General features: G+C 44.1%; 4 protein-coding genes and 3 long non-coding RNA genes across 11 annotated transcripts in view; 2 read left to right on the forward strand and 5 right to left on the reverse strand.

Moving 5' to 3' along the window:
- Positions 1-16,106: 16,106 nt before the first annotated feature.
- Positions 16,107-36,606, reverse strand: LOC142604414 (uncharacterized). Its single transcript, XR_012838272.1, has 5 exons — positions 36,557-36,606; positions 34,564-34,603; positions 34,405-34,460; positions 16,267-16,306; positions 16,107-16,180 (listed from the first exon to the last, which is right to left on the reverse strand). It is a non-coding gene; the product is annotated as an uncharacterized LOC142604414 (long non-coding RNA).
- Positions 21,175-21,570, reverse strand: LOC142604380 (uncharacterized). The gene is made up of 3 exons (XR_012838236.1): positions 21,507-21,570; positions 21,378-21,422; positions 21,175-21,264 (listed from the first exon to the last, which is right to left on the reverse strand). It is a non-coding gene; the product is annotated as an uncharacterized LOC142604380 (long non-coding RNA).
- Positions 36,607-47,808: 11,202 nt separating the features above from the next.
- Positions 47,809-50,942, reverse strand: LOC142604338 (uncharacterized). The gene is made up of 3 exons (XR_012838211.1): positions 50,816-50,942; positions 49,119-49,274; positions 47,809-48,079 (listed from the first exon to the last, which is right to left on the reverse strand). It is a non-coding gene; the product is annotated as an uncharacterized LOC142604338 (long non-coding RNA).
- A 4,418-nt stretch (positions 50,943-55,360) lies between these two features.
- On the forward strand, positions 55,361-76,395 carry CSNK1D (casein kinase 1 delta). 4 transcript variants are annotated; one of them, XR_012838209.1, is made up of 11 exons: positions 55,361-55,500; positions 60,196-60,306; positions 62,698-62,846; positions 63,343-63,571; positions 63,939-64,109; positions 65,663-65,811; positions 66,403-66,574; positions 66,934-67,073; positions 72,248-72,314; positions 72,646-73,994; positions 74,143-76,395. XR_012838209.1 is itself a non-coding variant. In XM_075770290.1 (10 exons), exons 1-9 carry the CDS (start codon positions 55,425-55,427, stop codon positions 72,278-72,280), a joined length of 1,230 nt encoding a protein of 409 aa, XP_075626405.1. In that variant the 5' UTR covers positions 55,361-55,424; the 3' UTR covers positions 72,281-72,314; positions 74,143-76,395. The 4 variants fall into 4 exon arrangements, 2 of the variants coding, with proteins under 2 accessions (XP_075626405.1, XP_075626403.1); XM_075770290.1 differs by lacking the exon at positions 72,646-73,994; XM_075770288.1 differs by lacking the exons at positions 72,248-72,314; positions 72,646-73,994.
- Positions 76,396-83,230: 6,835 nt separating this feature from the next.
- SLC16A3 (solute carrier family 16 member 3) lies at positions 83,231-96,268 on the reverse strand. Of its 2 annotated transcripts, none has more exons than XM_075770287.1 (5): positions 96,095-96,268; positions 88,499-88,742; positions 87,847-87,990; positions 86,705-87,472; positions 83,231-85,362 (listed from the first exon to the last, which is right to left on the reverse strand). In XM_075770287.1, the coding sequence occupies exons 2-5, from the start codon at positions 88,719-88,721 to the stop codon at positions 85,076-85,078; spliced, it is 1,422 nt and encodes a 473-aa protein (XP_075626402.1). In that variant the 5' UTR covers positions 88,722-88,742; positions 96,095-96,268; the 3' UTR covers positions 83,231-85,075. The 2 variants fall into 2 exon arrangements, with proteins under 2 accessions (XP_075626402.1, XP_075626401.1); XM_075770286.1 differs by lacking the exon at positions 96,095-96,268 and adding an exon at positions 91,477-91,568.
- Positions 91,878-96,334, reverse strand: LOC142604454 (uncharacterized). Its single transcript, XM_075771088.1, has 3 exons — positions 96,095-96,334; positions 94,813-95,873; positions 91,878-94,718 (listed from the first exon to the last, which is right to left on the reverse strand). Exons 1-3 carry the CDS (start codon positions 96,332-96,334, stop codon positions 94,601-94,603), a joined length of 1,419 nt encoding a protein of 472 aa, XP_075627203.1. The 3' UTR covers positions 91,878-94,600.
- A 7,291-nt stretch (positions 96,335-103,625) lies between these two features.
- CCDC57 (coiled-coil domain containing 57) overlaps positions 103,626-143,221 on the forward strand; it is a 40,533-nt gene continuing 937 nt past the window's right edge. The window contains exons 1-14 of the mRNA XM_075770285.1: positions 103,626-103,788; positions 108,129-108,269; positions 110,559-110,667; positions 113,744-113,886; positions 115,286-115,486; positions 117,341-117,500; positions 118,329-118,463; positions 121,024-121,210; positions 124,589-124,689; positions 127,895-128,123; positions 128,779-128,915; positions 134,620-134,742; positions 135,108-135,330; positions 142,570-143,221. The exon at positions 142,570-143,221 is cut by the window's right edge and continues 937 nt beyond it. Coding sequence (XP_075626400.1) covers positions 108,175-108,269; positions 110,559-110,667; positions 113,744-113,886; positions 115,286-115,486; positions 117,341-117,500; positions 118,329-118,463; positions 121,024-121,210; positions 124,589-124,689; positions 127,895-128,123; positions 128,779-128,915; positions 134,620-134,742; positions 135,108-135,330; positions 142,570-142,793 — 2,067 coding nt within the window. The 5' untranslated portion in view covers positions 103,626-103,788; positions 108,129-108,174 and the 3' untranslated portion in view covers positions 142,794-143,221. The remainder of the gene's footprint in view (positions 103,789-108,128; positions 108,270-110,558; positions 110,668-113,743; positions 113,887-115,285; positions 115,487-117,340; positions 117,501-118,328; positions 118,464-121,023; positions 121,211-124,588; positions 124,690-127,894; positions 128,124-128,778; positions 128,916-134,619; positions 134,743-135,107; positions 135,331-142,569) is intronic.

Genomic DNA, 143,221 nt, shown 5'->3' on the forward strand with positions numbered 1-143,221 from the left:
CGCTGCAGCTCACCTCAAATCCTCATCCAATTCCAAAAACAGCCAGCATGGCACCTGAAAAACCAAAGAGAAACGCTTATCTGAGCGGCCATCATTTCCCGCTCTGGGACGGCGGCCCTGCCGACGACCGGCTCGCCTTCTCGGACCGCTTACCGGGATACGGCTTTGCCCCTCCGAGGCCGCTTACGGCACCTGAAAACCACCAAAGCGAAAGCCACGTGTCGCGGTGCTGCCCAAAACCGTGGCCTGTCCGCACCGATTCCCATCTTTCGTTCCTTTACCTCGGCCGTCCCCCCTCGCCGTCTCTAGCGCTTACAGGCTGTCGCGTCGAAGCTCGGGTCGCGAGTGACGCAAACTATCTCCTTACCTACAAAGCCCTTTAGGACATCACAGAGGCGGTCTGCCGATGGCAAAAGCGTGACGATCGTGACACGGCGTCTCAAAGATCCAAAACGGGCACCTTGCAACTACAGAAACCGGTGCTAAAAACACAATAGAAAAATACAAACAAGAAAACATAACTGCCGTGACCGATACTAGAGCAAGCCTCGCCACGTGCTTAAGGCAAAACTAGAAAGTAGAAAAAGCTTGCATGTCAGGACTGCAATAAGAAAAAGACCTCTGGCCGCAGGTTTTTTTGGGGTTTTGTTTTTGATTGGTTGTTTTTTAAATGAGCACGGGTAATACACATCCTCCTCTCCAAGAAATTCCAGCAAATACAGTCACTCGAGCCTGTGCTGCAGACAATCGCAGTTAGGGGCACAGAAAAGCAGAGAGTTCAGGAGGGTTTATTTTGATACACTCCTCAATCGACAAGATGAGACTCTTCTGACGGTCAGCCCCGCATATTCCGACGTGAAGGAACGGATGGTTTACGGCGCATCTCGGGACCGTCGTACCTCCTGTCAGCTGCAGAGAGACTAAAACAGAACAGACCTCATCGACACCCAAATCCAACCGCAAAGCTGACCTGAGAAGGGCTGATGAAGCCTCCTCCCTTTCCCAACCATCCTCCAGTCCCAAAACTTTAGAAACCCGTTTTTTTTCCTCCTGAAATCCCAGGGAAGGAACCCCACTCCTTCTAACAGCTCCGAGAGCTGCTCTTCTGAGCTGTTCCCTGCGTTCTGCAGGCAAGTCCTCTCTTCTGTTTTCCTGCAAAGTCTGGGCTATGCCACAGGACCACAAAGTAAGTACAGTCCCGATACTTATAATCTGTGAGAGGCCTGCCACAAGCTGTACAGGTTCTAGAAATGACGTGGTAGTCCATAGATGACTGGGAAATGCTGTCCTGCACCCTGAAATATGCCGTGCCTTATGTTCTTGCTGCTTTCCCGAGACATACTAGAACTCCATCAATAGATGCATACAAGATGTTCGCCCTAAAGTCTGCTAGATGACTTCGCTATCGGTCTTATTAAAAGAGATGACATTGTCAACTTACACGGTAAACAGCAAAGCTGATGAAAAAGCCAAGGTTCCACCTCCAATACAATCAGAAATTCCAGTAAAATACAATGAAGCAGGGGAAAAAAAAAAGTTACATAGCATTAAGTCTCAAATGCAAACCCCAAATGCTCAATACACAATTATTACCTTGGAAAAAATCCCCAAAGCTGCATACAGGTGTGTTATCTTCTCTATATCCCGCTGAACCTCAACTATTCCTGAAGCTCTTACCTCAGATACCGCCGCTTCCCTAAACAACAAAACAAACAGCTGAACCAACTCAAAAACTGCCATCGGCCAAAGGAATAGCAGACCACTGACACCAAAGAAGCCCAGGAGCTGAATGAGCTCCCTGGCACAGACCTGTGGCTCATATACCCCGGGCCCCGCCCACCACCCTTCCCACCATCCCCTGGGAAAGGGGAGGGGCCGACCACCAGAAGGCTTAAAGAGGGCCAGAGGAGGCGTCGTGGGTTTTCTGATCTGCCTCGAGTTTGTGCCGTGCAAAGCGCTGGAGAAAGCGATCCTTATTGGAAATGAGGATACCTTCTCTTTTATCCCAACTTCATCTTTTGCATCAGCAACGGGTAGGTAATTAAACTTAATTTTTCCGGGGCGTAGATAGAAAAAGATATGTGTCGTACCAAACTATACGGGAAAGCGGTTTGTTAAATGCAATAGCAATACTGAAAATTACGTGCTTTAGTTTCCCGTAAAAAACTCACGATGCTACGGGGTTACGCGTCGCCTCTAGCGAGGCGTCGCCTCTAGCGAGGTGACGCGTGCCATCTAACTTCTACTGAATCTACGTTGTGGATGAGGCCGAATGACAAAGCAGGAATAAATCCCGTAAGAATCCCTTCTTAAAAATATTTCCGGTTGCAAAGTAAATTATTTATTGTAAATCATTGATGACTTGAGTAACGTCGTCGGTCTCTCCGACTGACTCCCTTAACAGAATTAGATGTGTCCCAAAGGACACCAAAAAAATCATGGAAATACAAAAAACATATCAGAAGCTCTATGAAGCAGCCTAATGAACATATAAGTAGCTAGAACTAAAATAAATTGTAAGACGCATCAAATAACGCTATGAGAGCTGTGTCGATAGAAACGGACAAAGGCTGTCGCCTTCTCTGGAAAACTCGAGGGGCAATCTGAACCAAAAATAGACGTCTTTGGGGTACCGGGAGACAAGTAGAAACATACTATAAGACAGAAAACAAAAAGATTGCTCTGGAGCAAAAAGATGGCTTCGGAAAAGGTTCCGAAGGAACGAGAAGCATCGTCGCAGAGATTAGAGAGGTCCCGAAGGGGCTGGAAAGACTGAAGAAGTTTTGGGGCCGTGATGAGCTCAAAAAGGAATCGAATAAAGCACGGATGCCCTCGGGGGACGGAACGGGAACGCGCGGCACGGATGAGAGAACCGGGGTAACGGGTGCGGACTCGGGAAGGGCTCTGAGGGGAAAAGAGGGGGGCAAAGCACCCTCCCGAGCTAAAACGGGGCTCCGGGGTGTAGGGGATGTCTCGCGAGGGCTCGGCAAAGGGAGCGGAAGAGTCGCGAAGGAGCCCGAGAGATCAAAGAAGCCGCAGAGATAACGACGTGGAACTCCGAAGAGGATTTCGACAAAGCGCAGATGCCGTCGGGGGGCCACGAGCCGAACAGAGTACATCCTAAACTGCAAAGAGTAACGCGGGAGCGCTCTGAAGGGCACAAAAAAAACCCCAAAAGGCGGCTCGAGGGCACAAAAGGACGCGGGAGGGGATTTGAACAGGGTACGGATGTCACGAGGAAGACGCTGACCCATTGGAGGCAAGAGAGATGGAGGAGAGGACAAAAAGACCGCTCTAAGGAAAAGGGATGACCCGAGGACGCGTCCTGACAGACCGAGAGGGCTACGAATTACGTTCCAGAGGTAAGAGCGTGCTGAGGAGACCCTCTAAAGCCTCGGGATGAATGGAGAGGAGAAAAAAACAAAAGACACAAAGAAAACTTAAAAACCAACAGGGTACGTGACAAGGAAAAAAGTAGTAATAATAGGGGTAGACAGCTTGATAAAAGTTGATGTGGAAAGAAAATTTAAAAGGCAAAAGGGTACAAGGGAGAGGAGAAAAAGATTTAAAAATAGGGGGACAAAACTAGATAAAAGTAGGCGTGGAAAAAAAGTTGAAAAATGAAGGCATTAAAGGAGGAAAAATTAAAAAATAAGGACAAGAAGCTAAATAAATGGATACATATAAAGAAAATTGTAAAATTCAGGGAGTACCCGACAGACAAGAAAGCAATAAAAAATAGAGACAGGAACTAGCTAAAAGCAGAAGTAGAAAAAAGTCTTAAAAGCAACAAGATTGAGGAAATAAAGGAAAAGATTAAAAACCAGGAAGATGGTAAACTGGATAAAAAATAGCCAGAGAAAGAAAATTTAGAAGCGATGGGTTACAGGACAGACAGGAAACTATTAAAAAACAGGGAAAGACATATTGATAAGAGTAGACATGGAGCAAAAATTTTATGAGACGGGATGCAGGAAAGAGCCCGTGAGCCTCTGTGGGAAGGCGTGGGAGCACGTCCGAACCCGTGGGAGCCTGCGGGAGTACGTGGGAGCCCTTGTGCGCTTCTAGGAACCTCGCTGCTCCCGTGGGAACTTGTGAGAGCCCGTATGCACCCTCGAGAACCCGTGGGAGGCCACGTGCATCTGCGGAAACCCATTTAAGCCTGTGGGAGCCTGTGAAAGCCCGTATGCCCCTGTAGAGGCCTGTGGGAGCCTCTCTGCACCCTGGGGTGCCCGAGGGAGCCTGCGTGCACCCGTGGGAGCTTGCGAGAGCCCGTGGGATCACGCGTGAACCTGGGAGAGGCTGCGGCGGACTGTGAGAGCCTGTGGGAACCTGCGTAAGCCTGTGGGAACCTGCGTAAGCCTGTGGGAGCCCACGTACCCCTGTAGAGGCCCGTGGAAGTCTCTATGCACCCTTATGTGCCTAAGGGAGCCCGTGGGATCCTCTATCCACCCTTGGATGCCCGAGGGAGCCCGTATGCACCCGTAGCGTTGAGAAATTCTTTTACCGAGCGACGATTAGCTTTGAATTTAACAAGGCCTATGAGCAATTAATGTGTATGGAGAAGACATGCTAACCTTGAGAAGAGAACCATCCTGGTGGGATTGCCCAAACAGGGTCGAAAAGGAAGAACGGCTTGGCCGGACGACAGAGTTAGGAAACATTCAAGGAGAAGAAATTGTCCTCGAGACTCGTGACCATAAAAGGGAAAAAGAAGCGGGGGGCTAACCCCCCCCCCCAAACGACCGCCGACGGCCGCCCGAGACCCCCGCGCGTGCGTGGCGTAGTTTTGCGATGCCAGCGTCGTGTAAAGGCAGTAGCTAGACGGAGACTTCTTGGAAAATGTATGAATATTCACATCTTTAAGGTATATAAAGGATGAACTTTTGTTTTAAGGTAGGCACGATAGGCGGAGCTATCCCCCGTGCATCTGGCACCGTAATAGAGAATGCCTGCTCTTTAATACTACATTAGCGTTAAGGAGTTCTTTTCCGGTGTTTCGGTAACGGTTTCTGGTGACCCGGACGGATCCGCGGGATTGTAGGACCTCCGGCCGGCACCGAGGGATTCTCAGGGAGAACCTCCAATCCCCGGACCGAAGAGCTCCGAGCAAGAGCTTTACTGGGGAAGGTAAAGGCATACTTTTCTTTAAGGGACATTAAAGTAAGGGACGGTAAAGGTTGCCCGCCCGTAAGGCGTGGCGAAAGCCTCGCGAGGTTGGCCTATAAAGATGCCTAAGGGAAGGATTCGATCGTATCGGATGAAAGTCTGAAGGACGCCCGGGTTTGGAAGAGGTGGGTTAGAGTCCCGCTGGTATGAGGGGTTCGGGTCCCCGACTTCCCGTTATTTTGTGTTAAATCATTGCTTTTGTGCTTTCATCTTGTTATTTTGTGTTAAATTATTGCTTTAGTGTTGTTGCGTTACGTTTCGTACTATTTTATAACAGCTAATAAACCCTCGGAACGGGGGATTCTAAAAAAATCTCCTCTAGGATGTATATTGAAATATTGGAGAAAAGTGCGGGGAGATCCTCTCGCTCAGAGGCAGCCTGTGGAATATTGTAACAATTGTTGACCATTGTATGTGGGGTGGAGCGGGAATTCAAACAAATGTTGCTCAGCCTGTAGCATTGGAAAAAGGTGCTTGAAATGTGAAAGAGAGGAAGAGGATGATTTGGAGTTAATGGTTGCCCCTTGACGGATATAGGAGAGAGGAGAACCCTGTGGATGAGAAATGATGATGACAATAGCATAAGAGGAGGAAGAGGAAGCGGTCATTGACAGGACAGTGAAGTTAGAAGCGCAAGAGGAACGGGAGGCGGTAGTCGTGAACGAGGACGATTCGGTGGGGCGGAAGGGTTTAGCTCGATTGCCGGAAGAACGTGGGGGAGACGGGAAGAGACAAAGGGGGTTATTCGTGCTCCTCTCGGGCAAGGAGTCGGAAAGAACGGGCTAATAACAGTTAAAGTGCTGTTTTCAATAACAGAGCTAAGATCCTGGAAAGAAATGGCGGTTACTTACAGGGAAGACCCAGAAAGGGTGGCCAAGGTATTTGAAATCATAATTAGAACTCATGACCCTGATTGCAATGACGTGCAGGTTAGAACGGACACGTTGTTAGTTGAAACTGAGAAAAAGATGGTATTAAACACTGCCCGGAAACAGGTTAGAAGGGGCACGTGCTAACGGTGATTTGCAGGGAACGGTAGAATTTTCCTACCGTTGACCCAGGGTGGGATCCCAACCGGCTGGACCCGGGGGGGCTTTTAGCAAGGTATCAGAGATGGATACTATTTGGTGTAAGGTGTGATATGCCAAGAGCGATCGGCTGGTCCCAATTATATGAGGTTAAGCAACAGGCAAATGAATCCCCGTCCGCCTTCATGGAGCGGTTAAAAGTCACTGCCGGGAAATATACTAAGCTGAACCATGAAAAACCGGAAGAGGCTGTCCAACTGGCTTCTATCTTTATGGGACAATTGGCCCCAGATATAAAAAAAGAAACCTCAAAAATTAGAAGGGGCAGACTCCAGGGATTTGGGAAAGATGTTAGAGGTAGCGTAGATGGTTTTTAATGATAGGGAGAAAGAAAAGGAGACACGACAGGCTCAAAGGGAAAATCTAAGAGATGGGAGACTGATTAGCAGGGGCTCCTGGAGGAGCCTATAGAGGAGGGGAGGCACAAGAAGGGGTTACCGAGGAACGGTAAGAGGAGCGTCCGCTCGGTTGGGTCTGAATCGGCGTGCAATTTGCGGAGGGGAGGGACGCTGGAAAAGAGGATGCCCTCCGAGGGAGAGGTGGAGAGTCCGGACTGAGGCCAGAACAGGCTCAAATACCGCCAAGCTTCTTACCCTAGATAGAGATACTGATCGATGATGTGGACCGGGGGAAGTCTCAAAAGAAGCCCCAACGGAACCCTCGGTCACAATAACATTGGGGAATGAGGAAACAGATTTTCTGGTAGATACCGGAGCGGCCTACTCAGTAATTAATACTTATAAAGGAAAACTAAGCTAAGAGCATGTGGTCGTTGTTGGTGCTACAGGGAAAAAAAGAAAAGAGAACATTCCTTCAATCGCTAGATTTTATTACTGGGAAACAGCAAGTAACCCATCAGTTTTTATATATGCCACAGTGCCCCGTTCCCTTGCTGGGAAGAGAGCTCCTCACCAAAGTTGGAGCATAAATAACTTTGGACAGAAGAAGGATCTGTGTAAAGATACCTGAATCTAAAGCATCTTTAGATGCTCAAGTTTATACGTCACAGGATCCGGTTGAAACGGAAATCCCGCGGGAAATAGAGAATGCGGTAATCCCATTGGTACGGGCCAGTGGAATTGCGGGAAGGTTGTGAGCTGTGGAACCGGTAAAGATTCGGTTGAAGCCGGGAGCTAAACCGGTAAGGCAGAAACTATACCCTTTACGGTTAGAGGCTAGAGTAGGATTAGAGATGTTAATAAATAATTTTTTAACATTCGGGCTATTGGTTGAATGCCGGTCAGCGTTTAACGCTCCGATCCTGCCGGTAAAGAAACCTCATTCAAATGAGTACTGTCCGGTACGAGGCCTGAGAGCTGTCAATCAAATTGTAGACAATTAAAGAAACAGACACATGGTTTACAGTTCTGGACTTACAGGTTTACAGTTCTGGACTTAAAGGATGCTTTCTTTTGCATAGTCTTGGACAAGGGGAGTCGGGAACTGTTTGCCTTCGAATGGGAAAGCCGCACAACAGGGCAAAAAAAAAATCAATGGGCTCGGATGATTCTTCCCCAGGGGTTTAAAAACAGCCTGCTCTGTTTGGGAATCAATTAGCCAAAGAGTTGGGAGAATGGAAGCAACATAATGAAGACTACTTCGCTGCAATAGGTGGATGATGTGTGAATTGTGGCCAAGTCACCTGATAAGTATATAGAAATCGCTATAAGCCGTTTAAATTTCTTGGGATGAGCAGGGTATCGAGCATCTAAAAAGAAGGCTCAACTAGTAAAACAACAAGTATTATATTTAGGGTTTGCTATTTCCCAAGGTTTGCAGAGCCTGGGGACGGAGAGGAAAGAAGCTATACGTCAAATACTGGAACTGACTTTGAAAAGGGAACTGCGGGCTTTTTTGGGAATGGCGGGGTGGTGCGGGTTACAACCTCTTTACGAGGCATTGAAAGTATCGGGAGACAGCTTGGTCTGGACCCCGCGGTGTCGTCGAGCCTTTGAGTTGCTTAAAAGAACCTTAATGATGGCCCCGGCTCTAGGACTACCAAATCTGACTAAACCTTTTGAATTGTTTGTTTGTGAAAGGTTTCACCTGGCTCTGGGAGTCCTCGCCCAACATTAGGGATCCTGGAAGAGACCGGCAGGATACTTCTCGAAACAGCTGGACGACGTGAGTAAAGGCTGGTCATCCTGCCTCCGGGCCGTAGCGGCGACGATATCGCTGATTCGAGAGACCGGGAAGTTTGCTATGGGGCGACGGATGACCGCGTAGGTGCCCCGTACGGTGACGGCGGTACTGGAGCAAAAAGGAAATCGCTGGTTATTGCCGAGCAGAACGATGAAATATCGAGCCATCTTACTGGAGATGGAAGAGGTGAACTTAAAGGTAACATCTATGCTTAATCCTGTATTATTTCTATCCATCTCTTTGGAAAATAGCAGGCAAATAGAACGGGACTGTTTGCGAACAATCGAACGGGTCTACTCTAGCCGAGAGGACCTGAAGGATACTGCGCTTGAACGCCCTGATTGCAAACTATATACGGATGGAAGCAGCTACGTGGAAAACGGAAGACGGTTGGCAGGTTATGCGGTGGTTTTTCAGGAAAAGGCGATTAAAGCAAAGGCTCTTCTACCTAACACCTCAGCACAGAAGGTGGAATTAGTGGCACTTGAAAGGGCATTAATGCTCTCTCAAGGAAAGCGAGTAATTATTTGGATAGACTCCAAGTATGCCTTTGGAGTGGAGTATGCTCATGGAGCTATTTGGAAAGAGAGGTCTATTGTCAGTTCGAGGGTCCCCCATTACATATGGGGAAACTATTGTAAAGCTCTTAGAGAGCATCCGGTTACCGGCAGAGGTCGCAGTGACGCGCTGTAAGGCTTATGGCTGTAGAAATACCAAAATCAATGTGGGAAACAGGTTGGTGGATCGGGAAGCTAAGGAAGCAGCTAAGGGGGTGGGGGGGGCATCTTTTTGATTGTCCCTAACAAACACATTAACCTTCCCAAGCATAGGCTGTGATATCAGGCAAAATTTTAGATGGCCACCTATGGGAGTCATTAGAAAAGGGAACAGTCCAGGAGATGACTGGCAAATAGTTGGGTTTTTTTTTTCCCGAATTGCGCCGTCAAAATGGTTGCCGATATTTATTGGTGGTAGCGGATGCCTTTTCTGGATGGCCGCAGGCTTTTCCCTGTAGCACCGACAAGGCTAGAGAAGCGGTAAAGGTATTAATGAAAGAAATAATTCCCAGATTTGGAGTACCGATAGGAATGTCCTCTGATAGGGATCCCTGCTTTGTGGCTGAAATCCTTCAAAATTTGGCTCATATATCGGGAAACTGGGATTTAAAAGAATACGTGATGAAAATGGGAAAGATTGTTTCCTTGTTTCACAGATATGTGTAACACCTCTTACCTCACCTCTGGGTTTGGATACACAGGTTCATCCTTACCAGCCTTGGCATTGGGTCGATATCAAGGTCTGGAATGAGGAACCCCTTCACCGAAGATGGAAAGGACCTTATCAAGTGATATTAACTACTTTTACTGCTGTTAGTTGCAGGGAAGGAGTCCTCAATTGATTATACTCGAGTAAAACGAGCATCAGAGCCAAAAGAACCTCAATGGAAGGTCAGCTCGTCGGATAAAGAAGCTCTCCGAATAAGAAAATTCAAAAATCGAAATGAAAATTAGCTAGTAAGCTGTGCGTGTTTTGGTTGGAATAGCCACGATGTTACTAACTGTTCAGCTAACCAGGGGGACAAATCGCAACAACCTTTATGAGGAGATGGAAATACAATTGGCTAAAGAGTCTAATGTGGCAAATTGTTAGATATGCTTGCGGATAATGTTGGGAGGAAAAGAGTTCCCTTTTACATCTTATGAAATGGCCCAAAATGGAATGGTGAGTCTACAAAATTGCATGGCCCTAGATTATCTGTTTGCTAGTCAAGGAGAAATTTGTGCTCTTATAGGACAAGAATGTGGTATTGAGACCCAACAGAAAGGAATCAGTTTGATTGAGAGGCCAGTGGAAGAGTGGCAAAAGCAAAAGGAGCCTTCCCGCTCGTGGTGGAATGGGTTAACCTCACGGCTACCAAACCTAACCGGGCTGAAGGAATTATTTGTAGTAATCATAGCTGTAGTTGTGTATATTGTGTTGTATCATGATTCAATATTTACCCTTGATCACGTGGTGTTGTACCCAATTGTGTGTACCTGACAGTTGAAAAAGATAATATCAAAATTATGCCATCTAGGTGAAAGTCCCAAAGCAATCTTACTTTGGAAGTCTCAAAGGGGGGAAAAGACCAAGAAATTCTTTTACCGAGCAACGATCAGCTTTGAATTTAACAAGGCCTATGAGCGATTAACATGCGTGGAGAAGACATCCTAACCTTGACAAGAGAACCATCCTGGCAGGATTGCCCCAACTGGGTCTATAAGGAAGAACAGCTTGGCCTGACAACAGAGTTGGGAAACATCCAAGCAGAAGAAATTGTCTTTGAGACTCGTGACCATAAAAGGGAAAAAGGAGCAGGGGGCTAACCCCCCCAAAGGACTGCTGATGACCACCTGAGACGCCCGTGTGTGTGTAGTGCATTTTTGCAATGCCTGTGTTATGTAAATGTAGTAGATAGGTGGAGAGGTGGAGACTTCTCAGAAAAGATATGAATATGCACATCTTTAAGGTATATAAAGGCTGAACTTGTGTTTTAAGGTAGGCATGATAGGCGGAGCTATCCCCTGTGCATCCGGTGCTGTAATAAAGAATGCCTGCTCTTTAATACTACATCCCATACTGGGATCAGGCTGGGCATCATACTGGGAGTACTGGGACAGGGGGTGGGCAGTGTGGGGCCCTACTGGTGTGTTCAGTGGCTGGGACGTACCTATCATCCCCCCTCACCGGAAACACCAGCCTCAGCCGCTCTGTCAGCGCCTCCAGGAACTCTGGGTCTGACCCATGTCAAGGGCCTGACCCGCAAGTGCCCCCGCTGCCCCTATCTCCCAGTCACCCCACACCTACCACCCAAGTGCCCCATAACTGTCCCCCATTCCCCTACTGATCCATTTTCCCCATTGTGCCTGGTTTTGTCCTGTGTCCTTCCACATTTTTCCTCCAGTTTACCTAGGGGTTTTTTCCCCCTTTTCACAGACTCTGTATTTTACCATTTTGCCTTTCTTGCCCCAAACTGTGCCTTACCTTACCTAAAATCCTCATTTTTCTCTTCCACCCTCATTTTTTTCTCTTTTTTTCCCCTTTTTTCCCTGTTTCTGCCCACTCCCCTCTCTAACTGTTTCTGTTTTCTCCCTTTTTCTCCCCCTTTACACCCTGCTGCAGGATACAGTTGTTGAGGGGTAGGTCCAACAGCACCAGCCAGGCCCCACCAGAACACCATCCCACCGCATCATTCAGCCGCTGTGCCACATACATCTACTGTGCATTTCCCCTCCACAGTGACCACCGGTCACCACCAGAATGCATGACAGTGTGCTGCTGGCAACTGGTGGCATTTCCTCCTCTGCAGTGCTGGCTACCTGACCCCTACCCACCTGGGAGCAGGTGGCAGGTACTTCGATGCTCCTCTCCCACCAGGCTTCCCGGATGCACTGCAGCTCATGCACGTGGCTGACCGAGACACCAAACTCCTGGTGCTGTGTGTTGATGGTAGACCGTTGTTGGGGAATGCTGGGAGGGATCCTTCCTTGCTGCAGGGACCAGCTGTTCCTTGTCAGAGGCAGCTGCCTGTGACAGCCCCTTTGTTTCTCTCCTAGGTGAGCTCCTGAGGCTAGGCAAGCACAGGCAACCCCCTCCCCAGCTAGAGCCCTTAGCACAGCAGGGCCAGCCCCATCCTCAGTAGCTAAAGAAAGAGCTGTCCTGCCCCTTCCCCATCTGCAGCCAAGTCCTATCCTCATTGGACCCACCAGGGCTGCCCAGCCCCAGCACACAGCTGGAGCCCATGAAGGTCCTCTCCCATGAGAGCTGCACACTCAGACCATCCAGGAGGTGTGCTGCCCCTCTCATGTAGCTCCCTTTTATACTGAGCCTGACAGCTTATGATATGTAATACCCCTCTGGCTAGTTTGGGGTGCCTGTCCTGTCTGTGTCCCATCCCAGCTTCTGGTGAAGTTTAACTCTATCCCAGCCAAAACCAGATATTATCCTCACCCTTCACTCTATACCATCCACAGCCTGCCCTTATCTTATACTTCCAGTTATTTACCACCACTTTCCCCTCTCTTTTTCTTATATAAAATATAATATATAATAATATATATATTTATAATATATGTAAAAAATAGATACACAGACATCATTCCCTTAGGCTATGGGCCATCCCTCTAAAATGTACATTGAGTTCATTTAGTCCATGACTTCGGGCTCCATCTGCCATAACCGGCTCTCAGGGCAGGAGCTATGCTGTATACCGTTGGATTGTTGCAGCTGCTTCCAGAGTTCACGGCTGGTGTAGCTGGTGTGGTCCATGCTCATGGTCTGCGCCTTGAAAATGTTGATTTTGAGGAAGTTGCTGGGCACCAGTTGCTGAAGTCAGTTCTAGTTCCATCATCGCTGCGCTTTGTTCAGTTTCATCAAAGTTCATCCTTCGTTAATTTGGGTGATTGTTGTGGTAATACTATTGATAGAGCATATAGCAATTGTAGTAGTGATGACCTACAATAGCAGTTATTTAGCAATTCACATATTGCAGTCTAATTTATTGGCTGGTTTGGGTCACATCCCCTTGAGGTACACACTGGACTTCCCCATCCTTCTGCATCACCCACCGAGTGCACCCAGATCCCCGAGCAAAAGCACTCCCACATACGGGTTTGCTTTTGTCCAAAGCAGGGCTAATCCAGACTTGTCTTCCCAAACATACTCTTCACATGCACTATGGGGACTTTATCTCTTTCTACAGTATATGAAAGTTTTGATTGGGCAGGGCCAGCTCGATTGACAGATCCCCTGGCATTGACTAACAAGGTGGCCTTAGATAAATGTGTATCCTAATGTTTGAGGGTCCCACCAGCCATTGCTCTCAGAGTAGTCTTTAGCAGTCCATCATATCTTTGGATGTTCCTGGAGGCTGGTGCATGATAGGGGAAGTGACACACCCACTCAATGCCATGCTCTCATGATCATCTTGTGATCCAAAAGTGAGACCTTCAAGTTCTCTGTGATGGCAGTGGGCTGTGTGACCCAGGATTTCCCCTGAGCGGGGATATTTCGCAGGGGAGATTTCAAGAGGACTCAAAGATCATCCATCCGTGGTTTTGCAAGGCCTCAAAGGCCTGATTTTGCAGGGTTCACTGACCACCCATTGATGCATGCCAGCACATAGAAGTGAGTGTCTCATGAAACAGGAAGTTTTAATCATAGGTTAAGCTCCACATGTTATGTGCATGCACAGTTTGGTTAAGAACTATTTGCCTGTCTGCATGCGTGTAACAATCCAGGATTGTTTGTCAGCCCGTCTGCACATGTGATTAGATTTAACCCCCATCTGTGCACACAACCCTGCTGTAAGTTTCTGGTCACCCTTTCCCCTCTAGAATCTTTAACTAACTTGCTATTTTGATTGTAACAAATTCCATTGAAAAGCATAGTTAAACTGGCTGATGTTTAAGTGCTATTAATAATTATGTAAGCTAATATTGTTATCTATCTCAAAAATATTAGTAAGTCCTGATTGCTACTAAATTAAAGCCATGTAACAAAATCTATGTTTGTGACAGCATCTTGATTTTGAGCTGATGTGCCCCAATTTCTGGCTGGGGCACCCAGGAAAGGGGCACACAGGCACCTTTCCCTACTTTGTGCCCCATTTATCTGGCTGGGATACCACAAAAAGAGGTGCATGGGTACCTTTCATTGCTGTGCACCTCAGTTGCTGGGCAAGGCTCCCCTTTCAAGGACACGCAGATTCATATCCCTGCTTTGCACTCCAATTGTGATACTTAAGACACCAAGAAACTCAAAATTACTGTTACACTTGTGAAAAATTGTCAGGACTGTGCATCTTGTCCCTCCCACAGGTAAAAAAAACTCCAACAGCCAAACAATTATTAAACGAGTGTCCCAGGTTCAGCCAGGATACAGTTAATTTTCACCAGAAGCTGGGATGGGACACAGCCAGGACAGGTGACCCAAACCAGCCAAAGGGGGTATTTCATACCATGTGACATCACGCTCAGTATAAAAGGGGGGCTAGTTGGGGAGGGGCGGTGTGGCTCCCGGGCACATGGGTCAGGGACGGTGGGACGGTCCGGATTGCGGACAGATCTCAGCATGCTGTTTGAGTTGTACGGTTCTTGGGTGAGAAACTGCATTGTGTCACCAGGATTGTCTATTCTGTTTAAAACTGTTGTTATTTCCCTCTGCCTTTGCTGTCCCCGTAAACTGTCCTTATCTCAACCCATGAGGTTTTGCCTTTGTCTTGCCCATTCTCCTCCCCCTCCCACGGGTGGAGGTGGGGGGGAAGGAGGAGGAAGAGCAGGAGGGGAAGTGAGCAGCTGCATGGTGCTCGGCTGCTGGCTGGGGCTAAACCAAAACAAGAAGTCACCAGGATGCAGAGCAATAGCTGAACAATTCCAAAGATCCTTTGCATTTGGGAATAGCATCTACAGTCCAACTATACACTGCCATTAGAAGATAAAAAACCCCAAACCTTAAGCCCCACACAGACAGGCCTTTGGCACCTTTGAGAGTCAATCGGCTTTCACTACCCATGAACACCCCCTCCCACGCAGCTCCTGTAGTCATCTCCACAGAACGCTATGGAAGTGACACTCAGCCTGCTGACGGCTACTCGATGCTAGGTGACTACACAGCCTTTGCCCAAACAGTCTGGGCATATCAACGTACAAGCTATGCACTCTTACAACTATTCCACCTAACCCTGACTTGACACCCCTGGGCAGAGCAGTTCTACACCGAAATGCGCACACACCAGACCAACGCTATAAACAACATGACTCAAGGATGAGAGAAAACTCTCAGCAAGAAGGAGGACTCCTGGAGTAGAGATGCTGCCGAGCAAGACCTACAGGGCGCAATGCCCAGGCGAGGCAGCTCTATGGCAACCCAAGAATGGACTGTAATGGCCCATTATAAGAAGTTATGGTCAAAACCGAGATGGCAGATGTGTCAAGAAGCCGGTCTTCAAGACCTAAGAACATAAGAATGCAGGGAGGAAGCCCCAGTCCCTGAAAATGGATGGCTGAAAATGCATCGGAGCTCCTGCCACAGCCTGGGACTATGCTGCAAAAGGAGGACCCACCAAAAGCTTCTGAGAAACAAGATCAATCTATGCTGTAAAGCTTGCTATGCAATCAAAGAAGCACCCGATTGCCACTAGGCCAATGAGTAGAGGCATTCGAGACCCTAGCAATGGTGCCCAAGAAGCATGCTGTGCCCCTTGAGCTCAAAGAGGGCATTGAGACCTGAGGAAGGGCTAAGACACACAAGACAAGATATACAACAAACACACCACAGACACAGGCTGCATCTGCCCTGCCCGGCACAGTCTAGCATGGTGCTGACAAGTAACCCACTCCCTTTGCCCACCCAAAAGAGACTGCTCCCAGTCAGCCCTCTCCCCTATGCTAAACTAGAAAACCCCTGCCATGCAACTCCCAACCTCATTCCGTTCTCATCCCACTCCCTCCCCAGCCGCGGTCCCTCAACTTAGCTTTCAGAGGGCCAGGAATCTGGAACAACCTTCATCATAAGACATATACACCACACATCAGCTAACTGGCACGATCCTGCAGTCACCAGGTTCCTCTTCATCACCTACAGTTAAAAAACTAAACAGAACAAAACAGTCACATCAGTCACCATTGCACCAGTCAACACCAAGCTCTCCTACAACAACCCCCCTCCTCAGAAGCACCGTGGCTTTCCACTCACCGGCTCATTCCAGAGACATGCATTGTGGCTGTCATCGCTTGTGGCACCTAAGATGCCAAGAGACACAAAATTACTCCTACGTTTCTGAGAAGTCACCGCTCCCGTGATCACCATCGCTACTCTTCCAGCTCACCTCAAACGGGCACCCAGTTCCAAATGTGGCCACGCAGCACCTGCTAAACCAGAAGCAAACGCTTAAACTAGGTGCCATACAGTGCTCTGCTTTTAGACACTGACAACCGCTTCGCCTTCTCGGACTGCTCATCAGCATGCGGCTTCGCCCCTCCGAGGCTCCCAGCGACACCTGCCAAACACAAAGCAAAAAGCACATGCCGAGAGAGTGCTGTCATATAAAGGGTGTAAGTCTGACACGTGGCTGAGGGAGGCCCTCCCGTTGAGTCACGAGGTTCAGAGAAGGACTCCCTGGCTTTCTAAACTCCTTCTCAGAGAGGAGCCTAGGTGCAGCCAGGTCTAGTCTTAGTCCCAAACTTGGTCAACGGTTTATGTCTAGAGGATTATGTGTGTAGCCACTTGTCAGAGTCAACATTTGCCTGTCAGAGCCCCACTAAGGACTTTCACTGAAACAGTTTTGCAAAGTTGAAAAGAAAATAGGTAATATATTGAGGTGACAGATATAAAAAGTTCAGAACTGCCACTGATAAATGCACTTACTGCAACAATTTTGAGCTCAAGTTAATAGTTCAGTGCTGTTGTTAATGATAGTTTTTCCCCAGGGTAACATCTGACATAACTGGAGCACAAGTCTTACCAAAAAGGCATCCCTGCTTGGGGAGGAGAGAGAGAGAGAGATCCAGGCCCATCAACTTGTCCGGATAGTTGGAGTTCTCATCCTCAAAAAAGAGGATTCTAAATGCCAGATTTATACTTTTGGCAAGGCGGGACTAAGCCAGGTATTGTGTGCCGATTGGCCCTTAACAAAGCTTGTTGTGCAGTTGATCGGGGCTGGGGCAGGGGAAGTGGCAGAGAACAAAGGTGTTCAGTGTAGAGGAGCGGTGGTCTGTTTAATTTTAAGAAAGTAACATCGAGCTGTGAAGGCTCCCCGTCACCGCAGGCGTCACTTAGTTGATTGAGGAGCAGACCCATCAGGCACTGCATCTGTTAAGATGAACAGATTGCTCATCTCCTGCCCCTGTTCAGGTCCAGTGCTTATCAGTACAAGATGAGCAAGTTGCTCAATCCCTGCTCTTGCCCAAGCTGGACTCCCCCAGGGCCCCTTCTGCTGGCTCATAACGCCCCTGTATTTGGCACCAACAAGCCTGGACAAGTCCGGCATCCCACAAGTGCCCAAAACCACAGCCTGCCCACAGCGATTCCCTTCTTCCATTCCTTTACCTCCGCTGCTCATCCTTGCCACCTCTGCCATTTACACATTGCCAGGCTGATGCTTGCGCCCCAGCTGGAAAACACAAAAGGATACCTTTAACTGAGCCAGCAATGCGACACCTGAAAAGTAACTGCTACTTCAGCCCACTAGTCACTGCTCACCTGGCCTGAGTCAACTCCAGCACTGATGTGCTGCTTCGCTCATTGCTTCACACTTTCAGAATAAAGAAAGCCACATACACAAATCTGAATGTAGTCATATATAGCCACCAGCCACATCTTCCCTCCAACACCACCGGCCAACCCACATTCTTACGGCGCTCCGCTCGCCTCCTCTGCCGCTCTTTGGTGCGTATCTTGTCTGTCTACATCTGACCAAAAAAAAAAGAACCCCAAGTTACTAAACAAGTCACCTGGATGCTGAGTGATAGCTGAACAATTCCAGAGCTCTTATTCCCAGTTAGGAATACCATCCAGAGCCCAATTACAGACCGCCATCAAAAAACACCCCCAAAACCTTAAGCCCCACACAGACAGGCCTTTGACACCTGTGAGAGTCAATCTGCTTTCACCACCCCCAAACACCCCCTCCCAGGTGGCTCCCATCATTTCCACAGAACACTATGGAAATGACGCTCTATGCAGCCTGCCAAAGGCTTCTTGATCTGAGGTGACTACACAACCTTTGCCCAAGCGGTCTGGGCGTATCAACCTACTAGCCACACACTCTTATTGCTATTCCACCTAACCCTGACTCGACACCCCCAGGCAGAGGAGCTCCACGCCCAACACACACAGAGACCAACACTACACAGAACGCAAACAACGCGACTCGAAGATGAGAGAAAACTCTCAGCAAGAAGGACTCCCAGACCAGAGAGGCTGCTGAGCAAGACCACCTATAGGGTGCTATGCCCTGACAAGGACGTTCTATGGCAACCGCAGAAAAGAATGGACTGTGATGGCCCATTATAAGAAGTTACTGTCAAAACCGAGATGGCAGATGTGTGAAGAAGCCGATCCTCAAGACCTACGAATGTAAGGATGCAGGGAAGAAGCCCCAGTCCCTGAAAAGGGATGGCTGGAGAGCAGAGCCCGATGAAGCTGCAAAAAGGACCCACTGGAAACTTCAAGACACAAGACTGATCCGCTATGTGAGCTTGCTATGCAAGAAAAGCAGCACCTGATTGGGCCTATGCCCATGAGTACAGGCATTTGAGACTCTAGGGATGGCTCTCGAGAAGCATGCCGTGCCCCTTGAGCACAAAGAGGGCGTTGAGACCCCAGGAAGGGCTAAGACACACAAGACAAGACACACAACTCGGACACAGGCTGGAACTGCCCTGCCTGGCACAGTCTAGCATGGTGCTGATGAGTAACCTGCTCCCTTTGGCCGCCCAAGGCAGGGGGCTGCTCCCAGACAGCGGGCTGACTCCCAGACAGCCCTCTCCCCTATGCTACCCATAAAACCCCTCCCCTGCAACCCCTGAACTTGCCCCCTCCTCAGACCACTCCCTCCCTGGCCACAGCCCCTCAACTTAGCTTTCAGAGGGTCAGGGATCTAGAACCATCCAGAATAAACAATCTGTACATCACACATCAGCTAACTGGGATGTTCCTGCAGTCACCTGGTTCCTGTTTGTCATCTACAATAAAAAACTCAAAACAAACAGTGACATCAGTCACCATTGCACAAGTCAATGCTAAGCTCTCCTACAACACCCCCCCCCTCCTCAGAAGGACCGTGGCTTTCCACTCACCTGCTCAGTCCAGAGACACACTGCAGCTGTCATCACTTGTGGCACCTAAGATGCCAAGAGACACAAAATTACTCCTACGTTTGAGAGGTCACCGCTCCCATGATTGCCCTTGCTATTCTTCCAGCTCACCTCAAATGGGCACCCAGTTCCAAACGTGGCCACGCAGCACCTGCTAAACCAGAAGCAAACGCTTAAACTAGGTGCCATGTAGTGCTGTGCTTTTAGACACTGACAACCACCTCACCTTCTCGGACTGCTCATCGGCACGTGGCTTAGCTCCTCCAAGGCTCCCTGTGGCACCTGCCAAACACAAACAGAAGGCACATGCTGAGACAGTGCCCAAAACCTGTAGTCTGCCGACACCAACTCCTACCTCCCCCTCCTTTACCTCAGCCACCCGTCCTCGCCACCTCTGCTGTTTCCACATTGCCATGCTGACACCCCAGCTGGAAAACACAAAAGGATACCTTTAACTGAGCCAGCAATGCGACACCTGAAAAGTAACTGCTACTTCAGCCCACTAGTCACTGCTCACCTGGCCTGAGTCAACTCCAGCACTGATGTGCTGCTTCGCTCATTGCTTCACACTTTCAGAATAAAGCAAGCCACATACACAAGTCTGAATGTAGTCATATATAGCCACCAGCCACATCTTCCCTCCAACACCACCGGCCAACCCACATTCTTACGGCGCTCCGCTCGCCTCCTCTGCCGCTCTTTGGTGCGTATCTTGTCTGTCTACATCTGACCAAAAAAAAAAAAGAACCCCAAGTTACTAAACAAGTCACCTGGATGCTGAGTGATAGCTGAACAATTCCAGAGCTCTTATTCCCAGTTAGGAATACCATCCAGAGCCCAATTACAGACCGCCATCAAAAAACACCCCCAAAACCTTAAGCCCCACACAGACAGGCCTTTGACACCTGTGAGAGTCAATCTGCTTTCACCACCCCCAAACACCCCCTCCCAGGGCGGCTCCCGTAGTCATCTCCACAGAACACTATGGAAATGACGCTCCATGCGGCCTGCCAAAGGCTTCTTGATCTGAGGTGACTACACAACCTTTGCCCAAGCGGTCTGGGCGTATCAACCTACTAGCCACACACTCTTATTGCTATTCCACCTAACCCTGACTCGACACCCCCAGGCAGAGGAGCTCCACGCCCAACACACACACATAGACCAACACTACACAGAACGCAAACAACGCGACTCGAAGATGAGAGAAAACTCTCAGCAAGAAGGACTCCCAGACCAGAGAGGCTGCTGAGCAAGACCACCTATAGGGTGCTATGCCCTGACAAGGACGTTCTATGGCAACCGCAGAAAAGAATGGACTGTGATGGCCCATTATAAGAAGTTACTGTCAAAACCGAGATGGCAGATGTGTGAAGAAGCCGATCATCAAGACCTACGAATGTAAGGATGCAGGGAAGAAGCCCCAGTCCCTGAAAAGGGATGGCTGGAGAGCAGAGCCCAATGAGGCTGCAAAAAGGACCCACTGGAAACTTCGAGACACAAGACTGATCCGCTATGTGAGCTTGCTATGCAAGAAAAGCAGCACCTGATTGGGCCTATGCCCATGAGTACAGGCATTTGAGACTCTAGGGATGGCTCTCGAGAAGCATGCCGTGCCCCTTGAGCACAAAGAGGGCGTTGAGACCCCAGGAAGGGCTAAGACACACAAGACAAGACACACAACTCAGACACAGGCTGGAACTGCCCTGCCTGGCACAGTCTAGCATGGTGCTGATGAGTAACCTGCTCCCTTTGGCCGCCCAAGGCAGGGGGCTGCTCCCAGACAGCGGGCTGACTCCCAGACAGCCCTCTCCCCTATGCTACCCATAAAACCCCTCCCCTGCAACCCCCAAACTTGCCCCCTCCTCAGACCACTCCCTCCCTGGCCAGAGCCCCTCAACTTAGCTTTCAGAGGGTCGGGGATCTAGAACCATCCAGAATAAACAATCTGTACATCACACATCAGCTAACTGGGATGTTCCTGCAGTCACCTGGTTCCTCTTCATCACCTACAAGAAAAAACTCAAAACAAACAGTGACATCAGTCACCATTGCACCAGTCAATGCCAAGCTCTCCTACAACACCCCCCCCTCCTCAGAAGGACCATGGCTTTCCACTCACCTGCTCGGTCCAGAGACACACTGCAGCTGTCATCACTTGTGGCACCTAAGATGCCAAGAGACACAAAATTACTCCTACCTTTGAGAGGTCACCGCTCCCATGATTGCCCTTGCTATTCTTCCAGCTCACCTCAAATGGGCACCCAGTTCCAAACGTGGCCACGCAGCACCTGCTAAACCAGAAGCAAACGCTTAAACTAGGTGCCATGTAGTGCTGTGCTTTTAGACACTGACAACCACCACACCTTCTTGGACTGCTCATCGGCACGTGGCTTTGCTCCTCCAAGGCTCCCTGTGGCACCTGCCAAACACAAACAGAAGGCACATGCTGAGAAAGTGCGCAAAACCTGTAGTCTGCCGACACCAACTCCTACCTCCCCCTCCTTTACCTCAGCCACCCGTCCTCGCCACCTCTGCCGTTTCCACATTGCCATGCTGACACCCCAGCTGGAAAACACAAAAGGATACCTTTAACTGAGCCAGCAATGCGACACCTGAAAAGTAACTGCTACTTCAGCCCACTAGTCACTGCTCACCTGGCCTGAGTCAACTCCAGCACTGATGTGCTGCTTCGCTCAGTTGCTTCACACTTTCAGAATAAAGAAAGCCACATACACAAATCTGAATGTAGTCATATATAGCCACCAGCCACATCTTCCCTCCAACACCACCGGCCAACCCACATTCTTACGGCGCTCCGCTCGCCTCCTCTGCCGCTCTTTGGTGCGTATCTTGTCTGTCTACATCTGACCAAAAAAAAAAAAAAGAACCCCAAGTTACTAAACAAGTCACCTGGATGCTGAGTGATAGCTGAACAATTCCAGAGCTCTTATTCCCAGTTAGGAATACCATCCAGAGCCCAATTACAGACCGCCATCAAAAAACACCCCCAAAACCTTAAGCCCCACACAGACAGGCCTTTGACACCTGTGAGAGTCAATCTGCTTTCACCACCCCCAAACACCCCCTCCCAGGCGGCTCCCGTAGTCATCTCCACAGAACACTATGGAAATGACGCTCCATGCGGCCTGCCAAAGGCTTCTTGATCTGAGGTGACTACACAACCTTTGCCCAAGCGGTCTGGGCGTATCAACCTACTAGCCACACACTCTTATTGCTATTCCACCTAACCCTGACTCGACACCCCCAGGCAGAGGAGCTCCACGCCCAACACACACAGAGACCAACACTACACAGAACGCAAACAACGCGACTCGAAGATGAGAGAAAACTCTCAGCAAGAAGGACTCCCAGACCAGAGAGGCTGCTGAGCAAGACCACCTATAGGGTGCTATGGCCTGACAAGGACGTTCTATGGCAACCGCAGAAAAGAATGGACTGTGATGGCCCATTATAAGAAGTTACTGTCAAAACCGAGATGGCAGATGTGTGAAGAAGCCGATCCTCAAGACCTACGAATGTAAGGATGCAGGGAAGAAGCCCCAGTCCCTGAAAAGGGATGGCTGGAGAGCAGAGCCCGATGAAGCTGCAAAAAGGACCCACTGGAAACTTCAAGACACAAGACTGATCCGCTATGTGAGCTTGCTATGCAAGAAAAGCAGCACCTGATTGGGCCTATGCCCATGAGTACAGGCATTTGAGACTCTAGGGATGGCTCTCGAGAAGCATGCCGTGCCCCTTGAGCACAAAGAGGGTGTTGAGACCCAAGGAAGGGCTAAGACACACAAGACAAGACACACAACTCGGACACAGGCTGGAACTGCCCTGCCTGGCACAGTCTAGCATGGTGCTGATGAGTAACCCGCTCCCTTTGGCCGCCCAAGGCAGGGGGCTGCTCCCAGACAGCGGGCTGCTCCCAGACAGCCCTCTCCCCTATGCTACCCATAAAACCCCTCCCCTGCAACCCCCGAACTTGCCCCCTCCTCAGACCACTCCCTCCCTGGCCACAGCCCCTCAACTTAGCTTTCAGAGGGTCGGGGATCTAGAACCATCCAGAATAAACAATCTGTACATCACACATCGGCTAACTGGGATGTTCCTGCAGTCACCTGGTTCCTGTTTGTCATCTACAAGAAAAAAAACTCAAAACAAACAGTGACATCAGTCACCATTGCACCAGTCAATGCCAAGCTCTCCTGCAACACCCCCCCCCTCCTCAGAAGGACCATGGCTTTCCACTCACCTGCTCGTGCAGCTGTCATCACTTGTGGCACCTAAGATGCCAAGAGACACAAAATTACTCCTACCTTTGAGAGGTCACCGCTCCCATGATTGCCCTTGCTATTCTTCCAGCTCACCTCAAATGGGCACCCAGTTCCAAACGTGGCCACGCAGCACCTGCTAAACCAGAAGCAAACGCTTAAACTAGGTGCCATGTAGTGCTGTGCTTTTAGACACTGACAACCACCACACCTTCTTGGACTGCTCATCGGCACGTGGCTTTGCTCCTCCAAGGCTCCCTGTGGCACCTGCCAAACACAAACAGAAGGCACATGCTGAGAAAGTGCGCAAAACTGTAGTCTGCCGACACCAACTCCTACCTCCCCCTCCTTTACCTCAGCCACCCGTCCTCGCCACCTCTGCCGTTTCCACATTGCCATGCTGACACCCCAGCTGGAAAACACAAAAGGATACCTTTAACTGAGCCAGCAATGCGACACCTGAAAAGTAACTGCTACTTCAGCCCACTAGTCACTGCTCACCTGGCCTGAGTCAACTCCAGCACTGATGTGCTGCTTCGCTCATTGCTTCACACTTTCAGAATAAAGCAAGCCACATACACAAATCTGAATGTAGTCATATATAGCCACCAGCCACATCTTCCCTCCAACACCACCGGCCAACCCACATTCTTACGGCGCTCCGCTCGCCTCCTCTGCCGCTCTTTGGTGCGTATCTTGTCTGTCTACATCTGACCAAAAAAAAAAAAAAAGAACCCCAAGTTACTAAACAAGTCACCTGGATGCTGAGTGATAGCTGAGCAATTCCAGAGCTCTTATTCCCAGTTAGGAATACCATCCAGAGCCCAATTACAGACCGCCATCAAAAAACACCCCCAAAACCTTAAGCCCCACACAGACAGGCCTTTGACACCTGTGAGAGTCAATCTGCTTTCACCACCCCCAAACACCCCCTCCCAGGGCGGCTCCCGTAGTCATCTACCACAGAACACTATGGAAATGACGCTCCATGCGGCCTGCCAAAGGCTTCTTGATCTGAGGTGACTACACAACCTTTGCCCAAGCGGTCTGGGCGTATCAACCTACTAGCCACACACTCTTATTGCTATTCCACCTAACCCTGACTCGACACCCCCAGGCAGAGGAGCTCCACGCCCAACACACACAGAGACCAACACTACACAGAACGCAAACAACGCGACTCGAAGATGAGAGAAAAACTCTCAGCAAGAAGGACTCCCAGACCAGAGAGGCTGCTGAGCAAGACCACCTATAGGGTGCTATGGCCTGACAAGGACGTTCTATGGCAACCACAGAAAAGAATGGACTGTGATGGCCCATTATAAGAAGTTACTGTCAAAACCGAGATGGCAGATGTGCGAAGAAGCCGATCCTCAAGACCTACGAATGTAAGGATGCAGGGAAGAAGCCCCAGTCCCTGAAAAGGGATGGCTGGAGAGCAGAGCCCGATGAAGCTGCAAAAAGGACCCACTGGAAACTTCAAGACACAAGACTGATCCGCTATGTGAGCTTGCTATGCAAGAAAAGCAGCACCTGATTGGGCCTATGCCCATGAGTACAGGCATTTGAGACTCTAGGGATGGCTCTCGAGAAGCATGCCGTGCCCCTTGAGCACAAAGAGGGCGTTGAGACCCCAGGAAGGGCTAAGACACACAAGACAAGACACACAACTCAGACACAGGCTGGAACTGCCCTGCCTGGCACAGTCTAGCATGGTGCTGATGAGTAACCTGCTCCCTTTGGCCGCCCAAGGCAGGGGGCTGCTCCCAGACAGCGGGCTGACTCCCAGACAGCCCTCTCCCCTATGCTACCCATAAAACCCCTCCCCTGCAACCCCTGAACTTGCCCCCTCCTCAGACCACTCCCTCCCTGGCCACAGCCCCTCAACTTAGCTTTCAGAGGGTCAGGGATCTAGAACCATACAGAATAAACAATCTGTACATCACACATCGGCTAACTGGGATGTTCCTGCAGTCACCTGGTTCCTGTTTGTCATCTACAATAAAAAACTCAAAACAAACAGTGACATCAGTCACCACTGCACCAGTCAATGCCAAGCTCTCCTACAACACCCCCCCCTCCTCAGAAGGACCATGGCTTTCCACTCACCTGCTCAGGTCCAGAGACACACTGCAGCTGTCATCACTTGTGGCACCTAAGATGCCAAGAGACACAAAATTACTCCTACCTTTGAGAGGTCACCGCTCCCATGATTGCCCTTGCTATTCTTCCAGCTCACCTCAAATGGGCACCCAGTTCCAAACGTGGCCACGCAGCACCTGCTAAACCAGAAGCAAACGCTTAAACTAGGTGCCATGTAGTGCTGTGCTTTTAGACACTGACAACCACCACACCTTCTTGGACTGCTCATCGGCACGTGGCTTTGCTCCTCCAAGGCTCCCTGTGGCACCTGCCAAACACAAACAGAAGGCACATGCTGAGAAAGTGCGCAAAACTGTAGTCTGCCGACACCAACTCCTACCTCCCCCTCCTTTACCTCAGCCACCCGTCCTCGCCACCTCTGCCGTTTCCACATTGCCATGCTGACACCCCAGCTGGAAAACACAAAAGGATACCTTTAACTGAGCCAGCAATGCGACACCTGAAAAGTAACTGCTACTTCAGCCCACTAGTCACTGCTCACCTGGCCTGAGTCAACTCCAGCACTGATGTGCTGCTTCGCTCAGTTGCTTCACACTTTCAGAATAAAGCAAGCCACATACACAAATCTGAATGTAGTCATATATAGCCACCAGCCACATCTTCCCTCCAACACCACCGGCCAACCCACATTCTTACGGCGCTCCGCTCGCCTCCTCTGCCGCTCTTTGGTGCGTATCTTGTCTGTCTACATCTGACCAAAAAAAAAAAAAGAACCCCAAGTTACTAAACAAGTCACCTGGATGCTGAGTGATAGCTGAACAATTCCAGAGCTCTTATTCCCAGTTAGGAATACCATCCAGAGCCCAATTACAGACCGCCATCAAAAAACACCCCCAAAACCTTAAGCCCCACACAGACAGGCCTTTGACACCTGTGAGAGTCAATCTGCTTTCACCACCCCCAAACACCCCCTCCCAGGCGGCTCCCGTAGTCATCTCCACAGAACACTATGGAAATGACGCTCCATGCGGCCTGCCAAAGGCTTCTTGATCTGAGGTGACTACACAACCTTTGCCCAAGCGGTCTGGGCGTATCAACCTACTAGCCACACACTCTTATTGCTATTCCACCTAACCCTGACTCGACACCCCCAGGCAGAGGAGCTCCACGCCCAACACACACAGAGACCAACACTACACAGAACGCAAACAACGCGACTCGAAGATGAGAGAAAAAACTCTCAGCAAGAAGGACTCCCAGACCAGAGAGGCTGCTGAGCAAGACCACCTATAGGGTGCTATGGCCTGACAAGGACGTTCTATGGCAACCGCAGAAAAGAATGGACTGTGATGGCCCATTATAAGAAGTTACTGTCAAAACCGAGATGGCAGATGTGTGAAGAAGCCGATCCTCAAGACCTACGAATGTAAGGATGCAGGGAAGAAGCCCCAGTCCCTGAAAAGGGATGGCTGGAGAGCAGAGCCCGATGAAGCTGCAAAAAGGACCCACTGGAAACTTCAAGACACAAGACTGATCCGCTATGTGAGCTTGCTATGCAAGAAAAGCAGCACCTGATTGGGCCTATGCCCATGAGTACAGGCATTTGAGACTCTAGGGATGGCTCTCGAGAAGCATGCCGTGCCCCTTGAGCACAAAGAGGGCGTTGAGACCCAAGGAAGGGCTAAGACACACAAGACAAGACACACAACTCGGACACAGGCTGGAACTGCCCTGCCTGGCACAGTCTAGCATGGTGCTGATGAGTAACCTGCTCCCTTTGGCCGCCCAAGGCAGGGGGCTGCTCCCAGACAGCCCTCTCCCCTATGCTACCCATAAAACCCCTCCCCTGCAACCCCTGAACTTGCCCCCTCCTCAGACCACTCCCTCCCTGGCCACAGCCCCTCAACTTAGCTTTCAGAGGGTCAGGGATCTAGAACCATCCAGAATAAACAATCTGTACATCACACATCGGCTAACTGGGACGATCCTGCAGTCACCTGGTTCCTGTTTGTCATCTACAATAAAAAACTCAAAACAAACAGTGACATCAGTCACCACTGCACCAGTCAATGCCAAGCTCTCCTACAACACCCCCCCCTCCTCAGAAGGACCATGGCTTTCCACTCACCTGCTCGGTCCAGAGACACACTGCAGCTGTCATCACTTGTGGCACCTAAGATGCCAAGAGACACAAAATTACTCCTACCTTTGAGAGGTCACCGCTCCCATGATTGCCCTTGCTATTCTTCCAGCTCACCTCAAATGGGCACCCAGTTCCAAACGTGGCCACGCAGCACCTGCTAAACCAGAAGCAAACGCTTAAACTAGGTGCCATGTAGTGCTGTGCTTTTAGACACTGACAACCACCACACCTTCTTGGACTGCTCATCGGCACGTGGCTTTGCTCCTCCAAGGCTCCCTGTGGCACCTGCCAAACACAAACAGAAGGCACATGCTGAGAAAGTGCGCAAAACCGTAGTCTGCCGACACCAACTCCTACCTCCCCCTCCTTTACCTCAGCCACCCGTCCTCGCCACCTCTGCTGTTTCCACATTGCCATGCTGACACCCCAGCTGGAAAACACAAAAGGATACCTTTAACTGAGCCAGCAATGCGACACCTGAAAAGTAACTGCTACTTCAGCCCACTAGTCACTGCTCACCTGGCCTGAGTCAACTCCAGCACTGATGTGCTGCTTCGCTCGTTGCTTCACACTTTCAGAATAAAGAAAGCCACATACACAAATCTGAATGTAGTCATATATAGCCACCAGCCACATCTTCCCTCCAACACCACCGGCCAACCCACATTCTTACGGCGCTCCGCTCGCCTCCTCTGCCGCTCTTTGGTGCGTATCTTGTCTGTCTACATCTGACCAAAAAAAAAAAAAGAACCCCAAGTTACTAAACAAGTCACCTGGATGCTGAGTGATAGCTGAGCAATTCCAGAGCTCTTATTCCCAGTTAGGAATACCATCCAGAGCCCAATTACAGACCGCCATCAAAAAACACCCCCAAAACCTTAAGCCCCACACAGACAGGCCTTTGACACCTGTGAGAGTCAATCTGCTTTCACCACCCCCAAACACCCCCTCCCGGGCGGCTCCCGTAGTCATCTCCACAGAACACTATGGAAATGACGCTCCATGCGGCCTGCCAAAGGCTTCTTGATCTGAGGTGACTACACAACCTTTGCCCAAGCGGTCTGGGCGTATCAACCTACTAGCCACACACTCTTATTGCTATTCCACCTAACCCTGACTCGACACCCCCAGGCAGAGGAGCTCCACGCCCAACACACACAGAGACCAACACTACACAGAACGCAAACAACGCGACTCGAAGATGAGAGAAAACTCTCAGCAAGAAGGACTCCCAGACCAGAGAGGCTGCTGAGCAAGACCACCTATAGGGTGCTATGGCCTGACAAGGACGTTCTATGGCAACCGCAGAAAAGAATGGACTGTGATGGCCCATTATAAGAAGTTACTGTCAAAACCGAGATGGCAGATGTGTGAAGAAGCCGATCCTCAAGACCTACGAATGTAAGGATGCAGGGAAGAAGCCCCAGTCCCTGAAAAGGGATGGCTGGAGAGCAGAGCCCGATGAAGCTGCAAAAAGGACCCACTGGAAACTTCAAGACACAAGACTGATCCGCTATGTGAGCTTGCTATGCAAGAAAAGCAGCACCTGATTGGGCCTATGCCCATGAGTACAGGCATTTGAGACGCTAGGGATGGCTCTCGAGAAGCATGCCGTGCCCCTTGAGCGCAAAGAGGGTGTTGAGACCCAAGGAAGGGCTAAGACACACAAGACAAGACACACAACTCGGACACAGGCTGGAACTGCCCTGCCTGGCACAGTCTAGCATGGTGCTGATGAGTAACCTGCTCCCTTTGGCCGCCCAAGGCAGGGGGCTGCTCCCAGACAGCGGGCTGACTCCCAGACAGCCCTCTCCCCTATGCTACCCATAAAACCCCTCCCCTGCAACCCCTGAACTTGCCCCCTCCTCAGACCACTCCCTCCCTGGCCAGAGCCCCTCAACTTAGCTTTCAGAGGGTCGGGGATCTAGAACCATCCAGAATAAACAATCTGTACATCACACATCGGCTAACTGGGACGATCCTGCAGTCACCTGGTTCCTGTTTGTCATCTACAATAAAAAACTCAAAACAAACAGTGACATCAGTCACCACTGCACCAGTCAATGCCAAGCTCTCCTACAACACCCCCCCCTCCTCAGAAGGACCATGGCTTTCCACTCACCTGCTCGGTCCAGAGACACACTGCAGCTGTCATCACTTGTGGCACCTAAGATGCCAAGAGACACAAAATTACTCCTACCTTTGAGAGGTCACCGCTCCCATGATTGCCCTTGCTATTCTTCCAGCTCACCTCAAATGGGCACCCAGTTCCAAACGTGGCCACGCAGCACCTGCTAAACCAGAAGCAAACGCGTAAACTAGGTGCCATGTAGTGCTGCGCTTTTAGACACTGACAACCACCTCACCTTCTCGGACTGCTCATCGGCACGTGGCTTTGCTCCTCCAAGGCTCCCTGTGGCACCTGCCAAACACAAACAGAAGGCACATGCTGAGAAAGTGCGCAAAACCGTAGTCTGCCGACACCAACTCCTACCTCCCCCTCCTTTACCTCAGCCACCCGTCCTCGCCACCTCTGCTGTTTCCACATTGCCATGCTGACACCCCAGCTGGAAAACACAAAAGGATACCTTTAACTGAGCCAGCAATGCGACACCTGAAAAGTAACTGCTACTTCAGCCCACTAGTCACTGCTCACCTGGCCTGAGTCAACTCCAGCACTGATGTGCTGCTTCGCTCGTTGCTTCACACTTTCAGAATAAAGAAAGCCACATACACAAATCTGAATGTAGTCATATATAGCCACCAGCCACATCTTCCCTCCAACACCACCGGCCAACCCACATTCTTACGGCGCTCCGCTCGCCTCCTCTGCCGCTCTTTGGTGCGTATCTTGTCTGTCTACATCTGACCAAAAAAAAAAAAAAGAACCCCAAGTTACTAAACAAGTCACCTGGATGCTGAGTGATAGCTGAGCAATTCCAGAGCTCTTATTCCCAGTTAGGAATACCATCCAGAGCCCAATTACAGACCGCCATCAAAAAACACCCCCAAAACCTTAAGCCCCACACAGACAGGCCTTTGACACCTGTGAGAGTCAATCTGCTTTCACCACCCCCAAACACCCCCTCCCGGGCGGCTCCCGTAGTCATCTCCACAGAACACTATGGAAATGACGCTCCATGCGGCCTGCCAAAGGCTTCTTGATCTGAGGTGACTACACAACCTTTGCCCAAGCGGTCTGGGCGTATCAACCTACTAGCCACACACTCTTATTGCTATTCCACCTAACCCTGACTCGACACCCCCAGGCAGAGGAGCTCCACGCCCAACACACACAGAGACCAACACTACACAGAACGCAAACAACGCGACTCGAAGATGAGAGAAAACTCTCAGCAAGAAGGACTCCCAGACCAGAGAGGCTGCTGAGCAAGACCACCTATAGGGTGCTATGGCCTGACAAGGACGTTCTATGGCAACCGCAGAAAAGAATGGACTGTGATGGCCCATTATAAGAAGTTACTGTCAAAACCGAGATGGCAGATGTGTGAAGAAGCCGATCCTCAAGACCTACGAATGTAAGGATGCAGGGAAGAAGCCCCAGTCCCTGAAAAGGGATGGCTGGAGAGCAGAGCCCGATGAAGCTGCAAAAAGGACCCACTGGAAACTTCAAGACACAAGACTGATCCGCTATGTGAGCTTGCTATGCAAGAAAAGCAGCACCTGATTGGGCCTATGCCCATGAGTACAGGCATTTGAGACTCTAGGGATGGCTCTCGAGAAGCATGCCGTGCCCCTTGAGCACAAAGAGGGCGTTGAGACCCCAGGAAGGGCTAAGACACACAAGACAAGACACACAACTCAGACACAGGCTGGAACTGCCCTGCCTGGCACAGTCTAGCATGGTGCTGATGAGTAACCTGCTCCCTTTGGCCGCCCAAGGCAGGGGGCTGCTCCCAGACAGCGGGCTGACTCCCAGACAGCCCTCTGCCCTATGCTACCCATAAAACCCCTCCCCTGCAACCCCTGAACTTGCCCCCTCCTCAGACCACTCCCTCCCTGGCCACAGCCCCTCAACTTAGCTTTCAGAGGGTCAGGGATCTAGAACCATACAGAATAAACAATCTGTACATCACACATCGGCTAACTGGGACGATCCTGCAGTCACCTGGTTCCTGTTTGTCATCTACAATAAAAAACTCAAAACAAACAGTGACATCAGTCACCACTGCACCAGTCAATGCCAAGCTCTCCTACAACACCCCCCCCTCCTCAGAAGGACCATGGCTTTCCACTCACCTGCTCAGTCCAGAGACACACTGCAGCTGTCATCACTTGTGGCACCTAAGATGCCAAGAGACACAAAATTACTCCTACCTTTGAGAGGTCACCGCTCCCATGATTGCCCTTGCTATTCTTCCAGCTCACCTCAAATGGGCACCCAGTTCCAAACGTGGCCACGCAGCACCTGCTAAACCAGAAGCAAACGCTTAAACTAGGTGCCATGTAGTGCTGTGCTTTTAGACACTGACAACCACCACACCTTCTTGGACTGCTCATCGGCACGTGGCTTTGCTCCTCCAAGGCTCCCTGTGGCACCTGCCAAACACAAACAGAAGGCACATGCTGAGAAAGTGCGCAAAACTGTAGTCTGCCGACACCAACTCCTACCTCCCCCTCCTTTACCTCAGCCACCCGTCCTCGCCACCTCTGCCGTTTCCACATTGCCATGCTGACACCCCAGCTGGAAAACACAAAAGGATACCTTTAACTGAGCCAGCAATGCGACACCTGAAAAGTAACTGCTACTTCAGCCCACTAGTCACTGCTCACCTGGCCTGAGTCAACTCCAGCACTGATGTGCTGCTTCGCTCGTTGCTTCACACTTTCAGAATAAAGAAAGCCACATACACAAATCTGAATGTAGTCATATATAGCCACCAGCCACATCTTCCCTCCAACACCACCGGCCAACCCACATTCTTACGGCGCTCCGCTCGCCTCCTCTGCCGCTCTTTGGTGCGTATCTTGTCTGTCTACATCTGACCAAAAAAAAAAAAAAGAACCCCAAGTTACTAAACAAGTCACCTGGATGCTGAGTGATAGCTGAGCAATTCCAGAGCTCTTATTCCCAGTTAGGAATACCATCCAGAGCCCAATTACAGACCGCCATCAAAAAACACCCCCAAAACCTTAAGCCCCACACAGACAGGCCTTTGACACCTGTGAGAGTCAATCTGCTTTCACCACCCCCAAACACCCCCTCCCGGGCGGCTCCCGTAGTCATCACCACAGAACACTATGGAAATGACGCTCCATGCGGCCTGCCAAAGGCTTCTTGATCTGAGGTGACTACACAACCTTTGCCCAAGCGGTCTGGGCGTATCAACCTACTAGCCACACACTCTTATTGCTATTCCACCTAACCCTGACTCGACACCCCCAGGCAGAGGAGCTCCACGCCCAACACACACAGAGACCAACACTACACAGAACGCAAACAACGCGACTCGAAGATGAGAGAAAACTCTCAGCAAGAAGGACTCCCAGACCAGAGAGGCTGCTGAGCAAGACCACCTATAGGGTGCTATGGCCTGACAAGGACGTTCTATGGCAACCGCAGAAAAGAATGGACTGTGATGGCCCATTATAAGAAGTTACTGTCAAAACCGAGATGGCAGATGTGTGAAGAAGCCGATCCTCAAGACCTACGAATGTAAGGATGCAGGGAAGAAGCCCCAGTCCCTGAAAAGGGATGGCTGGAGAGCAGAGCCCGATGAAGCTGCAAAAAGGACCCACTGGAAACTTCAAGACACAAGACTGATCCGCTATGTGAGCTTGCTATGCAAGAAAAGCAGCACCTGATTGGGCCTATGCCCATGAGTACAGGCATTTGAGACTCTAGGGATGGCTCTCGAGAAGCATGCCGTGCCCCTTGAGCACAAAGAGGGTGTTGAGACCCCAGGAAGGGCTAAGACACACAAGAAACAACAAACATACCACAGACACAGGCTAGAACTGCCCTGCCCAGCCTAATATTGTGTTGGCAAGTAACCCACTCCCTTTGGCCACCCAAGGGGCCTGCTCCCAGACAGCTCTTGCTCCTACACTAACTGCAAAACCCCTCCCCTGCAACCCCTGAACTTGCCCCCTCCTCAGCCTGCTCCTTCCCTGGCCACAGCCCCTCAACTTAGCTTTCAGAGGGCCAAGGATCTGAATCGATCCACAATAAACACCACGCACATCATGCATCGGCTAACTGGGATGTTCCTGCAGTCATCTGGACCCTCTTCACCTACAGTAAAAAAATGTCCAAACCAAACCAAACAGTGCTGTCAGTCAGCATTGCAACGGTCAACACCGACCTCTCCCACAACACCTCCCTCCTCAGAAGCACCGTGACTTTCCGCTCACCTGCTCAGTCCAGAGACAGACACAGCAGCTGTCCTCGCTTGTGGCACCTAAGACGCCAAGATACACAAAATTACTCCTATGTTTGTGAGAATTCACCGCTCCCACGATCGCCCTTGCCATTCCTCCGGCTCACCTCAAATGTGCATCCAGTTCCAAAGGGGTGGCCGCACAGCGCCTGCAAAACCAGAGGGAAACGCTCAAACTAGGTGCCATATAGTACTGTTAGACACTGACAAGTGCCTCACCTTCTCAGGCTGCTTGTCGGCACGTGGCTTCGCCCCTCCGAGGCTCCCTGCGGCACCTGCAAAAGACAAAGCAAGAGGCACATGCTGAGATGCTGCTGAAAACCGCCACCCACACCAATTCCTACCTCCCCCCCTCCTTTACCTCAGATGCTTGCTCACCTGGCCTCTGTCATTTTGGGCTGCCATCCTTGTGCCCCACCTAGGAAAAATGAACAATAGATACCTATATCTTAAGCATCAGTGCAACACCGGAAAAATAACAGCTATACTTCAGCCCGCTAGTTGCTGCTCACCTGGCTGCAGGCACCTCCCATATCCATATACTATGGGGCCAATATCCCAGCTTCGCACCTTCAAAATAAAAAAACCTGAATGTAGTCATATAGGCACCAGCCACATCTTCCCTCCAACTCCACTGGCCGACCCACCTTCTTACGGCGGTCTGCTCCCCTCCCATGCTGCTCTTTGGTGCAGCTCTTCTCTCTGCATCTGAAAAAACCCCAAAATAATTAAACAAGTCAGCCAGATGCTGAATAAGAGCCAAACAATTCCAGACTGGCCATACTGACACACTAACTGTACACTTATTGCTATTCCACCTAACCCTGGGCAGAGCAGCTCCACACCCAAGACACACACATACAGGGACCAAGATTACACAGAACTCAACAATGCAACTCACAAGTGAGAGAAAACTCTCAGCGAGAAGAAGGATGCCCGGACCGGAGAGGCTGCCGAGCAAGGCGACCTACAGGGCACAACGCCCAGGCGAGGAAGCTCTGTGGCAACGCCAGAAAAGAATGGACAGAGATGGCCCCGTTATAAGAAGGTATGATCAAAACCGAGATGATGGATGTGGCAAGAAGCCTGTCTTCAAGACCTTAAGAACATAAGGATGCAGGGAAGAAGCCCCGGTCCCTGAGAATGGACGGCTGGAGAGCAGAGCTCCTGATGCAGCCTAGGACTAGGCTGCAAAAACAGGACCTGCCAAAGCTTCCGAGATGCAAGAATGATCCACGCCATAAGCTTGCTAGGTGAACAAAGAAGCGCCTGACTGGCACTACACCGATGAGTGAAGGCATCCAAGAGCCTAGGGATAGCAACCGAGAAGCACGCTTTGCCCCTTGAGGGCAAAAAGGGCGTTGAAACCTGAGGAAGGGCTAAGACACTAAGACACACACAACAAGACACACAACACTACAAACACAGGCTGGAACTGCCCTGCCTAGTCTAGCATCGTGCTGACTAGCAACCCGCTCCCTTTGCCTGCCCAAATGGAACTCCTCCCAGACAGCCCTCTCCCCTGTGCTAAGCATAAAACCCCTCCCCTGCAACCCCCAAACTTGCCCCCTCCCTCCCCAGCCACGGTCCCTCAACTTAGCTTGCAGAGGGCCGGGGAATCTCAAACCATCCACGACAAACAACATGTGCATCACACGTCAGCTAACTGGGACATTCTGGCAGTTGCCTGGTGCCTCTTCGTCATCTACAGTAAAAACAAACAAAAACCACCAAAGCAGTGCCGTCAGTCAGCATCGCACCAGCCAACACCAACCTCGCCCACAACACCCCCCGCCTCAAAATAGCTCTGCCTTTCCACTCACCTGCTCCATCCAGAGACGGACACAGCAGCAGTCCTCACTTGTGGCACCTAAGATGCCAAGAGACACAAAATTACTCCTACATTGGTGAGAAGTCACCGCTCCCACAATTGCCCTCACCGTTCCTCCGGCTCACCTCAAATGGGCATCCAGTTCCAAAGGTGGCAGCACAGCACCCACAAGACCAGAGGGAAACGCTCAAACAAGTTGCTGTATAGTGCTGTGCTATTAGACACTGACAAATGACTCACCTTCTCAGACCGCTCGTCGGCACGTGGCTTCTCCCCTCCGAGGCTCCCTGCAGCACCTGCAAAAAAAACCGAAACAGCATGAGGCACATGCTGAGACACTGCCCAAAACTGTGGCTTACCCGCACTGATTCTTACCTCCCCCTCCTTGACCTTAGCCGCTCACTCACTTGGCCTCCATCATATTGGGCTGCCATCCTTACACCACACCTAGGAAAAATAAAAAAGGGTACCTGAATCTTAACCAGCAATGCAACACCTGAAAAATAACTGCTGTACTTCTGCCTGCTAGTCACTGCTCACCTGGCCCGAGTCACCTCCTGCGTCCATATACTATGGGGCCAGTATCCAGCTTCACACCTTCAAAATAAAAAACCCACAAGTCTTAACGGAGTCATAGAGCCACCAGTCACGTCTTCCCTCTGACGCCACCGGCCGACCAACCTTCTTACAGGGTGCTCCGCTCCCTTCCCCTGCTGCTCTTTGGTGTGCATCTTGTCTCTCTGCATCTGAACAAACCCAAAGTAATTAAACAAGTCACCCAGATGCTGAGTGAGAGCCAAACAATTCCAGAGCTCTTGTTTCCATTTAGGAATACCATCCAGAGCCCAAACTACACACCCCCATTAAAAGACACACCAAACAGACAAGCCTTCGACACTTTGGAGGTTCAATCTGCTTTCAGTACCCCTGAACTGCCCCTCCCAGGTGGCTCCCATCATCTCCACAGCACACTATAGAAATGACACTCCGTGCAGCCTGCCAACAGCTGCTCGACCCGAGGTGACTACACTACCTTTGCCTGAGCAGTCTGGCCGTATCTACACACTAACTGTACCCTTATTGCTATTCCACCCAACCCTGACTCAACAACCCAGGCAAAGCAGCTCCACACCCAAGACACACACACGGACCAAGACTACACAGAACGCTACAAACAACACGACTCACAAATGAGAGAAAACTCTCAGCAAGAAGAAGGATGCCCGGACCGGAGAGGCTGCCGAGCAAGGCGACCTACAGGGCGCGATGCCCAGGCGAGGAAGCTCCGTGGCAACACCAGAAAAGAATGGATGGAGATGGCCTGTTATAAGAAGTTACTGTCAAAACCGAGGTGAGGGATGCAGCAAGAAGCCTCTCTTCAAGACCTAAGAATGTAACGATGCAGGGAAGAAGCCTCGTACCCTGAAAAGGAATGGCTGGAGAGCAGAGCTCCCGATCAATGTAGCACTAGGCTGCAAAAAGATGACCCGCCAGAAGCTTCTGAGACGCAAGAACGATCCACGCCATAAGCTCACTAGCCAAACAAAGAAGCGCCCGACTGGCGCAATGCCGATGAGTGAAGGCATCCGAGAGCCTAGGGATGGCAACCGAGAAGCACGCCGTACCTCTTGAGCGCAAGAGGGCGTTGAGACCCAAGGAAGGGCTGAGACGAAGAGGACAAGACACACAAACATAACACAGGCTGGAACTGCCCTGCCCAGTCTAGCATCGTGCTGATGAGCAACCCGCTCCCTTTGCCTGCCCAAATGGGACTGCTCCCAGACAGCCCTCTCCTCTACACTAACCTTAAATGCTTCCAAGAACAACAGAACATAACTGCCATGACCGGTACTACTGCAAGCCTCATCATTCACTTACCAAAGAAGGTGAAAATAGAAAAAGCTTGTGTGTTAGGACCATGATAAAAGACAGACCCCTGGCTGGAGATTGTTACGAGCACAGGTGATACGCATCCTCTTCACCATGCAATTCCACAGAATACAGTCGCTCAAGCCTGCGCTGGAAATAAGTGCCTAGTCCATGTCTCTAAGTAACTGTGACATCCACATGGACAGTGAAGGGATGGACGCAAAAATTAAGTCAGGGAATAACAAAAGCAGAAGGTACAGGGAAGCAGAGACTTCAGGGTTCAGGAGGGTATACTTTGACCTACCCCATGCTTCGCAAGACGAGACTCTTCTGTCATTCGGCTCCGCTTGTGGCCATGCTGAGGGCCGGACAGCTTACATGGCATGTCTCAGTATTGTTGTACCTCTGGTCAGCTGTGATGAGACTGAGCTAGAATAGACCTTGGTGGCACCCAAATCCAACAGTAAAACTTATCTGAGAACAGGTGATGAGCCCTCCTCTTTCACAACTGTCCCTCAGTCCCAAAACTTTAGAAACTCCTTCTCATCTCCTGAACTCTGAGAAGGAACCCTGCTCCTTCCTGACAGCTCTTTCCTTGTATTCGCATCCCCAAACCCCCCGTGTCGGCCGCTCCTCGAAGCCTTACCCTGTGTTCTGCCGACAACTCTTACCTTCTGTCTTCCTGCAAGCTACAGGCCTGCAAAATCAACAAAGTCCCAATACTTATCTTTGAGAAGCCTGTAGCGAGCCACAAAGCTTCTAGGAACAAGGCAGTACTCCGCGGGCAATCGGGAAAGGCAGCGCGCCATCCTGTCGCCTGAAAGATGCTATACCTTACATACCTGCTGCTTTCTTGAGAAATGCTAAAGCCACATGAACACATGCGAGATGCTTACCCTAAACCCTGCTAGATAACCTCATCATTGGTCCTATTAAGACAAATACTACTGGCAACTTACATAGCTTACAGGAAAACTGTAGAAAAATCCAAGGTCGCATCTTCTGTAAAGTCAAGAATTCCAGTAAAATACAACAAACTTAGAAAAAAAAAGAAATATGTTATTAAATGATCTTACAAACCTCTGAATGCTCAATACAAAAATACTGAGCTGAGAAATCATAAACGAAAAAACCCTCCAAATCTGCATAAAGCATACTTTCTTTTAAATACACCGCTTAACCTTGACCAGTCCCAAGGCTTTTATCTCTGATGCATCTACCTAAAGAGCCAAACTGATGCTAAAGCTGCTATTGACTGAAGGACCAGCACAGCACTGACACCAGAGAAGCCCAGAAGCAGATTGAAGCTCCCTAGTAGAGGCCTCCGGTTCATATACCCCAGGCCCCGCCCACCATCCTTCCCACCATCCCCTGGGAAAGGGGAGGGGCCAACCACCACAAGGCTTAAAAGCAGCCAGAGGAGCAGTGGTAGATTTTTTTACCTGTCTTGAGTTTAGGGCATGTTAAGTGCTGAATAGAGAAAATAGTTCTTGCTGGAAATGGCGATACACACTCTTTTGCTGCAACTCCATCAATTATATTGGTAATGTGACCAGGTATGTAATTAGTTTTGATTTTTCTGGGCTATATACAGAAAAATATAAATGGTATACTAAATCTTGTAGGAAAGTAGTTAATTAAGTGCAATGACAATATTGTTGTTGAAAATTATGTCTGTTAGTTTGCTATAAAAACCCCAGAATGCTCTGGCTTATGCATTGTTTTGAGCGTGACTGCACGTACTGCCAAACTTCTACCAGAACTACGTTCTGGATAAGACCAAATGACAAAGCTGGACTAGATCCTGTGAGAATCCCTTCTCAAAAATATATCTGGCTGAAGAGTAAATTACTTACTGTAAGTTGTCAACTAACCTCAACAGTCTCTCCGACTGACTCCCTTAATGGAACTAGATGAGTCCCAAAGGAGAGAAAGTGCCAGAAAACCATGGAAAATTAGAAATATGCATCAGAAACCCTACATAAACGCCCTTATGAACAGGCAAGTAGCTAGAACAAAATATTGGTGATATTGACATGCTATTAACAAAATATTGGTGATAATTAATGCACCGCTGTAGTATGGATGCTGTTTTTGGCAGAAATCCAAAACGTAGCCCCATACCGGCTACTGTGAGGGAAACTGACCCTATCCCATCCAAAACCGGCACGCGCGGAAATGAAATTTTAAAAGTTGCGGTATGGGAAATGCAGGAGGAAAATTAAAAATGGGATGGAAAGCTAGATAAATAGAGACTTAAACAGAGAATTTGGAGAGCGATAGAGTACGGGAAAGACAAGAAAACAATAAAAGAACCAGATGTCAATGTAAAAGTTGTCATGGAAAGAAAACATAATAAGGGATGGCATTAAGCCAGGGAAGAAAAAATTTTAAAATGAGGATATGGTAAAAAATAGATGCTGACAAGGAAATACGATTTAAGAAGCGACAGGGTATGTGACGGCAATAAATTTAAAAATATGGATACGGAGCTTGATAAAAGCAGATGTGGAATGAAAATGGAAAAAGCGATGGTGTTTAGAACAAATGGGAAAAAATTTAAAAATGAAGACAGTGAATGGGTTAAAGTAGACATAGAAAGAAAATTTAAAAAGCAAAGGCATTAAGGAAAGACATGAAAAAATAAAAATAAGGGTAGGGTGATGGAGGCACACAGAGGAAGCAAGTGATAAAAGCAGAGGCATTAAAGAAAGAAAAGGAAAAGTTACAGAATAAGACTAGGGAGAAAAATACGGAGAGATGTAGGAAGAAAATTTCAAAAGCGACGGGGTACAGGACGGAGGAGAAACAAATAAGGCAGAATTGGTTAAAGTGGACGTTGAAAAAAATTTAAAAGCGATGAGGTATAGGGCAGACGGGAAAACAAAAAATAGGGATGTCACAGCAAATAAACTTAGACGTAGAAAGAAAATTTTAAGTGCGACAGCTTTAAGGAAAGACGAGAATAAAATAACTAAGGGGGGGGGGGGGGAATAGCATGTGTGCAAAAGTAAAAATCGACAAGGTATGCGACAAAAAATGGACCGAGTATGGGAAACTAAATAAATGGAGACATTGAAAATGTTTAAAGCGACTGTGTAGAGGGCAGAGAAGGAGGAATTAAAAAATAGAGACGGGGTGTCAGATAGAGCGAGATGTAGAAATTTTTAAAAGCGATAGGCTATAAGAAATGTGAGAAAGAAGAAAAAAGTAGGAATGGGGATGAGAATAGAAGGAAACATGGAAAGAAAATTGAAAAAGTGGTGGGGTATACAGAAGAAAAGGATGAATTAAAATTTAGGGAAAGGGAAAGGGATAAAGGGAGTTGTTGAAAGAGAAATTACATAGCAATGGACTACAAGAAACATAGAAAACAATTTAAAATCAAGAAAGGGAGACAGACAGACGTAGAAGGAATTTTAAAAAGCAACTGAGTACAAGAAATAAAACATAGGGACGGGAAGATGCGTAGAGGACAATGTGGAAAGAAAATTAATATTAAATATTAAAAAAGGGACCGGGAGATGAATAGAAGGAAACATAAAAATTTAAAAAGTGACTGGGTACAGAGGGAGGAATAAAAAATAGGGAGAGAGAAACAGACTTGTTAAATCTACCAGATGTGAGTTACCCTAGGTTTGCTTTATTACGGCGCCAGATGCATGGGGAAAATGGCTCCACCGAACGTGCGTGACAGGTGATTACCAGTACACAGGTTATATAGAATCAAAATATACATATTCATCATTTTTCCAAGAAAAGGCAGTCCTATGATAATCATTCCTTGGAATCCATTTCCATATATCTCCTCCCTGTCATGCCTGCTCAGTGATTTGAGTGTAGTGGTCCTCAGGGGTCTCTGGTGGTCGGCGGCAGTCGCACACCTGTGTTTGCCGGATGAGCCTCTTCTTCTTGCAGGCGTGCGCGGTATCCTTGCCGTGGATATGCCTGTCCGTAACAACTTACTCCATAAGATTAATAGTCCCGGGCCTATTGTCTGGTTGGGTAGGGACTGTACGTGGAACGTAGCGGCATTGTACCTTGCCGTGGTCAGTTAGCTTCGTTATCTATTACCTTGGTTAGAAACCCCTTTCCCACGATTATAGGCTTTGAAACAGTTCTAGGCCTTAAGCAGCTTTCTAGTTAACAAAAGTTTTGTTCTAGCTAAGCTTCTATATCTTTTACAGTTCCCTCCGTTTGTTTTCATTGCATCCCTGCAATTATTTATATCTCCAAGCTACTTGCAATTTTGCTACTACACTAGAAAAACAGGTGATACAACATTGAAAAATCACTATTACACATACAATCCCTATGATCGCTGAGGCTGCTACAGCAGGCGCCTTTTTGAGCCACGCAGATAGATCGGGAACCTGAGAAGTCGACCCCGACACGGTGTCGGTAAAACCCCGAGATACATTGTCTTTTTGTACTCGTCGCATTTGAGAACTAATTTCCCAGATTTTATGTACGTCAGTCAATAATTCCCCTGAATGATCTATACATGTGCAATGACTCGCATTTAAATTTAGCGTTGTGCAAACTCCACCTTGTGATGCTAACATCATATCTAAGGCCGTACGATTTTGTAGGGTAATTGTTGAGAGTTCTGAAATTTCAATTTGCAAGGTGGTTAACCCACAAGCGGTATAGTTTGCTGGTTTTTCAATTTCTCCTGATATGTTTAAAATTGCTTTATCCAGTTTGCTCACTCCAAAAAATGGTACGAACCATTGGAGAAAAAAATGAAATCCTGAGGGCTTTTCTATTAATGGGTTATCGGTCCTTTTAACACAAGTTAAAAAGGTGCGATGCCAGATTGGAACTTTATAGTTTTAGGGAGAATTTGTAAATCCACAGTTACTGATCCTAGAGTGCAAATTCCTCCCCGACGTGGCGCAAGTGTTTTATAAGCTTTGTTGCTACACGACCGAAATACTCCCGATGCCTTTGGTCCCCTCTGGGCCCAGCTCGAGCGAGATTTAATATGATTAGTTGTGTTACATTTAGTCCGACTTCCCACAAAAGCGTGGTTAAGACAAAACTGCTGAGTCCGACTCTCTGGGGGGTAATGTCTCTCTACGCAGAGGATGTTATGATATTCATCGAAAGGAGGAATTTTGATGTTTAATATTTGCTCTTCATATTTAGTCATTATAGAGGTATTTCTCCAAAACTTTTCCCAAACTGAATCCTTTGGAATTGGAATACCAATTAATTCAAATCCATGATCTACAGATTTCGGTAAAGATGCACAAAGCCGACACTGAGTAAAATTCAGATGCTTTGCGAAGGACTTCATTAAAGAAACGTGAGTATTATTTAACCAAAAAGTTAAACTTCATTTACTTGATCTAGATTTGGTCGTTATTTTGTCAGTATTAGAAATGCCGGCTTGAAAACCCCATGGAAAATCATAATCGTGTGCTACTGGAAAATTCCTAAACCCATCTTTGATAACGTAATATGTTACAAAAAAGAATGGACTCGTCGGATTCAAATTGATACAACACCAATCATTGTGTTTACCCTCTGTCATTACCCATAAATGATGGTTGACGCACCAGGTTCCCGTTCCTGTTTGCGGCTTGTATGTGTATGTGTGATATGGGTATGTATTCCACGTATAACTTCTTAATGGTTCCTTTCCATTCTCAAGATCTTCCATCACAAATCCAACACAAAATTCTAGAAAAACATCAGGATTAAAAAAAGGATTCCATACAATCTCAGTATCACTATCTACTACAATATTTTCCCCTTTTGCATTCTTAGCTCCCCAAACTTTACAAAAGGTTTGCTCCCGGAGACTAGTATTACTATATTGTATTATGGTTCCATTTGTAAGTACATATCTGTATTGCAGGATGAACTTTGTCCACAAGGTATCGGCAAATACAGTGGCATGTTGATTTTCATTCTGTCGGGGAATCTTTATGCATGTGAGTGATGGATTCATGTCTCTTTTCCTTGTACCTTTACAGCATCAAAGGAGGTTAATAACACCATGTAAGGTCCTTCCCATTTGGGCTCAAATCTATTTTTCCATTTAAAATTCTGTATATACATTTTATCCCCTGGTTGAATATTGTGTACCTGAATTTCAGGTGTTATCCCTTGATACCAATAAGCATGATTTTGTAATTGCAAAAAAAAGAATTTTGCAAATAAAACAAATATTGAGTTACCTGTTCATATCCATCCAAAAGGCTCATTTTTGTTGGAATAGAAGTTCCAGGTACTGCTAAAATTGTCCCAAATAAAACTTCTACTGGAGATACACCCACTGGTTGCCTCGGTGTGTTTCTAATGTCCCAGAGTACTACATTTAATGCTTCTGGCCACTTCAAGCCAGTTTGTTTACAGGTTGTTGCAGCAAACAACATCCCCAGAGAGGGACTGACAACTGAGCCCTCACTGCTGCCTCTGGGAGAGGGAAACAACCAGCAACTCTTATCCACAGTGAGGACTGTAGCTCTCCTGAAGCAGCAACCCCTTCTTCTGGAGGAGCTTTTGGAGATGCCACTGATTTCTCCAGACTGATGCTAACGACACCAGCATTTATGGTGCAATAAAGCATCTTTGAGGGCCAGCTTGCTGACATGAAGACAGGGTTGGGCAGAGTCTGTGGCTAGGGGGGAGGTGCTGGAGCTGGGAGCAGCTGTGTGGGATAACCAGATCTAGAGCATGTTTGTTGAGGTGAGAGACAGACAGTGCCTGTTCCAAAGGGGGAAACGACACCTGCAGGCGTGCACTGGCAAACGCCGCGTATCAGCCGAGTGCCGTGAGACTACAGCTCCATACGTGCCGCGGGAGGCAGCCTTCCGTGCTTCCCGACCCTGCGGGGACACCGTGCCGTCCCCTCGCGCCGACTCACCCGAAAGCCCCGCCGGGCCGGACCCGCCCCCCCCCCCCACCGGCAAGCTCCCGTCAGCCACCTCCGACTCGGCGCGGACGTCCGCCGGCTCCGGGCAGCCCCCCTCCCCTCTGTGACACGGACCCCGTCGCCCCCCCGCCCCTCCTCGGGGCTTTCCCCGGGACCCGCCTGTCCATCCTCCTGCCCTGCTCACCTTCTCCCTCCGTGCAGCCGCAGCCCGGCGACGCCTCCGTGCCTCCCTTGGCTCACAGCTGCCCCTGCACGCCGGCAGCCCGTTACAGGGAGGGGCCATGGCCATCAGCCTCACTGCCCACACCTGGGGCTCCTCCAGCCCCAACCCACAGCTGGAGCCCAGCAGGAACAGGGGGCCATCACCTGACCTCCTCCCCTGCCCTCCATCACAGCCCCTCACCCCGTGCAAAGGAAGCGCAAACACAGCCTGGAGGGCAAAAGAGACGGCAAGCCTTTATTTGGTCACACGCGGACCCAGTCCAGGGAGCGACTCCGCACCGGGGCATGGCCCTGGGGCACCTTGGCTGTCCTACCCAGAGCCACACTCGCCGGTCCAGCATGGAACGGACGGTCGGTCTGTCGGGCTCCTGGAAAGCTGGGCAGAGGCGGAGGCCGCCACCAAAACCGAGGAGCCGGCTGTAGGACGCTAGAAGAGAGGAGAAAAGTGGCAGCCAGCTGGATGGGGGCGGGCGGCGGTGAGCGAGAAAGCATGAGGCAGGGAAAGGAATGGTGAGCGAAGGACGGGGCCAGGGAGCCCGACAGAGAGGGAGAAAGAAGCAGCAGGGAGAGAGGAAGAAAGGCAGCGGGGAGAAGAGGAGGCAGCGGGACGGCGACCGACAAACGAGGACGGGGAGCGGGACAGAGAGGCTGAAAACGACCCCGGGCGGGTAGCGCCACGGAGAGGGAGGAAAAAAGAATAAGGGCAGGGAGCCGGACCGAGAGGTACAGCGAGGAACGGCGGCACGGGGAGCAGGACAGAGCAACAGAGACCAAAAAAAGGAAGCGGGAGCGTGAGAGAACCGGGCTGGGGAGCAGGGAGAAGGACAGATAAAAGGAGAGAGCAACAGAGGGAAAGAGGACCGGGGAGCGGGACACCGGGGCAGAGTGAGAAAAAGAGGGGCAGCGAGCAAGATAGAGCGGTAGAGGCAGGAGGAGGACAGAGGGAGAGAGAGAGAGACCAAAGAGGGAGACGAGGACTGGGCAGAGGGGAGAGAAAGACAGGGGCGAGGAGCAGAGACACAAAGGTGCCAGGAAAAGGACAGTCAGATGGAGCAAGAAACAGCGTCGGGGAGCAGGACAAAAGCACAAAGAAAAAGGAGAGGCAGAAGGAAGGAAGGATAAAGACGGGACAGGGAACGGGACGTACACAGCGAAACAAAAGTAGAACAGAGAAGAGGGGACAGGGATGGAGGAATACAGAGAGAGATGCAGGCTGGTGGTACACAGAGATAGCAAAGGTAAGCAAAAACAGGACCTGGTTCTGACGACCCATCGCTCCCGGTGTCGCTTCCACAGCCTCAAAAAATGCGACATGCCACACGACACAGGAACGGGAGAGTGAAAGCAAAGGCACGGGAAACTTTTTCAAAAGAAAAAAACGGTCTTAGTCATTTGCCTGAGAATCACAGCTTACAGTTACTCCATGTCTTCCGGTCTCACAGGATGAGGCAGAGGGACAGTTGATTCCGTCTCCGCTTCATCTCTGGATGGAGCTTCTCTCCTATCTGTGGCAAAAGGAAGAAAAAAAAAAAAAAGGCAAGCTATTATAAGACGACAGTCCTTGCACAAAGCCACGTGAAGTGAATTCTCTGTTACGATAAGCTCATTTTTAACCAGGAAGATTTCATAGAGTATCTCTAGTCGGAAGGGACCCATCAGGATCACCGAGCCCAAGCCCCTGCTCCTCGCAGGACTACCGAAAACTAAGCCGTGCGACTAAGAGCATCGTCCAGACCCTCCTCGAACTCCTGACGGGCTCGGTGGCTGCAACCGCTTCCCTGGGGAGCCTGTTCCGTGACTGACCGCCCTCTCAGTGAAAAAGCCTTTTCCCAACGTCCAGTCTGAACTTCCCCTGACGCAGCTACGTCCCGTTTCCGTGGGCCCTATCGCTGGTCCCCTGAGAGAGCGGAGGTCAGCGCCTCCCCCTCCGCCGTCCCCCTCGAGGAAGGCGTAGACTGCGATGAGGTCACCTCTCAGCCTTCTCGTCTCCAAGCCAAACAAACCAAGTGACCTCAGCCGCTTCCCCGAAGTCTCGCCTCGGAGACCTCTCACCATCTCGGTCACCCTCCTCCGCACACGCTCCAAGAGCGTCGTTCGGCGGCACCGCTCTCACCTGGAACCTAACGCTGCACATAGCTCACCTGAGCGGAAAGGAAACGACAGGCTAAAGGGACAAATACGCGATTTAAGGCATCTGCAACAACGGCAGGTGTCTGTCCGTAGCCCCTCTATTTCACAGCGCTCCTGCATATCAAAGGAAGAGCGCGAGAACAGACAAGATACACAGCCTGGCCGCGTAACCCTTGGGGGAGGACGGCGAAAGGAGAGAAGATCTAGAAAGAGAAAGCGGCTGGTACTTCACTTTTGGTAACAGAATTAACATCAACATACTTCACCTCCACATCCCTTCCCTCTGAAATTGAAAACACCACCCAATTCTCTGCCACTGTTGACCACCAACACTTGTAAATTTCTAGCGAGATACCTCAGAAAAACAAAGTTTCAAGTCCCTGGCTAGGGGAAGAAACCAGGCAAGCGCCGCCATTCCCTCCCCCGATAACGCTAGCAAAAAAACCAGCCGCTGGGGGGGGGGTGTGTGTGCGAGCGTTCCTCCGAAAGAAAAATCAGGTGAGAAACCGCATTTTTCTTTTCAGCTTACCTACAAGACAGATGTCTTTGTAGTTGTTTCTGCCACAGATACTACAAAACGTGTCAACTGCACAAAGAGTAAAGTTTTGCAACTGATCTAAGAGTCGATAGGAACTCTTAGATGGAAAAGCTACCTAAAGCAGTACACAAAGTCCCATTCGTCAACAACTCTCTGACCCTGTTTCATATTCAAAAGAAAAAAAAAGTAATGCCAATCACACAGACAAGCCCGGGAACCCTCAACATGAGAATCTTTCCGTTCAGCTGGAGGCAGAACAAGTACTTACCACGTGCATCCTCACCTGGCTCTCCCCTGCTAGCAGAGCAGCACGCCAATACTGTCCGGTACACGCTGCGGTACGCCTAGTCGCTTCTACGTATTTACCGCCACCCGACTTGATGCTCTCACAAAGAGATCGACGAAAAAGCCACCCTTTCTTTGAAAAAATCAAAGCCAGAAACACACCGTAAGGAATGGTAGGCGAACGTATTTCTAAGTCATAACCCACAGCTTGCAATCAGACCGAGGGCAGCTCGGACGATGCGGTACGCTCATCAAACACCTTTTGCACCCGGAATAACAGACGTACTCCTTTACCACGGGACAAATCCGGCACAGGGACAAATTTCAGGCTGTTTTTGTCACACGACCGTTCTTCTGCACCAGCCAGTGGGTTCAGAATTAAGGATGGGACAAGCTAAACGCCCACACAAGCCTCATATCCATAAGAAACTATTAAAAATAGAAAAAAAACTTCCACGTTTTAGATCGCATTGCCTTAGGGACCGCCTCCTTCAAAGTCTGCCTGTGTCTGGGGGGGGGGGGGGCCCGCACGCACGCATGTGAGGCGTGGAAATCGGTTCACAGAATTCGGTTGCCTAACGGGAGACGGCCCTTCTCCTCGCAAGGCAAACGTTTCAAAACATCGCGCTCTTTTCCGATGTTACCAGCTGGCACCGGGGTTGCCCTACCAGCCTGAGTCGGGGACGTTTCCCTATGGGTCCGCGCGATGCTAAATTAAATTTTCTGCAAGTAACCGAGCAGGAGATGGAAAGCAAGCTAAGATGCTCTCTGCCGTACAACGTTTGTTCGAGATTGTCCCCGAGGGAATCGCACAAAGCCCACGATTGCTGAACCGGTACGTCGGAGGCCCTACGGGAAATGGCGCTGACGTTTCGCCGAGCTCTTCTCCTGTCAAGAAGAGGACCTTTTCTACGGTATCCCTACTGGCGTTCTGCCTACTTTCGGCTCATTCTGGCAGGTCAGCTTCCAGAGAAACCCTGAGATTTCAAACCGCTGAGCAACATTCACGATTCTTACTCTCTGACTACGGGGAATTTCAGCGAATCAGAACGCTACTTAGAGCGACACTCCGGGTCTGTGTCACTGCAAACGAAATATCTAAGCCAGGGACCAGGTGTCGGTACAAAAATTACTTGAAAAGATTAAATTTAAAAGGCAAGCACAGTACTCACTTTTCTGAAATTTCTTCCAGCAGTGCCGTCAACCCAGCCGGCGAAATTCCGGTGCAACAGAGCGAGCGGGAACGCGTCCGTGCCATTCTTCCCTGGCCGCAGAGCCTTCCGCTCTACCTGTTACTGCGAACGTAGAGAGCATCGGCGCAGCAGCACCTGTGGAATAACGCACCGCCCACAGCTATCCAGAAGAAGAATCCAAGACGACGGTAGAAGACCCCAGACCAAAAGTCACTGCGGGACTAAGGGACGCGGGGACAGCGGGCAAGGGGCGGGTGTACGGGACCCGAGCGTGTAACGGCCCTGGGGATTTCTTCGTTCCGCGTCCCTCTCCTTGGAGGCGCCCCGACTGGGCCGATCCCGCTCCCGCACCTTTCAATTACGTTGATTATGTTACAAAATCCGACGCCGGAGACCGCTGCGGGAAGCCTCGGGTCGAGCCTGAAGGAGGAGAGGAGGAAGCGCGCCCAAGAATAAGCGTGTGCGCGACACCGCGAACGGGGTGCAAACGCTGGGGCAGCAGCTGCTCCTCCTCGAACAGAGACAGAAAGAAGAGGGGGAAAGCCACAGGGTACAGAGGGCGGAAGTGGAAAAGAGGGGCTGGGAGCCGGACAGAGAGAGGTGGAGAAAGAGGCCGTTGGAAGGCAAGGGCTGGGCTGCGGGGCAGAGGGGGACTTGGCAGCGCCAGGTTCGCGGTTCCGCCTGATAATCTTAAAGGTCTTTGCCAACCTCAACGCTTCGGTGACTTTAAAAAGCAATCGGGATCTCCAGGCGGACCGAGAGAGCCGGAGAAAATAAAAACAATTGCGGCTAAGAGGGCAGAGAGGGAGGAATCACGAGACGGGGAGAGGGGAGCCAGGCAGGGAGGCCGAGCAGGGGAAAAAGTCCCAACAGGCTTCCGCAGAGAGAGGGAGGAATTGAAAATCCGAGAGAGGGAGCCGGACAGAGAGACAGAGAGAGAGAAAGACACGGAGAAAGGTAAGACGGTGGTGAGCTAGCGGGCAGAGAAGCAGAGTTGAAAGACGGGGACCGGGAGACGGACAGAGAGGGAAGGAGAAAGGAACGAAGGGACGGGCTGCGGGGCAGACAGGGAGGAAGGAAGAGAGAAAGAAAGAGGGACAGGGAGCCAGAGAAACCACGACGGGGAAAGAAATAGGTACCGACGGGCTAGGGGGCAGAGAGGGGAGGCTTTGGAAAAACAGGGACGGGGAGCAAGACAGAGCGAGAGGGAGAAAGGGCACCGTGGCGACGGGGGATGGGACAGAGAGGCATGCCTTCAAAATGAGGGGCAGGGAACAGGCTCAAGAGGGACGGAGAAAGAAAGAGACTCACGACGACTCGCTACGGAGCCGAGAAGGAAGACCTCGAACAATGGGAACGAGGAGCCGGACAGAGCGAGCCAGAGACAGCAGAAATACCGACGGACTACAGGACCGAGGGGGAGGAACGCAAAACCAGTGGCTGGGGGGCCGGACAGAGAGAGAAGGAAACAAGAGCCACGGGCTAGAGGGCAGAGAGAGCGAGGACCTAAAAAAGGCGGGGACAGGCAGCCCGTCAGAGCGAGATGGAAAAGGAACGTACAGGGGAGTAGAAAGCAAACCAAAAAACCCCACAGCGGGGCGGGAAAGCAAGGGGGGCAGAGGAGAGCCCGCGACGCAGAAGAGAGGCGACGGGGCCCCGCGGAGCCCAACATTCACCGCAGCTCCGGCTCTCGGCGCTGCCGGGAGAGCTTGCCGGCGCAGACCCTTCTTTCTCCTGCTCTCTGCCTTTCCTTTGCTGTTACTCCGGTCGCTTGGCTGTCCTCCGCTTCAGAGGATACACGGATGTCTTCTTAGAGTTCCGAGGAGACGAGTCTTCCTAGACGAGCGGCCTCCCTCGCTCGCCCTCGCACGCAGCCGCGCCGTGCTTTGGGTTACGCGTACTGACCCTGCAGTGCCCGTTGGCAGCCCAACCTGCCGCGGAGCACGACGAGGGATCTCTCCTCACCTGGCAAGGCAGGCTCGCTCTTGCCTGCAGCGGGAGGCAGCTGCCGGCCGGAGAGCCTTCCATCTCTTCCCTTCTTCGCCTTGCTCTGGCCGTTCCAGCTTCCCTTAGGGCAGCTCCCGTCCACGGCCGGTAAGCGCTCCGCCGCCTCTCCCTTTTCGCCGCCACGCCACCAGGAGAGCCAGGCCAGGCACGGACGACCCCCGCGAGCGCGAGGCGGGGGCAGTCAACGGCATCCCCAAGGGAGGAACAGGCAACCGCGTCCTCAGCGCGGCCTGGCAGAGGGAAAGAAAAAGCAGCGGCCGTTACTACCGCGGGTCGGCCCTGGCCGGAGACCCCCCCTCCTTCTGCAGGGGCTTCCGCAGACGCCGCTCTTTCCCGCTGCTGCTGCTGCCGCCGCCAGCACCCCCGTTCAGGAAGAAAGCGGCACAGGCGAGGGCCAGCTTGCCGCCTTCGCGCCAGGGCTTGGGGGCGGCCTGGGGCTGCCGGACAGGCTTCAGGAGAGGTGCTGGAATTGGGAGCTGCTGCACAAGCTGAGCGGGGCCGGGGGAGGCTCAGGGGGAGCTCCGGCGAGTCGGGGAGGCGCCCAGCGCCTGCGCCTGGCAGGCTGTCCGCCTTCTTGCCCCCCTTCCCCCCCCCGTCAGCTCCCGGAACACTCTCTGGGGCTGCCCTGAGCCGGCTCTCGCCTCCAGCGGAGCGGCACCCTGCCGCAGCGGGCGGCTGGAACCTTCCCGTCCCGTCCCGCCACCCCCGGGCTGCCAGCGGGCACGAGAACAGCCTGCGCCCACCGCCGGGGCTCGCTCACCTCACCTCACCGCTGAGCCGGGCCCTCAGCCGCCGCCGGGACCGGCGCCCAGCGTGCCGCCATGCTGCTGCCGCGCACGCGCCGGGCAGCGACGGCGCGCCGGAGGGGCCAGAGCCGGCGCGTGACCGCCGGGCTGCAGTACCGCACTGCGGCCACCAGGCGCAGCAGCGAAGGCGGCGCTGCTGCGCCCCTGGACGGTGCCGGCGCTGCAGTCCGGCGCTTCGGCTCCGGGGAGGCGGCAGCGGCAGCACCAGCGGCGAGCTCCCGGCCGGCGGCACTCGCCCGGGGCAGCACCGGCGCTGCAGTTCGAGCGCCCGCCGGCACCGCGCCCGTCGGGGGGCAGAGGCGTTTCCTTAGCGGGAAGCAGCAACGAGCGCCCCGGCGGCGGCAGCGCCCCGCGGGCGCTGCAACCTCGCAATGCCGTTAGCGGCGGGCGGCAACGTGGAGCACGGCGGCGCCTAGCCGCAGTCCCGCCGTTCGGCGGCCGGGCGGCAGGAGCCAGCGCCCCTGCGCGGCGCTCTTGCTGCAGTACCGAAATGTGGTCGCCAGGCGGCGGCACCGAACGGGCATTGGCTGTGCACTGCGTCAGGGGCGGGGCCTGGCGTGCGTCGGGGGCGGAGCTTGTGGTAAGGGACAGGGCATGGCGTGCGTGAGGGGCGGAGTTTGCGTCAGGGGCGCGGCTAAAAAGGTATTACATGTTTCCCTTTTCACATATGCATACTTGGTTACAAAACAAACAAGAAACTCCCGCAGCAACGCCAATCCAGAGACAATTAACAGTATCCGCAAGGTGGGAATTGATTAGCTAGTCCTTAGAGCTGCGCCTGAGAGAGAGCAATAATTTTTATCAATAGTTCTCTTAGCTATCCAGGCAGGAACACCTCCTTCTCTAGGAGCTTCTAGTAGTATCAAGGGGCCGCTGAACTGCGTTTATGCTTCCCTGTTTCATCCAATTTGGTAGGTACTATTCACAAAAACCCATTCACCAGTCTTCTCTCTGTTATCTGTCTGCATTTCCTATCACCGATTGCATTTCTACAACAAAAAGATAAACTGTGCATTTAACTTTCCACGAGAACCCTGTGCTGCTCCGCGAAACCCAAACACTGCCAGGTTGCGCTTCTGCTCCGTCAGCACCCCCAGCCGCGAGGACTTAGCACGGTGGCTGCATTCAGCGGGGCTGCGGTACCGCGGCGTAGCCAGAGGAGAGCAGGGGTGGCTGCACGGGCAACAGGGGACACCGACGGGCAGGAACGAGCGCCGTCAGCTCGTTACCTGTGTGAGCACATGGAGGCAGCGGAGAGGGAGACCGGCTGCGGTACGCCCCTGTGAACACCGGTCGCGCTGCTCAGCAGTTGTGCAGATAACTGACGGACAAGACGAGCCTTTTTCTTTTTTCAGCGCTGGTTATGACACCGTGTCCCTGTAATTCCCCCTTTTCTTCAGTCTGTGTTCACAGAATGGCAGTAAAACTCACTCACTGGGCAGCATCTGAACGTTTATTTCTCCCTAGAGTTCTGGACCGTGTTTTAGCAAAGACTGTAGCTTGAAAGCGCGGGTGTAATCTCTTGTGTTTATCACTTTGTATCAAAGTCCTGCCTTTCCCTCCTCCAGTCAGGAGGAAAACCCCTCCATATCTGAAATTTGTTTGACGGGGACATTAAACAGAGTGCACAGTGGTCAAGTGAAACTGGGGGAAGGGAACCAAAGTCCCTGATACAGCTCTCCCAAAAGAGGGAAACAGCTCTGGGTATGGCCAAACTGCCCCCCAAAAACCAAGAAAGGGATACCACAGCACTGCTAAGACTCATCCCCCAAAGCTGCAGAGACCTGAAAAGACCCCTGCACCACCCCAAACATGGTAGTAACAGGACTGGGACAGCCCTGCAGACCCCCATATCCCACCGCTGCACCTCCTCCCCCACTATGAACAGAGCCCATAGGGGGCTCTGAACACAGACAGCCCCACTGGCCAGCCCAAATTCCCAGAGACTTCAATAAAGTTCCATAAAGTTCACAGCACCCTGCAAACCCACAAGCAGCTCGCTGCAGGCCTCCAGACCACCTCCACTGAGATGACCAGAGCGCCTCAGGGACCGCAGGCTTGGGGAGGCTGTCTGGCTGGGACCTTACTGCGTCCCCTAATGAATCTAATCAGCTTTTTGTTCGTTTTGTACCTTCCTTGCTATTTCCGTTCTTCCTAATGCTCCTAGGCTCCTTCTATACTTATACGCTTCTTTAAAATATCACTAAAATCAACAAATCAGGTCAAGCTGCATCTCTTCAAGTTGTCGGCCCCCAAAGTACTACCCTGCAAAACAAACCAACAAGACTGTTGAGGCCATTAATTTATCCTATTTTCAGAGTACGTTTCCAAAGCTTTAACTGCGATTGATGGAACTGCTTCTCTCCACATTACGCAAAGCTACATTCACCTATTACTTGAGCAGAAACCGTTTCTTCTAGTTTGGACCTCCTTGAGGGCTCCGTGCCTCTGGTCGAGCAGCATTGGGGCTGCTCCCATTCCCATGTGGCACGGGACAGAGAGTGCACAGATGGGAGTGCCAGAAAGCCATAACCAGGTGGCAGAAGGAGGTTGGGAGACATACGAGAAGGTAACCTCGAATCATCCAATATAAGATGACTGCTCGCCTGTCAAGGTCGTGCTTTCAAGGGGTGTTGCTGCAAGAAAAGCAGAAAACATGCAAACAGAAACATCTTCTCACCACTCCTCTTCCACTGTAGCAGAGGTAGGTGGTTCCTCCACCCCACAGCAGCAGGCCGCAGAGCCGATCCCAACACTCCTCCCCAGCAGGAATGACACGTTTTTCCCCTGAAAGTTTCGGGGTAATGACTCAGACTTTATCCCTGACGCCCCACGGTCAAACGGGCACTCCTCGGAACCCAGCGCAGCCGGAGTACCTCTCCGCTGCAGTGACCCACGGCGGGGGGAAGACGACGACGATACGCGCAGCCGGAAGGCTGCGGGCCGCATTCCTTGCCCGGCAGACCCCTCGCGGCGCAGACGGCCGGGAGGCCCGGACGGGCCCGGCGGGGCGGGGCAGGGCGGTGCGACGCGACGCGACGGGGCAGCAGCCGGTGCCGCCGCGAACGGCTCCTCCCCACGGGGGCCGCGCGACCGGCAGCGACGCCCGAACACAACACGGGAAGACACGGAGGACACGCGAGGCGACACCGCAACCGCGCGCCGCAGCTAGCCACGCGAGGCAACGCGCCCGTCCCCACAGCCAGCGCGCTCCGCCCCCGTTGCTACGGAAGTGAGGTCACGCAGTATGGCGGCTCGGAGCTGAGACGGCTGAGGGGCTGGTCCTGGGGGGGAATCCGTGTCCATCCTTCTCGGGAGCTGCGGCGACTGCGCTGCCTGTCTCGCTAGTATCGAGCGGCGGGACCAAAGCCGCGATGGCATCAGGAACTGCAGGGCTGTGAGGCAGCAGAGCGCGAGCCGGCAGGGCGGGCAGAGCAACTGAACCGGGTCGCGGACGAACCGAGCTGCCGCCATGGAGCTGAGGGTTGGGAACCGGTACCGGCTGGGCCGGAAGATCGGGAGCGGCTCCTTCGGGGACATCTACCTGGGTAAGGAGGGTGGCTCGCTGGGGACGTACCTGGTGGGTCTGTGGCTCAGTGGAGAATGTCGGGGGCCGGGCCGGGCTGGGCGCTGCTGGCTGCCGTGCCCGCTCCCAGCCCTCGGCGAGATTGGGCCGGGGGCAGCCCCCGGGACCTCATTTCACCCTGGCTGGAGCTCCGGCTGCACTGCTGTCCAAGGAGTGCCCTTTGATATGAAGTACCTTGCTAGAGTCACAGCAATAACAATTTAGTATTTCGTTGACATCATGTCCTAATTTGGACAGTGCGGAAATCAGGAATTCTAGCTTATTTAGCTGCCTGTTCCCATTGTTGTCTTGTGACCTTGGGCACCGTTTATCTTCTCATCTGTAAAATGGAGATAAGAGTATAAATCCCCTCATTTGAAAAAAAAGAAACCAACAAAACACCACCTTCAGAGGACTGTTTTGGGAAAGAAACATATGCATCAGGGTTAAATATCACTGCAGTGGACTAGGAAGAATTGCTGTCACAGGGATGTTTGTTTCTCCTGCGAGGCCTAAAAAAAAAAATTGCACAACTAGATTGCAGTTTAAAAAAAAACAACCTCCAGTCCTTCAAAGAATCATCATAGTTTGGCTATCCTGTTGCTTGACTGTTGCCCTAATGCCTTATTGCGTCCATCTTATTCTGCTGCCGTGGCTTCTGTGCAACTGTAAAATTTTCAATGTTGGCATTGTCTTTGCCAGTCCATTTATGTCACTCTCTATCATAATGGCTCACTGCTTAGGATTATGACGAGCAGTGGTGGGTACAAGAAGTTTTGAAAGGCGGTATTTTTAAAATACTCAGTATATTCTGCAGACTCTCAAAACGGTAAGAAATGGGTTAAATCCAGAGAAATATAGATTTTATATCCTGCCACATAGAAACAAGTAATTTGCATTTGAAAATTGCCGTAACTTAGGAAAGCAAGTTTAAAAAGAGGGGGGAGGTGGAACTTGCAGGGGCTAAGGTACATTAACTGCATACGTCTGGAGGGTAAAAACGTCACTAGCTAACGTATGTGGTATGTTTGGCAGTGTGCGCAGTATGAGAGGTGGTTTTTCTTCCTAGATAGCAGTGCTTCATGTTACAGCGCACAGCTGGCATTCCTAAATAATTTGTTAGCTAAAGCTGCTTGTTTACAGATAATGAAATACTGGTTATCTGTAATATAGATCATACGCCTGATGAAAAATCCATGTTTCTAGCTGAAGGCATGTAGTTGTCTAGAGGCAAAGAACATGATTCTTTGCCTCTGCAGTGCTTGCATAAAAGATTGAAGACTACTGTGAGAAAGATGGTGTCTCTCAAGAACTGAAGCCTTTTGTAGAGGCCCGTTGGGTTTGCCTACCGTTATCTGGTAAAACAGAGGCATTCGAAAACAATGCTTTTTGTGGTAATGAAATGTGATGTGGTTGGGGTTTTTTTTAAAAAAAACCACAAACCAACCAAGTTTCTACTTGGTTGTTCAGACTGTACAGTAGGATGTAAGTGCCTTAAAATAACTTTTTAAATTCTTTCAGAGATAATGAATTTTTTTTAAGTGCATGCCTTCTGATAGTCCTTAGTGAATTTGTAGATTACCTCATTGTAGATTTCCAGCTCAGTTTTATGCAAAGGAAGATTTGATTATTTTTGCCTGTTTCCAGTCCCCCTGTGTTTTTTTCCAATGCAGCTACGAGGGTGTTGAAGACATTACAGAGTGGAGGGAAGGGACCTTTTTTCTTCCTTTTTTTCAATCGGTTATTTGGAATATGGAGCCGATGACTCTCTCGTTATTAGCATAGTTCTTTCATATTCTTCCCTGTTCTCCCTCCTACCTCGAAATATGTCTTCTGGAATTTGGAACGGCCCCAGCTTTGCTTGCTTAGAATGGCAGGGTCTATGGGACACGATTTTGAAATGTAAGGTGCAATTGTAAATAAAGCCGTGTGGAAAACTTAAGGAAACTAGATTTTAGGAATATAGCGTACCTGCATCTTTTGAAGTTACCCTCCAGAGGAAAACGCGAAAGAAATGGTTTCCCAGATATTCCAAATAGTATAAAAGATGGACTAGGGGTGAGGGGGGATCAGAGTAAGCATTTCTTTTGTCGCTCGGTCCATGAAGTCAATGAGATGAGTCATTGCAGTCGCTGTGTTTTCATGATTTTTGCATTATGTATATATTTTTCTTAAGAAGGAGTTTTGGGTTGTAAACTAATGAAAATAATTTCCAGGGCTTTCCTTATCGTAGAGGATTTGGCTATTCCAAGTAAATTGGAATTTTGCATTTTAAAAGAATGTACTTTTACAACTCTAGGCTTTTTTTCACTTACAAATGGTGACTTCTCATTATACTTCTTGTTACTACTTTTTAATTATTGATTCTTCTCATAATACTGCTTCTTGCTCCTCCACGAATATTATTATGTTTTCCTTAAAATAAGCTAAGCTTTTGGTGATTACAGAGTTACTTTAGAAATTTTGTGCCAGGGTTTAAGTGGGGACAAAAGTCCTTACTTGGGGACAAGCACTGGATTGCTTGGAAGAATTATTTGTATTTTTGTCTCCCTCTCATCAGTTTTTCTGGACCCAAATATTTTAATTTCATTATTTTAATACGAAATCTCTTGTCTTGAAGGAGAGGGTTTATAGGAAGCGGAGTTTAGGCTCGGGATCTTGGCTATCTTAAGTGATAAAGACTTCTTGGGAAGAGCAACTATCCTAAGAAATGACCTACTAGATTGAGACCGTGGTCCGTGAAGTATCAGTTTAATACTGTGTTGAGCAGAACTTGATACTGATAATACAGGTCTTGATCCTCCTGTGCCGTTTTTGCCCTAATCAAACACAGAAGTCTGCAGCTGTCTATAAAGAGATGTGTCTTTCAGTGTACTTGGACAGCAATTTGTGTCTGTTTTGGATTGGAAAAGTTTAAAAAAAACCAGCCAACCAAACCAAAACCCCAAACCAACCACGTCTGTTGCTGATCACCCATAAGATAATATTGTCTTTGGTCCACACTTTCCCTGATCTTGGCTACTGTGGGATTGGGGAGAACAGGTAGTTAATGTAGGAACAAACAAGAAAGGTCGGGAGTTCTGTGGTTCAAAATCAAGATTGTTATTTGTTTGAGGTGGGGAGTGCAGTACTAGATCAGAAGATAATGCCTTCCTCCTTGTATTGTTGATCTGTCCTTTCACATTTCTGTGAATATGCTCAATAATAATAATACTCATGTGTGCAGCACACAACAAGACATTGTATTAGCCTAAAAAAAAAAAAAGCATAGTCTTGCGTGAACTCATAGGTAATTCCATGCATCATCAGTGCTTTGCAAAGTGAAGAGTCATGCCCATTTTGAGGTGTGGGGTATTAGCCTGTCTTTGTTAGCCTTGGTTAGCCTGACTTTATAGACAAAAGGCTATAAAGCACTGAAGTAGCTCCTTAATCTCAGGAACAAGATTTTGCAATTATAATAGTTAGGTGAACACGTTAGCTCAGTACTCTGTAATGGTCAAAGAAAAGCATATGGGAAAAAAATAGGTAAGCAGAAGAAAATTATGATTATGCACCTCTGTCTTAGTTGTTTTGTGACCCTCAAAGAGGGTGGTACGGAACTGGAAAAGGTATGGATAACTGAAATGGGGAATACTTAGAGGTAAATAAAAATTACTTCTATACAAAGAATGACAAGAGTTTTTGAACTTTGAAAAGAGTTAAGGGAAAGTGGAGTAGGGTACAAGTCTATGAAATCCTGAACATCGTGGAGAAAGTGAGTACAAAATTATTGTTTACCGTTTCTTTCCAAACAAAAACTAGCAGACCACAAGTTAAAAATTTAGGCTTTTAAGAGTGGGGATCAGGACAAACAGCAGGTGATGTACTTCATGCGATCCTAAACCATGAGGTAATGCAGAAAAGAGAAAGCAAAATTCTGAAAGCAGAGAGACTCGGCACTATGTCTAAAAAGTGTTACGTGTCTCCTTTTGCCAATTCCCGTTTCACTGTAGTTCCTAAGTTGTTTGGCTGTCAGAGTGTGTATCTTCTTCACTCAGTGTTTCTTTTTAAGAATGTCATTTTTTCCTGACGTATGTTTCAAGTTTGAAAGTGAACAGGTAAGCCAGTTTTTCAGTCGCTTGATTCCTGAAACAAGAATTTAATGAAATTTTTAAAGTTTTTTTGAGAGGACAAGTTCTTGATTCCTGATAATCTGCCCCCCTACTGGATAAAATCATGTGGTGTCAAAATACATCTGGAATATGTTGAGATTTAGGGAAGTTGTAATCTGTTTCCAAGGCATCAGAGGAGGTGATCTGAATTCCTAGCATTTCTTAGCTTGGCAGAGATACATGCCACAGCTGTAAACATTCATTATGAGCACTTCCACCACAAACTGCAAGTGGAAAGACACCCTTCAGAAGATACACTCGATTGTTGTTTTTTTAGTGGGATAGCACCAGTTTTGGCTTCCTGTGCTGCAGTGTCTAATAGCTTTCTCTTAAACTGCTAGTCCGTTGGAGACAATCTGTAAGATTTCAGAAGAATTTTTAGATGATCGTGGCTGAAAGTACTTGATATATCTCTGGATGTTTGACATTGAGTAGTAGTTTGTCAATATTTGTTTTGTTTCAGTCTTGACAAAGGAAATGCATCTTAAAAATATTTTGACCAATGTTTTAAATTCTTCCTGTTTTAGGAACTGATATTGCTGCCGGAGAGGAGGTTGCAATTAAGTTGGAATGTGTGAAAACCAAACATCCTCAGCTCCACATCGAGAGTAAAATCTACAAAATGATGCAGGGTGGAGGCAAGCAAATTATTTTTCTTCTTCAGAGATGTAACTGTTTTTTTATGTCTTTGATGTATCTGCCACCTGGAAGTATTTAATGGTTAAGATCTCTTTTGACATATAAGGAGAAGGTGGGAAAAGGTGGGCAGGGTAGGTGAAGAGCTACTTCAGCTCTTCTGCGAGCAATGTAGAGTAGCAGTTCCAAATCCACGGCTACCAAACTTCATGATAACCGCTGAGATCCTCCAATGCTGCGCACGGTCCCAGAATATTAGAATGTGAAAACCTTGAGGAACATGGAACAAAATTTGGTCCTGTCTGGCAGTATACTGATTGACTTTTGTTTCTCACCGGTCGATGAAAGACGGTAACCGCTGCTCTGGAGCATTTAAACGGACTTGCTTATTATAGTAGCACAATTCTAAACTTAGTAAATTCAAGTTAATTTTTGTTATATATGCTAGTATTCTTTCTTCTGAGTTAAAAATATTTCCTTGCTGTCGGAATTCTAAGGCAAAATAGCATTAGTGGTAGAGAACAGGAGTGAAGCAACTTCGTAGCTACTGTGTGGTACTCTACTAGGATAACTTAGCCGTATATTTTGGAATTCTCCAAAAGTAAGATTCCCATGCAGTTCTGGGACATAAACTCAGTGTAGTTAAGTTTTGCTTTTGTTTCATAGTCCCTTGAATTCTTCATAAATGAGGCTATACTTTGCATAAAGACTACGTTCCACGCTGTATCTCAAATGCAAAATACAGTAATTGTACATCTAGAAATGGATGATAATTTGCATTTAGTGTATTTGCATTGAGTTACTTTTTAATTCCTGCCTCATTCAGTTGACGCCTGTGTGTAACCTGAATAGCCTTCTTAAAGTGCTTCCTTTATGGGCCTACTAAGCCCATGATGGTGGTTTCTTTCTGAGGATGGATGCTGTGGAGGCAGGTGGCAGAAGGTTAAGTTTCCATGTGAATAAGGGTTTCGCTGTGAAGGGAATTCAGGAAAAAAATAATGCATATCAAGTAAAGGTAAGAGTTTAAAATGGGTGAATTATACTATTTCACTTCTATTGTGCTTTAACCCAGCAGGTGGCTCAACCAACCATGCAGCCGTTCGCTCGCTTCCCCCCCCGCCTCAGTGGGATGGGGGAGAGGATTGAGAGGGGGGAAGAAAAAAGCAAAACTCATGAGTTGAGACAGCTTAACATTACAGAAAAGAAAGAGAACAATAATAATAACGATGATAAAAGAGTATCTGAAACAAGCGATGCACAGCATAATTGCTCGCCGCTCGCAGACCGCTAGTTCCAGAGCTGCGGACCCCGCCCCCATCCACCTTTCCCCAAGTTATATAGTGTGCATGACGTCATATGCTATGGAATATCCCTTTGGCCAGTTGGGGTCAGCTGTCCTGGCTGTGTCCCCTCCCAGCTTCTTGTGCATCCCCAGCCTCCTCACTGGTGGGGCAGTATGAGAAGCCGAGAAGTCCTTAACTTGGTGTAAATGTTGCCTAGCAACAATCAAAACATCAGTGTGTTATCAAGCTTATTCTCATCCTAAATCCAAAACGCAGCGCTATACCAGCTACTGGGAAGAAAATTAACTCTATCCCAGCCACAACCAGGGCAACTTCCAAAATCCATAAAATTAACTCAAACGCATTTGAAAGTCTGAATAAGGCTCCCTACATACAGGTTTAATTAAAAATATTTGACCGATTTTACAGTTTTGTGTGAAATAACTTTCTTGAGTTTGTCCACAAAGTGGGGCTAATTTTAGCTCTTTCAAGCTGAACGTATAACGCGTCTCATAAACAATGCTACTTTGGTAGAGGTTCACCAAACAGCAAATACAATGGGACTGGAGAAAAGACAAGAGTATGAAGCAAGCGTGAAAATTCATTGCAAATTGAAATGCAAGAGAGCTATTGTACGGTGATCTTGCAGGCTTTGAATCTAAGAAGTTAATTTCTAAGGCCTGCTTCAGTAATAATATTTAGCGGCTTGTCAGTGTCTTTATTTTCAGACTTCCCGTTCGCTCCTTATTGCCATCTTGGAGACTACACAAGTATTAATACTTGTAAAATGCTTAAGGTTCAAATCCAGCAGAAACGCTGAATGCTTTCAAGTTACAAGCTAAGCACAAAGATGGGGAGGTTTCTGGGGAAGAGCAAAAAGGCTATTTTTAGACCACTGTTGCTATAATTTAATATTGGTTCTGCTGTGAAATTATGAAACTTTTCATTTCAGAATGGCTGAAGGTAGCATAAAGTATTAAGCTTCACTGTAAATACAGTCATTCACAGTAGTGACCCTCTTAGAATTCATCTAAAGAGCCTGGAAGATTTGTGTGTATGAACTGTATAAATCAAATCATTATGCTGAATAAATTGTCTCCTTTTTTCTAGTGGGTATTCCCACAATTAAGTGGTGTGGAGCTGAAGGGGACTACAACGTAATGGTGATGGAGCTGTTGGGACCCAGTCTGGAAGATCTCTTCAATTTTTGTTCCAGGAAATTTAGTCTCAAGACGGTCCTATTACTCGCTGACCAAATGGTAGGAAACTGCTTTGTTGATCTTGATGGTACAGTATGTTAGGATATTAGAATTTCCCAATTAAATTGAGAGCTAATAACCAACTATGTTTTATTTCTGTAATTTAGAGGTGAATAGGCTGTATCATTAGAGAAAAAACTCAGAATTAGTTTTGTTTCTGTAAATATAAAATGTCCCATCCAAAGTAATTACAAAGTCTTAATTTGATTTTTAAAAACCTGGACCTGTGCTGTTTGCAAGCGAGGTGTTGCACTGCTCAAAGACAAAGAAATTCCCCCAAGAAAGTTTTGGAAACGAATGTAAAATAGACACAGATAAACCTCTCCAGCTCTTTCCCTGTTACCTTCTAAATTATGTTCTCTTTAATGCTCTTACCCTTTACAATAAAAAGTTTCTTTACCTCTTTTATCATTAAGACAGTGTTGCTAGTGTTTTTATAATAAAAAGGGTGTGTGCCTAGTCTCTTGACGATTATTTTTTTTTTCTCTGTATTTAGATTAGTCGAATTGAATATATTCACTCTAAGAACTTCATCCACCGAGACGTGAAGCCAGATAACTTCTTAATGGGCCTGGGGAAGAAAGGCAATCTTGTCTACATAATAGACTTTGGATTAGCAAAGAAGTATCGAGATGCTCGAACTCACCAACATATTCCATATCGTGAAAATAAAAACTTAACAGGAACTGCCCGTTACGCATCCATCAACACTCATCTTGGAATTGGTGAGCTGGGGAAAGCAATAAATAAACGTTTTAAAAGTGTCGATGCACATGGTTTTAGTGCAAGTAGATGTTGCTTTATGGAGGCATAGAAGACAGTCCCTGTTTCTGGCACTAACAGTGCAGCATGCTTGGCCTCGTATCTCTTGATTGGGTGGGATTTGGTTTGTAATTCTCAGGAATGGCACTTTTTTTAGTAACTGCAAGAGTGATAGGCTTTTTCTTGTACTGGATGAGTTTATCATGGGCATAGTAACTCTGAGCTATCTCTTGTTTTTCTAAGGGTTTTTATGACAGTCTTGTTGCACAGTCTTTTGTTTTTTCAGTAGAAAATGAAACCTAATGAGTCCACTTTTTTATGCTGTTGTAGAGCAATCTCGCAGAGATGACTTGGAGTCCTTGGGCTATGTACTGATGTATTTTAACCTGGGCTCCCTCCCCTGGCAGGGACTGAAAGCAGCAACAAAGAGGCAGAAATACGAACGTATCAGTGAAAAGAAAATGTCTACACCCATTGAGGTTTTGTGTAAAGGATATCCTTGTAAGTTACTCTTTTGTGGCCCTAGGCTTACATGTTCATGTTTTAGTAGTATTTCTTTTTTCTTTACACTGAATTCTACCAGTCTTTTTTACTTCTCGCGCTCCCCACCCCTTGGACACGTCTGTGATAAAGATACTGTGCTTTCAAGACTGGGATCTTAGTGTTCATAGACCATTTCTAGTTATCCGGTTATCCCTTGTCTTAACTATTAGTAAACAATCATTGTGGTGCCATCGAGTTGAAGGGTGGCTTGGTACGTCTGATTACCAGGGTATTGAACATGCATGTGTCTATGCTGGCTGCATAACTCTAACAGACAAATAGCTTTTTTGAGAAACTACCCGTTTCTTCATACGTGTGGGTACTGTTTATTGGATGAATCGGGTTGTATAGTCAGATGCACCTGTTATTGCAGTTGTTTCACTTGGGAATTGTCATTCCAGGTTCATCTGGTTTGGCATGTTGATGGTCAGCGTCTGTGAGAGGCATAAGAAACCCTCCTATATCCTAGCATCATGCCTCAAAGCTGTTCTGTTTATCAGTTTGGTATTTACACCACAGTAATAACTAAGCAGTTTTGAGCCTTGCAAAATAGTACTTAAATCTGTTTTAAAACTTGTTAACATTAGCTGCCATCAGAGAATATTGTTGATCTTTCATTAAGAGTTCTGTCTATTCTTTCCGTGCTCTTGGCTTCGGTGGCTAGATACGATAACGAGAACTATAGTTTTTGTTAGGGTTGCATGAAAACTTACTGTCTTTGATCTGTTTTAAATGTCACTTGATACGTGTTCCTTTACATTCATTAACTATGTTTTTTCTCTGGGCTTAACAGGCAGGGAAGACTAATCAACGTTTCTTGTGCTGTTTGTTAGTATTTCTTTCTTAATGTAAATTATTAATAGTTCAGCAAGAAACACTTGAACTCAAAAGCTGGTATTTTGATACTGCTAGTATCGCTAGCATATTAAATTCACAACTATATTCATTTTTTTGCTGTGTAACTAATATTTCGTGTGCCATATTAAAAAAAGGTGTTTGGATTATTGCAAAACTAAGAGAGTAGCTTTACTTACACAAGAAATTTGTATGAGTCCCTTAGTTTTTGCGTGTTTTGTGAGGTGGCAGAGATGAATCTTTATGTGACTTAACAACAAAGGTATGCTATTTGGTGTCCCGCAAGAAATTGCATTTAAATACCATCAAAGCAAAGAAAGGCCAAAAAAATCTCCTTTCTTTGCTCGACTGTGGTTTTAAACCTGTCCTCCCCCCGAACTGTTGGTTAAAGAACTCTAGTATTGGGTCCTCTCTGCTGTTGACAAATGAGATCTTTGCCTCCTCTGTGATAGACAAATAATTTTGTTTTCAGGTTGACTTGATAGATGGGCTATGGTGTTGCCTTCAGTAGATTTCTAGTATTAGGTCATTGTTCTTATGTTTAGGAGATTCCCTGTTTGTTGGGTTTGGGGTGGTTGGGGTTGGGTTTTTTTATTCAGAACTATAAAAAGCAAATGTGAAGCCGAAGGACAAAAACAGGCTTTCTTTTATTACAGCTGAATTTGCCACATACTTGAATTTCTGCCGTTCTTTGCGTTTTGATGATAAACCGGACTATTCCTATCTAAGGCAATTATTCAGAAACCTCTTCCACCGACAAGGGTTCTCCTATGACTATGTGTTTGACTGGAACATGCTGAAATTTGTGAGTAGCTGGCATAGCTTTCTAAAACTTTTTCTTTTTCTTTTTCTTTTTGCTGGTTTTTTTTTTTTTTGTTTTTACTACATTGTTAGTTTTGAGTATCTTAACTGATACTGTGAGATTGTCTTGCCTTTTTCCTCTTGGAAGCTCTGTCGTCTAGAAAAAAAGATCAGGAAATGAAGAAAAGCAGGAGATACAGGAGCCATGAGATGGGAGTTGAATGACAACTAGGTTGAAGTTACAGGGTTTTAAACGTGTAAGGCTTCTGAGATACTTCCTTCAGGGCAGTCACCAGGCTGGATTGCAGAATTACTGTTTTCACCCATCTTGATCTTCAGCACAGGTTGTTTGCAACTGTCGAGGAGGTGTCCAGCCGCCATAACAGTATGTGTGTACATTAGCATTTTGGAGACTATCCCACCAGTTCTATGAACAGAATTTATGGCAGTTCTCAAGAAATTTTACCAAAATAATTAATGCCCTAGCAAACTTCAATTCATGGGTTGTCCCTTTTTTTATTTTCAGTATTTTTATCTAAATATATAGTTGTTTGCTCCATAATCCCCCAAGTTGTTCACTAGTCTTGACCCGTAGGGTGCAAGCAGAGCAGCTGAAGATGCTGAACGTGAAAGGCGAGAACGAGAGGAAAGATTGAGACATACACGAAATCCGGCTGTGCGTGGATTACCCTCCACTGCTTCTGGCAGGCTGAGAGGAACGCAAGATGTAGCTCCTCCTACTCCTCTTACCCCAACTTCACATGCTGGTAAGTAAGCAAGTACCTGGATAGATGCACCTTGTAGACTACTCAAATTTGCAGTTTGTTCCTGGTCATTGGAAATTTGAAATAAGAATTAGGATACCTGAGTGGTATTTGTCTCTGGTCAGGGTTTGGGGTTTTTTGATTGGTTTCTTTCCCCCTTTTCAGTAGGTTGAAGGTAATTGCATGCAGTCATTACCTGCCCATTGCTACTTTTATTTCTGTGAACGTAAAACAAAGGCCTGGATATCTCTTGTTTGACTCTGTGGAAGTTTTGTATGCTAACGGCGAGAATGTAGTTTTTCCGGTGAACATGTTGTAATCCCACTTCTCGTTACGAGAATCTAATGTGTTTTTTCTCACAGCCAACACCTCTCCTCGGCCCGTATCTGGTATGGAACGAGAAAGGAAAGTGAGTATGAGATTGCATCGTGGTGCCCCAGTCAATATCTCGTCGTCTGACTTAACAGGCCGACAAGATACCTCTCGCATGTCAACTTCGCAGGTAAAATAGATGTCTGTGTAATGGAAAAATGAGGGCAATTTGATAAAGTTAATTTGCCAAAAGAACATACCAGCTAATTGATGTGATTTCGTACTGATTTTGCAGATGATGTTGACTCGTATAAATACTTGACACTTTAACTGAATGTTTGTGATGTGGCTGTAAACTACTGTAAAGAAAAAAAATTATTTTTGTTTTTACCTTGGCAGTAATAAGCATAAAGTACTCAATACAGAGTCATTGGTGTATGAGATGATGCAAAATCCTAGAGATACAGCATTTTTACCTACAATTATGGTGTTTAGCTCCTTTGCTCATTTAATTTCTTACTCTGCTTCCTCACTGATAACAGATAGAAGTTAGAGGCAGTTTTGAGTCATGTTTCCAAATCAACAGAGCAGAGAATATTGGTGCAGAATAGACAAGAAATAGTTGGTGAAGAACAGAAGAGTGCAAAAGTGAAGAAATGTTGTACTGCAGTACTGCAATTTAGAGCAGATGATAAGCCACATACGTGGAAGATTTGTAGGTCACAGAAGGCTCATTTGAAGAGGATGGCAGGAGGATGAATGATAAGAGTGGTTCATAGCCACGGTCGGCACCGAAATCATCCTCATTGGTCACAGCGACTTAGCAAAGAAGTTTTAAGGAATTCTTCTTTTTAAGACTGACTAACAATGTTTAAATATATTTTCAACTCTTTATGCTATAGCTGAAACATTCCTTTTTCACGGTATTCGCACAGACTTGTCCTCAGTAGTGTGTGGCCTGGCTTTGTACAGCTTACCTTCAGTCTTACCTACAGAATGCGGAATTGTCTGTACGGTAGGCATACTGTGACGTTACTGGGAGATCAGTCTGTTACAAGGACTGGTGCAGTCGCCGTGGGGTTTTTCCATCACGCCTCAACGCTGTGCTGGAGTTCTAAGTGCATAATATTTGCCATGTACTTGTTGTAGTCCTCGTTGACAGAGCATATTGATGAAAATTAACTCAATTCCTTTTGGCTTCATCTTTTAATTGGCAGAATTAATTATTTTGTATACTACGTGTTCTTACATATAAAAATCTTACTGCTAGAGGGAACGCTCTTTTAGATGGAGACCAGGTGGGTATCTCTAATGAAGACCGAGGGTGAACCGGATTGGAGAAACAGTTCTGCCATAACAAAAGCAAAGTGGGATTTTTTTGGATTAGTTTTCAGATGAATGAATAATTTCAACATGTAGCTGCACAAATGTTTGTGCTTGCACAAGGGATGAACAGTTCGGGAGCAGAAATGACGAGAGTAGGAGACAGGTGAGATTTTCTGTATTGGCTTTGGTGGCAATTTTTGCCAGCTTAAATTGTTCGCTGAACCGCAATTCTTGCTGCCAGAAATTCTCACGTCGAAGTATTTTATGCTGAAGTTTGTTAACAGTATGAAAACAAAGCGGGCAGAACTGTGCTTAGGTATGGATCTTGTAAATATGCCTAAATACCTTATAGAAGGATGTAAAGAAGGTGCAGCTAGACTCTTCTCAGTGATACCCAGTGAATGGACAATGGGCACAAATTGAAATGTAATAAATTCCATTTAGACATAAGAAAAAAAAATTTACTGTGAGAGTGGGCAAGGACTGGAACAGTTTGCCCTAAGAGCTTGTGGAGTCTCCCTCTTTCAAATTACTTGGAACCCAGTGGGACTTTGTCCTGAGGTGGCCTGCTCTAGAAGACTGTGCTTCAGGTAGTGGGATTGGACTAGATGATCTCCAGGGGTCCCTTCTGACCTCCTCTGTTCTGAGGGGCTGTGATGCCGAGTTCCCCCTGAACTTTTACTCAAAGTGTAAAGATGGTTTCCTGGTAAAGTGTGTATGCTCGGGGTTTGTCTCTGGAGTTCTGAGCAAATCTCATATGCGTTGTCGCTATTACCAGTCAGACAAATAATTAATGGGAGTAACAGAAATAAGTGCAGTGATGCTACTTGACTATGTTAGGAGAGAGTATATCTTTAATTTTTTTGCTTTATTATGGACATGTAGCTCAGTGTACGTGTGATGCTTTTCTAAACGTTGTAAGGTACAAGTAATCCAGGTGGGTTTGCAGATACGTTTTGGTTCTGCCTAACTTGTAAAATGGGAATACTCTGAGATTGTGTAGGATGGTGGGTTTTTTTGCGTAGTCTTTGAATATCCAGATGTATAATTTGTGGTGTAGGCCAACAGTACAGTCTGGCTTAATGGCACATTTCCGTACCTGCCCTTTTTAACACTCTGTTCCGAGAATAGAATCACTCGGTTGACTTCTTTACAATCCCAATAGCTGCCTAGTCGGGATCTTCTCCGAGTTCGTTAGAATTAATTATTCATCATCTGTTGTCTTCATTTAGTTCTTATCAAGGCAGCAAACCACTGCTGGTCTCCACTCATGATGACTGAGTAACAGTGTGTGACTGTAGTATAATTTAAACAGCTTCCCATGGGCCTCTCAGATTTGGAAGGCAGGAGAGATTTACTTAGACTACCTTGTAACACTTCCCCTTGAGCTCGTTAGAGAAAATTTGCTTCTCGTTTTCCCGGTTCTTGCTTACTCCGTAGCAGGCAAGATGGCTCAAGTTGCACGTTTTCATAGCTTATGCTCTTACTGTCTTCATAACGTTAAAGTGGTTCTTCCATAATCAGAATTTATCCTTAGATGTTAACCAGGTTACCAATTAAGGCCATGGGTTTCCCATTATCTTTATATCTTGTTCTTAGCCAGGAAAACCTGAAGTATTCCACTTGCATGACAAGGTTAATAAGGAGAATTTTGATTGGCTAGGTGTAAGAGTATAGAAAATCATCCATACCACTTCTTATGAGGAGAACAGTAAAGAACAACAACTGTTTGTCCATGCCCGTTCCAAGTGTGTTAGTTTCCTTTGTCTTAAGTAAATATGTTCAGGAAGTGCTTAGATCATACTCCTGGTAGAAAGCAGTTTTTAAAGTTTGCTATGCAGATCTACAGATGTCTTATGTTAAGAACAACATTTGTTAGAGTTGTTATTTATAACTTGATAAATTAGCTTTGTTATTTTATTTGGATGCCTTGGTTTGGTAAGGCAACATTGAGTCTGTAATCTCCATCATCTAGAGGAAGGGCTGCTGCTTGTTAAACTCTGGGCAATGGAAATGTGCAGAGGTTACTCAAAGAAATAATGAAAGCTACTTACCTCTGAGTAGAGTTCTTAAAGATGACTTGACATTTTTATCTTTCTTTTTTCCAAAATGAGTTCCGATCAGCTCAGACTGAAACTGAAAACTAAGGCTGGGAATGTGGATAATATGAACCAAAATTCTCTTACGGAAAAACAGATCATCTCAGAGAAATTTAATACTCATGGGAAATCGGTAATTGGTAAGGATAGCAAAATAGGTGTCATGTATATTCCCCACCTCCAAGGTATTGTCCACATAGTACCTAAATCATTCTCACTGTAAAGACTAGCTCTTCATAATGCTAAGCAACAAGTGTTTATTGGAGCAACAGCTAGCATGTTAACGAAACAGTTTGTGAAACTTAAGTGTTTCTAATGAAATGACATAAATTCTATGGCACACGTTCAGTATTTTTCTGAATTATATGGAAGTGAATGCAACAGCTAAAAACCTGCAAGTTGTGAGATGTTTGACAGCGATAAACATTAGTAAGAGCTGAAGCAGTCAAGTAAAGCCTATTCAAATAAAGTGTGTATTACTGCAGTACTCCTGATTAGGATGAAGGAGTGGAGCCCATTGTCTTATGTATGGGAACTATATCTCTGGTAAGCAATGGCATAATGTTGGGAGAGGTTAGTGTGATGTCATAATGAAAGGGCATAATTTCATCCTTGAATCTTATGTATGATACAGTAATGAACAGAAATGGAGAGGTTATTTCATGTCATTAATGAGACGGATGCTGGAATATTATACTTAGTTCAGTTCTCAGTATCTTAAATTGTTGGAAAACTGTAAGTAACACAGAGAAGAGCCATAAAAATTGAGCTTTGGAGAACAGATTGTACAATGCAAGAGTTTCAAATCAGTGTCTTTCAGTTTGTCTGAAAGAGAAGAGCTCATCTTGAGTTTGTTGTTGTAGTATTTTGGAAACAATGGTTTTAACAGGAACTGACATTTATGCAGAAAACATATGTGAAGAACCTCTTGCTTAAAATTAAAATTACTCACATTTAAAGAAAAGCGAAACAGAGGTCTAAGTGAAGGCACTTAGCCACTGAAACAACTTCTAAAACAAGTAGATCGTATGTCCCCTTTGCATCAAAACTGGATTCATTTCTAGGTGGTGTATTCAGGTCTAAAGCAAGCCTAAATTACGGGTCTCTGTGCAGTGAAGGCTTGGGATCTATGCTGGGCAGAAAATCATACCAGCTGTTAAAAGATCCTTCTGCTCGTAAACTCTGTGAATGAATTGTTTGCTAAAGTCTCCTTTACGTAGTCACTCTTTAAATGTTAAGAAACGTGGTAAAGGAGGTCTTGAGTATTCCAGTAAATGCTACTTTGAGTCAGTTCTGTCAGTCATCCCAAAAGCAGTGATCATCTCAAGAGTCTACTTATGGGTGAGTAGCCTTCATTTCCTTTCACAGAAGATTCGATCTGACTGCTCATGGTATACAGTAAGTTGTTTAATTTTTTTTTTCCCTGAATGTAGCATGTTCAGCACCCAACAGTCAAAGCTGTGCATAATTCCTACTGGTAATAGAGGTATTATCTCTGTAGTTAGAAGAAAAGATTGGAATGCTGCACAAAGAAATATTTGATTAAGTTTCTTTGACGGGAGAAATTTTTGGAAGACTGTAGCCAACGCTGGCACTGAACACTCAAGCGTTGTGCTGCTTCCCTGGGGAAAAAAGCAACATACTTCCAGTACCTCTGCATTTTCCATCTCCTCATGAGCAAATCTTTCTCCATATATCCATCTTAATAGGCATCATGTTCTGCGTTGTTCTTCTGACTCTGTCAGCTTTCTTTGAGGGATGATGATTTGTTCCTTTTACCTAGCTCTTAATATGATAGAAATGTCTTACAGAGGTCTGAAATCAGAGCTCCTCAAAAGATACATTTGCTACTGCAAGTTTAGGTTGGATATTTGTTAGACATCTTTATATATTGGGGCAGTGGAACTGTTACAAATTGCTGTCTTTTCCCCTACCTCAGAATAGCATTCCTTTCGAACACCATGGCAAGTAGCTGCTCGTCTCCTTTCGTTGGAAGGCAGCACTGGGTGAGTGCTTCTCGTTAGACACCAAAACTTTGGATGGGGTGGGGAAAAAAAAAATCTTTGGAAACATCCGACTTTGCTTCTTCTCCTCACGTTATCTCGTAGTTGTACCTGTGTCTTCCAGTCAGATGCTTGACGAAGCATTGTTTTTTCTCTAACTTAAAAGTAAATGTCCTTCCAAAAGTTGAATTATTGCTGCTGTTCCACTTGGACTCTTAAGCAGAATTGACAAAAATAATGACTTTAAAAGTCCCTAAAATCGTTCAAGCGTCAACAATAAACCAAAATAACCAAGTCTAAATTTTAGCTGTTTGAGAATTACGTGTCTTTCCAGGGATGTTCATGCAGCGGTGTGTCATCCATTCAAAATCAGATCTGCTTCAGAATCGTAAAACCAAAATACTTGTGTGAAGATGCAATTGACTATATTACTCAAATGAGGCTCTCTGTCTTGTCGTGAATGGAATGTTCTACTACAGCCGTATCCATTTTTCACTGGTTTATATTCTTCTCCATTCCTCATGAGCTGTCATTTTAAAAATGTTCAGATCTATATTTAAAAATGTTCACGTACTAATGAGAATAGTTGGAACATGAGCATCTTGGAGGTAGACAGACTTGGATTTGGGTATTTAGAACTCCTTTCCACTGTTCAGTGCAGTAAAACTTTCTGCCTTTCTGTGTGCGGCTTTTGGCTTTTTAGTCTGTTCTGCTTTTGGCAATAACAGGTTTCATCAGGGAAGTAACAAGTTTCAGTTGGAATCTGAACCTTGATGGCTGAAGGATGCCTTCTTAAGTATTTCAGGAGCTTCTTTGCTTTGCTTCTTATTAAAAAAGGCTGTGAGATTTTTCTGTTCCTTAATAAATTCTGTTGTATAACTCCGTCTGCTGCCTCACTTTCTCTATAAAGCCTAAGCTTGCACTCATACTGTATCACTAGTTGGTGAAGAATCCTGCTATTCCTCTTCAGTTTTCTCCTCCCGCTTTGTGTGCTTGGCTGACTGTGCACAAGCTGCTTCGTAACCAGTTTGTAACATTAAAAAGATCCAATTGTAAATGGCAGCTTAACACTTTAAAGTCCAATTATCAAACTGTAGTCAAAAATTAAAAAAAAAAAAAAAAATTAAAAAAGGCCAACCTAAAGCTTTGCATTGGAAAGCTTGTGTGCAGGAGACGTGCAGATTCTGGTCTGCTCAGGACTGTGTCTGCGTTGGCCTTTACTGTATGCCTTACTATTTGTAGCTGTTTACAACTGAAATTAATACTGAATACTGATTCAGCTACTTAAACGTTTCTCACTTCTTAAATTGCAGTGATGTGTGGTCGTTTTTCACTTTCGCAGTGAAAGTGTTATTGAAACGATGTTATACTGTTACTGAAATAGGTCAAGCCTTGGAAATTAATGAAGTCTCTTTTAACACAATGTCCCATGAAAAATTAAAAGCCATTGAAAAGAATTATTTTTTTTAATCCTCTTATTGGGACTTTTTTTCCCCAAACGTAATTATTCATTGAGTCTATTTCTGCACATTGGTAGTGTTTTCATCTGGTTTGTTCTTTCTTCTGTGCATGTTTATGCTCTGTTTACTTTTCTTCAAAACATCCCCTCTGGCTGGAAAGGTGAATTTTCCATGTTAACTTCTAATAAAGGAGGAAAATACAGGGAACTTCGTGTAGCTACAGGTGGGTGCGAAACATTGTATATAGCTCATTGGATTTTTAAATTCACGCTTACTTTTGGCAACGAATTATTTTAAAGTACATTGAGAGCCACTTGTATGTTAACTGGAAGAGTATGTGCTGATGTTGTCTTGTTTTTTGACTTTGGTAGATTCCTGCTCGGGTAACTACCAGTGTTCTCCAGTCTGCTGTGCACCGATGAAAATTATTTTGCCGTGGAGGGCAGATAATGCATGGCTGATCTCCTATGTTACCAATGGCTTTACTAGCAAAAATACCCTAAACTAGAGCGGAAACATTACAATTGCAGTTCTCCATGTGACTTAAAAAGCACTTGGAGCAACATGGACAGACTCCAGCAGCTGCCATTACAGGACGCTTTTGCCAGAAACCCAATGACCTTAAGAGAACCCTGTGGTAACAGGGCTGGAAAAGAAAGATGGTTTACAGAGTTGACCGCCTGTTATCGGATGGCCATTTCAGTTTTCCTTCCACAGGCGGCAGACTTTACCCCGTTTTTATTATTCTACTGTAACTATAAATCTTTTACTTGGTTTAAGAAAGTTTTTTGTATCATTTTGCTAAAATTATTGGCTTAATTCTCTGTAAAGAACTCTTGCTTTTGTCTGATTTAAAAATGTAGAATATAAACAAACCTAAACTAAAGACAATGACTTGAAATTTCTTGTTTAAAAAAATCAGTCTGGCAGGGAACATGTAAATGAATCAAAACCATCTGACTTTATTTAAACTGTTTACTGATTTGTATGGTCCTATTCTGACTGAGACGGTTTTCTCATGAAAATTTTAAAACTGTTAGAATTTTACTTTGCTGTTTGCTGTCTTCATTCACACTTAACATTTGACTTTCCGCACAATTCCACAAAGGAATTTTTAAGACTCGTGTTCTTTTTCGTAAAAGAGGAGAACTAAATATCCTGCAGGAGAGTCTAAGTATAGTAGAGATGATGATAATGAATTTCTTTTTTTGTAAAGAATATGAAGGACAAAGTGAAAGACTCTGGCATTTGAGGGATTTACAATTTGAAAGCTTGTCCTGTCTCCCTGCTTAGTTTGGGTAAATGGATATTTTCAAACATAGTTTTTATTGGTAAAATCTTGTTTCCTGCACTCTGAGGCTGGTTAGCTTGGAGGATATTGCAAGTAGAAAATACACGTTGCTACTGAGTTTTCAGTGAATTTGCATGTTTCATTCAGCATCTATGTTTTTCTAAATAAATACATAAATTGATTCAGGCCTTCTGTTTCGTGCCAAGACTCAAAAAAGGAATTATTTAAAAACAGACCAACAACGGACAACCTATTCTTGCTGTGAAATCCTGAGAATTGTTACCATTCGGGTGCATACCATATTTAATTCTTAACTGCATTCGACCTGAGTATGCCCAGAATCGTTAGCTAGAAATGAATGATTCAACATGCTTAGGTTGTCCAAAAAACTGTTGCAGGTGTTGTTATCACCTGTTGGTTATGGAATATGGAAGATTCTTCATGTTGTTTGTTACTGTAAACAGTCTCATAAAATAAAAATAGGTATTCTGTCCTCACAGTACTTGGAACAGTATCAGAAGTACTGTTTATACTAGTATGACTGAAGTAATGGGAAGTTTCATGTTGGAAATGAAAGTATATACAGAGATTTTGTTTGAACAGTTAGGTATTTTCAGAAATTCTTCCCTGCTCGAAAACAAAATTTTTTAAAGGCCTATTGGTCTTCAAAGTTTTATGAAGAGTAATTTTTATTGTTTTGGTGTTTACAAATTCTTTTTTGCCCGTCTCAAAAGTCCACGTATTAAATATTAGTCACTCTTCTTTGGATGTTTTCAGAACATTAGCTACTTGTGTGTACTCTGGGTCTGACTGGGGAAACCTGTGTTTGGGGAAGAGTATAGTGGAAAAGCTAAAGAGTTTGATCCATGGATAAGTTTGCATAAGAGAATTATTTCCTCAGTTACTGTAAACTTCAGTATTTTAGGCATGTGCACTACCATTTGAACAGTTTTACACTTCACTGTGCTTTCCTTGTAAATATCTGTGGTTAATAATGTACTGTTAGAGGGACTTACAAAGGCAGCCTCTTTATTCTCTCTGTATCTGGAACATTAGATTGCTGTACTATACTTAAAAGTTGACTGCAGACTTCTAGAATTGTACTCACTTGTGGGCAATTTTTGTCCGTCATAATAGTTAAATACCATCATGCGGAAAATAGTTAGACTGTCTATATAAACCTGTGTATCAGAAACCAGTATCTCAGAGCACTTCATTTGTACTACCACTGTATTTGTGTACTTTAACAATTGTGTAAATACATTCATAATAACTTCTATTCTTCTTTGGTGTAACTTACTTACAATGAATCCTTACTCTTTACTTGGGACAACTACTTCTGTTGTTTTTTGTTGTGTTTTTTTTTCCTTTTCTTTAAGGGGTTTCTGTACCTACAAAGAGCATTGTCAGTTGCAAACATTTGAAGACGTTGTTGTGGTACTAAAACTTTCACTGAACAATTTTAGTAGTCGTGATCAGAACGCAGCAGCTAGGGTATACAGGAAGAAAGAGAACGCATTCATTGCTTTGCTTACAGAAAGAAAGCATGTCTTTTGTCTCTTTAAAGGTGAATGTTTTTGTTTGGATGTTGCTTCTTTTCCAGAAGTCTTTTTTACAAACACTTTCTCTTATCAAGTAATACATTGGGTTGATAGGAAGTATGGGAAGAGAATTGCTATTGAGACTTGATCAGTTATGGGAGCTAGGTTAAAAGCAAGAAAAATATTGAGCTCTACCCACAATGCTCTGTATAAAAGTCTATTCATAATCTGAGGGCAAATCCACCTTCAAGAATCCTCCATGTGTCTGACTAGCAGGCCTTTAAAAGTTGGAAGGATATTTAATTTATCCTCACGGTTTTCATTTAGAACTGGCTGTGTGTTTCTATGTGGAAAATACCACCTGTGCTGCTGTTTTACATAATCTTGATGGTTACAGAGTCCCTGAATTCTTTGTGGTACAAGTACCTTGAAAACAATTGAAAATAAATCCTACGCTTCAAGACGGATATTGAGTAAAAGCATTTAAGGAGTTCATATATTCCATGTTAACTTCATGAAAGTACTCAAAATCTCCCTTGGAGGAAGGCAGGTAGAACTCGGAGGCATCTCATCCTTCATTCTCCAGTGGGGAAAAATACCATAAGCACAACTATTTGTTGTCTTCGTTTCCCCACATTCCAGTCCTCTGAGTGGCAGCTCCTCCATAAAATCTGGCAAAGGCAACACTTTCAGAAATTTAATTTCCCGACAAGAATCTTTACAATGAATTTACACATTTCTAAGTAGATCATTGGCTAGAATGTACATGTTCATTTCAAGAATATTTATTTTCTCTTTGTAAAATAATGAAATAAAAAGTTACTTATTTTGTTCTTTAACTTTTGCTTTACAAAAGCAGCGCTTCATATGTACAAAATACTAAGTGAAACCAAACAATGCTGCTGGTTTTTTTTAATAGTGCCGAGCCATCTGGGAAGAAATCTAGATTTAATCCAGTTGTGAGGAAGGGTAATCCACCATGAACTTAATCCTACAGCAAAGTAGCTTCTAAGACTCACTGGCTGAGACAGGTTAATAATAAAAAGGTTTTGCTGTTAAAGAATGCATTTCATTATTAAAAACGGTACACTTCCCTCTGGTTCATTCAGGTGACAATTACTGGCATTACCTGTATATGTCTAGATTTAAGTGATTGTATGAAACTGAATTGTATGGACCTTTTGCATTGTTCAGTAGTTTTGTACCAGGAGAGTGCTCAGAGGCCTGATCTTCAGTAAGAATCTGTTTTGCAGCAAAATCCTACTAACTTTATCAGCAAATATTTGCAGAGGAGTGACACTTTATGAATTTTTCTCACATATTGGCGGGTTTTTCCTGCTTAATCTTATTAAGACTAGTATGCTTCGGTTCTCTTGACAAAACCATTGCGTGCTGCAGGCAGAGGGACAACAGAAAATTAGATGAGAGCTGAATATACACGATCTACAAAAATACACAGTCTACAAAAAAAAAATTATCTTTTTTTTAAGATAGCTTTCTTTGTTAATATCATTTTGGGAAAAATCTTGACTCAAAATGCATAGATCTAGGTCTGAGAAATGTAAGCGTAATGGACAAACAGGAATGTGGGAAAAGGGAAAATTGCGTCTATCATCCTACAACATTAAGCCCAGTCTATTAAGCCTTTGCTGTGACCAGTTCATTTGGCATGTTATGCACTAGGAAGAAAATGTCTAGTCCTGATCTCATAACCAGACAAAACAGTTTAATTACAGTCCTCAGCTTTGGTTCAGAGCTGCAGGCATTACAGGCACAAAGGCAATGCGATGCTTCTGGTAGGGAAAGGATAAACTAGTGATTCGCAGTATTTTGAGGTCACGTGCAGATTTTTTTCTTAAAGACCCCAAGCAGCAAATGTTTCTCTGCTCTCACTGCTAAGAAATTGTATTTTAAGTTTGTCCGACATTGTCGACCACTGGATCTTAGGCCACATTTGTCAGCAAGACTGAAAAGTCTTTTGCTGTTTAAGAACTTTAAATACTAAAATCTAGATATGCTTCTTCATTGGATTCAGAGTTTTCCAGTGAAAGGCTTTGAACTGCTTGAAACAGTAGCAGATGAAGAGTCAGAAGAGCAAGAGCTATCCTCATTTCTTACTGCTCTGAAGCATTCATCTAGGGATAGTGAGGAAAGTTGCCAGCTGGAATGTTGCTGAGATTACGAAGCAAGTATTGAGATCAGTCAAGGAACAAACAGCGTATAACTAGAGGTAAGTAGCTTTTTACTCTATCTGCCTCTAACTTTCCATACTTTGTCAGACAAATGCAGGACTGCTGATCTCACAGAGAGTGAGATTCTTTCAAGAGCCCTGACTTTTACTGTGGATGTGCACAAAGATGAACTATATTCCCGAAGCGCTGAGAAGGATGCTAAAAGAATATATTCCTAAGCAGTTGCTTCTTACATGCAGTGCCTCCGCCATTGTCAAAGTTGTTTTCTCTTCACATATCGGTGCATCGGTCGCCTTCCTTCAACAGGTCCGGCAGCAGAGAACAGCAGCTGTGCAACTTAGGTCATGCCCGTTTTCATCCACAGAGAATGGCCTGACTCCTTTCTTTCAGACTTGGAGAGTACCAGAGGCAAAGATAAACTCTGGCTTTCTGTCACAAGGATGTGCTAACTGCGTGCTAATAAATTCTGCCATTTCAGTCCACCCGGTAACGTTCATTCCTGTAGCAGCATATCACTTGATCTGGCCAGCAGGGTAGCAAAGCATTTGATTACCTCTTAAGTCTTACCAATCTAACCAAACCAGCATAAAAAAGGTAATCATACATTTATTCAAACATAGGGTTTTCTGTAAACTAGACCTACAATCTTTTCAGTGTAAATATAGAGAAACTTTTGAAGCTGAGCTTGGAGAGATTTCTCCAAAATACCTCAGCAGAGAGAATTAGGCACAAAGAGGAGTGAGCCGTCTACAGAGCAAAATGTAGCTCTTGTTACGTTGAAGAGACTCTAATTTTGATTCACTTGCATGTAGCCTTGATATTGTACCTTGAAGAGCCAATCTTAGCTGGGCTACCGTAGGATCCAAAAAAACTCACCGTAAACTATGTTATCGTAGGAGCTTTCAGGTTTCAAGAATATCACTTGATGATAAAGATGGCTCGCTGGCAGGTCGGTACTCAAAATATTTAGGGCTTTATAAATCATAGCAGTTGATAAAACTTTACCTGCACACAAAACCTGGAAGGCTCTTCAGAGGACAAGAACAGTAATTTCTACATGGAGCACCACAAAATTAATAACTATTATTTTAAACTAGTTGATGCTTTAAAATAGTCTTCAGGATCATTTACAGCAGGAGCCCATTTCCATTTCTGAACTGGCCAAACATGAGTCATGGCAAAATCAGTCCCCTTGCCCACATTAAATTCTGGCTGCCTGTCAGTTTGGCGTCACCTCTTAATTTCTTCTCTGTAAGAACTCTGCTTCTCTATAGCTACTTAAGCATGTGCAAATGAAGCCAAATTTCAAAATCTGGGTGTTAAAAGTTATTTTTTCTAGGCTTATTTTCTCAAACCCACCATTTTTGCCAACCACATAAATATTTATTCGCTACATTTGCAACAGTTTACTAGAAAAGCATTAAAAAAAAAATCTAAGTATAAATGGACACATTACATTAAAGTGGATTAACAAGAAACAAAAAAGTCATCTCACTTGCACAAAACTGAAATGTACTCCCATAATCCTAAAGACAAGTGTGGCAGAGAGACACAGACACACATACACAAGTTAGTACTTACCGCTGTAACATGTAAGAGTTTGTGTTCTCCTGAAAGCCGCCTATTTATGACTGCCTACCAACCTGAACCTTTTCTTTTGGATGTAACAAAGGTGAATAGGTGGATTTTCGTTTTGAAGTTTGATTGCTTGGTTAGGGGAGTGTTTTCATTTCTTTTTAGAGAATGATTTTGCATTGTCTAATACACGTTTGTTTGGATGGGATTTAGTATTAGCAAGCGCAAGATCTGTCGAGTCCTTCACACCATACCTTTGTACCATCTGAAGTCTCAACTTTAGGGAATTAGCTGCTTTAGCAGCAGATACTGCTCAAGATTTGCAGTAATGTATTTTAAGGACTGGAGAAAAATAACATCTGGAGATTGTGATTTTAAACAGACAGCTGCATCACTTTAAGATTTTTAGTTCTGCTGAGATGATCTAGGCTCCAAATAGCTACCAGATATTTCATTTAGAAATTGTAAAAAAGCAAACTTATATTTGTATAGGAGGAGGAAGAAAATAGTTTTAACTCTGCATTGCTCATTGTCTACTAAACAGGCAAACTGTCTCTGTTCTACTCTACTGGGTATTTTGCATGTTTGATATATAGAGATTGATATACATATATATATAAAAATAGATATATGCACACATATACACCTCTTTATATATTCTCTGCATGTTATGAGCATTTATACACACAGTCTCTCTTTGCATTAGGAGATTAAGGGCTTAAGATCCATTACATGATCAAACGTACTATATTCTAACCATAAATCCTATAGTACACAATTCATAGAATGTACAAAGATCTAAAAAGCTAAAAATTATGCTAGCCTGTACAGTAAAAGACCGTTCATTAGTTTCAGAGAAATAATCTATGAAAACTATTTAAACTGTTTTATAGTATTATACTTGGATTTTTTGCACTTGTGTTTTTTGTTTGTTTCCCTCACAGACTTCTTAAATAGATTCATGAACTATGTGTCTAAAGAAATTACATTTGTTCTAATAGTCTGTGATGCAAATTGTAATGTTGTCTTTGGGATGCTTGGCAATTCAATCGTATAATTACCTGCCTTCCCCTTCCCCTTTTTCTTCCCTTTTCTTTTTTCAAATCACAGAATTTTGACCAGGTGAGGGTTGAATGGAAGTTCATCCAGGTAGATGTTGCATGGAACTGTTCTGCTTGTGACCCTGGGCAGTTAGTGTCCCTTTAGCAATGCTTTGTGACTCCGACCACGCGCATCCTCAAAATACATGAAAGAACAGATCTCACAAACTGCTCTTAAGGGGATCTCAGTGGTGTTGACATTAAAGAAATACTGTACCAAAATATCCAGAGGGGTTTAAAAGCAATTCCTTGTGAATTTACAATAAGCAGAATTAAAATAACAAGGAGCCAGGCTAGTCTTGCCAAGGAAAGGGTTCCAATACAATCCTCTCCTCCTATATCTAACAGTTCATAGCTGGTGTTCTAAGACAGCTCTGAGAACCTAATGACTTGCTGCTTGCCTTTTTTTTTTTCCTTTTTCTTTTTTTCTTTTTCTAACATCTTGGGGTAGGAAGGCGGGAGGTCTATAAAACAGGAACTCAATGTATAGGCCTTTGTGGCCATGTCCGTAGGAGCAGTTGGGTACATGCCTCAGCACAGCCTGGCGTGGTGGCCCACAGTTGTCCAGGCTAAGGATCTAGCACGCATGGAGGTTTTCTTCCCATCGGTATAGTCAATCTCTTTCCAAGGAAATATAGGTAGCTGAAGGGAACGAGGACTGGAGGGCTAGCACACGCTGGTGTGTCACCCCTGAATGAGACAGAATGGAAGCAGGGAGTTTAACTGGCTCCAGAACTCAGAAGTACTCTCCAGCCTGCCAGTTTTGATGTTCTTAAGAGATCTGCGTTAGGTGTTTCTCATCTCTGTGTTGATGCTTCTTGTAAATAATGAAAACAGTAAAAGATTTTATAGCGTGTATGAAACTGCTTAGCAAAGTAAATTCCAACCCTTGTGTCTCACAGGCAGTAAGAGTCCTGCGATTTGACCTCTCTCATGCAGTAAGCATCTCCTGCTCTCACGAGTACTGCAATCCATTGGTAGGTCTGTGCTGAAAATAGCACAAGAGCACTGGCAGTCCTACTCAAGAGTAGCTCATCTTTGAGTCGAGGAAAAGATCTTGTATAGGCCAACGAGGCACTTTCTGTGAACACTAGATTTACTTTAGAAATTGTGTCTTGTTGAAATGTGTTTCCCTTGTCTTAGTAACTTCCTCTTCTGCCCCAAGTCATATAAAATTGTTAACATAACGCTTCTTGTTTCCAGCTTAACTATAAAGGTATCATGTATGGAAAATGAATCATGGTCTGGAAAGTCAGTATGATAAGCCCAAATTTTTGAAATGTTAGTCTAGACAATTTGCAGAACGTATGGAACCTTAAAATTGTGCCAATAATCTCAAGTCAAAGGAGTAAACATTTAGTGCTGTGATAACAGTATAGTGTTATCTAGCAAAGAAATCTGCTGATCAAAACCCACAGTAAGAGAAAAATGGCTATTTGAGAATCTGAATTCACCTTGGGGAAAGTTTATAGTTTTGTCTTTTTGAAACAGAACAGGGAACTCCAGTCTGAAAGCTATATCTGGCCTTCACGTGTCATCTGAAGCAGCCTCCAGGGATATCATAAACTGATCTACGGATTCCATTTTCCTCGTGCCCTTTCATATGGCAGCCTTCTGGAGCTAGCAGTGTTGTGTTCCAAGTACTGATTTAGTCTTTAGCAAACTGGAGCTAAGTTCGGTTACTAAGTTCTTACAACTAGGACATGCCAGCACAATTCCCGCCACTAAATTAATAAAAGGTTTTAACGTAACGCACTATATGCGATATGAAGTTTATTCAGTGCAGCATCCATTTCAGTTTTAAACCACTCAAAAAAACCATCATGATCCTAACGTTTCAATTTCTGTGCAAGGTTGTCCTAACAATGCAAAACCATTTTGAAGGAACTACCAGAATGGAAGCTGGTATCTGAGACAGTTCCATTAGAGAATGGTTCATGGTTTTGGCACTTTGTGGGATTTACTGTATGTTTCTGTTAAAATGGTCGAGTATGAAACAACTAATGATAATTGTTTTTAAAAAGGATACAGGGTTTTAAGGGGTTAGGGTCTTTTAGTTTTCAGTTATTAAGCAGAACAATTTTGGCACCTGAAAGCCAATATTCCTTTGCTACGGACAAGAAAACTGAGTCTGTTAAAATTAGTCTGTTTTGAAGATTCTGTTTTGAAGATTGCTACTGCAGTCACAAAGCCTAGAGAGCTTTTTATAAACATCTGAAAGGTGGGTTGCAATAGCATGATTTTGTATAGATTACATTTCTTGAATGTGTTTGAGTGAAAAAAAGAAATATAGAATGCCTTCCTTTTACCTTCCTTTTCTATTCAGTGTCCTCACAATGAGTCTTTTTCCTTTCTGCCTTTTTTTCAAATGTGCTGTCACTGCCTTGTCTGATCTATTTCTTTTCCTTCCCTCATACCAACGTCAGAGAAGATATAAAGACTGGCTGGAGACTTCCTGTTCTGTTTGTGCGATGAGTAGCACAGCCGACCCCATTCTTGATTGGTCCTTATGCATTGCTGTCATAAATATGATCATGTTTCCTCAAACAGCAAGAACGGCACGTCGGACTTCCATAGATTAAGCAAAAGGAAGGCAAGTGGGGTAAATGAGGGGAGGGGGGAAGTTAAGACCTTCCTGTGTGGCTAACATTGCATTTTAAAGACGGCTAAGGTTTCAAAATAGTCCAGTCCCTTCCCTAAGTCTACCTGCTCTAATTTATAGGTCATCTGGAAACTTACACTGTTTCTTTTACGTACAAAATGGACACTGTTTCAGAAGATTCCACCAAACCTAATATCCATCTCCTCCATGTTACTTGTAGTATTTTCCAATGCTGCAGGGAAACTGTACTGAAAACAGAGTGTGTAAATGGTAAACGTAGGCTAACTTTGTTTGCTTATGGTCTGTCAGGATCAATTCTGATCATTTTATTTGCTTTTAGTACTACCTCGGAATACCACTTGTGTGATCTGCTGAGGACAGTATCTGTAATGTGCCTTTCCACATACAGTTTTTCCAAATGATAATTACAAAGATTACAGGTTTAGACAAAACTCAGAAAATCAAAGTAACAGATCTTATAAAAATTAATTTAGGGCTGAGCCAATGAATCTAAAAAATCTAAAAAAAGTAAGAAATTCAAAAACCTAACGGAGACCTTTAAGTTCCTGAGATTTTTCTTCATCTCAAACTCTTTCCCCTTCACAGAGAACACAGAAAGGGAAATGATGTTTAGCCGCGCAACACAGTGATTTCAACAATATTGTCTGAAAACATACATATAATTCCACTTTTCTTAAAATATACGCTTCCTACATCTCTTCCAAGTGAGCAGTTTCTGGTGATGCATAGCAAGACTTTACTTGTGTTTATAAAAGCTTTTCACTTCACATAAAAAGTATAACCACAACGCCTCACCTTTCACTGATAAAGCTAATTTTCCAATAAAAGGTTGTCTAGCTAATCAGCTTCCAGAGAGAACTGATGAGCTGACCGGCCTCCAGGTAATAAAGCAGATGGCCCAGCCCTAAACTAGTTCTATTTCTAAAATAAATAGTGTTGAAAATCTTTCTTTTCTAAATGCTCTGTCAATTTCCTGTCGTGCTCACACACAAGTTTCTGGGTTAGTTACAACTTCACCATTTTTTTCAGGCTCATCTTTCAGAAACTGCTCCACTTCAATAGAGTCCACCTTGGCATCTTCAGGAGTTTTGTCTTCAGATTTGTTTAATTCCTCTCTTTCTGCTGCTTCTTCTTTTGTATGTGGTTCTTCTGATTTTTTCTTAATGCAGAAGAAATTTCCCAAGGCCAATACAAGTGCTGAGGTGGTAACTTCAATTCCAGCAATAATAAAAACAAACATGTACCTCCCTGTTGCATCCAAGAGTTTTCCTGAAAAAAACAACATTCCAGATAATAACAAAAGTTATTATCTTGCAATGAAATTTTTTCTGCTTTTTTAAATGTTTAAATGACTCCTGTCTAGAAGTACTATGACGATCTAAGCAAGTTTTTTGAAGTAGCATTTTAACAAGTTTATAACAAAATATTTCTCAAATATTTCAATTCAGTTTAACGTTCACTGACGTTACGTCACATCTCGAAACATACACAGTGATGTAATTCAACTGGAATAAAACCAGCGTAGCCTTCATATGCAAGAGATGAGATAAGTGGCATGTATTTCACATCAAAACGTGTGCATTCATGGCCGGGATCTGTATCATCAGCTTCCTCTCGCTCCCAATCTCATTTCCTTTCCTACACGGGCAGTATGCTGTCTGCTTAAAATGCAAATCTTATTTAATAGTCAATTTGGAGTAACTGACTGATGCTTTAGTCAAGTCAAATTTTCACAGGACTTGGCAGAGGTGAAAGAACAGGAGGGAGGATGTGAAGGAAGTGCCTCCCCAAACCCGAAGATCAGAGGAAGTAGTGCATAGTACTGTTTGGTTTTTTTCCACGAGGGGTTCTGTCACACTAAAGATCCTTGATGCTTTTTAGTGTCTGAATATAAACAGTAAAAATTTTATGGCAGTGAACTGGTGGGTTTGGTTGGGGTTGTTTTTTCAGTTAAGGCTCTGTAAAATTTATGTTCTTTGATTAGTAATTGATTTGCTATTTCGAATTCAAATTAATGAATTTGAATATTTTGTAATGTCCCCTTATTCTTGGTTTGAAAGACATGTGCAATAGAAGCAGTCTACCTTCCTTAAAAGTCCAGTTTTATAGTCTTCCTTGTAAGATTTTGTTTTTTCCTCCTTCTTCTGATGTTTTTTTTTTTCCTCCTCCAAATCTACCATAGGTATGGAAAAATCTATCCTAGTACTTTCCAAAGAAAATTGACAGGTTTCATATTCTGAATCCCAACTCCAAAGAGGTCTGAACTTCACAAAAGTTATTCACTGTGTACGTAAAATTCATCTTATACAGTATTAGCCATCTACTAACAACAGGTCCAGTATAGGCTTTCAGTGGAGAAAGAGCAGCATCTCCAGATGGCAATTCAACCAAACCTGAAATAGATCCAAGAAGGAAAAGATTTCATCCCACTCTGTTTTGGACTATTTCAGATGGTAACTGCAAGAAGTCATCGAAGCACGTGCCAACGCTAGCACAATATGCACTTCTCGAGTGACTCGTGTTGTCTTTTTCTCTGCTCCTTTATCATACAATTTGTGTAAATGGATGCAATGCAAATGATTTGTAATTGTGAACTAAATGGAATACTTACCCGCTGATGGTGGACCAATTAGAACAGCCATAGCTTCTGCCAGGAGCACTAAACCGATAGCACTGGAAAACTTCTGAGTACCAACAATAGCCATGAGAACTTCAAACTGAAGAGCACCTACCATTCCATAAGAAATGCCAAAGAAAATGCAAAAGACCACCAGGCCACCATAATCAACAGACATAGAACCCATGAGATCTGTAAAGCCATTGAAAATCATTGCAAAACTGAAGAGGTAGACACAGCGTGGTCTAACCCATTTAAGACCAGCTACCATTCCGCAAATAGGCCGAGCAAAGATATCAATGAATCCCAGAATAGTCAGAAGAAAAGCTGCTTTGGTGTCTTGATACCCTAAATCCTTGGCATAACTCACAACGAAAACTGGAGGAACAAAGAGGCCAAGCACCATGATAGATGCTGCTAGCGTGTAGATTACAAAACCACCATCTTTAAACACGCTAAAATCCAGAAGTTTTTTCTTCACTTTCTTCTCAGCCGGTTCTTTGGCAGCTTCAGACTTTTTGGGTGGCTCCAAAGGCCTCATTAATGCTCCACATACACAGCAGTTGAGCAGCATCCCACCTAGTATAAGGAATCCTCCTCTCCAACCGTACTCGTGTTGTAGTATCTGCCCCAGTGGTGAGAGAGCACAAAGAAACACCGGACTCCCAGCAGCGGATAGCCCATTGGCTAAGGGCCGGCGTTTGTCAAAGTAACGGTTTAACATGATGAGTGAAGGCTGAAAGTTTAGTGCCAGACCCAAACCTGTAACAGAGGGTATATAAAAATTAATACTGGTCTACAACATCAGTATTAAAAAAAATTCTAATTGCAGTTTTTCTGATTCATGACTCAAATGATTTTTATTTCAAATGGACAAAAGATTTCTAAGATAACATTTTTAAAAGCATTCCACCTCCATAATATTCTTGTACTCTATGGTTACGCTTCACTGATTACAGCAGTGGCTATTAAACATGCCAGAAAAATTAACATTCATTAAAAAAAAAAAAAAGTTTAATTCCACATTCATCTGGCATCTTTATAAAAGCCCATTTGATTTGGATATTTGTCACTTAAACAAAACTTCAACCTAAAGCTAAGTAGCTAACTGATTTTCAACCATGCACACTACTTACCAGTAATCACACCTGCAGTTAGATAGATCTGAACAATGCTTGTGCAGAAGGAGGCTATCACCATCCCCATTGAGGCAAAAAGGCCACCCACCAGCATGACAGGGCGACAGCCAAAGCGATTGACACACACGCTACAGAGTGGACCTAGGCAAGAAGAGCAAGTTACAGTTGCTAAGATAAACCAATTTTTGCAGTTGATTTTATGTCAGTTTGCATTTTTTTTCTTTGGTGGACTTGGCAGTGTTAGGTTTACACTTGGAGTCGATGATCTTAAAGGTCTTTTCCAATGCAAATGATTCCATGATTCTTTCCATACTTTGTCCATACTGTCAGGCCAATCCGGAAGAGTGCTCTGTCCTCTACAGTCAAATACTTAATCTTTTTCGTCTTCAGAGTGCCATGCAATTTTTCTTTTCCATTGTCTTTAACTAACTCTACTGAGTTCTAGAGATTTAATTTTATATGCAAGCTGGATGTGCTTAAATAACTTTTGGATTTACGTGATTAATAGTTATTCTTCTTTGGAATGCCTTACTTGTGCACAAGTAATGATATGCAATCATGATTCATGCTGTAAATGGCCATATGGTTTACAAACATCACTGTATGTTTGTATGATGCAACACTGTTTCAGAAACAGAGAACTACCTACCTGTTCCATAAAGCATGGCCAACAGAATGGAGGAAATCCACGCAGTGTCACTATATCCAACGCCAAATTCCCGGATAAGTTCTTTAAAGAAGACACTAACTGCCTTAGGAAAGGCATAGGAGAATCCCGTGATGATAAAACAGCCAAAAAGGACAGCCCAGCCCCAGCCTCCATCAGGGGCTTTAACACCAGATGGACCATCATCAGCTACCACAGCTCCCATGACGAAGCTCAAGAGTGTTCCCTAAGAAACAAAAAGTAATTACAAGTCTATTCACATTGGGACAATTATCTAACAAAAATTGGCAGAAAATGCACTACAGTGACAGTTTCAAATAAGATACGGGACTATTTTAAATACAAATCTTGAAGATGCAGTGCAATTTTAGCTATTACTTGTTCAGGTTTAGTCCTTACAAAGCTTGCAAAAAATACGTACAAATGAGATGCACATAGCTGAGTTTTAAATGAACGCCCCCCCCCCCCCCCCCCAGCTCTCTCAAAGTCAAAACTGTATTTCAACCAAATCACTGTTTCATAGAGAAACCGAAGCCATTACAGCAGTTCAGGGGTGTTTTTGACTTTCACAAATACGTAATAACTACTGCATTAAAGTCTGCAGGATTTTTGTTACAAGACCTTGTTATATGAAGCTCCTGGACTATTCACTTAGGAGACCTGGATGCAAAATCCTGGTGCCTCACAAGTATTCTGTGCATCAGTGGACAAATCACCCAGGCTTTTTGTTCCCTACTGAGGACAGCAATACAGCCCTGATGCACCAATATCTTGAAAAGATAGACAGATCCCTTTGAGCTTCTGATGAGCTATCAGTTTTCACACATCAGGTAAGTACCAAAGCTGAACTGCAATGAAAGTCTGCCTGAAGCAAATACTTTCCATTGTTGTTGTTATTACATTATCAGTACATTTTTTTAAATATTGAATTTTATCGTTCACATTTTCCATATGCAGCCACATGCGCCTTTGCATCTAAAAAATAAAATCTTTTCTCATGAGAATGTTATGTCCCAAAAGTAATGCTGCGAAGTTTTAAAACAGAGAGAGAGGGGAAGGAAAAAAAGACACTGAAAAGGTAGATAAAGTGTCCCTGTGCGTGAAGAGTACAGGGAGGTATTGCATCACAGCAATTAGGCTTTTGGAGGGTCTGCATATTATAGAAGTCTTGAACAATGTTAAAAAGTGACCCTCAAACAAGTTCTACGTTAAATCTTACATGTACAAAAATTGACCATTTCTTTAAAATGCAATTCATTACTCCCGTTGGGTCAATGTTTCTCTACGACAGTACCTAAGAGGAATGCAAGCACAGTTGCTTACACATCAGAGATGATGTTCATCACTATAGAATGCTGCTGCTTTCAGAAGTATAGATCTGCATAGTGATTGTTGTGCATTGGGAATTATGTAGTTCTTACAGCTCCATTTCGGAACCAGACTATGTATGGCACAACAATCTAGTTGATGCAGACTTGTCTAGACAACTGACACCGAATGCGTGATTGCTAATAGGCCTGTATGAACATACTTAGTATGGCACTGAGACCAGCACTCCCACTTCTTAGAAGAAACAAGTTTATATACATGATGCAGAAATGAACTTGGCCACGACTGTATCTGTTCAAGAAGGACAGTAAGCCTCCTCCTGCTGGCTTCACCTCCTGTTTTCTGGAAATCAAATTTAAACAGAAGACAATTTGTCTTAAGTCCGTACAACTAGAACGTAAAATGGTGAAACAGAATACCTCAATAAAACTAGACGTCTAGGTGCCTGCTGCTACAGATGGGTGATTCGCCGATTGCTGTCAGACTGCAAAAACACATGGCTTGTTCAACGGGGCAATTTCTGCACCAGGCTTTGGGCCCCTAAATGAGTCTTAAGATGCATCTCTGCCAACCCTCCTGACGCTAGGATATGCCAACTGTTTCTCCCAGTAACTTCTGTATGATACAAAGTATGAAGCATTCTTCAAAAAAGGATTTTTTAATATTTTTTTTTTTAAGCAATAACGAGACAGCACAGAGTAGGTGCACAAAGTGTAATCCTTCATGGCACTGGTAGCTCTGTAATATTAATGGTATCAGGGAAAGCGCCGATTCAAGTATCTCAGCTCAAGTGTGTAAAGAACAGGAGTAAGATGTAAAAACCGAAGCGGAGCCCAGGGGGCAGGATGAATTGTCACTTCCGCTACTTCCAAATTGTCAGCCAGAACATTTCATTTGGAGTGAATGTTTAAAATGTCGGAGGAAGGGTTGTGTAATTTTTATTCTTTTATTAACCATCCAGTGGCAACACAAAGTAATAATACGCGAGCATCTTTTATTGAAAAATAGTGATCGGCAGTTTCTCCAGACTGCTTACACAGTGCTGGATAAGAATATTCAGCCCTTGGAAGAAACGGGTCATGGCGTTCACCTCCACGCTTCTTCCCGCACGCAGGTGTGGACAGTCTCCGTTACTGGGTCTACGGCAAAGATGCTGTAAGGGCAGCCATCTGTGCAGACCTGCAGTGCTGGACCCTGCCTGTAAACTACATCCTAGCCATCTAAAGCACCAGGTGGCTTTTGAGGCGAGCCACCGTTAAACACTACTTGGCAGCACGCTTGTGACTGCCAGACAAGAACCGTCCAAGCTTCGCCGAGTGCCTCCAGGGGGGCGGGAAGTTAACAGCCGGCGCACCGAGCCCGACGCAAACGCGACCCGGGGGGAGGTCCGGCTGCCCCCCACGCCGTCTGCCGCTGAGCTGCGAGCCTCCGGGCAGCGGCTGGCCCGGAGCCGCCCCTGCCCCATGAGCCCGCCGGCCGTGGCCCAGGGCAGGGCCCGCTCGCCGCCGCCCCGCGTCACCCCGCCGCTGTGACGTGCGGCAGCGCGGGCCACCGCGGCAGGGCGCGCGCGCTTGGCGGCCGCCGCACTGAGACGTGCAGGACGTGACTGGCCGGGTGGGCGGGGAGCCTACCGTAATTGCAGCAGAGGCAGCCGACGGCGCAGCTCGGTTTCTCCGCTTCGCGCGCAGCGGCCCGGCGCGGGCGGGGCTAAGGCCGCGCTCCCGCGCAAGTGCCTGCAACGGCGGCACGCACTCCGCGGAGCCCGGTTCGCTCAGAAGAGGTGGAAACGCCCTTCTCGCCGGTCGTCCTTGTGCTCTTCCTTGCCCAGCAGAGCAGGTCGAGCTGTAAGAGACGTATTTTGTTCCACCTGGCCTGCGGGACTTACCAGCTTTGCGTGCCCTAAGAGGAACAGTCTCTAAAACGGTTCTATGTTCTGCGGTGATGAAAGAGCTAGACTTGCAGATGTGGGGAACCTGGCCTACTGGCATTTCATAAAAATAAGTGTATGGGGAAACAGTAACATCCATTTACTCTTCTTTACGTCATGTCTATTGCTACATGTAGCCAAAAATCACCATAAATCAACATACCAGACCTTCAAACGCCATCCTTCTAAAGATTGGTCTACATACACACACACATACATCAATCTTGTTCATCTGGTTTAGTCCATCCGTAGTTCATGTTAACATATCAAAATTAAAAGACCATTAACCAGAACTAAATGAACCCTGTCTCTGTAAACACAGCAGAAGATGCCCTTCATCCTGTCCCCTTCATCCTGTTGTGGTGTGCCTTACCAGGCTAGACTGTATTCACCTCCTTAAGAACAATTAAGGAAGTAGTGGGGAGGTTCCCGTGTGAAATGTGCAAACTAGGACTAGCGTTAGAAGAGGTGGGCTCGTGGTTGATTTGCACTGGCAAAACTTTTACTTATAATTTCGCTTCGGTACTGGGATACTGCCAAAGGCTGCTAAGACAGGAGGCTACTGCGTAACGACTGCAACAGTTTGCTTTGCTTTCTGCTTTTGCTAGCTCAGCCCTGTTTAGAGGGAAAGGACTACGACATTTAACTGGCTGCAGCTCAGTTTCAGTATCTCCACAACAAACATGATAGCATTGTCAGTATTTATTCCAGATTCCTCCTATCATAAATGGGTTCTTGCTTTGTTAATGTGTAAAACAAAGGGAGCAAATGTAGGTAAATCTGTGGGGTTTCATGCTCCTGGGATTATCTTCCTGTTGCCATGGAAACTAATACAGGATCAGATAGGAGGAAATATTAGGTGACTGTAGGTAGCATTGTGGGTGGTGTGTTTGGTGTGATGGTGTGGGGTATATAAAAGGAGAGCATTTGTATTACAAAAAAGGAACAGCATAAAACATAAACCTCCATGTAGGGAACCCAGTTCAGACTGGAATTCAGTCTGGAACCCACTAGGTTGAGAACTGTACGATTACAAAATGGTATCCTACTATCCTTTGCATTGGCATCACTGACATCTGCCTATTCAGCATGACTTTAACTCTTTCCTGATGCTCTAAAGCACTAATGCATGTATTTTTAATTTGAATTTTATTTGTTACAACTCATTCTTAGGTACTTCGTACAAGCCATTCTGATGGGCGACTGGTATGACACAATAGTGCATTTCTTGTGGCCTACCTGCTTAAATATCAGCCAATTGAATTAGTCATTCATTACCGAAGGCTGCTGTAAACTCCTGTTGCCTACAAAATCATTACCGTATTTACCCATGCCTGCCCTGACCTCCTGTCCTCCCTGCAGGGTCCAGCAGCGACTTTCAATTTCCCATTTTGGCCTCCTCTTTTTTATCAGGGACAGTTTTCCGGTTCTGCTGCATCTGCCTTTCTTGAGGGTTTGCCATCTTTCACCATTCTCTCATGTCTCTCTCTCAAAACTCCCAGGATAAACCATACAATAATTCTGTGCTGTCTGTAGCTGTAGGTGATGTTCCATACCAACACTTACTATAAATCAATCAATCTCCAGTCCCCACTTAGCCTCAAAACCATTTTACTGTTCACTGCTACAGCACAGTAAGTAACATACATCACAAGTTACTAGCAGACTGCAATGACACAGTAAATTCACACTGCAATTTTATGTGTAGCAAACAATAACTAACCAGCGTAATTGTATTATCTGGGTAACATGCTCTAGAGGAGAAGTTGTCCTTATCTCTTTTTCACCTATTTATGTAATGAAAATGTTAGAATCCTGTTATTTACATTATCTGGGAAAATCAGATTATATTATCATTTTGGTTTCTTGATTTTTTTTTTATTTTTCCTTAATGAGCACATTACCAACAAGTACGCCTAACTTACACTGGGCCATAAGCAAAAGAGTAAGCCACAGATCTGCATACTAACTTCACGTGTAAAGAAGAAATATTAATGTGGCTTTCTTCTTATCAAGAAAGAAATAGCTCTTTTGATCCTGAGACAAAATACTTGCATAAGTATTTTCTTTAAGTACAAATACAACAGTAAGTAACAGTTCAATCTTCTCAGGTACTACCTTTGAAACAAATATACTAGTTCTGTAACAATAGCATTGTCCCTAGTTATTGCCTCTATATCAAATGCCCAGTTTCTGGAGAAGTGGACATATTTTTCTAAAGCCTGCGGTTTTTCTTACACCACATTCATTACCGTAAGTCCACTAATGTCAGCATCACAGTGGCACCTTAAGACCAGACAGTATATGCCCTTTCTGTGTGCACAAACATGCCTTCAGTTGCACTTCAATTACCTGGCTGCTTTCAAAAACAGAAGTTGCAGAATCCCAACTTCAGTTGAATACTTACAATTCAATCTTCACGTATCATGAAAATTAATTTCAGCCCTGCAGCTATGGTGGCTTTGCAATGTGTCAGAGCTTTAAAAAAGTGGAAATTCTTGCCAATTGTTTATAGCAGAGAATTATCCTTATTTTGTCTAATATAAAACCAAAAAGTGACAGGGCTAGATAAATACTAGTTAAGGGTCACCAGCTAGATAGATGTGCTTATTTTTGCAGAATAGCATGGAGCTTCCCTGATACATAAAGTGCTTGCATGCATGTGCACTGTATCTCAAGCTAGGTTAGCACGCATAGCTGAATATAGTGGGAAAAGATCATCTGGCTAAGAGGTATCATTTTACACAATCACTGCATAATGTCGTGTCATACATTGAGATACGTGAATTCCCACTTCGGTCACAATTTAAAATGTCACCTTAATATTTTTATAATTTACCTTGAGTTATACTTCCGACTGAACCAGAACAGGTGTACTGTACTAATGGATTCTGTTTTACATTTTTAAACTGCCAACTGCCACGCCTTAACAAACTACCGCTCCCTCTGAAATAAACACTGCAAAATCATGCATGACTTCTCTCTGTGACATCCTAAACTAAACGGTTCTCCAACTGCTTTACCCAAAAAGCACGCAAACCTGCTGACAAAGAGTGTGTTTCCACAACCACTGCTAACGGTCTGCGCCAGTGAGGAAGTTGTATTGCTATAATTTAACCTCGTCTTGGTGTGTTTTTTCTTTCCTCCACAGAACCGTTTAGAATAAGGCAAGCCGAAGACCTTTTCACGCGGATTACGAGCAGTAGCAAAAAAGGGCTCTTTCCCAAGAGATGCACGGGGGCTGCGGCGGCCCGCCGCGCCGGGGAGGAGCGGGGTCGGGAGAACAATGGTGGCGGTCGCTGCGCCGCCAACGGCCACGGCCACGGCCGCCCGCGCGGCGCTCCGGGGCCAGCACGTAGCCCGGAGCCGAGACGGCTCCCGCGGAGCGCTCGGGTCGCCGCCGCAGATGCTCACGCAGCCTAGAGAGGCGATTCCGCGTCCAAGCGCCTCACCGTTCTCAGAGTGCTCGCAGAACCGAGTAACGGAGTTCACGCCCGGGGCTGCGGCGATGTCCTTACGAGGGGACGATCCCTCAGACTGCGCGTCGCTCGCTTTGGCGGATCCGAACTGCCACCGCTGGGACAAAAGAAACTCCGGAATTTCCCCCCGGGGCTCGACACTGAAGTGAAAGGTGAGCAGCAGCGAAGGGATCGTGGAGGCGGGGCTGGACGCGGAGATATCCTCGTCGCCCGGTACCGATCTGAAGCCAGCGATGGCAGGAAGAAAGCCTGAGCTGGCGGGTGCCTCAGGAGCCACCGGTGTGGCACCGTACGTGCGCTGGGGCCGGCGACACCGCGCGCCTAGGCGTGACCGGGCCGCCAAAGGGGGAAGCTGGGGACTGCGCTCTCGCAGCTGCCGGAGCGGGGCTCGGTCGCCAGCACCGCTCGGCGCCCGGACAGCGCTGTCAGGCCGACGGCGGCGGGGACGCTGGGCGACCCGTACCGCAGCGCGGATTTCCCAAGAAGTGCGCCCGCCTGGCCCAACGCGCGGGGAGAAACGCAGCCGGCGGAGGGGGAGCCCCGCCGTCCAACGTGAGGGGGTGCCCAGGGGGCTGAGGACAGTCCGTGCCGTGCCCACCGCCCCACCCGCGCCCTGCCCAGCCTCTGGGCGAGGGATGAAGCCGCGACGCCCGCGCCGCGCTCACCGAAAGCTTCGGCCGCGCTCCAGCGCGTCCGCCGGCCCGGGCTCCCCCCGCAGAGATGCGCCCTCGGCCTGCCCGGCACTCCGGACCCCCTCCCCCCCCCCGCGCTCCCCACAGCGTTCGCCCCCGTGCGCCAGCCGAGCACTCCGCAGCATCACGCACGACGGCTCCGCCTCAGTACCTGAGTCACGTCCCGCGCCTCAGCGTGAGGATGCCCGTGCTCGCGCCGGACCCGCTGCCCGCTTTCCCCGTGCGCCCGGACAGACCCGCCCCAGCCCGTCTGCGTCCCGTTGGCTGCGGAGCGCTCCGGCGCGACAGGTCGGTGGTGCTCGCCCCTCCCACGCCAGAGAGGGGGCGCCCGGGTCCTAGCGCCGTCACGTGACTTCTTCCCGCCGCTACAGGTTCGCCCGCGCAGGGGCATCCCGGCCGCGTGCGACCCGGCTCCGCCAGCCCGCCCGAAGCGGAGCCCCGTGGGCGCCCAGGGCCGTGCGCGGTGGTGCACCAGGCACCGGTACGAGCTGTCCGTTGCTTGCAGAGGGCTGCACGCGGGGCTGGATCCTGCCCGCGTGCAATGCTGGCCTGGCTGCCGAGGACAGCACGACCTGAGCAATGGGCTTAAACGTCTGAATTGGCTTCTGCAGTGGAGGTTTGTTCTGTGCTGCCGCTTCTACTTTTCAGGGAGTGATCACAGTTTCTTTGTTGTCTCCTCATAAGAAAGACTTTTATGAGCTTCCTTGTTTTGTTTTGGGGTTGTGGTGGGGTTTTTTCCTTAGTCATTTTGCTAGTGATACTGTGCTTTGTGCAGCTACCTTACAGGCTTTCCTCCTCATTCTTTATGAAGGGAGCACCGCCTGCAAATACGCCTGCTTGAGATATCTCTCCTTTTACATCCAGATGGACTAAGCTTTCTGCACTGATCTGCTGTGGCTCTACTGCTGTTCATACAAATGTTGAACTATAAAACTGAGGGTGTGTTGATATTGCTATTATTATTTAGCATTCATGCAAGTTGTGATGGACTTCTAAAGTGCAGTACAGAAAGCAGCACTCCTTAGGCTACTCAGGGCTTAGGAAATTCAGGAATAGGAGCTTCACTCCTTTGTATGCTTACAGCACCCAATCCAGCAGGTAGGGCAGTGATCATCCTACTGTACTCAGCACTGGTGAGGCTGCACCTCAACTACTGTGTTCAGTTTTGGGCCCCTCAGTACAAGAAGGACACTGAGGTGCTGGAGCGTGTCCAGAGAAGGGCAACGAAGCTGGTCAAGGGTCTGGAGCACAAGTCTGATGAGGAACGGCTGAGAGAACTGGGGTTGTTTAGCCTGGAGAAGAGGAGGCTGAGGGGAGAACTGATCACTCTCTACAACTCCCTGAAAGGAGGGTGCAGCCAGGTGGGGGTTGGTCTCTTCTCCCAAGTAACAAGTGATAGGACAGGAGGAAATGGCCTCAAGTTGTGCCAGGGGAGGTTTAGATTGGAGATTAGGAAAAAAAAAAAATCCCTGAAAGGTTTGTCAGTCCCTGGAACAGGCTGCCCACCATCCCTGGAGATATTTAAAAGACGTGTAGATGTGGCACTTAGGGACATGATTTAATGATTGGACTTGGCGGTGTTAGGTTTACAGTTAGACTCGATGATCTTGAAGGTCTTTTCCAACCTAAATGATTCTGTGATTCCTACCACCTGTGTGGAGATGCACAGGGGTTGGATTCTAACTAGAAGAGGATAGGTAGGATATGGTATTGTCTTCTGAGAGCTATGGTGTTGCACAGATCAGTAGCTTCCAATATTTTAGAAGCTACTCGCTGAAATTAGCTAATACAAAGGGAGAATCTGAAACTCTTTTGATGCCATAGAAGGTTTTTCTGTTCCCTGCACATTATGTTTGCTTTGGCTTTTTATTCAGTTTTGCTGTAGTACCCGTTTGTACCTGCTGAGGGATTTGTTGCAGTGATGTGCAAAGATAAGCAAGGCCGAGTGGTTTGTTTCAGGTAGATAGCATACAGCCAGTGAGACATACATTGCTAATCTTAAAGATCAGTAAACCCAATTTTTGACTGTCTACCATTACCTGATTTTAGGCCATTTGCTTACAGGCTAGATGAAGGTAATTGCAGAAGAGCAAAAACTGCTGATTCTTGTGGAGCTTCTGAAGCAAGCAGTGCAGTGCCTGAGGCCCAGCAAAATTGGTGGAGTCTAGCAGCTGTCCTGGTTTCAGCTGAGAGGGTTAATTGTCTTCATTAGTAGCTAGTATGGGGCTATGTTTTGAATTTGTGCTGGAAACAGCACTGATAATATAGAGATGTTTTTGTTCTATGGACCTATTGTTGAGCAGTGCTTACACAGAGCCAAGGCCTTTTCTGCTTCTCGCACTGCCCTGCCAGCGGGATGGCTGGGGGTGCACAAGAAGTTGGGAGGAGACACAGACAGGACAGGTGACCCAAACTGACATTCCATACCATACGACATCATGCTCAGTTTATAAGGAGCTTGGGGGAAGAGGGGGGTGGGGGGCAGCGGCGTTCAGAGTGATGGCGTTTGCCTTCCCAAGTCACCGTTATGCGTGACAGAGCCCTGCTTTCCTGGGGATGGCTGAACACCTGCCTGCCCATGGGAAGTGGGGAATGAATTCCTTGCTTTGCTTTGCTTGTGCACGTGGCTTTTGCTTTACCTATTAAACTGTCTTTATCTCAACCCGTGAGTTTTCTCACTTTAACTTTTCCAATTCTCTCCCCCATCCCGAAGGGGGGGGGGAAGTGAGTGAGCGGCTGCGTGGTGCTCAGCTGCCGGCTGGGGTAAAACCACGACAGATGATAAAGACATTTTTACGTGTCTTTACAGGTAATCTTGGTTCTCCAGGAAAAGGAAACATGATCTCCATTGCCAGTCCCAAAGGACTGGAAAAACTCCTACAGTTTTGAGAGGGAGACAGTTTTATTTGTCATGACCCCACCCTCTGATTGTAATTTCCTAAGGAGGATAGTTCCATCCTGCAAAATCTTCTGCTTTGTTACTCCACTTTACTTGAATCACTACATCATGGAAATGTATAGCCACCAGTAGAATTTTTAATTCAAACCTTAGAGGTATGTACTTCATGAAGATATTTTCAGGAGGGACAGAGGTGCCTAGAAATGGAGAGTAGTAACAGTGAAGGTGAAGTTGGCAAAATACCTAAAGCATCAGTATCTCTTAGAGCTACTCAAATGATATAAGATGCTAGATAAGAAAAGAAGCGTTAACCAAACATGTTAAAAAGACAAGAAAAAGAGATGGTATGTCCTTCACATCGGTCAGCATTGCCCCAACCAAAGCCACCATCTCTCTGCAGCCTAGTCAGCAGAGTGCAACATACATTCTCTGGTTAGTGTTCTGTTGTAGAACACTCCCACCATTTAAGAGGTCAGTGGTGGTTTTTTTCAAGAGGCAGAAGAATGTCACTGCAGTTGGTCTGTTTTTTGGAAGTGGATGTCCATAGGCATAGACCAGCTGCTGAGAAAACTGACCAGTAGTCTGTGGTCTCACTTTTGTAGCTGATGGCTCCTGTTGTTTTTGAGGAACGCATTTTCTGAGAAAGATGTGTGTGTAGAGGTTGACGTGCCAGGGTAAATGACACCCCCCCCAACATCAGCACCCAGATAATTGGATTCGATTCAGTATTCAACAAGGCAGTAGTGTAAGTGAGCAGAACACAGGCTTGCTGTACTTGCAGAAGCCTGCTCGGAGTCTGGATAACCTCATAAACACTTGGAACTGAGATGAAGGCACAAAACCCCTATGTGTTAGGTTGAGTTATGTTGCATGTGTTTAAGCATTAAATATGCTGCAGTACACTTAGGAGTAGAGGGAATATTAAACTGCAGCAAAGACAGCTCAAAACACCATGACTTCAGGCATCTAACTACAAAAAGAGCTTTGAAAAATTCTTTACAGTTCTAACTAAATCTGAAAAAAAAAAATCTGCATCTTACTCTTGTTCATCTATAAGTATACTACCTATTACCAATGTTCTCAAAGTGTTGTTGAACTCATAAGGAACCATTAAATAGGCAAATTCTTTGTCCAGAGTAGACTGTGAAAGTCTCAGTTTAGTTTCCTGCTAAAGGGGATTCTTAATAGGAAAGTATAATGTCATTGGGTTATACTTAATAGATGCTAGATTCCACCAACCCCCCCACTAAAAAGTCCTTCACTCCATACTAGTTTCCAAATAAATAAGGATCCTGGTGTGTTCTTTATTGACGTATTTCATTTCACTTTGTATCTTTTTTTTTTCTTTTTTTTTTTTTTTTTTTTTACGCCTTTGTGGCAAGAAAGGCTAATGATACTCTGGGTACTGAATAGAAGGGCACATGACTGGCTTATTGTCAATTCATTGTCCAGCAGGACCCTTAGCTTTCCAGCTGTCTGACCTCCATGCTGTACAGGTGCCTGGGGTTATTCCTCACCAGGTGCTGGACAGTATTTTCCTCTGTTGAGCTTCCTATATTGTTTCCATTAAAAACAGAATGATGTAGTGAATCCAGTAACTGCCATTCACATCAGTAAGGACTGATTTCCAGAGAATGCTGGAAATTTTTGCCTGATCTGGCTTCCAAAAAGGCAAAAGTGACTGGAATATTGTTGTTACACAGTATAAATAGGAAAACATTAGGACAAAGCTTCATTGCTCTCAAACTTAGGGCTTCTGATAGCACCTCCTGAACTGTAGACGTGCTTCTCTGTATCTTTAACAGTTTTGCGTGGTTGCTGCTTCCTGTTCCAAACTCCAGTTGTACTCTGCAGTTTGTAGGTGAGCCCCAAATATTACCTTAAAAGAGCCTGTAAACATTTATTCTTATTAACCTTTTATATATATATTGTTTTTAAGGCTATATATTCTTATTTGCACTTGAATCGAGTCTGTTGTATTAATTGTGGATTTTCATTGCAGTATTTTTAAGGTTGTTAACAGTAGCATTGAACATTTCAAATGGTTTCATACACAGCTAACTGTGCAACGCATGTACCTCTGCTTTTGATTCAAAAGGTAAATGTAGCAGATCATGTTGTACAAGCCCTTGTAAGATCTTTATTGCAGAAAGGCCAGTAATATTCAGAGTTGAGGTTTTGGTAATTTTTAGTTTGTTTCTAAAGCGAATGTGAAACTAATGTCTTTTTGTATGACTCTCAAGATGCAGTTGAGGAACGCGAACTGTACCTACAAAGATGTATATAGTCTTCCAAAATATGAACCCACAGTTGTTTCACAGGTAGACATGGAAAAGAGAGACATTGAAATCGTATTCTTTTAGCCTGGATGAAACTGGAAGTGTCATTTAGTTTCTAAATAACAGCACCCAAATTTCAGAGGGGATCAAAAATTCCTATGTAGTCCTTTGTAAGCTCTTGCCAGCAAGTAAAGTCGGCCACTTTTATTCAGAAGATAATCTTTAAAATGTTAGTTCTGAATTTTTCTGAATTTTTTTGTATACCATCTACCATATAAATTCCTTGGGGTTCTGTGGAAATAAGTTTACTCATTTGAAGGAAAGCTGCACTTGAAAGAGAGACTTTTCTGAATCACATTTTAATTTTTATGTTTCATCGACGTAGACTATGTCTGTACTCACTTACTGAGTCCCTGCATGATGTTTCTCATAAATCTGTTACTCTGATTGTCCAGGTAAGCATCTTTAGAGTGTGCCGTGGCTCCGTGGCTCTTGTGTGGCCTGTGTCTTGGAACTACTTTTCCATAGAAACAAGAATGAGGGTGGCAGTATAAATAGTTTGTGTAATCCTGGGTCTTGTCTTGTTACAGAGTTGGGTTGTGACGAGTCAGACGTAGCCTTTGGACGTGAAACTTAAAAGTGCTTTCAAGCGTAGTAGTGCTTTTCAAGCCAAAGTCTTGTATTCAGAAGTTGTGACTCTGAAGGTGACTCTAAACGTGGCTGAAATCTACCTTTATCCTAAATCTTACTGAACTCACTAGTGTTTGATAAGAACAAAAAAATCTGTCTCTCTCATTTAAATTCCTGTTCTTCTTTGCTAAAAGGTAAAAAGGTTTCCTTTCATTTCCATCTATGAAATCAGAATATTTTTCTCATTTATTTTAGGTGTATACAGGTTTCTACATTGATCCCAAAATCCATGTTGTGTACACTGTAATCTTTTTGACTCACTGTGAAGAATTTACCCATTTCGGGCACTATTGAATCACTAGAAGCCATCAGTTACTCATTTGGGATATGCGTTTAACTACGTGACTAGGGACTGTCTTGAAGGTACCTTGGAGAAGATGATGGCTAATTTGAAGGGGAGGGTGGGTGAGGAAGGATTGCAAAGGATAATGCAGTTGAGAGGTTAGGCAACTCTGGGGTAAGATGTAAGAAAAAGGAGTATGCTACCAGTCAGCATGGTATATGGATTTAGACATTTGCCTACTATGTATTGATTCTGATGAGTGCTTTGAGAGGCCCACTGCAGAGTATAAATTATGCTTGGACTTGCACTATCATTTTTGTGTGCTCAGATTTGGAAAATAATTTGAGGCCAGATTTCACTGTTGTATTTTAAACCAGAGGTGATTCATATAAACAAATGAACTAAATCCCTTTAGTGATTGTAGTACTCTGAAATTATATGTAGATATGCTTTGTGTAGCTAAATGAAACTTGATTTATTTCAAAAGTCAAATTATTAGTTCTAATTTTCAGTAATAGTTACTGATGGAAATAACCCCCTCCTTTCTTTAGATGACATCGGCTTAGGAAATACAGTTCACTTCTGATGACCTAGGGAAAGATATATAAGAACTACTGATAATACTCTATTTTCTTTAAATTAGCGTACTTCAGATATAATTAATGCAACATTCAGGTTTCTGAAAGGTCTCATCTGGCAAAGCCATTTGTGTAATCCAGACACATGAAAAAGTGAGAGAGCATTACAGGAAGATTGCCTCATGACTTCCAGACAAGCAAGTCATCTAGGGTGACTAAGGGAAAATCACGCTTTACGTCCAGTTCACGTGTTACGTCTTCCTCAGTCTCTCGTAGACAGTTCAGTTGATACATACTTTTTTTTTATAATTAAATGCCTTAGTTTCAGAACTTATTTATCTGTGCTGCATAACCTTGTGCTGCAGATGACCTGAGCTTGTTTTACTAGCTTTTAAAAGTTTTTCAGATGACGCAGTGGGAGTTAGGAGAGAATGGGAAGTTTGCTCCCATACCTGATAGCTGTACTTGAACGGGCCAAGACTCTCCTTCCTCATCTGCACTAGGGAGAAATTGTTTAATACTAAACAGTCTGATAAACAAAACGTGTAGGAAAACAAGTGAACAAGAAAATTAAAATTGAGAATATGAAACAAGTATTAACTGTGGTTTGGGAGAAGGGGTGTTATTAAAGGGACCGGGGCTACGAAGGAGTGTACACATGCTCACACAATACGGAGGAGGAGCTGCTCTGTGTTAATAGGGAGGATGAACTGGGGAAGATAGGAGGAGAGGAATATGATACCAGGTACCTGGAAGTGAATGCAGTGAGAGGAACCGAGAAGCGCTGGTTTGTTGGGCAAGAAGGGAGGCAGCGAGAGGAGCTGGCGATCCCTGACAGAGGTAGGGCTGGAGCAGGAGGCAGCTCGAAGCCGAGAGCCGCGGGGCTGGGCCCGGGCCCGGGCGGGTGAACAAACACTTGGGGGTGGAGCGGGGCGGGGGCGGCAGAGCGCTGATTGGGCGCAAGCGGTGCTCGCCACGGGGCTCGCCTGGGGCTAACGGTGGGCCGAGGGGCAGGGGCTGCGGTTCCCATGGAGACGGGCCCGCCTCTCGGCCAGGCGTTGCCCGTCGTGGTTCCCGTGAGACGCGGCCTACAGCCGTGAGCGGAAGGACGTGCAGGTTTGTGCCGGGAGGAGCCGGACCGCGAGTGGACTACTCCACGGGCGCCATCAGAAGGCACCGCGGACACACAGCACCCCGTTGTGCTGCAGCCTGTCCTTCAGAGCTCCTGACGCGGCACCTGTGCATCTTGCACGCTTTTCTAGCTCTCTCTGGGCACCCTCTGTCTTTCTGCACCCTTCCTGCTACTAAGTGCTCTCTGTGTGCTGCCTCTGAGTCCCAAGCATTATCTTATGGTACTGTGTGTTCCTCTCTACTGCCTTTCTCTAAGGGACTTGACCTTGGCAGTCTGCCTGCCACCTCGGCATCGGACCCTCTGGGCCTTCAGTGGGACTTCTGACCTGTGGGATCCTGGGATCTGCTTCCTGCCAGCTGGCTGTTCCACTGGCAGTGTTTTCTTTTGCTCCCACTCGATTATGTCTTTTCTTCTCTGCACTTAAGGTGTACAGGCCGCGGGTCCTGCGGGGGGACTTGATCCCTAGCTTGCCAGTAGCATTCTCCTCATCCACGTGGCTGTCCCTGTCATCCCTGAAGATATTTGTGCTGGGGACTCAGTGTCAGTGTTCCTTATGGTGTGTTGCCCTCTATTTACATTCCTGGACACTCTCTAGAATATGTACCCATTTCCCAGTCCCAGGGCAATTGTTTCTTCCCACCGTACCTTGTATTTTACTTAGGCAGTCTCCTATGCCTCCTACTCTTCTGTCTATCCTGCATAATGGCAGAGCCTGACATCAGGCTGTCGTGTGCCCCGCAGCATAGCCCACTCCATACTTTGCCAGAGATGTGTTCCTGCTCAGTACCTGACATCTCAGGTTTCTCTTGTTTGTTATTGGTCCTCATCCTGTTCCCCCAGCTTCTGCTGTATTTTATCTATTCTGATCAGACTGTATAATGCATGATGTATATTTACTGTTTTATATGTCTAACCTTACTCATAAGGTAAATAGCAAACCAGCTACTAGTGGTAAAGAAACAGGCAGTATACAAGTGATGCTAACTTGTATCAATGATTGTCTTTTTTTTTTTTTTCCGTTGGAACTGTATTGACATGATTGGTGTTTTTTTTTTTTTCCCAACAATGCTGTGGTACAGCTACTTAACAGTGTAGCTGTGGCCTATACTGATTGCTTGTCTCATCATGACTTGCACATAGTGAAACAACTGTGCTAATACTTGGGTGGTCTTGGTTCTGCCTGTTATTGCTTTATCAAGGAAAACAGTTGTGGCTAGAGGTACTGAAGCAATACTGGCTGTATGGCATTTTCTTTCTTATCTTCTTTTCTGCAGTTTTGAAAGGAAGAGAAACAATCTCAGTTTATTAGCTTTGCTGGTCTGCCGTGCACATCTTAGTCTTGGCACAATAAGGATGTGTTATAAGGATAGCAAGAAAGAGAGAAGCAACTACAACTTCTTTATACTTTGAACAAAATTTTAAAGCTTTACACCTCTGACAAATAGGGGTTGTATGGAAGTCTGAATGTTCTCAAGTATTCCTCTGAAATGTTCTTCAGCATCACCTTGTTCTCCTTATTTGGTTGAAAAGTGACTGGCTCAAACATGGCATCTAACTTCTTGTTGAAGTAGCGTTTTAGTAGTAGCAGTTGCAAATCTCCGCTGAGTCAGATATGCCAGCCACATTCAATTGGGTGTCATTTACAGCCAAGACATCATTTTCCTTTGGTAAAGAGGCTGATATGAGTCCCATTAGGCCATCGTGTGGGGGAACAGGAGTACCTATCAATCACCTCTTTCCGGATGTGCCTGAAGTAAGTGGTTGGATTGTAATGGGTTACTTTACTGTTTAGATTGTACGGGTAAGCTGTGCTTGTTTTAAGATGTTGTCTCTTACTTATATGTATGCTGTTTCCTAAGTCATTTTTTAATGTTATCATATATAGGTTTGCTATATAAGACATCCAGGCAATAGGTGCGATTTGTATTTAAAATTACACTGTTATTTCCGTTATGGTCCTTCTTGAAACTAACTTGCAATTATAAATACTGCTACTATCAAAGGCAAAATGCTCCCTTCTCCCCTATTAAATTGCATTTCTAAGAAATATAGCTCTCTGTGATGGAAAGCAGCATTTTAAAATTACAGGAAGGCCCATTCATTCATATTTTTATATGAAATTAATGATTCTTGTGTTATATGTAACCCAAACTCACCTCAGGATACCGCTTTCAATTTACCAGTGCCATTAATTGAAGTGAGATATATGGAGATTGGGAGGAAGGTTGTTTTTATAGGAAACTGTGTGGTTTAATTTTAAGATAATTGTAGAGAGAGATTGTAAAAGAAGTATTGTTTTTCCTAATTACCTCTTCCCAAGAAAAATTGTGACTTCAGTTTGATGATTTCAAGGAAGTAATAGGCTGGAGCTGTGGTCTTGTTTTTGATTCCTCACACAAAGGTCTTGTCTAATAATGTATTGCTAATTTTAGCTAGTGAAGCATACGTCAGGTTTTTTAAAGGCACTTACAAAAGCTTTTTGATACCTTAATGGGTATAGACTGAGCATAGTTTCTTTCAGTGCCTTGAGTCCAGAAACCATCTCCTAGGCATTTTTTATCTTTAATGTATTTATGTTTGGGGTGGAGGGGGGAAGCAAGTCAAGTTTAGTTAATCTTTTTAACTGTGGTAGCCATAAGATGCATTTGGAGTAACAGTAGCTGAAAGGAAGATACAGAAAGAGCAAATCTTTCTTAGCATTGCATGTTATAGGCAGGGAGGCAGTACTGTTCATGAATATCCACAACAGTGACTTTTACAAAAAATATCTATTTCTGCTTACCCAAATGAAGAAGATAGTACTTATACTATTTTCTACCATGGTTTGAAGATTGCCAACAAGAAGCGGAATATGAAGAGAAAACATAATTTTATTTTAATTGCCTTAGGGATAAATGTGACATCTAGGCCAGCAGAACTGAAAGAGACTACCAGATCATTGTGTTTCTGTAGCAGTGTTTGTTACCCACTGTACCTGGGAAGAGCAAGCTTGAATTTTTTTATGCTTGTCCAATGGTCAGAGACTCATTTTTTGATCTTGGAGAATTAGAGTTGTCTAGTGTGTTTGTGAAGAAAAATGTTGTTTAAATTGTGGCATCCTTTAGCATAGAGATATTGCATCATATTTGCTGATCTGGAAATCTGTCTTTCATTTAAAGAGATTAAAGAGCCACTATTTGAAAGGCACGCTTGTCTGATTTGTTCTCTGCATCCCTGTGCTGATCCAGATAGGATTATCTATAACCACTGACACGGAATAATACTGTACAGTGAGAGAACCTGTATTGACTCCAGAGATTTGGGACAATCTCTGTAGAGATCTGAGCAGAAATTACCATTTTTTAATTTTTTTTTTTTTTTAAGCAACCATGGTGCTTAAAAATAATGTTTTTTCTTCTACAGAGTTTATAATTGGATATTAAGGAAATATGGAGAATAAACAAGAGGAAGAGATGGAATTGAAGCAGTTTTACCAATAAAAGCACATCATCTGTGTTGTTTATTTTCTTTTTTGTTTTAATAACCAGTTAATATGTTGCTGAAATACAGCTATTTCCTCATACCTGTTGGCCTTTCTGGAAAGTAACTTCAAGGTAGCTTTAACTGTGGACAGAACAGTAGCTTTGTATTCTCGTGAGTAACTGTGGGAGAAGATAAATGGCACATAGCAGTTAATATTGTTGATATAAGGTTGGTCTGTGACTTGATTTGTCACAAATGTCTTCAAGAAAAGAGAAATATGCATGTAGTTTACAGTGACTGAATCTTTTTATGCCTCTATTTTCAATCTGTATAAAGAAAGGAGAAAATTATGTTTTCCCACCCTGAAATTTAGTGGCATCTCATAATTAATTTGAAAAGTAGCATCCCTGGACAATGCACCACTATAAATAAAAGTAAATTCTGCTTCCAGAAGTGGCCAATGCCTGATGGTTCAGGAAACTGTACAATTTAAATTTAAAATTTACTGGTAATTAATAATCAGCTCTGCAGTAGATTGGGAATGACGAGATACTTGATTTGTGTTAGTTATCAGTCTAAACTGTCTTCTGTCAGCTGCTGTTTCAGATTTATTGTACTGTTACAAATAGAGAAAGAACTAAATGATCTCCTTCAGTGGAAAGAAAAAGAAGGGAAAGAGCTACATGCTTGCTAGTTCCCGTGTTAAAAGAAAATGCTGCAAATGTCAAAAAGCAACTCCAAGACATACATGAAAAATTTAACAAATTGAAAGAAGATTTTGTCTATAATCTAAGAATTTTAGGAGAGGTAAAGAGTTAGAACACTATGATGTCACATTGATTAATTTGAAAACATCTGAAAGTGCTAAACAGGCAGAGATCGGTGATCTTAGAATACAACTGGGGCAAATGTTTGTCAAGGAAAGAAGAGAAAGATGCAAACTTCATTATCACTATCGACAACACATTGAAGAACACATATTAGACCTGGAATGGTTTTGCAGGTGACATGTGACTTCCTTAGAACAGTATGCAGGAAAAGAGAAATTTAGCTTCTCTGACATATTTGGATTGGGATAAAACGGTAACATCATTCATACAGTAGAGAGCACTTTGAGCATGGAGATACAATTATCTATTCTGACAGAGAAACACCTAGAACATGGTAAGAGTGAGGGCTAACAGAAGTGACCTAGACTGTCTTTACACCTCCTAAATCTTGGTTTCCACAGTTGCCAATCTGATTTCTGGCCACATGTTAGAGAAAGGATAGCATTAAGTGAAAGTGAAGATGCTCTTAAACATGCAGTGTGTCCCTACATAATTTACAAGGGTGTACGTTGGGGAGACAATATGACTGGATGGAGATGGTATGATTATAAGGGAAACATAGTGTGGGGAGCAGAAGAGGATTTGTCAGAAGGAAATGCTTTTTCCTTGGGCACTGAAACACCTCTGGGAAATGAGATGAGTCTGAAAGTATTGTGATATGTCTCCTGTGTGTAATATCAAGATGCATGTACCTTCTGTGTACGTGAAGAGACATGATAATGGCATCAACCATTGTCAATAATATTATCTGAAGTTACTACACATTACTTGCTATATTGTGCTGTGGACTCAACACAAACGTTTCAGCCTTTCAACTATTTTTAAGCCATTGCAAGCTAATCTTACAATAACGGTTGGGTTTGTGCACTCTTAAATACATTTTGTCCCACCTTCTCTTATAGGCCTCTGTGAAAGAAAGAAGTCTATTGGGGCATATCCAGTCACAGGACCAAGATTTTTTGATTAATACAACCAATTAAAAGATGAAGATAGCTAAAGCAATGCACTTGTTTAGTTTGGCCATTCTCACTAATTTTTATTATTCTGTATAGACTTCTAAACCTTGCGGGGGGATAAATGCTTATTTCTTGAGATCTGTCTGTGCATCATTCTTGTCTAATATAACTACTGTCATCAGTTATAACAGTATCTTTGAGATTATTCTGTGTTTAAAATGGTAACTGCTGTAAAGTGTTCTGGGTCAAACTGCAGTTATAATGTAGAGATGACTGGATAGGTTTTAGATAAGTTTTTTCATTTTTTAGAAGTGATCTGGACATGGATCTGGAATTCTTCAAAGGTCACTAACTGATTAGTGTTACTGTGGTTCTGGAGCATATGCAAATCCGTTTAAAGCCAGTTCGGGAATTTTATATGGAGCATATCCTTTGGGAATGGAAGGAAAAGTTAGAGTCTTTTACACCCAGCATTGCCTCTTTGCCCGGCTGAGCTGGATGCTGATCACTGAACAGTACAGCAATTATTCTTCTGATCTGCCTTGCCCTGGAGAGTTGTGGGATGAACAAGGGAGGTGTAAAAGTGCCTGTCTAGACTACGCTGAGATAACACTTCTGTTAGACTTTATTTGTATGCATAAGTGTTGGCTATAGGATTCAGATTAATTCAGATGAAGTGTAAATTTAAGAGGAAAATCTAGCAGAATATGAAAGTGAATATGCATTTAGCTGTTTGTGACTATCCAGTTCTAGTTTGCAGTTCTGTTGATGTAGTCACTATGTGATCAACCTTATCTAACCAAATGCAACGATCGTTCAGCTACATGAAATAACTGTAATATAGAGTCAAAAGTAATCAGAAGGTTGCAGAACTGCGTGATATCAATCCAGGTCTAATTGGCCATGTAACAAGCTGAACTAAGCCTCTTGAGTCTTGCAGGGATAAATCCAAAACTTGAAAAGGTTCAGTGTATCATTAGAGAACTTATGGGTCATGGTATCAGCTCTTCAGATTTGTTTGAAATGCTGACCTTACTGGTATTCTTCCATTATCCCAGAGAAACTTCTTTTGTTGAGATCAAATAAAAATACTAGGGGGAGGAGAAGAAAAGATATGGAGCTGCTTCTATTTTTGAATGTATCTAAAAGCTCAGATTTCTGCTGGGCAGCCCTTGTTTTGCAATTTTTTCTTACGTAACAGACATTTTTGGGTGGAGGAGTAACTCCGTTATATTTAAGTGGAAGTCTTGCGCTACTTTTCAGCAGATCCTCAATATTTTGTATGCAACTAACTTTTGAAGTATAGTTTTGAGAAATGGCATAAACTGTTAAAATTGGTTTCAACTGATTTATGAGAAAAGATTTTGTGGTGACGGTTTCTTTAGGAAATTATAGCATCTTGTATTTATAGTTATGTGTTACTGTTTAAAAAAAATTACATATGTATGCCTCATTAGGTCATCAGAGATGCTCTTTAAGGTAAATTTGTTTTATTTTTGTTTATAGCTCTAGGAATAATCACATAGATCATCAGCATGAGGAGTATGTGCCTCTAAAACATCACATGGAGAGAAAAGTCCAAGAACTGGAAGGAGAGTTTGCCTGTCAGAAACAGGTATAAGAATATGGAGAAACAATGTTGTGTTGCTGCAGTGCCATCTAGCAATACTTTTTAAATTAATTTTTTATTATTATTACTACAGTGTTCTGGTTTAACATTGCTGTATTTGTACAAGCTTTTTTTTTCCCCTTTTTTTTTTTTGCTTAAATTGATGAGATTTGTAATGACAGTTTAGAAAATTATGTACTACTTGTGTAGTAGCTGTTGCTTTGAATGTCTGGCAGGGGCCCCTTGTAAGGAACTGTTAAGAATGTGTTTGGTAATCTGAGATTGTGTAAGATTATTTTTTGCAGACAGCACACTGCTAAATTTGTTAACCTTGAAACTGCAGGAGAGGTCAGCATCTAGAAAGCAGAGGCAGCCTTAGGCAGGATGGATAAATGTATGTTGTTTATCATACTCCTAATTACAAGGCACTTCCCCCCCCCCCCATCTGCCTCTTATGTTGCTATAATTTCATCATAAAAGGATAATCTTACTAACAGTGAATTTGACCTTTAACTGTGATACCTTAAGGGGGCATTATACCACCTCTCTATATATTGCAAACTTTAAGGAACAACAAAACCTTCCTTCTTTGTTTTTGTATAAAAATGTATTTGATATTAAAATTACTTTAAATTATTCATATATGAATGCATTTAATCATTAGAACTAGAATGGTTAATTTTTGGCCTGGCAACCAAACCAATATATTAATACAAATGGAAGTGGTAAAAGAGATTGTTAGGCAATTACATCTTGCACCCAACACCTGCCAATCCAAATCTCACTGCTCTCAGTATAGTAGTCCTGCTAAAATAACCCATCTTCATCCGGGAGTCTTTTACCCCTTTACTCCCCAAAGACAGTTTATGAACCTACTCAAAGGAGTATGAGCACTTCTCACTTGATAACTGGCTTGATTTAGAAGTTATCTTTGTGTGTTGTGTGGTTAAACAGTAGTGATATAGCTGATTAACTGCTGTTCCACAAGCGTAAGGGCACATCATCTAATACACAGTATTTCTCTTAACTTTTTTTTCTTCCTCCTGTAGTGCTAAAGCAGCACATCTTACGTGGTTGCCATTGGGTCTCTTTGCATTCATTCCTTGGAACCTAACACACGATATTGCATCAATTAGCCAAAATCCCTTGTGACCTCATCCTCTTGTTTTCAAGTTTCAATTGTGATTTATCATTTGAACTCCTGGAAGTAGTATCTCATAAATGCTTTTTTTTACTACTTTATCAGTCTAGGCACTTGAATGGCTGCTCACTGCAGCAGTTTAATTTCTGGAAAATCCGTGGCTCCCTTATGAACAGTTTTTTGTACGCTTATGAAACATAGGTGTTGTGAAGAATGAGTTTCACACTTCTTCAGTGGTGTCTTCACTGGTGTCTTTAATTTCTGTGCGTTGGGCTCTGAATAATTTGCAATGTTACTTTGGAGGAATTTCACACCAGAATGACCATTCTGTAGTACTGTTCTTGGGATTGAAATGTGAAGTCCTCTAAGAGGTTTTTGTTTTCCCAAGTATGACAAACAATGTGACTGTTTTGATTATTTTCCTTTAAATTAAAATCCAACAGCTATACAGGGGGAAAAAAAATTCCCATAGCTTCCTATCTCCTAGCAGCCCTCTTGTCACTTTATCTTCAGAGTGGAAAACATGGTAGTATTTTTGTGATGACATTTCGGTAAGGCTATAGTTTCTTAGCTTTTTAGTAGTTCTGCGAGTATTCACTTTTAAAGTCTCTTGACTGCAGTGTGCTCACTTGCTTCAGTGGTGGTTTAACCGATAGCTTAATCATTCAGCAAACCAAGGTGTATAGGTAGAGTGGGAAAAAGCCCTCACATTAAACCAACTGATGGTGTTGGGAAAAGCAGACACGCTTTCAGAAAGAGGGCTTGTGTGCTTAAAAGATTGCCAGCTTTTCCAGCTGTGTTGATTTTTGTCTAATAAAATAAATTCCTTCTGCCTACAAACTTTACTTTGCCAAAGGCTTATTAGGGTAGCAAAAGGTCACCTGGCCATTAGTAGTACCAATGGATTCCTGCATCCTGAACGTTGACACAATTGGAGTTAAATTTCTGGTTTTGTTTTCTTGCCTTGTCTTGGGCCTCCTGTAAAGGACACTGCTGTAGTAGTGTTTTTAGTTCAAAATAACACTTTGTCTTATTGCGGTCTTGTCTATAAAGATTACCTGACCAACTGCTGTTGACTCAGTATGAACAAAGGAATTGCAACTGCATGTATACTTATTAAATGTAAATTTGCACATATTGCTTACTCTCTGATATGCAGTATAACTCTGCTAGTACAGAGATTTCAGAAGAAATCTTTAATCTTTGCAATTTTCAGACTTGAGTGCTTGATTAGATATCTCTAATAGTGTTTCAGTTTCCAATACTGCTTGCAGCTGCGTTTGAATGTAATAGCTCTCAGTATGTGTCATGTGCTAGATGCTATTATAACTTTTTTCTTTCTTTACAAAACATATTGTCTATATTGCGTTATGTATTTTATATATATATTTATATATATATAAAATTTGCACCTGAATTCATTGTGGAAGTGTTAAGCAAGGGAAGGAGAGGTCATCTGCAGTCATTTCCCCCATGTATTAGTGAGGCTAGCTGCAGGGGAAGCCAAGAAGTCAGTGAATAAAAAATGGTGCGAAAGGAACTTTAGGCAGAGATAGAAAGGGGTACTACACAGGATAAATGTTAATGTAGGTAATAGGTGTAGGAAGAGGATACGAAATGGATATTTAGCAGTAATATGGGAGTAGAAATCTAAATAACATCAGAGGTTATAGCTTATGCGGAAGATGCTTTAAAGTGCATTGTTGATCTCATGCTTATACCATGCAAAATGTTACTTAGGAATTTGAAAAACCACAAACAAACAAAAGAACCACCCCTCAAAAAAAAACCCCAAACACCTCACACTTTCTATGCTATTTTAGTTTGTTTCTGGAGCTGGTGCTAACACTTCAACTGTGTAAGGGCTCTGGACCTCTTAAAAAATTAGGTTCTATCAGGCTCTCATTAGAATTCTTAAGTCTTGTTCTCCTCCTTTCTCAGGTGAAGCTGCTGACCAGAGAACTGGAGGCTCTCAAAGAGACTGGAATGCAAACACCAGAATCACTGCACACAGCAGAAATGTTTGACCTGAGACTGGAGAAGGAAGACGAGTTCAGCGATTTTGTTGCCGTGAAAGACGCTTGGTATTGTACAATTTTGATTATGATCGAAATAAACTGCTTTTCACAGACTCTACAACTCCACAACTCTTTCAACTTACTTTTCTTCACATACTCTTATTTTAGCAACAGCTTGGGATGGTGTACGTGAATGAATTGATCTCGTAATATGTATTGTTAGAACAGAAAGAGGGAGCCCTTTGTATGAAATATTTGCTAAGTTACATGGATTCAGGTTAATTCTGCTACATTCTTTCTGGATGTAACCTGTCTCACTTTAAAAATAAAAATTTATCTTAATGGTTCAATGGTACCTTCTGCCTTTACTGCAAAAAGGAGTGCCTCTTCCAAGCAGTAAATACAATGAAAAAACTTAGTTCCTCCCACTTCTAGTGTGTGCAGCTAGTTTTGGTGTCTCATATTTCACACACTTGGTTTGAATCCACTAAGTCCAGTTGTGTTCAGTCACAACTTTATACTTTCTTAAGTAGTGACAGACAGATTGTGAATATAGTGACAGAAAATAACTCATTCAAGCCACAGTATTATTTGGGGTTTTGTGTTTTACTCATCACTAGTTCAAACTTAAGAAATAAGACATTTTCTGTTCCTTCTGTTTTGCTTTAATCCTTTATATCCAAAATTTTGGATATATTTTGAAAAATTTATATGCAGGTCAATTTCAGAGGGTAAGAACATTATACGACTATTACTTGCATGTCTCCTTTTTATTTACTGTTGGATTTGAGTTTTCTATAGGTGGTATTTGGTGGTCTTTTCTTCTAACAACTCACTTCTGTCTTATTTTAAACCTGGTCTCTAGTGTTGTGTGAGTATGTCCTCAGGAAATTAATCTGTGAATGAAAACTGAATATTCAAGGAAGCATTTTTGCTCCATGGATTTCTACAGTCTCTTATTTGGGCCATCTGATCATAGCTGTCCTTCAATTGTTCAATTACTGTGAAGAATATTTTCAGTATGGTAAAAGAGTATGTTGAATGGAGTAGTTTACCTGTTAAAATAGCTTCCCTATGAGTCACCTTAAGAAAAAAACAACTTAATTTTTAGGATAAACCTGATCCCATAATTAGGTGAAATACTTGTGTTCTTGCTAATCACAAACATAAAGTTCTGTGATAAATTGGAGTTAAATTCTTTGCAGTGGTATAAGAAGGATTTAGCCCTAGTCCCAAGTCCAACTAAATAGTGGCATTCTTAGCTTGAAAAAAACCACCACAAAAGACCTCCCTGCAACCTGCTCCACTGACAAGTGCATATTGATTTCTGTTTCCACTGTTTCCAACAATGATACTTTGAATTTGCTTGAACTGAATTGGTAAGAAAGTAAATCAACAATATGAAAAAATAATGTACTTGTATTGCTTGAAACCTCATTTTATTCTGTCTCTCTACATCTTCTAGGCATGAAGAACTAGCTCATGCTGCCAAGGAAAAGGATGCAATGCCAGCTTCAGTGAAAGAAGCCCAAGTCAAACAATTTAAAAAGTTGAAGCAGCAGATTAGAGAACTGCAGATGAGACATAAAAGTCTGGAAATTGAGCTATGCAGAAGAGAATGGAGTTACAGTGTTTGTTTAAGAGAGAAAGATGCCCTTATTAGAAAGTGAGTGACTTGATTTCTATTGTTTAATAAGCCGTGATAAAAGAATTCGGAACATCATACTTACCGCTTTTGTGCCCAACTTATTTATGTTCAAAAGCTCACAGTAATTCACGGTTAAACAGATACTACACCTGGAGTACTGTATCCAGTTCTGGTCACCACAGTTGAAAAAAGACACAGACAGGCTGGAGAGGGCCACAAAGATAATCAAAGGCTGGAGAACCTGCCCTGCAAAGAAAGACTGAAGGAGTTAGGCCTTTCCTTCCTGGAGAAGCCTTGAGGGGAACCTCATTACAGTTTTGTAGTACATAAAGGGCAGCTACAAAGAGGATGGAGGCTCTCTCCTCACAAGGAGCCACGTGGAGAAGACAGGGGGCCATGGGTACAAGTTGCACTGGGAGAGGTTTCATCTCAATGTAAAAAAGAATTATTTTTTTTACAGTGAGAACAATCAATCACTGGGACAACTGCTCCAGGGACATGGTAGAGTCCTCATCACTAGAGGTTTTCAAGACAGGATTGGACAGGGTACTAAATAATCTCATCTAGGCTTCCTTTCCCATGAAAGGTTGGACCAGATGATCTTTCCAACCTGGGCTGTTCTATGTTCGATGTATACTGTTGCAAGAAAATTTGTAGCAAAATTTCAATGTATGCATATAAACAGTTTTATGATTGACATAATCAAGAAACATCTCCTCAAGGTTTAACAAGAAAATGAAGTCATGTGGAAAAGAAAGTATCTGGGAACCTAGAGAAGGAACAACACACTAGAAGAAAAGAACTTCATTTATAACCAGCCTGGAAAGAGGCAGCTGCCAGTCCGAGAAGGCCATTGGGAACTAAAGAATTGCTTAGGTGGCCTGCATTTTGTATGATCGGAAATGCATGGTTTACAATATGCATTTGGATCATGAAAAAGTCCCTCTGAGCTCGTAATGACAAAAAAAAAGTCATTGCACAGTTTTATGTACAAGATTACATTACATGTTTTGTTAATTGTCTTTAAGTATATATTAACATGGGAGGAGGGATGTTCTTGTATGTAGACTTCAGGAAGAAATTGTAGCACTGAAAATAGGACAAGATTCTCATCTGATTGCGATTTCTAAGGAGTCTGCCTCTAAAGAATTCCAAATTCAATCAATGCATGGACAGGAAGAGAAGTTGGGGGCACAGTTGGCCAATTTCCAGAAATATGCAGAATGGTGAAGACTAAGACTTTGTCTAAAGTGACATTTACAACCAATCTTAAAATCTTAAGAGTGCCCTGAAGTCTTGACAGCTTTGTGTTTTGAAAACTCAGCCATATAACAATTGAACCTGTCTTGAAAGCCCCTAAATTCTGAATATGACATTTGTCTCATTTTGTGCACCTCCTATCTCTTCTCCTTCGACAGTACTTTTCAATGTATGTATATGCAGCAGCCTTTGAGCTTAGGAATTTTACCCTGACAATCCAACAATTCCTACCTCTTTTGTATCTCATTTCTGTTATTAGCAAATTGGAAACATGCTGTGGATGGTATTGCTGAGAGCAGTATTGGTGTTGAAGAGCAGTTTATGTGGCTTGAGCTGAGGTGACCTCCAAAGCCTGACTCTAAATACCCATACAAGTGGACCGTAGGAGACTGCTGAGCTCTAAGCAATTAAAATGCTTTTGTCCAGTCAAATACTTAGCGTGTATGGAATAAAATAGATAATTTGGGAAATAGAACAAGGAAAAAAGATGATGACAGCAAACAAGGCCGAGATTTAAAAAACAATCAAACAAAACAAGTAAACAAAAAAACCCACAAAACATTCTGGTGATTTATCCTGCTGAAATTAACAGCATTGCTCTGTGTATTATAGGTATAAAAAACTGTATCTGGCAGCTGAGCGAGAATGGATTCTGGAACAGAGTAAAATGCAAGCAGAACTGGACTGGCAGCAGCTCTGTGAGAATGCTGAAAGTAATTGGTATCAGAAATCAGAGGATCTAACACAAAGCCTGTCTTCACCAAGAGAGCAGGTGAGAATTTCAAATTAACACTGCTTAGGAACCATCTGTTGCATAGTTTTTCCATCATGGTATTTCTCAAGGGAGGCATGACTTCGAACTTCTTTAAAAAATCTATAAAACGGTAATTCTATATTGTGCACAGCAGTTCATCAAATATATTTGTTCAGAGACCAGAGCGATGACACTGCTTTTCTCTTGGCATTGTAGCAGAAGAAGAGAGATCCCTCTTAGTTAGACTGGCCCCAGGCCGAAAAGAGTTTCAGATCACAGTACAGCTTGAATTCTATCAAGGGAACCATATTAGTCCTGGAAAACTCAGTGTATTTTTGTATGGAAAAAAAATCTAATTTGTGAAGTGTACAAGCTTCTGTTTCTGAAAAATCAAACACATGTTTATTGTTTAGAGACTATTAGACAATGGGCTAACAATAATTCACAAAGACCAGTTGCCTAGTAAACTCGTGGGTACAGAGGAAACACTTGTTTACAAAGTTTAGAATGCAGGCATTTACTCTGGTGTTTTATTTTACCATTGTCTTCCTAAAATGATTCGTAGGCATCAATAGGTGTAGCATAGGAACGCATCTGACAGATGAATTGGTGTTGTCCATTTCATATACAGAAGGTGAGGCAAGGAAGACAAATTATTTCTCTGTGAAGGCTGTTTTTGACAGAGCCAAAAGGGATATACTTTTAAGTCCCTGTCTTGTGATTGAAAATATCTTTTTCTTTGATTTCCTTATTTTCTTTTTCCTTTTTTTTTTTTTTTTAATCTGTACACCCTTTGTCCTTGAGATACTGACATCCTCTGCTTTCCCTCCCTTCCCTCCCTCCTAGGTAGAAGCTGATCTGCAGAAAACAGACTACAGGTTGCACAAAATGATAACTGTTCTTTCTGCTTTGACTGTTGAGAGAGAACAGACAATGCAAGCATCATTTAATCAGAGTATTTTACCTGAAGGGGAGAAACAAGTTAGACAACACTTAATGACAACTTTATGGGGCTTGTTTCCACTGGACTTCTTGTAAGCAGTTCATCTGTTTCATATGTTTAGTTCAAAATACAGACATCTCTAGCCTGAGATACACATAGATTAAGCATCACAGACTTCATTATGGCTCTGATCCATTAATCACTGGCAAAAGGAGCAAGCTGGATGTAAACAGTTGCTCCAAACAGGACAACGTACTGTACCATTATGGCACATCAGAATGGGAAGGATTAATTTCTGTAATGTTCGTGAAACTCTGTTAGCTGCAAATCAGTGTAGATTTTAAAGTTGTTAAAATTTTAAGGCAATGCTTCAAAATACTAATTTGCCAGCTGTTCAAAATGATGTCTTTTGTTTTCATATCACAAACTAGTTTTCCTTTGAATGCTACTTATTAAAATACAGATATTTTTTTAAAAGCCATTCAAAATTGCAAATATAATGCTGGTTTGAAGCCATGCTGAAGGATAATGCATTATGAGTAGAAACTTACCTTTTGTAAAAGAATGAAAGTAAAGAGTGTGCTGCAGTGCACCCTACTGGGCAGCTACAGATGCTCACAGGGAGCAATTAAGAGTGTATTATCAGAGCTTGCTGATAACAAAAACCAGTGTTATGCAAGCCTAGTGGTTTCTGAATGCAGAAGGTCTTGTATTCAGAAAGATGCTTCCTGAACACAGTTTTTATAATGAATTAGACAAAAGTAGACTGCTAGCAAAAACTTAGTATGGAGCAAGTATGTTTTTCCATTTTCATTTCAAACTGGACTGATTTGCCAATTGATTGTTCAAATACCAAGAAAATCAGGGTTGGGGAGGGGTTCTTCTTTTACTGTTCGCATTCACTTTTGTTTTCCACTGTAACTGACTGTTAATACTGGTGGCAAGACTTTGTTTCATTGTCACACTTTTCTTTCTGCTGTTAATATACTCTGACTCTGGTTTGTACTTTTGGCTTGTAGGATGAGCAGTACCCATCTCAGCAAAAGCATTTTGGTCTCTGATTTATGTGAAGGGCCATTGTTTAAAAACCAAAGAAACAACAACAAATCTATTATTCTGAACTAGAACCTTTTATCTTAATTTTTCTATACAAAATGAATTGTAAACAGAGGGGGGAAAGTGATTAAAAGTTTAAAATTGATAACATTTGTGTCAATGAGCCTTCTTAAAGAAGGAATAGTAGGTTGGCTAGCCGCTGGTTCAGATGACCGAGGCAAGAAAGATTAAAGTTTAAATACACCCTGATACAGTATCTTCAGGATACGGTCCTTTCTTCAGATTGGTCTGAGACCCCGTGAGAGTGCTAGAAATATCGCAGTAGTAATTTTTGGCCTTTAATTAAGCAACAAAGATGTGAAACACACCAGCCTGGAAAATCTTGCTTGTAACTGATTTTGAATATGACTTAGGTCATGTCTGCCTAACTGGAGCATGCTAATAATACCATAGAAGTGAGCAAATAAGAAAAGATTGCTTACAGTAATTCTGGATGATTATGTGGTCTTCTGTCTAGACCCTTTTCCACTAGAAAAAATCTGGAACAGTTGTATTTCTGGTTCAAACTGCAATGGTTCATGTGTATGTTGCAGGTTGAGATGAAGTTCAGGGCCCCAAAATTCAGAACACACGTGAGTGATGTACTGGTACCTACTGGTGCCTTTTCCTTCATGCCTTTTCAATCTTCCTGTCCCCTCTCCTCACCTTAACAGCCTTGGAGAGATTGTAAAAGCCGAATAGAGATTATCCTTATCTTCTGCATACCCTGTACTGTTAGTTTTTTTATAGTAGTTAAAGCGGCTTTGGCAACCTGGATTTTGTTAGCCTCTTCAGTTCTGGAAGTCTGTTAGAATGGCATTTGCTCATCAGTTCATACTTCCAGCAAGTATAATTCCAAAAGTCAGACCACAAGGCCTTTATGAAGGCAGAGCTTCAATCATTATCTGGCACATGTTCTTTTTACATTGTTCGCTGTTAGCTTATCTGTAACTAATGCGCAAAAGGAAGACATTGCTACTTATTTTAGAATTGGAAGTGCTTAGAGGTTTTCTAGATGATGTCCATTGTCCAGGTTGTATAGATGTCATCCATACACTCCTCCCCCTTTTCCAGTTTAGCAAAGGATGTCCAGCCTCTTTATGTTCTTGTGAACAAATGATCTCCAATGACACTTATGACACTTTTAAGAATTTGCAGGTCAGAAAGGGGACTGCTCTTGAGCCAGTAAGTTCTTTAAGGAGATGAGTTACCCATGCATGGAAGAGATAGATACAGAACACTTCAGAGAACAACAGTGCCACCTCTGTGGCCATTCTCTGCCCCATCTGTGCCTCTTCCCCCATCTCGGGTTCTCATCATAGCACACTCCTCCCTGGCAAATCTCCAGAATAACCTGATCTCTTTCTTTTCTTACTATGGTTCTTTTCTCCCAGATCTGTTCATGGATTTAAAGTATTAGGATCTCTGCTTGTGGTGTCGTGGAGAGAATATGTGTTGCTCATTGATGATGGGTTGTTATTGTGTTGTACTTTTATTTTACAGATATTTCAGTACAATGATAAAAGTTCTCTGAGCAAAGATATTCCTACCTTGGAAATAAAAAAGCTTCAGGAGCAGAATGCCAACCTTCGGGCTGCTGTTGCACAAATGAGGAAAGAAATGGAGAGTCTTGATGAGCAGATGCTGTCCTGTCTTCCTCCGACAGAAAACAGACAGCTTGCAGACCAAGGTGACAACTCTTGCCACAGAACTCTAAATTCAGTTAAGGAAGTGTAGCAGTCACGGTCACAACCTATGAGGGCTACCCAACCCACAGGTGTGTAAAGACTGTGGGGTTCTCAGGATTCCACAATACGCAAGCACACAGAGGTCTGAGATTCTGAGAATGTCTATATTATAAATTACTACAAAACTATTATTAATAAAAACAAATATACACACACACAATAAGTCACTACAAAATTACCGTTAGGAAAGTAAATAAATGTGTGTGTGTATATATATATTGCAAGAGTAAAGCAAATATATGTATATGATGAGTTATTACAGAATTCCAACTAGTAAAGCATGTATGTGGAATCATAGAATCACAGAATGGTTTGGGTTGGAAGGGACCTTTAAAGATCACGTAGTCCAACACCCCACCCCACCCCCCCATGGGCAGAGACATCTTTCACTAGATTACGTTGCTCAAAGTCCCATCCAACCTGACCTTGCACATTTCCAACGATGAGGCATGGACAACTTCCCTGGGCAACCTGTTGCAATGTCTCACCACCCTTATCCTAAAAGATTTCTTCATAGGAGAGGTATTCTAGCCCTCTGATCATTTTCATGGTCCCCTGCTTTAACAAGTTCATGTCTTTCTTACAAACCTTTACCTGTGCACATGCCTATAGATATATTATGTGAGGTGTTACTGGTATGACACTCACCAAACCACTCCCAGAAGTGGGGCTAATCAATGACAGAAAAAAAGTCTCACTTCAAAGATGATCCACCTCACTGAGTCTGGAGCCAGTCAGGCGTCTCCAGTGAGGGTCCCATCTGTCCTGGAGATGGCGTGCAGGGATGCTCTTGCAGAGAGGCTCATTTTGGGTAGGTAGTGAGTTATTTTATACCGTTTTGATGTAGATACGTAAGTGGGCATAGGGCAGATGGGCAGTTCCAGATATAGTTGTTGATGACTCTTGTTTTCCTGGAAGGTCAGTTCGTTATCACAGTTCCCTTGTCCTGCACCCATCAAGCTTTCTTCGTTCTGCCTACTACAGCCCTTCTTTGTTAGTATGTTTACCTGGTGGCCTTTGTGGTGGCTCTGTCAGCAAGCTAAAAATTTGAAAACATCTCAATATTAAAAATGTATAGTTCTTTCAAATGCATCCCTTTACCAGATATTGTCACATATTAGTTGGGTGATTTTTAGCATCTCTTAGAAGCATGTCAGTATATCATGTCTTACACTTGATTTTTACTTTCTTTCATTATCCTTCATGGGAAAGTCAAAGCCGATAACATTAAAAAAAAACCAAACCAAACCTGCAGAATGTATGTCCATTGCAACTAGATACATTTTGTAGTGAATTTCTGGAAAAATTGTTAAGGTTGGTTTTGATTGGCTATCATGCAGGCCTGTTTAAAAACAAAACTGGATTTTTTTCTTCATAAACATTCTCGTGACTTTTGGAAGTATGGAGAAAAGAGGAAAGGAAATCAACTGTAACTTGGTAATGGAGTAACCGGCTCTGATTTGTTTTGATTTTTTTAAAAAAAAGGTAAAGTATAACTTCTTCAAGGTCATCTTTTACTTCAGTGGAATAAGTAGCCCTGTGTTTAGCACCTTTTACCAGTTATTTAAGTGCAGCTAGATAGCTCCTTTATACATCTCTGTGCTTCATCTGTGTCAACATTTGTCCTGGTTTCAGCTGAGGTAGAATTAATTTTCTTCCTACTAGCAAGTATAGTGCTGTATTTTGGATTTAGGATGAGAATAATGTTGATAACACACTGATGTTTTGGTTGTTGCTAAGCAATGTTTACACCAAATTAAGGACTTTTCATACCGCCCTGCCAGCAAGGATGCTGGGGGTGCACAGGAAACTGGGAGGGGGACGTGGCCAGGACAGCTGACCCCACTGGCCAAAGGGATATTCCATAGCATATGACGTCATGCATAGCCTGGGGGAAGCTGGCCGGGGGCAGGGACTGCAGCTCAGGAACTAGCTGGGCATCAGTTGCTAGTTGTCTGCAGCTGGTGAGCAATTATGCTGTGCATCACTTGTTTTGTATATTCTTTTATCATTGTTATTGTTCTCTTTCTTTTCTGGCATATTGAACTGTCTTTGTCTCAACCCGCAAGTTTTGTCTTCCCCCCCCCCCCCCCGGCCAATTCTCTCCCCCATCCCACTGGGGGCAGGGGGGGAAGTGGGCAAGTGGCTGTGTGGTTGTTTTGGCTGCCTGCCACATTAAACCACAACAATTTTTAATTTCTAATTGCTTCAAACTATTCCAGAGGCACCACACATTGTTTTGTGTATTTCAGAAAAAATAAGATGGGTTTGATGAAAGGCATTTTGTTGTAACAACTGTTTTCTGTTTTAATTTTGCGGTGAGACTGGATCTGTGTGTTACCAGTTTGCAGAATTAGTTTTAAACTGTCATTTGTACAGTAGTGTGAAATCATAAGCTAATTAAGTGTGCGGGCATTTTTAATAAATATAAGCATATTCTAGCTTTGTTAATAACAAGACATTAATAACCAATTAAAGCAAAACCTCTGTTAAATAAAAAAACAAATTCAAGCATAGTTTTGTGTCATAGGCAGCTAAAGTTAGTCCACTGTTTTTTAAAGCTGTTATAGTCCAATACGTAAAAGATTTACTGCTGCTAGAGTTTAGCAGTGTCCAAGAGAAGCAATAATCTTTTTCAGGTGATAAATATATTTTCAGAAATGTATTACCTGTTTTCTTTATGGCTGAAATACTTTATTCAACTAAAATAATCTTTCTTGTACCCCTTTTAATAATGTATGGAGATTATATTCAATCACTAAAAGAGACCTCAATGTTAAATCTGACAATTGTTTAAGACAGTGGGAGAGTAACTTGGAGAGGCGCTTCTGGTTTCTAGAAAGTCATCTGTTTTTTCCCCTGATTTGTCCCTATACATCAATATGTTCAAACTCACATTTTTACTGGAACTAAAAGAAGAATTTTTCAGTATTAACTTGCATTTATTGGTGATTTTTTTCAACGGTGATTGAAAGAAGCTTCTGTGTCTTAATTATTCTTGTTATACTCAGTATTGCCAGTTTCCCAGGAACGATTAAATAATGCAGGATTGGAAGAAATAAAAACTTCTCTGTGCTCCTTACCCGTGAATTGACACATTTCTAATGTGTCGGTAACTTCTGTATTTTGTAGCTGACTGATGCTTGTGTATTGTGAGACTGTAACATTTTTTGTATTTCTTCAGCTCCGTTTACAACATATCTTCTGAAGTGGTATATATGTATATTAACGAGACAAAGTTCTGAAGTAGCTGTTGCTGTGAAAGCCTAAACTCTGTATAAATACATATACGTTCATGTTATCCTTCTCTTCTCTTTTAGGTTCATTGAGCACAAACAAAATGTCAGCTGGAACCACTTTGAGCAATATCAGAGTCAGCTCAACTAACTTGGATCATATAGTAAACCCAGACACAGGAAAGGTATGAAGAGGTTTAAACTACCTAAAATATCTGTATGCACATGTGTGTGTGTAATTAAATACATAGCATATTATTTTTGTTTGAATAAATATTAAAAACTGAAGTAATATTCGCTTATGTGATCAGGTAGTACTGAGTGTAAGTTAGATGAGAGCCAGCAATGATTTTTTCAGCCAGACTTATGCTCATTCTTTCTGTGGAATAAATTTGACTAGTCATTCCCTGGCACAAGTCACTCTTGGTCTTTCAAGCCCTTGATGTTTTTTTTTTTTTTTCCACTTGCAAAATCTTAGACTACTGTGTATTATCACCTCTTTGAGGTTTCTATTGTAAATCTATATTTTAGTCTTTTTTTTTAAAATACCAAAAATCTTTCCATTTGCCTTGTAGTAAGGTGAATAGAGGTGAAACTGTAAATACTGTGTCACTACTGGACTCTGAGGAGAAAGTCCTGTGAAGCCTCCGTTGGAGGTAGCTATGCAAATGGATTGCATGCTCGGTGAGCGGGGTGGGTGGCTTTTCCTTGGGAGAACGTCCAAACCGCTGGCCACGACCACCTGCTTGCCAGCCCCGGGCCCCACCAGCGGGACGTCCGGCCGTGGTGGGCTCCTGTGTGTGCCCTGTAGGCTGCTGGGCAATGACTCGGTATGACCAGGAGGAATAACTGAGCGCCAGCGTCAGTTCAGAGCCCTGCCACCCACGAAGGAAAACCACACTGGCTCTGGGAGCATTTTTACTCAGTTCTAGGGTTTACAAATGTCGTTTCCATTGTGTTATTTTAAAGGGTAGGAACACATCAGCATTGAAGTGTGACAGAGGCGCCTCTCAGAAAAATAATGAAGGAATTGAAAGCAGGGACAAATACCTAATATTACATAAGGAGTAAGTCACTATATGTTCTCCCCTTCCTGTCTCCCAGTGATTTCATGGTGTAGTAAACGGAGTCTAAAGTAAGATAGGTTAAAAATTCAGTTTAAAAATAAGGGTTTTCTAATTTTCAAGTAATCTGTAAAATCTACCAATATCTGTTTCATGCTTTAATCTTACTGTTAAGGCTCACCAGTAACCATCTAAGTTCAAGAAAACGGAAATAACAGCTAAGTAATAAATAAGGATAAGAGGTGCTGATTACATTTAAAGCTAAGAGCTTTAGGAACTGAAGTAACATCAATGTTTAAATAGAACTTTGGACCCTTGAGAACCTTGTGTGAAAACATGTACAACCCACCAGGTGCAGATCATGTTTAATCTTAGTTGTATCTTTTTGCCGAATATAGAAGTTTTGTTCCTGCGGTCAAATTATATTTAGGAAATATTTGTGTGCCAGTATAGACAACACAGATTTGGTTTTTCTCTTTGGCCACTTCCAGAACTAGGTGAAAACTGAATTTTATACCAACTATTCTTCTCTGTTGCAGAAAATGTTTTACAAACTACTGTCCAATATGCATTCTCATTTTCTTTGTGTTTCTTTAAGGGGGATAGAACCTTGAAAGAAAAGTAGAGAGTGGCTTTGTCTTGGAGGCAGTTAAGATAGGAACTGAACATTCTCTGTGCCAGAGATTAATCCTTTGCTTCATGGTGCTAAACTATAATTGAATGCTCAGGGCTGGATATGAGCACATTTTTCAGGCAGCGATGTGCATCTTCATTGTGAAATGCTGAATTACTTGTGCTTTACATGTATAGGCTCATAGTAAATACTGTCTTCACTGATGTTGAACTATCATTTCCTGTCTATTTCTGCTGCCTGCTTTATTTCTTCTTCCATAGCACCTAAGAAGCCTTCTTAGGCATAGACTGGCAGCTGGAAACAGTCCTGAGACTATCTTACAAATAATGGGCAAAACTTCATTAGAATTCCTTACTGGATTTTAGAAGTGCTTATCTTTTATCATTCTTCTACACTGTCTCTCAGCTTCTTACATTTATTAATTGCATGCTAAGGATGTACTTAAGGCCGTGATGAATTATAGGCAAGAATATTTCTACCTCGGGGAGTTTGGAATCTGTTGAGCAATAGTGGTAACTAAACATGGGGGTGCAGATGCAAAAAACAATACCGAGAGCCGTAGTGATAGTTTTCTTTTTTCTTTTTTCTTTTTTCCATTTAATATAACAGAGGTTATAATATAACAGAGGTTCTGGGACCATAATCTCAAAATGATAGACTCCAGAGCTAAAATGTAGCTAAAGAAAAAGAAGGAAGTTTGTTGTGGAAACTAGTAAAATAGGCATGTAGACTTTTCTGTCTATGTATAGTTTTCTTCTTTTCACTTTGTATCAGCTCTGAGGAGAGTTTTTCCTCACACCATTTTTTAGTACCCATCTTTTCCATGTTTTCTCTCTTTCGTATTGCAGAGTTTTACTCTGGACATGATCTATAGGTAAAAAGATTTCTGAGTTCCACACATAACTCTACAGCTTACAATCTGTCCCCTGAAAGAAAAATCTTCTGTGTAATGCTGTTGAATGTTTTTATGAAAAGTTCAGGAAATTATTTTAATGTACATGACATATTTAGATACTTGTGGCAATGCGTAGTATTTTAAAAGTCTATAGGGAGAGGATTTGTTCAGTGAATGATGAGTATTTAAATGGATATTGAAAAGTCTCCTCTGTGGTAAAGAGGCTGAAAGAGGACAGTTTAGAGGTCTTCAAAAACAAGGATGTGATTTTTTTTTTGGTAAAAACTTTGTCACAATGTATACATGCAAGTGGACGCGATTAGGTTTGTAGAGGCAAAACTGATTGTAGAATCTTTACTTTTCTCTCTGCAGCCTTTCTCTTAAACAATGTTTTAAATTGTATCTGCCCCATATGTGTGTAGCATGTGATGATTATACAAAGAAGGGTTTGTGGTAGCTTGCTATCTGCTGTAAACCGCTTTTTTCCACATTTTATCTTAAAATTAACTGCTCTTTAATTTACAGTTACACAGTTTTTATCCTATGTGTATTATTTTACACTTACAGTTAACAATATTTGTGAAAGCATCCCAGGCTGTCATGGTGTTTTGCTCCACAGTTTAATTTGCCCGATATTGCTAACAAAGTCTTGAAAGTGGACCCTCAAAAATGGGCTGTAGACTTCAACTTTACACTTTTTCTTCAGCTGGCTTCTAATATGTGTTTATACAAATCTCTAAACCTGCAGACCACACTTTCAAAATACTCATTATAAGCACTATCTGGGTTTTTTTCAGGGACCAAACCCCAAAGTTCTTGAAGAAAAGATGGTAGATCTTGGACAACAGTTACCTGACATAGGTCCTGGTGTTGGTCTTCAATATGGTGTCAGTTGCACTCTACAAGGAATGCAAAATAAACTGAAGGAAGCAGCAAGAAAAATCTCAATTCTGAGCCAAGAGAAGCAGCAGCTGATTGAAATGGGAAACAGACTCAGGGCAGAATTTGGAATGGTATTAAAGGAAGGTAAATTAATTCTACAGAAGAGTGCTAGCTTATATATTTAGAATAAAACCTGGGAATCAGTTCATCCTTTGAGCTGGACAGAACTAGGCTTTAATATGAAAACAAAATGCTGGACCTGGCTGATTCTTGATCTGCATAGTTTGTGTGAGACTGCAGTGCTAATTGTTGCAAGTAAGACTATCCTGTGATAGGAGGTGCTAACATAGAACAATGAGAGTCTGTAGGCAGTAACTTTTTGTAGATGAACATCTTAGATGAAGGACTCCCTGGTGCTTAGATGTCAGTGTGGGAACTGGAAGTTGAACTAAGACTTAAGAGCAGAAGAGACGTAGTTTATGTCTTGGAATAAAAACTAATGCTTTAATAAAGTGGAAGAGAAAGCAGAATAAGCTTACTATAAACTTGAATCAAGAGTATGTATAATGTAAGAAGATTTCACTGCGGACGTTTAACTTCCATGCAACAATTGCTCTGGCAGTGAAGCAAAGGAGAAAAACACAAGGCCTTCTTCTGCATAGGGTTGAATCCATCTGCAATGGGAAGGCCTGTGTTCTGTGGTTCATTTATATCCACTATAAACACTTGCTGGGAATGTAATACTGAGGACAAAATAACAACAGAGAATGCCTTCCTTAGTATTTTCTCTCCTTTATAGGACTTGGACATCCTGTTACCTCTCAGTGCCACACAGTTTGTATTACCTGTGGTAGTCTTTTTCCAAGAGAACTTGTCAAAAGAACACAGTGTCAACTGTCAGCTTTAAGGCATCTACAGCACAGGCTTACAACACAGGTAATGATATGCACTCTGAAATTGAGTGATAATGAGCTGTTAAGCCAGTTCTAATCCCATGACTATAACTTAACTTTCCTTAAAATTCTGCATTTAAATGTCTTTTACTGTCTCTAGCTCAAATCTTCCTTTGGTACCTTGGAAGATTTTATAGAACCATAGAATATCCTGAGCTGGAAGTGACCCACAAGGATCTTCAAGTCTTGACTCCACACAGGGCAACCTAGAAGTCAAACCATGTATCTAAGAGCATTGTCCAAATGCTTCATGAACACCGACAGGCTTGGGGCCATGACCTTTCCCTGGGGAGCTTGTTCCAGTGCTTGACCACCTTTTCAGAGAAGAACTTACTAATATCCAGTCTGAATGTCCCCTGATGCAGCTTTAAGCCATTCCTTCACATCCTATCGCCACACACCAGAAAGGAGAAATGAGCACCTTCCTGTCTGCTCCCCTGGTGAGGATGTTGTAGACAGCAATGAGGTCATCCCTCAGTCTCCTCTTTTCTAAGCTGAGCAAGTCAAGTATCCTCAAGTCGCTCCTCATAAGTCTTGCCCTCTAGTCCTTTCACCATCTGTGTTGCCCTCCTTTGCACACATTCTAATATTTCTATATCCTTCTCATATTGTGGAGCCCAAAACTGCACACAGTACTCGAGGCAAGGCCACACCAATGCTAAGTATAGTGGGAGAGTCACTCCTTTTCACTGGTTAGCTATACTGTGCCTAATGCCCCCAGGATATGGTTGGCCCTTTGGGCTGCCAGGGCACGGTGTTGACTCAATACATTGAGTTTACCGTCAACCAAAACCCTCAGATCCCTTTCTGCAGGGCTGCACTCCAGCCTCTTGTCCCCCAATCTATACAGACATCCAGGATTACACTGTCCCAGGTGCAGAATCCAGCATTTGCTCTCATTACATTTCATACGATCAGTGATTGCAAAGCGCTCCATTTTATCAAGATCTCTCTGTAAGGTCTCTCTACCCTCAAGGGAATCAATGAGTCCTCCTAATTTAGCATCATCAGCAAACTTACTGAGTCTGCACTCAACTCCTATGTCCAGGTCATTGATAAAAACATTGAAGAGAACTGGCCCTAAAATTGAGCCCTGGGGAACATCACTAGTGATTGGCCGCCAGCCAGACGTTACCCCATTTACTTAAATGGTTATATTTGGGACTTCAGTATTAACTTTTTTAAACATAATTTTCATCCGAGGAATTTCAGAAACACTTGTGTTAATGCAGCATAAATGCAATCCTGAATTACAAATACGAGTTTCATAAAGCTTAGTTTTAATTAAGATAGGCCATTTGAAGGATTTAGAGTATGTTCTAAGTTAAACCTGAAAAGGATTAATCAGTGAGCATATTTCCAAATATCCACAGTGGTGAGATTTAAAAAAAAAAACTTGTCCAAATTATGTAATAGCACATTTTCCATATGTGAAAGCAGGATATATAATTAACCTGTCTCTTATCTTTTGTAATTGGAATACAACTTTGAATAGTGAAATTGCAGCTTTCATCAGAGGGGCAAATGGATAAATCCTGGCTCCCCTGGTAGTTAGTGGCAAACCTCCCAGTGACTTCAATAGTCAGGATTTCGCTATGTACTTTACTTAATTGATCAGCAGATTTGTTCCTGTGAGGATTGAGTCAGAGCAGCTGATTGTCGTTGTAGTTTTGAGGGCAGTAGACAGTGTTCTTTCAGAAAGGGTGAGGTTGTTGCTCTGAGGTATAACACTCCAGTAGAATTATTAACCAAGTTCAGTTGGGGAAATACTTCCTCTGGGAACCTCTCTGGGCAATTCGTTCCAGTGTTTGATCACCCTCCCAGTAAAGAAGGTTGGGGTTTGGTTGGGTTTTTATCCCCTTACACTTAAGTAAGAGTGTCCTGTACTTCACTTTCTGCGCATTGCCTCTCATTCTTCCACTGAATACCACTGAGAAGAGTCTGGCTCAGTCATCTGTACCTCCTCCCACCATCCCCATCAAGTGCTTATACCTGTTGAAAAGAACACTGACCTATCACTGCTGACCTATCTCTTCTGGAGGCTAAACAAGGCCACCTTCTCCAACCTCTCCTCCTATGTCAGATGCTCCAAATCATTGATCATCCTTGTGGCTGTTTGCTGGACTTGCTCCAGTATGTCCATGTCTTTCTTGTACTGGGGACCCCAAAAGTGGACACAATACTCCTAAATGTCACTGCACCAGTGCTTGGTAGAGGGAAATAATTACCTCCCTTGACCTGCTGGCAGTGCTTTTCCTGATGCAGCCCAGGACGCTGTTGGCCAAAGGCCTCAAGAACACGTTGCTGCCTCATGTTCAACTTGTAGTCCACCAGGTTTCCTGTTTCTTTTCTGCTGAGTTGCTTTCCAAGCAGCCAGCCTCCAGCCTGTTAGGTTGAAATTGCAATCTCCTCTGCCTTTGGGGAAAAAATCAACTGAATTAAAGCTACTCTCCTCTGGAGGATCCTGTTTATTTTTAATTCTCTCTTTATGTGTTCTTATTTCTCTTAACTGAAATCAAGAACAGATTGAGAGCCTTTCTGTAGATTACTAAGGTTTATCCAGGAATACATAGGAGATTGAAGTTTAACGTGTCTCTTTACATACTAAGATCTCTGTGATAATACGAAACTACACAGGAGATAGTCCTATCATATTGTCAGATTGCACTAACTGTCAGTCATTTACTTGAAAAATTTACCATCTGAACACATTCTAAAAACGTCTTAAACGTTTTCGCATCTAGACACATTCTAAAAAGTTAAGATGGAATAACCACGTATTTGTTTTGAGTGTGCCATCCTGTGGTTTTTTTAGCCTGAATTTATCACTAGTTTCTTCAGATGCTATCTGGTTGGCCTAGGTGTAGTACAAAGTATATGAACCACCTGGCCAGACAGTTTGAATGACAAAGGTGAGTTTCTTAAAAGAGCCAGTGGAAGTAAATTTCTAATGAATATTTGATTTTTCTTACAGTTAAGAATGGTGTTAAGGAAAAAAAAAACCCACCCAGACAAAAGTATATTAACCTCTATAGTTGCTTAGAATAAGTGCTACAAATTAGGTAAATGAAGGTTGAGTGATTCAGCGGGTACTAATTTAACCATTTGTATGTCCAGGGATGATGCGCTTTAAATTTGCAATTTAGTTCAGCCAAAAATAGCTTTTTTTTTCTCCTGTGAAGAAAAACAGTGCTGCAGATCAGCCATATAATTGTACCCCTGAGGGATGTTAGCTGGACTAATTAGAAAAACTTATGGGTTGGTAGATTTAAGAAAATAGTGTAAAAAGTTGAAGGGCAAAGATCATCCAGCAATTAAATTTGAGAACAAGTGTTGACAGGGTCGAGTTCAGTGTTCTGCTATCAGGTCTTTAGGCAGACAGTTATCCAGCTTCTGCACAGAATTGCTATTCTCTTGGATAAAGAATAGTAGCAAAAACGGGTAGTACTTGTTTGGAGGGCTCAAACATTTGAATATGAAGGGAAAAGGATCTCCAAGCGTCCAAAGTATGCAGCAGTACTTCAGCCAGGAAATGCATATATTTGGGGAAGAAAACAGCTACACGTGTTTCTCGGCTAATGTGAATCTATCAGATTGAATCTATGGCAACATTTTGGGATATGTTCTAAGGGAACTTGTCAGGGAAGAATTCTGTGTTCGGACATCCTACCACAGGTGCTTGAATTTCTCGTAGCTTCTTCCTAGCAGAAGATACCCAACAGGAGGGGCACACCTGTTTGATAGAGAAAGGTTACCTGAAGTCCAAAAGGCTATGCTGTTAGAGTCAATTAGAACCAAATTTGAACAGATTGCTTGAGTGAAAATAAGTCCCTGTTCTTCTTTACTGCCCATTAGTCAATGAAGAAGTTTTAAAGGCTGCAGTGTGAGCAAACATTGTAAACCATCCATCAGTGATAAACTGAGAATGCCATCTGGTGTACCCTTACAGAGCTAATGGAGACTTACTCTTCCTTGGATATAGCAGATGATAGTCTAAGATAACAGAAATTGAGAACTGTAACAGGTCAGTCAGGTAAGTGCGAGGTGAGCTGGAGAATCTGGTATATTTTACCAAAATTATCTAATCGAGTTCTTTTGACATCGGAAGTATTAATGAGGGCATCAAAAATACTAGTTAGAACGTACTATGGTGAAAGCCATCAGAGTTCTGAGACTGGGAAGGCTCAAATTATTTGAGCTCTGTGAGAGCAGGTCTGAGAATGCAGCACTGTTTTGCAACTCTTCATTGACAGTCTGAGGACGTAATCAAGAGCTGTCACAGCAGCACTGTCACAAGAACTATTAGCATCTTTTTGCAGCCTGAGCAAGGTCCTCAGAGAAAAGAATCGGGGAGCATTAAATACATAGCCTTGCTGGCATATCAGTGGGATATCATCTTATGGGACAGTGGTATGGGCTACTTCTGGAGCATGTGGTCTGAAACTTCTTGTAAAACTCCAAGGTGAAAAGGTCAAGTTTGGTCCTAGATGACAGTCCTGAGCATATGATCTCCTTCTTGTGGGGTTTCAGAAGGAAATAGGCAAAGCAGTTGTTAAAGTGTGCAGGAAGCCTGAAAAGTGGTCTGCCAACAGGTGAACTCACTGTGGAATGCCTCAGCGTGCTTGTGGATATATAATTTGTTCAGGATGGTTGTGAACATCTTACTAACCCAAAGTCACAAACTTGGCATACTTTGTTCACTCAAACTTTCAGTTCAGTGAACTGTTTCTTAAGCTCCTAAACTCTAGCACCGAGAGTAATTTTTACAAAGGGGATTAGGATCCAGCAGAGCATTCGAGTAGACCTTTTGTAGCCTGCTTGTTTCATCTGTGCACTACTTAGATCAAGGTCTGAGAAGGATTAGCTAAATGCTGATACTAAACGTATGTAAAAGTGATTTCCAGACCTGGGCAAAATTGCCACAAATCAAACCCACATTTTTTACAATTTTTTTTTTCTTCTCTGCTTCTTTTTCTTTCTTTCACAACTCATCTTAGGACTAAGCTGACTCTTAAACTGAGACCAATGAATATTAATTGCCCATCCATGCCAGTCTTCCCTTGCCTTATTTTTAATGAGCTGGCACTGTGTTTGCTATTTTTCTGACATCTCGTGCCTCCCATGTTCTTTTTAAAATCATTAAATATTTTTCTTGGTTTGTAAGAATAAATAGATTTTAAAAATACTTTGTGTTCATGGCTCTTGGAGAGGCAGCATTTGACTGTGAGTTTCCAGATGGTATGCTAAACTCCACGAGTAGTAGTCCCACCTCTTCAGCTCATGGCTTGCTTGGAGGTCATGGTTGAAGTGGCTATCATTGAACATCTTTCCCGCTCTGGAACTTTGGGGACTGCTGGAATTTGTGGTTTTAGGTCTTTTGGGGGGGAGTTTTTCTTCTATAATTTAATCATGGGAAAAGACAAAAGTGAAGAATGACCCGGACAATATAAACTCGAGTAACAAGCAGGATGATAGTGACAGCAATGAGAAATGTAGATTTTGAACAGATTTAGTAAGAGGTTTATTAGGAAGGTAGTTTGGCACTGTTGATCTGAAGGGAACGTAATTTTGTTTAATATTATTTGCAACTGATTATTTTAAATCTAGCAGTGTAACAGCAAACTGAGCTATAAATATTATTTTTAGATACTATGAGTTCTTTGTTTTAATGTAGTATTTCATATTAGGAGCTGCAGTATGCAAAGCAACAGCATCCCTCAAGGATCTCTTCTCTGATTGCCTGCCCTAGCTTAAAGGAAGAAGCAGCTCTACGCAGCTGTGGGGAAGAAACAGAATTACCATCCACTGAGGTACAGTGCAGTTTTATCATCAGTGTAATTTGCCTTCAGCTGGGTATTTCAATTGCAGCTGCTCAACAGTCATCATCTGGAAGACTTAAAAATACATGTATTTTTTTAAGTTACACATTGTTCCTGTACAAAATAATATTTGTTAACACTTAATAAACTAGGATTTCTCAATCACTTTCATGATGTTGTAATTAATCTTCTTGTACAACCTTTCAGAATTAAAAATAATAATTTTCCTTTGTCTTGCCTCTTGCTGAAACCTATCTTTCCAAGACCAAGATGCCACTATGAGATTTAACCAATTTTCAGATGTCTTTGATGTGAAAAGTATGTACCTCTGTAAGATTGTGTTTGAATTTGAACAGGTTCAGCTAGATTTCTCTATTGAAAATCATGGGCCAGAGCAACCAAAAGTAGATACATCCTCAAAGACTGATCGAATTCATCCACTCAGGCAGAGTCCTAGTCAAGTCCAGCAGGTCCAGCTTTCTTCATCTAGAGCACATAATTTCTGCCAAGGTATTTGGGAAACTTTAGAAATGGGATCAAGCCTTTCTATTCTCAGTCCTCAAAAGAACACTGACCAAGGTAAGCATGCTTTGTAAAGTAGTCACAGTATTTGACTCTTGCGGAAGAATGGAAGTACAGTAGTGGATTCTGCCCCCTTCGAATGATTTTTTTTTTTTACATGACTGCTACTGTTGTTACAGTCCTATAGTCAGAATCTGAAGATCTACTGAGTTGCTTGAAGGGAATTTCACTGTTGCCAGCAGAAGTAAGAAATGCCTATATAGCTCTCTGGTTTTAATGCCGTTGTTGCAAATACTTTTCGCCTTTTATTAAATACTCCTGGAAAATGCAAGTACTCCGCTGTTTTGACATAGTCTATACCTTATCTAGGGCAGATATGAAAGTGTCTGTCTGAGAATTGCACCCTTTGTGTGTTGCCAAGTGACTGATAGATCAAATTGTAATTTAGCAAATCCTTGCTTAATTATTTTTGTGGCGGGTTAATAGCTACAATACTACTTAGTGTGCTAAGACCGAAAGGCCATAAGTGAGATCGTGGACGTAATGTGGTATATGCTGTGGGCACACAGTGAACTACGTATTGTTATTCACTAGAGTTTTATAGTCCAGTGCAACAAGTTGGAACATAAAAAAATAAAAGCAGATACAAATTCTTATATGTGAGACAGCATCCTGACTTTACATGTCAGACAGTATCAGGGTTAGGATGAGAGGAGAAGGTAAAACCTAGGTCATAGACTGAACATTAATCAATTTTATACTTCTGCAAAAAGCACCACATGTTCTAGGGAATTTTAGCAGAAGCACCATTTGTGATACAAGTGCAGTAAAGCATAGCCTCTTCACGGGCAAATTGTAAAGGAACTTTTTAATGGTAGGCGTTATGTTCAGCAATGTATTGCAGATGAATGTTATGTCTGCCAAACTGTTGGCCTGTTCATGAAGTAATACTTCATTGGCAAATCTTTGGAAAACTGTTCTAACACCTGCTGTGGATGGGACAAAAAGTAATGGCCTTAAATTATAATACTGGAAAAACTTCAAGGATGGTTAATAATGGAGTGTGTACCCCAGAAGGATTGTAGGCTCTCTTTTTGTGAAAGGTCTTTATAAATAGACAGACAAACATTTCTCGAGAATGTTCCAAGTAAAGGTGATTTTTATTTTTTAATAAGAGGCGTAGCATTCAATAAATTATTTCTTACAATGCTGTGGGGCTTGTGTGGGTTGTTTAAGTTTTTGGTTTTGATGTTATTTTTATCATCATCATTATTCCTGAGATCTGATGGCAGCTGTTGAATAATACAGCAGCCATTTAGCCTTTTCAAATGAGCTTTATACTAATAGTGACCTGTTACCATTACATAGCTATTCCCGTGCTGTTAACCACATACCAGATGGCAGGAGCAAGAATGCAACCAGTGGGTTAAGGGAAGTGATTTGTTCCCCCCTACTTGGTAGCTGTGCGGCTACATCTGGAGTACTGCGTCCAGTTTTGCACCCTCTGGTACAAAGAATTGACAAACTGGAGTCCAAAGGAGAGCCACTAAGATGGCTAGGGCTACATGAGGAGAGGTTTAGAGAGCTGCATTGTTCAGTGTGGAAAAGAAAGAGTCAGTGGTGGTCTCATTGCTGCTTTCTGACTACCCAGTGAGGGATTTTGGAGAAGACAGAGCCAGACTCTCAGAGGTGCACAGTGAAAAGAAAAGAGGCAATGGACACAAGTTGCGTCAAGATAAATTCTGGGCAGGGAGTGATAAGCACTGTGACGTTTCACCCAGAGGTCCTTTCCAACATACATCACATCTATTTTTAAACCAGTGTATAGATGCAATGAACCATCTTTAGCAGCACACAAGAAAAAAAATATTTAAAAAGGCTTTCAAAATGGAGAATGGATTATAAGTGTGTTTATTCACAACAGCAGTGCATTGCAAGGACAGAGTAATGTGCATTGACAGACCTGTAGGACTGGAATGGACATAGTGCTGGCAGTCATGATTCATGTGCTTTTTTTTGTGGGGCTGGGACTGAAATAGGAAGAGTATTTCAGGTCAGGCCTATATTGACAGGATAAGCCAAAGGATGTCTTGGAAACATTACTGATAGTGCCATGCAGCTTCACGCTGCTGTATGCATGATGCAACACCACTGGCAGCCTTACAAGGACATCAGTTTCTTAATGTCTAGAAATTTCCAGCCACGGTTGCAAAACTTACTGTAGATTTTTGGGGATCTGGAAAAGAGCAAAAGGGATAATACTGCCAATATGAAACTAAGTGAAACATCAATAAGGGGTGATATTTTCCTGAGAACAACCTTAATTTGATCTCTTCATCCAGATTTACCCTAAGAACACTTGAACAGAGCTTCTTACTCAAACATGCAGGCCCTCAAATAATGCATTGGAAGAATAGGACTTTTAAAAACTCTTTTATGTTGCTTAGCTTTCTCCTCCAGGAAACCATCCAAATGGTATCCTTAATTCTACTAGACTGAAGTCTGCATTTCAGAAAACAAGATTGTGAAAGCAAAATCTTTCCTTTTTTTGGAAAAACATCACCTCAGAGCAGAATATACAAAATTTTCAAGGAGTTCTGCTTCTGATTTTTAGCAGAGGCTTGCATTATTTTTCATGCCTGAACTATGGAAAATTAACTCAATCTTTCCTGTTTAAAACCACTCACTTGAATTTAATACATTCATCCAACACATGGTTACAGTGGATAGAACCATCATTAAGATGGAGTGACTCGGTTACGGGGCTTTCAGATACAAATGATGCACACACAGACTGGAAAGCTCAGTAACAAATAACCATTTGCAACAAAGCAAGCAAGTTAGTTTGCCTATTCAAACATTTCTTTTACAAGTTCAACTCTGTACAAATCTGTCCCACCAGTTTTATGGGCATTTCTGGTGAAACAGAAACAATTCTAGTGTGAGAATGATTTTTCTGAACCTGTTGAACAGCTTCATTTTTTTCATGTACAAAACAGCCCATTGGGACTTAAAATGGTTGGCATGTCAAGTGAGCCCTGCAATTTGCTGTATTTCCAGCATATGACACAATTCAAGGACTCAATGTGTTTTGGAGTTTTTATGACTGCATGTTAACACTGAATTGCTAAAGTGGACTGTTACATACTTTATTCATTTCGCCATCAAATTCAGAACTTGTGGAAGCTTCCAAGCAAGTCAGAAGGCTATGAGATATTTTAATTTTCTCTCTCCTTACTCTACCTGCTGGTTTTTAGTTTGTACTGTAGGAAGGAGATGGATTTAATAATTTGTATGTTAATTCTGCAGGTAAGTAGAAAGAAAGGGTTTAGAAGGAACACAGGTTCCTCGTTCAGGTGTTTTTATTGGTCTGTATTATTGAAAGAAAAAGATCCTGCTACAGAGGTAGACAGGTACAAGCCACAATGATACTAAAAGCATCAGTGTAAAATACATAGGCTGTACTAGTAAGAAATACGCTTTTGTATTTCTCTCCTTTTTATATGCCCTTTCCCAGAGGTTGAGAGCAGGTGGGAGACTTCGGTGGGTGATCCATATCATATGCACCTTGAACGCTGATGTCAGGCCATCCTCAAAGGAAAGTTGCTTGTCAGAGGAGTTGCATGCTTTCCTCTGAAAATCATCACGTGTACGACTGTGTGATTAGCTTCTGTACATGCTGCAGGGTTTCTCTATTCACCTGTGGGCTATAGGGCCTTTTTTGATTTTAGAATAAACGTTAGGCAAGAGGAGGGGAACCTTTGTAAAACATTTAGAAGTCTGGAATTTAGTTTTCAATTAATTTAGCTTAATAAAGTTTTTACTTGCTATTGGAGACACTTACTAGGTTTTTGGGGTTTTTTTTGAAAGAGAGGCAATCATCACCTATTAAAGTTTGACTGTAAGACTGCGTTTAGAGTGAAGCCAGTACTGCGAAGAGTGCTTTGTGGTACCATGTGAAACGCTCCTGATCAGCTGTATCTCCTTGAGTCAACAGAGGCTGGGGTCAATGCAGAGGGAATAAGAGCATACGGCAAGCTGTATCTCGGCTTACAGTGTCCCCACTAGTCGCTTGTTTTGGTGGTAGGTGAAACGTTGCGTTTTCCATGCCAGAGGAATATCCACAGATATTCTGAGTATCCACAGATGTGCAGAACTGTGTTCTGGGCGTATTAATTTGAGTTCACATTGTAGCCTAACAAAGAACGAGGTTCAGCTGCTTTGAAGCAAAGTAACTTCTCTGGTTTACTACTTCAACTGAGGGGAGTTTCTTTTACTATAATTCTCATTGTTACTGTTACTTGCAAAGCTGCTGTGGTCTGAAATTCTACGCTTTATGGATCAAAAGTTATCTTAAGTGTTTCCACACTAGACAGAATTTCAACAGCTTTGACATCACTGACAGTTCTAAAAGCAAACCATGTGGGTAAAAAGCTGGCCAGAGAAAGGATCTGGTAAAATATTAACAAATGGAAAGAGTGCTCTGGCTTCATTCCAGCTCCAATGAGTGAAAGACTCATGATTTCTTTTCTGCGTTACATAAAACTTCATCTTTCAAGTGTTTCACAAATATTAACTAATTCCCTAGTTACATTTTCTTCACTTAAATGTTCTTCTCCTGAATAGGAACTTGTTTGAGTTGCTGTTCCTTCAGAAACACTGTTAGCCATAAGCAAATATATAGTGACAAGTATTTTAACCGAAATTTTCCATTTGGGGAAATTTCAGTTTGCTCAACATATCTACCTGTATCTCTTTAGTTCTGAAAAAAAAAATAAAATCTGTGAATATTATTTCTGACTGTAATTAACACACATCACATAGAAGATATGTTGAGCATTTCAATACAGTAAACATTTAGGTTCATTTTCAAAAGCAGTTTAGGCTCTTAACTATGATCCTACTACCTCTTGTTGCCATGATCATTTCTACAAGTAAGTTACAGGCTTATAAATTAGGTGTGCTTTTACATTGTTGGTTGTTTGTGAAAACCAAGCTACTGCATTTAAATTTTAAGTGCACAGTGCATATTCATGCCGATTTTATTCAAGGTCCTTCACACATGTGAACAGTCCCAAGCAGAACCAGTAACATATAAGGGTCCTTATTCGGTGTTCTCTTAGGATATTTCACTTTAAATAGCATTTGTAATTTTGGGATATTGTTCTTTGTATTTTTCTATTTTGTAGAACTAACCTTACAAGTTTGCAATTTCATGGTTTAAAATGTCTGTGTTAACACAGATTTTTGACAGTCCAGAACTTTATAGTAGCCATATAGAATGCTCGTGTTGTGTGGTGTTGTTCCAAACACCGAATTTAGTAGCCTTTACTAGTTATAACTGTAGTGTCTCTACTAATGTCAAGAGACAAGCAGACAGAAGACTTCAGAGGAAGGGATGCATGTGATGCATTGGTGCTTGGTTATTTTGCCTTTGTATCTACAGGATTTGGGCCTCCCACATTATTTCTGAAAGTCATCCCCTTGGTTGAATACAAAAGACCTTTCAAAACTGAGGGAGTATTTAAAAAACCGGACTGTCGGTAAGCAGTTATTTAGACCACAAACAAGAGGTAATCTCATTCTGCTCCGGCTCCTGGTCAAGCAAAATAATCTTTGAAGCTGTATCCTGTACCTTTCAGACACTGCTGCCTGCACTGTTCTAAACTGTTGATATTGTGAAAAATCTGATTTATTATCTGCCAGATGTGGGAGAGAAACTAGGGTAATGCACTATAATGATTAAAGTCCTTTTTCCAGGCAGGAAAATACACCGAAAGGTCTTCCGTGGGCTCAAGCATCCTCTTTCATATCTTCTACATCTGTAGGTAACCACTAGGTGGCAAGCTGAACAACATGATTTCGCATCAATAGCACAAGAGTCCACTGAGCTTTTGCCACCTGTAGTAACAAATGCCACCAAGCTTACTCAGTGCAGAGACTGCACACACGAGTGAACAGCTGGTTCAAGCTAAAGCCGACCATAAAAATTGTTTTGGAAAATGTCATGTTATGACATTAGCCACAGTGTCATGCTTTGCATAGGGCTATAAACCCTCAATAGATTAATTCATTCCATAATGCAATAATATTTTTTATTTCCTTCCATGTAGAATTTTGTTTGGACTTTGTACGATGTTCTGTTGACTATGAAAATTTACCTTATCCTAGTAATAACTTACCTTTTTCAATTTGTGCACCTCTTATTCTTGCTCTGTGATTGAATAGTACCCGGGACTGAATCCTATCATGCTCAAAAAATTCAACTAGTACAGAATGCTGTGGTGTGAGTTATGGCAAGTATATTATGACTACTTCTGCTGTCTGCTTTGGCTGTCCACAGAAAATCTAAAGTTAAAATCTCAGTGCCTTGAAAAATGAGGATGAAGTGGCTGGAGCCAAGCGCCTGTAAATATTACCTATAGCTTACAATGAATACTGCGATTGACCAATTCCACTTATCTTACCTAATGAAACCTGTGATAAGACTAAAGTTCAGGTAGTTGGAGATAGTGGTTTTCAGAGAATTATGCAAGAGGCTGCAGAATGGACCCTGATTGGTATTAAGACCAGTCTCCCTGCTTCCCAACCAACGATGTTATTTTTTGAGTTAGTCCACAGTAAATTCCTTCCTCTGTGAGAGAAGATTAAAAAAAACCCCAAAAGATAATGGCAGTAGCGCTGCTTTGTCAAGCACACAGAATTGCCTTTGAGCCCTTTGGATCATGCATATCCAAACACGTTTTGCTGCAGCTTTTATGGCTGCTGGTGATTTCTTGATCAACTACTTTATCACCAACTACTTTATCACCACTTCACAGTATGGGAACAGGTAGGTCTAACTTTGTATCATGTTGTCCAGTCTGTTGGTATTGCCTTGATTGACACAGATGTTCTCTCACAATGGAAAGAAGGGTAAACTTGTAAAATGTGATGTTTAAAAACAACTAAACAGATAGGTAGTGCTTGACTTGAACAGTTACACTGACCTCCCAGCTGTCTGTCTTTCTCCTCTCTTAAGCAGTCTGATGCCAACGGAGAATGAACAGGTACAGATGAAACAAGGATTGAGCAGGAGATGTTGTTGATGTATTATACCATCAGCATAGCAAGATTTAGCGGACAGTTCTGTGTCTCCTCTGTACAGAAATGGTTCTGTTAATATAAGACTTCTACCATGTGGAACTATGGCAGCAATATATTTAGAGAAAGAGAGTAAACCAGTTCTCTTCAAGTATCCAGTCTCATAATAAACATACAAACATAACTACAAAGTATTTTTCTTTTTTTGAGCAGTGGAGTTTGAAGTTACACGTTCAGATGAGCAATCTGAAGAATCTCAGCAAAATATCAAAGCCAAGGATAAACTTGAAATGCCAGCTGCAGATTTGACAGTCAGAGGAACCAGGCTGGAAGTTCAGCAGAAGTTAAAATCCAGGAATTTGTTTTGTGCTCATCCCATAAAACCAAAAATCTCTTCTAACATGCCAAAAATCCGCAACTATAATATTAAAGACTGAATTCTTTGTTGACAGCAAATTCCAGGTCCACACTTGCTATTAACTTACTTTGAAATCTATAAATCACATATAAGTATCATCTTCATTATTGTATGTCGAATTGGGATGTTTGCAGCCAGAAGAGAGAACAAATGCCCTGTTTCATCCTAAAATAAAATAAAGGGTTAATCTGTGTACATACTGAGATTACAGTCTTCACTGTTAATACTGATTTATTTTAATTATATATGTTAAATATTGCTTGCGTCATGGATTTAGAAATGCCCAGTTAATACATATGTAAAGCCTTATGCCTTTAGGCAGGGCTTGCAGGTCTTTAGCAAATACTTTGTTGAGAAACTAGATGTGATTTAAGCTTAGAAGTGGGATGCCTCAACCTACTTGTTTTCTTATAATTAACGATGCAACCGTTAATCCTGTGCAGCTAT

This window comes from Balearica regulorum, chromosome 18, assembly GCF_011004875.1.
Source record: "Balearica regulorum gibbericeps isolate bBalReg1 chromosome 18, bBalReg1.pri, whole genome shotgun sequence".
NCBI classification, from domain to species: Eukaryota; Metazoa; Chordata; class Aves; order Gruiformes; family Gruidae; genus Balearica; species Balearica regulorum.

Coding starts and splice junctions, on each gene's coding strand:
- LOC142604454 (XM_075771088.1), bottom strand. CDS start 96,334: ATGCCCCTGCGCGGGCGAACCTGTAGCGGCGGGAAGAAGTCACGTGAC. Junction 95,874..96,094: donor AGGCGCGGGACGTGACTCAG/GTACTGAGGCGG, acceptor CCTCGCCCAGAG/GCTGGGCAGGGCGCGGGTGG. Junction 94,719..94,812: donor AACACACTCTTTGTCAGCAG/GTTTGCGTGCTT, acceptor TGTTTATTTCAG/AGGGAGCGGTAGTTTGTTAA.
- CSNK1D (XM_075770288.1), top strand. CDS start 55,425: ATGGAGCTGAGGGTTGGGAACCGGTACCGGCTGGGCCGGAAGATCGGG. Junction 63,572..63,938: donor CAACACTCATCTTGGAATTG/GTGAGCTGGGGA, acceptor ATGCTGTTGTAG/AGCAATCTCGCAGAGATGAC. Junction 64,110..65,662: donor TTTGTGTAAAGGATATCCTT/GTAAGTTACTCT, acceptor CTTTTATTACAG/CTGAATTTGCCACATACTTG.
- SLC16A3 (XM_075770287.1), bottom strand. CDS start 88,721: ATGGGAGCTGTGGTAGCTGATGATGGTCCATCTGGTGTTAAAGCCCCT. Junction 87,991..88,498: donor GGCCATGCTTTATGGAACAG/GTAGGTAGTTCT, acceptor CTTCTTGCCTAG/GTCCACTCTGTAGCGTGTGT. Junction 87,473..87,846: donor AACTGCAGGTGTGATTACTG/GTAAGTAGTGTG, acceptor CCTCTGTTACAG/GTTTGGGTCTGGCACTAAAC.